This window comes from Trachurus trachurus (genome assembly GCF_905171665.1).
Source record: "Trachurus trachurus genome assembly, chromosome: 22".
Taxonomy (NCBI): Eukaryota; Metazoa; Chordata; class Actinopteri; order Carangiformes; family Carangidae; genus Trachurus; species Trachurus trachurus.
Genome location: NC_139907.1, coordinates 14601350 through 14705465, shown reverse-complemented (window position 1 = coordinate 14705465; position 104116 = coordinate 14601350). Strand labels below are relative to the sequence as shown.

The 104116-nt window shown below is 40.7% G+C and overlaps 9 protein-coding genes across 13 annotated transcripts; 6 read left to right on the top strand and 3 right to left on the bottom strand.

Annotated features, from left to right (window-relative positions):
* Nucleotides 1-12700: 12700 nt before the first annotated feature.
* Nucleotides 12701-16757, bottom strand: mtfr1l (mitochondrial fission regulator 1-like). 3 transcript variants are annotated; one of them, XM_083997688.1, is made up of 8 exons: nt 16648-16757; nt 15735-15905; nt 15500-15607; nt 15279-15388; nt 14661-14872; nt 13909-14287; nt 13011-13172; nt 12701-12820 (listed from the first exon to the last, which is right to left on the bottom strand). In XM_083997688.1, exons 2-7 carry the CDS (start codon nt 15747-15749, stop codon nt 13055-13057), a joined length of 942 nt encoding a protein of 313 aa, XP_083853814.1. In that variant the 5' UTR covers nt 15750-15905; nt 16648-16757; the 3' UTR covers nt 12701-12820; nt 13011-13054. The 3 variants fall into 3 exon arrangements, with proteins under 3 accessions (XP_083853814.1, XP_083853813.1, XP_083853812.1); XM_083997687.1 differs by having other exon boundaries at nt 15735-15872; XM_083997686.1 differs by having other exon boundaries at nt 15735-15863.
* A 1110-nt stretch (nt 16758-17867) lies between these two features.
* LOC311005719 (oxidation resistance protein 1) lies at nt 17868-29638 on the top strand. 3 transcript variants are annotated; one of them, XM_083998252.1, is made up of 16 exons: nt 17868-17981; nt 18795-19017; nt 20204-20400; nt 20665-20744; nt 22113-22250; nt 22763-22939; nt 24246-24377; nt 24466-24650; nt 24747-25132; nt 25224-25380; nt 26298-26493; nt 26737-26853; nt 27767-27919; nt 28148-28243; nt 28358-28431; nt 28561-29638. In XM_083998252.1, exons 2-16 carry the CDS (start codon nt 18917-18919, stop codon nt 28694-28696), a joined length of 2325 nt encoding a protein of 774 aa, XP_083854378.1. In that variant the 5' UTR covers nt 17868-17981; nt 18795-18916; the 3' UTR covers nt 28697-29638. The 3 variants fall into 3 exon arrangements, with proteins under 3 accessions (XP_083854378.1, XP_083854377.1, XP_083854379.1); XM_083998251.1 differs by having other exon boundaries at nt 22760-22939; XM_083998253.1 differs by lacking the exons at nt 17868-17981; nt 18795-19017; nt 20204-20400; nt 20665-20744 and adding an exon at nt 20940-21077 and having other exon boundaries at nt 22760-22939.
* Nucleotides 29639-29716: 78 nt separating this feature from the next.
* On the bottom strand, nt 29717-37470 carry selenon (selenoprotein N). The gene is made up of 12 exons (XM_083997751.1): nt 37048-37470; nt 36121-36238; nt 35853-35983; nt 34693-34905; nt 34448-34572; nt 33759-33896; nt 33584-33665; nt 32919-33107; nt 32721-32826; nt 31991-32103; nt 31786-31887; nt 29717-31170 (listed from the first exon to the last, which is right to left on the bottom strand). The coding sequence occupies exons 1-12, from the start codon at nt 37234-37236 to the stop codon at nt 31003-31005; spliced, it is 1674 nt and encodes a 557-aa protein (XP_083853877.1). The 5' UTR covers nt 37237-37470; the 3' UTR covers nt 29717-31002.
* A 1002-nt stretch (nt 37471-38472) lies between these two features.
* Nucleotides 38473-40367, bottom strand: znf593 (zinc finger protein 593). The gene is made up of 4 exons (XM_083998324.1): nt 40318-40367; nt 39729-39968; nt 39054-39116; nt 38473-38902 (listed from the first exon to the last, which is right to left on the bottom strand). Exons 2-4 carry the CDS (start codon nt 39926-39928, stop codon nt 38776-38778), a joined length of 390 nt encoding a protein of 129 aa, XP_083854450.1. The 5' UTR covers nt 39929-39968; nt 40318-40367; the 3' UTR covers nt 38473-38775.
* Nucleotides 40368-42140: 1773 nt separating this feature from the next.
* rlf (RLF zinc finger) lies at nt 42141-56808 on the top strand. Its single transcript, XM_083998323.1, has 8 exons — nt 42141-42326; nt 44740-44894; nt 46653-46734; nt 48122-48257; nt 48381-48583; nt 50943-51079; nt 51226-51367; nt 51713-56808. The coding sequence occupies exons 1-8, from the start codon at nt 42147-42149 to the stop codon at nt 56354-56356; spliced, it is 5679 nt and encodes a 1892-aa protein (XP_083854449.1). The 5' UTR covers nt 42141-42146; the 3' UTR covers nt 56357-56808.
* A 993-nt stretch (nt 56809-57801) lies between these two features.
* Nucleotides 57802-63148, top strand: zmpste24 (zinc metallopeptidase, STE24 homolog). Its single transcript, XM_083998244.1, has 9 exons — nt 57802-58224; nt 59457-59603; nt 59774-59977; nt 60397-60549; nt 60661-60802; nt 60906-61081; nt 61341-61445; nt 61556-61699; nt 61818-63148. The coding sequence occupies exons 1-9, from the start codon at nt 58117-58119 to the stop codon at nt 62040-62042; spliced, it is 1404 nt and encodes a 467-aa protein (XP_083854370.1). The 5' UTR covers nt 57802-58116; the 3' UTR covers nt 62043-63148.
* Nucleotides 63149-63959: 811 nt separating this feature from the next.
* Nucleotides 63960-65343, top strand: atp5if1b (ATP synthase inhibitory factor subunit 1b). Its single transcript, XM_083998070.1, has 3 exons — nt 63960-64142; nt 64764-64876; nt 65079-65343. The coding sequence occupies exons 1-3, from the start codon at nt 64074-64076 to the stop codon at nt 65218-65220; spliced, it is 324 nt and encodes a 107-aa protein (XP_083854196.1). The 5' UTR covers nt 63960-64073; the 3' UTR covers nt 65221-65343.
* Nucleotides 65344-66411: 1068 nt separating this feature from the next.
* On the top strand, nt 66412-69525 carry rpl13a (ribosomal protein L13a; the record flags this gene model as incomplete). Its single annotated transcript, XM_083997753.1, is given in 8 exon segments — nt 66412-66426; nt 66428-66502; nt 67207-67279; nt 67558-67623; nt 67850-67951; nt 68508-68593; nt 68813-68872; nt 69271-69525. Coding segments are annotated over 8 exon segments (687 nt in total). The 3' UTR covers nt 69481-69525.
* Nucleotides 69526-69738: 213 nt separating this feature from the next.
* On the top strand, nt 69739-72203 carry LOC311006035 (large ribosomal subunit protein uL13-like). The gene is given in 7 exon segments (XM_083998655.1): nt 69739-69795; nt 70366-70431; nt 70659-70760; nt 71305-71358; nt 71361-71383; nt 71604-71663; nt 72034-72203. Coding segments are annotated over 5 exon segments (300 nt in total). The 5' UTR covers nt 69739-69795; nt 70366-70431; nt 70659-70687; the 3' UTR covers nt 72124-72203.
* Nucleotides 72204-104116: the final 31913 nt, after the last annotated feature.

The following is a 104116-nucleotide window of genomic DNA, read 5'->3' as shown; positions in this document are numbered from 1 at the left end:
AATTTAACTGACAAGATACAATGTGTTGACAGTGAGATATGCTTGTGCTTCATTACATGTGGACAAAGCCAGGCTAGCCATCTTTACCAGTCTTTCTGCTAAGTTAAGCCTACCCAGCTGCTGTAGAGGTAGCCTATCACATTTCTTATCTGACTCTCAGTGAGAAAGTGAATATACTGCCACATGTCATATCAAAGTAATTTTGCTGGTGTCCCTCAGACAAAATACTGTCTAAGTTGTTCTAATGACTAGGGAAGTCATCTCACACACATAGGAACAATGGGGATCTCCCAAAATGTCAAACCATTAGCCTATTCAGGTAATAATTATATGACAGTGTATCAGAAACCCATTTTTCTGAGAGCACACACCCATGTATTCATGTAGTCAATATACCATTACTTAGAAAATAAACAACATTGTGACACTTATGCTTTTGCAGTGAAATATGAGGCATCATATCCACCTCTGATGGGATAGGTGTGATGCCTTCTGTAGTGATACATCACACTGCCTCCTCCAGGCTCCCCTGTGATGTGATGTCCTTGAAGTTATATTGCGGGACGAAGGAGGCAGGCACCAGACTGCAGCCTGCTCACTCTGACAGGAATGCAAACACCCACACAGTCCCCAGGAGTGAGTCTACATATCCAGCTCCGTTTTTTAGCTTGAGATCAGAAGGGATTCCCTCCCTAAAAACTCAGCTACATCCCCTGAAAGGAGAAAAATGTGTCAAAGAAAGGCTCAAAATATCAGGTATAGCACTGAGAATAATCACTTTTTTTTTGACAGACCGGGTATCATTTTTGTCTGTGGGAGTGTTATTCTCTGTCTCCTCAGTCTCTTGTGACAAACAAGCTCTTTACAGTTTACAGCATCATTAAAAAAGCATCAGCTGAATGACAAGCATTCAGGTACGGAGGATATATCCAGTGTTTAAGAGCCATACGTCAGAGAAAGTACTGCAGGATGAATGAAGTGTAGAGACTGCAAATAACTGTTTGGGCTGTGCTGTACATGGACTGTGTACCTGCTGTAAATTAGTGATGGAGTTGTGCCCAGAGGTCGTTTACGCTGTGTCTTGGTAGTTTACAAGGTGTGAAAAAGGTTGGTGTTATTTGTTCACAGTGGGTCGAGATTTGCCAACAAGGCTGATAAAGCTACTTCAAAATCTATGCATTTGTATGTGTTTTGGAGAGATTGATCACTCAGTACAGTTTGTACTCCAATCTTTGCGGTCACGTTGTCAGTATACCAAGAACAGTGTTGAGATGAAACCAAAGAACACTTGTGACATCGAACGAGTTGAAGTTGTATGATTTTTACACAATAGCCCAGCACCTGGAGAAGACAATCCCCCGAGTTAGTCAGAGAGCCAGACAACCAGAGCGTGAGTCAGTGTTGAATTTGTGGACATACATGCCCATGTGGTGCGTTTTTGTGTGTGTGTGTGGTTACTGTGAATCATGTCAGCAGAAAAAAAGCCAAATGCATGACCAGTTGTGCCAGGAAGCAAGTGGAGATGGTGTGAAAGCGTGCGTGCGGAGCGAGAGAGCAGCACATTATAATTTCCTCTCTCAGCTGCTGGACCATTGCAGTGGAAGGAGGGCCTGAAAAGACAGAAGAGAGCAAGATGAAGCGATGGAGGAGGATAGGACAGAGGACTGGAGCGATAGGGGTTAATTATTCCAAATGAAGGGTTTCATCAAGGCAATTTGAGGAGACAAGTTTCACAATTTAATGGCTCACAGTCCTTGGTTCTTTCTTTCTTTCTCTCTCTCTCTCTCTCTGTCTTGAGGTCATATCATGAAATTAATATGACTATTCAAGACACCATGCGACCTTTTCCATTTGTTCTAACCTCGTGTTTACCTGCCACCAGATGGGGCTTCCAGTAAGAAACAGCTGAGTTGTTGAGCAGATTATATCAGAAAGATTCCACCCAGGCACAGATTTCCATCTGGAGGTTTGTGGTCAAACTTTCCAGAAACAATTCTCTGTTATGCTTTTATAACTTGCTCTGGTCATTTTCATACATTTCTCATAAATTCATTTGCCCAGGCTTGTCACTGTTGAATTCATAAAGGTCTGGAGATCTGTCTTAAAATTACACAATATTCAAAAAAAAAGAAAAAAGAAAAAGTGGTTTTATTTCCATTCAATAAACTTTGATATGCCTTCTTCTTTTTTGCAAATTGAAAATATAATGCAGTGGATATAGCCAAATATATTACTCTATTTTCATATTAATGTAAAAGCTGCAGTTTATAATGGGAATAATAATGCAATATAATAGTGTACAAATGTCACACCCTAGAAATATTAAATCACAATGTCTGTTTCTTATATTAAACCAATTTACTTGATCACACTCAGATTTACACATGCAACAGACTTGTTGATGAGGATGTGTATTTTGGGATGTGTGTGAATAATGTTCTTGAGTAACTGTGGTTCACTTGCTGTTTGCAGGTTGCTGCCACAGAGTTATAAATGGTTGTTATGCAGTTTGAGTGTGACACTGCATATTTAATGATTTCACACGTAAATGTGTTGTATAGGTAAAAACAACAAACAAGGAATAAAAGAAGAAGAATAAAAGGATTTCCTGAGAAGTAGCTAAGTGAATTTAATGAATCTTGCTTCATCATGCATGTAATCTAAGATTACATCTAAATTGGTTAATTTAAATATAATCTAGCCTTTTGTTTTGAGTTAATATCATTTGCACAAAGCCTCTGGTTTTGGTCATGCTCAAACTGAACTATTATACAAAGAATTCCATCTGGCTACTGGTATAGTATAGTATAGTAAAACAGTACAGCAGCCCCCAAGACAAAGACAATAGTAAAAGTCTTTTTATTCTATGAATGAAATAGATTGTATGAAATCCTACTGTTGTTGATGCTGCTGTCGTATACAGGAATTAAGGAGAAAAAGGATTGAAATTAATGGTTGTGGTTGTGAGTGAGGATGATGCACTTATATAACAAAATTATACGACGCTTCGTGAAGTGGAGCAATGACCAGTTGCTGAGTTGTCCTACCCATGTAAACAGGGACACGACATGCTGGTTAGGAAAGGTTACTTTTTCTTGTAAACAGTGCATGGTTGATTCATCAATGCCATTTCCGTTCATTGTGTCTCAAGTACCAGGCGGTTATGAAATCCCCTCTCCAACGCTGTCACACTTTTATGTGCCAAAAACCACATTTTGCCTCTTTCTGCTGAGTTCTCAGCTCCTCCGGGAGATTCAACATGTCAGCCAGTTATTCTTGTAATGTAGTTTCCTGCTCACGCAAATGGTGTTCGCACTGGTTTCTGGTGCCAACAAGACAGTTGAGTTTCTGCCATCAGTTTAGGTAGAGAGCTAACAGGACTTAAGTATTGTTATTAATCATAATATTATGCCTCCATATTGCTCTCCTCACGATTTATTACTGTACAACAGTCACTTTTTAATAATTCTGGAAAATTGATTGGAAGGTGTCTGTCTAGATAGGGATAGAAGATTATTACTATTATTCTCTACCATGAAACCATTTTAATTTAACACTGCAGTAGTTCAATCATTTATATGAATCATAAAGCACTAAAATAGTACTAAATAGTATCACTATGAATGTAATAATTTCACAACAAACAACAAATATGTGAAGCATAAATATAGATTCACAGGAAGTATTCAGGGAATCAGATTATTTTAAATGGTTGAAATGGCCCTTTAACGCTTATCATCAATCAGTTTTTCTCTGTCCTCAGATCAAAGCAAATCTGAAAATGTTAGCAATTACCACTGACCCAGCCTGACATACAACACACACACACACACATGCAGACACACATATGTCCCAGCATGTGTTACAGTAATGGGCAAATGGATTCCCTAAGAACCGAGGCTAATTAGCACATCTCATTATGAACCATCCCAGGAATAGTCTCTGCTGGGTACATGACAAAGTAATAAAAGAGAGGCGCACATACACCCTGTGTGTATGTGTGTATACGTGTATGCAAGAAGGAGTGAGATCTGGCTTTAGAGAAAAGTAATTTCGAGATCTTAAAAGAATTGACAAATGCAAAGTAAAAAATATGGGCATCCAGGGCCTCAGAGAAAGACGTAAAAATAATGTAACCAGCTCAGTAGTGACAAGGAACTTTCGTTGTGTCTCCTTTTATTTTTCTTCTCAGGTTTGCATGTCTTCGTCTAAAGTCAGATTACTCATTATGCTTCTTCCCCACAATGACAGCATGTTCAATAATGAATCATGCCAAGAAAGGAGAACAAAAAAAAGAGCAAATCAATCCTTCGATCATCCTTCAGATGCATGTGTGCCTGTCATGTGTGAACATTGTGTGAACATGGCAGGTGGACATTGACAGTGCAGGTTTAGGTTGAGTTAAAAACAATAAGATTGTCCCACTCTGTCTCTGCACTGATTGATTAATCTTCAGCATTGAGATGTTGAGCGGTCGTCTGTTTTCCTCACTGGATGCCGACTGTGACAGGAGAGAGCCGTCGTTCAAAGCGGAGGATCCTTCTTCCATCACTGGATTTGATCCAGTGACGCATGGCTGACCCCCCACGACCATGTAACTGGTCTCCAGCTGGTCATTTCTATGTCTCTGTGTGTGCCACTCACAGCTAATGAGACAGTAGAGGCTAAAAACAGCACAGAACAGCAGCTGATCCTCTGCCTCGCTGAGAGCATCACGTCTCGCTGAGAGGAAGAACGAGGCAGGTTGACCCACTGTTTCCAAGTTACAAAGGTTTTTAGTCAAGAAAAATCTATTTCAGTCTTAAAAACACATAAATCACAAAATTAGATTTATTTTTAAGTTCAAACATCATCAATGTACAGTAGGCTACATCAGCAAAATTTGAAACAATGACTTTGAAGTTAAAGTACAAGACTTTTCTCATAAAAAAAAGGCCAAAAACAGCAACTACCTTGTGAGTCTGTACTGATATCCACCGGTTGCTATTGAAGATCTATCAAAATGGGTCACAAACCTACAGTGTCTACATTCTACTGTATAGCACCATTTGCTATAGAAGCAAATGGTGCATTTATGAGGGGACTATTTTCAGCTGTGGATTAATGCACATTTGAATCGCTAGTGAGACTTTACAGCAGCAGGATGGTGTAGGTGGCAGAGACCTAAAATAATCCTGACATGTTTGTGGTAATGAAGGAACATGTCAACCAGTGCAACTGTGTGCATAGTTTATGCTTTTTTAATATAGTTATAGGGACAGTGGAGGTCTACCTCAAATTGCTCTTGCCTAACTGCCACTTGTTGTTCAGTTGTTCAGTCTGTTCTGGGAGTTAAACGTAAAAAATAAAAAAAATAAAAAACACAGAATATAACCTATATAAATTTTCCATATGCAAATGTTGAGAATCAGATGAGCACTGAGTGAACAGTGAGTCTTTGAGACAATAGTGGTCCATCATTTTCCAGTGATTGACAATGGTTGGATAGAAACATTGTAAATATTAGAGTAAAGGACTTCAATCTCAGACACATTCCTCAAAGACATTTAAAATTACTGTAGCCTACATGAAAAACACTGGACCTAAAGCCATTCTGTGAATGTATTGTACTAACATTTGACCATACTTCTTCAAACATGCAATTCATATCATAGTTGTTTTACGCACACAGTTGGCCTGAAGTGAGTAGACTTATTTATACCATGGGTTGGTTCAGCCAAGCAATCTGATTTATTAAAGACGAGTTCCAACTGTGCTTTTAATCCCATAAAACATTGCCTAGTTTGGCTTTCTTGGTTGCAATGCTGGCTTCTGCAGTAACAAGGGAGCTAGTTAGCAGCGCCCCTGTTTCGACTCTCTCTTTGATTTGTATGCATTGGCTGTTCTGGAGATATTAATTCTACACTTTGAGGACATTCATCCTCACTGTATTTACGAGCACAGTTTTTAAAGTGAAATGTGCAGATGATGATGACATACCACAAGTTCTTTATATCATTTCAGGTTTTGACTTTTAGTCATATATCTATTATAATCATATATTTGACACTAGTATATAAATAAGGGTTTACTTAAAATGTTAGATGAAGATGTGATGCGTATTAATTTACCTGGTAAATCACAAATTATTTTCAAAATGACAATTTAAGACATTCAAAGCAGGTCTCCAACCAGATAGAGTGGACAGACCCCAGGTTGTCTTTGTACTTATGAAAAATCATCAGCGAGATCAGCTTCAGAAAAAATGTATAATAGTTTAGTGACACAGGCCTCTGTAATTGCTCATTTCCCTCCTGCAAGTCATTTCAAGGAAATCTGTGTTTATTTTTTATCTTTTCCTTGAATATAACTACCTTACTTTTAATCAAATATCAAATAATCATAATCATAAATGTGTGTACAGTACGTAGAGCGCAAACTGGCTTCTGTGTCATTTGCTTTGTTTTTTTTTCTAGAGACTGAATCATTTATGAATGACTGCCACATAGGCCATATTACTGGGGGACCATCTGGGACTCACAACCCAGCTCTTATCAATTTCTTATCAAAACGTGACTCGTGAGCTGAGGGTGAAGGAGGAGGAGGAGGAAAGAAAGGAGAAAATAAAAGAAACCACCCCATCCCTATCTTTATGGTATCCATCCCATGGGTGATTTTATATTTATGATCTCATACCCAGTGTAATATTTCTTTCCTTTATTTACCAAATGATGATTTTATTACCTTTATTTGCCAGTAATAAATAAGGCTGACCCAGTCCTGAGAATACTTTTGAGTTATTTTCCCACTAAGGTAGCTGATGAATGCCACTTGTCACCCATGAGGAGCTGGCAGGCTAAAACAAGACCATGATGATTACTTGCTCCAATTAATGCTGCAAGATGATGGATTTGATCTCACCACAGATATCTGGGTGCTGTAATGTCCTAATATGGATCCCATCAGCCTTCCCTCTTCGTCATGTCATCCCTCTCATCCATTTCTCTCCATTTATCACTTCTTCTATCTTACATCACTTCATAATCCCAAAAAGCATTTCCCACTCTCTCTTTCTCCCCATTTCCTGTCTCTCTACAGCTGTCTTATCAATTAACGGCCTAAAAGCCCAAAAAAAAAAGCATTTCCCAAAATGTTAAACTAGCTACTTTATTACAGTATTAGGAATTTAACAGAAATCAAGGGCAGATTAACAAGATTTAAGAGTCTAATTGTAACAATACAATAAAACACATTTTGATCATCTTACTGTAACATGTTGCATTTGAACACTGAAAAAGCAGCATCAGGTTCATCACAGTGTTGCCAGACACTGAAGCAACAAACTCAAGTGCTATCAACAGTACCACTTATAGACACAATTTACTTAGCATCACAAAGCAATCATGTTTAGAGGGCAAGCCCACTAACGAGACCGAAACACTACAAAGGCCCAAAAATAGAAACGACACAGTGGATTCAATGAGAGAGCTGCAGCCGCTCTTGTGGATCCGTTCCTGTTGTGACTCACAAGTTAGTTCTGTTTCTTGATGACGCGGGCGGATGCGTGGGTGACACCGGGGGAGGGTGGATGGGAGCAGCAGATGCAAACGCTTGTGTTCCCCCAGACCTTTGTCTCAGCTTCATTTAGCCGGTTGTTGCTACGATACATCATGGGAAATGACACTCGGACTGAATGCGCAGACAAAACACATAAAGAGCTGCTACGTTTTCACACATTCTGGGAAATCTCTTCTATTTCAGGCACAATTGAAATTTCTTTCCCATATTAAGTTGGTGTGAAGTCAATTTAGGGTTATTTTGCTGAACACTTAACATATTGCTGCTGGTACGGTTAAATAAGGCCCACACTCACTGTGCTTGACATGTTAATTGCTATGGCTTTTTTTGGTCAAATGAAGAGGACGATGAGACTTTGGTTGTATTTGGATAAGCAGGGGGGCTCTACTGTTCTTGCTTTGCTCTCAGGTTGCTTCGACTCATGTGTAGATAATGAGGAGGACAGGGTTTTGGGAGCTGTTTTGATCATTATGAAGCTCAGAGCACTTTAGTTCTGGCATTTCCTCTAGTATTTCCAAAGTTGAAGGCTATTTGGTCTATAAAAGTGTCATTTCTGTGCAGAAAAGCTTCATAACCACAGTGTGGAAAGAATCTTGTGTTAAATAGCCTGTACCCAGGCAGCAAATTTTGTTCATTCAACACTTTGAATTCCTACTTTGAATCACTTTCGGTCAACATTATGTAATCCCCAATATTTTAATAATATTCCCTTAATACGAAAAAAGTTCCTAGTTTGCAGACACCTGTTCTGTGAGGGTTTTCTGGAGCGATCTGTCTTCCCATCGTTTTGCTTCAGCTCAGCTGTAGCTCTGAATTACCCTCCCTGCTGCGCCGGTGCTCAACACATTTTTCAGATAGATTAATCAAAACCAAAAACCCTGGCAATGTTTCTGTCCAAAGTCAAACTTTATCCATTCAAGACAGCACAAGAAAATTCTCGCTGCATGAAGGAAAACTGAAAAGCAATTCTTTTAATCATCATTTTTTTGTGAGGGGAAAGTCAAAAGTAACAAATGGGCTTGGAATCTGACAGCCTCTGGGCAGCACGAAAAAACATCTAGGACATTGGGTGGAAGTTTCTGTATCCAATGACAGGTCTCCTTATGAAGAGCTTCCAGCCACGTAAGGAGACAGTGATGAAGAGCTCTGAGGTTCGGGGAGATGGTGGACTCATGCCAACCAGTCAGGATGATAGATAATCTACCTGTTGGCATCTTTGCTGCTTCACTGCAACTTATCACAGATCGGGAAATTGACTAGAGACACTGCACTACACGGTGGGAATAGATTTGGCTCAACTACAGAGGCACTGCTGAAGAGACACATCCAGATCCAGATGGGACAAAGACATTGTTTTCAGCATAAAATATCAATCAAAATGTTCCGAGCCAAAGTCCTACACAAGTCACTTCACCAAACACGTTGACACTGTTAATTCATAAACAGGGATAATTTATGCCTACCAACCATGCTAGAAACGTGGTCTGTCGGCTGTCGCTCCCATTAATTATTTCCTTTGATGATGAATGCTATGCTTTCATCATCCCTGACTTTCCTCTTAGAGCTACCGAAAGGATCACATATTTAGTTTTGAGTCGTTATCCATACCATATTTACTTTAGGGTTTCTATGATTCCTTGTTAGTATCTTGTGTAGAAATGAACCATGTGAACCTCAGAGCAAAGTAGAGTGGAGTTGCTTAACTTCTACTCTACTAACCCTGCAGCCATGTTTACTGTAGGCTTGAGTGAAGCCTGGTCTCAGGCCACCTTGCAAGAAAGAGGCCTCCAGAAAAGCAGCGGAAAATCAAATTAACGTGTGTGTGTGTGTGTGTGTGTGTGCGTGTGTGTGGCGTAGATATAACTTTAAGGTTTACAAAATGAAAGCTTTACATTTTAAATTCTATTTACATTTTTACACAGTATTCCACAAACTCTTCAACTGCTCCAATGAGCCGCTGAAAGGTTTGTGAAGCAGCTGCTGATTCACATGTGTATTAACACCTTTGAAATTCTTTCTCACAAGTCTCAGTGATGAAAATGTGTCAATGTCACTTTGCACTAAAGGCCTGTATTTATAGGTTTAACAGGGCCTCATTTTGACACTGAGCCCTATTAATTGAGCTCTCCACAGACATCTCCCTGTATCTAAAATAGGTAGGAAGTCCATTGCGGAGGTGAAGAGGGACAAAGTAGGCCAAGGACTCTCACAGAAAATAGACTGTGAGTCACTGTGGGCCCGGATCATCTTGGGAAAGAACAGGAAATGTGAGAGAATGTGGGTTAACAATAATCCTGGAAATTACAGGCGTTCAAGCACAAGCGCCCCCCATGGAGTGATCAAGTGAAAAGGTTTTATTCAGATTGCAGTTGCGACTTGATACTTCAACGCTGTGGAACAAGCTCCCCCTCAGAATCAGATCAGCTGAGTCTGTGTATCATTTTAAAATGCTTTTAAAAACAGACTGGCATTTGTGCAATAATTCTAATGTATGTTTTTCCACATATTTAAATTTTTGTTTCTATTATTTTATCTTGTTCACTGTTTCTATATGATAAGTGATCTTAATTGTTGTATTGTCTCAGTGATATTGTATTTTGTGAAGCACCTTGTAACCCTGTTTTTGAAAGGTGCTATAGAAATAAAGTTTATTATTATTATTAATTTCAGGGGAAAATCTTTCATGCTACAATTTATTTGATGACTGTTGTGACGGGTAGTAAACATCGTTATAAATAACCCAGTAGCACAACAGCAGTTCAAGTGAGCTTGAATTGCCTCAATATTAAACTTGCAACCAAACTATACTGCACTAGTAATAAACCAATAATATAATATAAAGTAAATATAACATTGAATTGTCACTTTATATACTGTAGTAAACACTTTTGATTATAAGACAATTTTGCTAATACTGTATATACACATGAGGTTTTAGAAGAAATCTTTTTCATGTGGGTGGTTTCATTTACGATGTGTTGTTGTGTAGTCGTTTATTTTGCATGTAAATTCATATTGTAAGGAAAAGATTTACTGTAGCTGTGAAATTGAATGTAGAGGAGTAAACAAAGTACACTTCCATATGCAATGTAGTTAAGTAAAAAATTAAAATAGCATAAAATAAAATAAAAAAATACTGCAGAATAAGTGCCTCAAAATGACAGTACATGTGTAAATGTACCCCTAAATTGCTGTTACTAACCAAAACCACTGCCATCTGGTGGTCTAAATCTGTGTAATACATAAAAGTTGTGAAAAAGTTAAGGCTCTCACTCCTTTATATGGCAAAATAAATAATTAAAACTAATCACTTGTTTCGTTCACCTCTACTGCCACGCTGTGGTGATCACTGTAACTGCAGGGTGCAACAGTTTCCACAGATAAAAACAGTTATAGTTTCAAAACATCAGCCCATCTTTATTTACAAATCCGTACAGGACAAAAATAAACATACAGGTGGTGGTGGTGGGCTCAACCCTACACAGAGGTGCGATGGTGAGAAACGCTCCAACCAGCACACACAAACAGTCAAAATCAAAAACAAAGTCAATAAATTCTCTGTAAAATCCTCTACTGAAGTTGTGCAAGTTTCATCATCTCAAGTACAGACACACACTGGATATATTAAAACTTGCATATAGTCTTTCAGCTTATCAGTTTATGCTTCATCACTCTGATCGATGAGGAAATCAACTGTTGAGAAATATTACCAGAGACTCGTCCAGAGCCGCTTCTAGCTAGACAAAACTTGCTTCACCTCCACTGCATACAATGACACACGGATGGGCACAATCTTGTTCAAACACATACGTTAGCAGTAACGTTTCACACTGCAAAACTACACTATAGGATCCCAGGTCATGTAGGCATAGGACAGATGAAAAACTCAAGGAGTGATATGAGTGTAAATAAAAAATATTGTATTATGATGTGCGTGGTTATTTTCAACATTCAGCAATAACCCACTCTTACAACCGATTCTAAACATTGTTGTTCATTGGATGTTGCTGGGACGAGGACATGGGGAACTCAGTAAAGCTGAGGATGGAGGGCACATTCAGGAAGTACAAAGGGGCAGGTGTTGGTGGTGGGCTGGTTAAATCAAACCCATGGCACTTTGAGCTAATAAGGGAATAAAATCAGGCATTGGAACAGGCAATAGATTTGTGGTAAGGCGTCAACAAGAACTTTCATTGACACATACACACACAAGCATTTTACCCATGGTTTTTGTCAAAACTGCATACAGATTGAAAGAAAAGCACTCTCACAAACAGCTCAGTTTCTGTCCTCAAACTGAAATCCCGTCTTCTCTCAGAAACGTTATCAAAGAGGTTTCATCTAACATTTAGCACATTTTACAGGGAAATTAGTGTGTAAAAGACCTATACAAGCTTGTTTCTGTTGCCTTTACTCAAAATACAAACAGCCGCGAACAGTGGCAGGTGCAAATTTCGATCTCACACGCAGTCCTTTCAGTTACAGACCATGCAGTTCACTCTTCAAACTGTACACTGTATTTTAAGCTTTGGGTTTGTAAATCAGTGTCATATGGTTCAGTGACTACCAATCTATGTTAATCACAGACAAAGGGGGGGCAGGCATTAGAGGTGCAGTGGAGCAAGCAACATACATGATGCTGTGCACATTTGCTAACTCAGTACTGAATTACAAATATTACTTGTTTTTTTCACCCTCATAAACTGTTGATAAGCCACAGTTATGTCTCTGCATGCACACTCAATTTGTATTTTCAAGTATGTTAGAGGACTTCTTTAAACAATTGAAAAAAAGCATTTACTTGCATCCCTTCGATGGAAAAATCATGAGAAAAAAATCCTGTAGGACTCTTTTTTTTTATAACAGGATGGATAAAATGCTCCTTAAAAGTCCTCAATTTAATTCCAAAAATGTTGACTCGACAGTTTTGGATGTCACCCCTCTGCGCCTAAAACAATGCCCTGGATGGACAGCACTGGCACCAGTCTGTTGAATCCTTATTGAAAATAAATTTGAACATAAAAAAAAATCCAGGGAGAAATACACTGAATGCAAAATGCTACACAGTGCTGAAATTGATTATTATTGTTACCATGAGTTGGCTGTCCCCCCCTTCATACTTCACCAGCACTGTGAAGTTCACATTTGGTTTTGAGAGTCTGGGACAAAGTGTTTTTCTGTTCTAACTCTGGCACACAGCTATTGCCTTGGGTCTGAGTAGCAAGGTTGTGGATCCATGGGTACATATTCCACAGGCAAAGGCCTAAAAATAACGAGGGAGAGAAAACACAACAACAACTAAGAACCCAATAGTGAGTTCAAACATTTTTGCCACTGAAAACATTGATCTATCACTTACATCAAAGGTTTAATGATACAAATTACGTTTTTAAAAAAAATGAAAGAACTTCTTAAAAGAAATACAAAAACTCTACTATCCTATCCTGACTTACATGGAACAGCAGGATCGGGTAGTGATGATAAACTCATGATCGGGCTACTTCCGTCTCACAGCAGCAGTATCTTCTTCCTTCAGGACAAACTTTTTCTTTAAAGCCTCTGAAATCAGAGTTGCAGAGTCCTCCTCTCTGAGGGATGTACAGCCTCTGTTGTACCTGCAGGGACAAACAACAGAAAATACAACCTGATGTAAGAAACTGTTCAGCTATGAAATAATAATCTAATAATAAATAATGTGGTTATGTATGGGACAGAGTACAATCTTACTGTAATTTTACAGGTAAATGTGAGCATACTGATGAAGAATTTTCTTCTTCTGTATTGTATGGCTTTGAAAGAAATGTGCTTACTCATTTGTCTTTTGCCACTCTTGGCATAGATATATGATGATGTAGGAGAAATTCATACATCCAGCAGCGCATTAGTACTTCTGTTACTAACACTAATAATAATAATAATAATGTCACTTTATTTACATTTGTAGGCACATTCTGTTTGTAGTAAAAGTGTCTTTCATGAACACATTTAACACATTGCACAGGGTAGATAAAAATTAATTTATAAATTAACATCACATTCATTGCTTCAGTGCAATGTCACTGATGTATTCGTGTGCTTGATGGCTGCTTGATCAAAGTTCTCTTAACTCTCTTTTGATCTGCACTTTGAACAGTGAATTTCAGCTTCTTCCCCCTGGATGAGGGCTCAAAAGTCCTTAAGGGTGTGAGTCAATTAAAAATCGAGCCAGCCGTTTACAGTACCATTTAACAATTTGATTACGTGAATTTCTGCTTCTTAAAGAGACAGGTCTCCAAACCATCGTGGACATCAGGGGTGGGAAAACAGGGCTGAAACTAACTTTTTTAGCCGTGTCCCAATGGAAACCCATACCTGTCTTTGCTCATCTTCATGCGGTTCATATCCTTCAGGATGTCCATAACGTCGGCAAAGCTGGTTGACTTTGACAGAGACACCGTGTCCTCCTCTGCCTCACGGAAGTCCATGCTGGGCCTGTCCAGGTCAAAGGTCGCTGATGCCGTCATGGAAACAGGCGGCAGAGGATCAGGGACCAGCTCTGACACCACAGAGACCATATCTTTGTCATCGTCCTCTTCCTCCTCCTCCTCTTCCTCCTCTGTGACATCACTAATAACAAAAGAAGCGGCGGCCGTGGCGGCTGGCTGGTAGGGCGCCGTCTCGAAAGGCGCCATGGAGAAGCTCATACTTGTGTCGTCGGGAGAAAGCAGATCAGGAGTCAGGGGGTTGGAGCCTGATGGAAACAAACAAAGCAGAGGAGCAAAATGAGATCAGGTCCAAATGACATTTCTATTTTTATCTGAGCATGAGTGTGCTATCGCTGTTTGCAGCAGCTCTCCTCCCAGAACCTCTTCATCAAATCGCAAATGAACTCCGGAGGTTGTGTTGGTCACTGGCCTACAAACTGATGGCAAGACACCTTAGTACCAAAGACCTTTAAGAGAATTAGGGCGGCTGACTTGGCAACCAACACACACCCTCCAAAAGGCAATTTGAATCTATCCTGCTCAAAGCAGCTTCATAAATCAAACAACAAGAGTGTGAGGTTGGATACAATATCTACAGTGAACAAGTGCACACTGTATTTTCTGCTAGGGGAAACCTACCAGAATCACTTGACACAATCTTTGCGATCTGTGCACGCAGTCTGCTGAGCTCGTCCTGCAGGGCTGTGGTGCGATTTAGCGCTGTGACCCCAGGCTTCCTAAGCCCCTCCACCCTTTTGCCCTCGCGGCGAAAGTTGGGCACAGAGGAGTTCCTGTGCAGCACCAGCAGAGGTGTGGGCCGCCACTCATGTTTTAGAGGACGTGTGTCACTCCTGAGAACAGAACAGTGGGGGGTTAGTGTCGTCAAGCAGAGTTTATTACAACAAACTTACTGGGTTGGTGTCCAGCTTTCACTCTGTGCTTCCTTCCGACCTACTGTCCAAGCAAAGAGTTGTACTAATCTACATAAACAACAATTAATTAGGTTCAGTCTGATACATTCAAAAACACAAAAACCCTATCTTTATTACATTTATAATGGTCTGTTGTTAACGTTAAAAAAACAGCATTTGTGAAAAGTTATCAGCAAAAATATGACATTAGATATTAGATTTTATAGCATTGAACAGCATTTCTTCTATCTGCACGTGCACCCACAAGTTTAAATTTAGGGATCACGCAACTGAGGAAATGTGACATGGCACTACATAAAAGAGTAGTAACTGACTGGATGCTTACCGCACTCTGGCATACGTCTCCTCTTCATCTGCAACAATCCAAGCTATGTCTGCCAAGGTAGGAACTATAGGACCATCCATAGGCCGAAGAGAGGGTAGACCTGGTAGTTCCTAATGCACAAGGGCACAAGACAAGACAGTGTTATATGCAACCTGTTCATGGCAATAACAGGGCTATAAGATCACTATATAAAAAAAGGTCACATTGTATATGACAAGTACCTGGAAACATGCCCTTTGTGGAGGTTTGATTGGTAGAGAAGAACCTATTCTTCTCACAACACTACGGGTGGATCCGTGAGGCTTATTCTGCCAGATGGGGATAACGTCCTGCAAAACATAAAGAGCACATTCAGTGTCTCTCTAATACATTTATCATGGCTTACTGCATTGGTTATAGTAAATACATGGGGAAACAAAAGAAAAAGAGACAACAATTGTGAGAGAGTAAACTTACTGTTTCTGTTTCCATTGTGATTGTGGGTTTTTCTCATTAACAGGGAAGTTGCACACCAATGTTTGGTGCTAACAGCTGCAGCTGAAGATGGAGCAGTTCAGCAAACAGATCCCATGTCTGTCTGAATGACTGCTGGCTCTTGGGATAAAAATGAGTGCTTAGTTAGAGCATCTGTTGGGAGTCATACAAGAGGAGAACTTATACACTACTGAATTTAATGATAGTTTGGTATGGTTACACAAATGATTAATCAAGCAAAACGGAGACAAAAGGTTAATCATTTTCTCAAGTACCGGTAAATGCATACTGTCAATAGGCTCTGGATTGGTTTAAAAAATGCTTTGATTGTGCTTATTTGCGTCAATGGGTCTTTATCAGTGTAATGTTTTCTCGTAAAGGCACGAACTCCAAATACTTAAAGACTCAATATTTTCGTCTTTACTAAAAAAAAATCTTAACAATCTAACAACTAAGCTGATAAATTAACAATTAAACAACACGAACTGTTGCCTAAAAGGACTTGTCGATCTCGCCAGACGCCAGTCATGGTTCACCGTTGCCATCTCGCAGCATTTTGCAGGAGCAAAGCAGCACCATCGGGGCTAACACGAGCTAACCAGCTGCGCTGTTTGTTTAGATCAGCTGTGTTAACGGCACCGATACGGTATACACGTTTTCATCGACACAGGGACAGGGCTAATCTTGTCGAAAAAGAGAAGCGGTGCTGATTTGTTTTGCTCTGTTCACCTTTAGCCGGCCGGTTGCTACGGGATTCACACACAGGGACCGTCCGTTAGCTTTAGCACCACCAGCAGCGGCCCCCAGTTTGACCCCCAACCGCAGACCGTTATTTTTCCACTGTGTTTCGCTCATACTCTCGAAAGGCAATAGACACTGCAAGATTGTGACTTACGGTAGATTAAAGTTGAATCTCTGAAAACTACAACACTTGGTTCTTTGCGAGTAGCGGCTCCTTCTCCTCTTCGTCTTTCACAGCTCTGTTGTCGTTCGTCAGGCCGGAAGCCTGTGGCTGTCGTTCCTGTGATCTGATTGGCTGCAGCCTCATGACCTCACTCTACCAGAACTGGTCCTCGAGCGCCTCCTACGGGTGGAGGTTGGCAGTGTTGAATACATCATGTCAAGGGCAATGGACAATTTATACAAACATACAAACTTTTTTAATTGTATATCATTTCACTTAAATATCAAGATTTCTGCTATATTTTCTCAGTCAAATGGATGACAACTATCTTCAAATCTTTGAAATTTCCCTGCCCTATGGACTTGGATTACCAGCATACTCTTAGCTGGAAACATTCAAACTTTAAGCCATCACATGACTTTCAGCTATTGAACTTCTAATTGACTTTTTGATATTTTCTACTATCTGCAAATGATCACAGTTCAGTGCTCTTTACTGATGTTTTTTTTTAGTTTATGATGAGGCATGAATGGTCAGGGCACCGTGTAATAAATTCAACTTTGACTTCACACACTTGCTTGAGACATGGATGTAAACTGGTGTGTATTGATTGATTTGTTTATTTCGCCTAAGTGTCATGCACATGTACTGCAGCCCACATGGGCTCACAAGACAGTAAGACACTAGATAATATAAATACATACAGTAGCCTACATTCAAAGATGGCTAACATGTCTATCTACTCACAAAACAAAAGACTCCAGGGACTTCTTGCTGTGAAAAAAGGATGTGTAGGTCTGTTTTATTGTCTTTGCTCTCAATAAATGTTTTTTTTCTCCACCCGACATCAGAGTGCCTCAGTCCTTTATTTTTTCTCTTGGACATTTGCATCATTTTTTCACAGCAAGAAGTCCCTGGAGTTTGTTGTGTTTTCACACCTGCCTCACTGAAGAGCACCTGTCCAAGCAGCACTTTCTTTTTTTCTTTCTTTTTTGAAATCTACTCATAAATATGCTTTTTCAATGAATCTGGCTAGGACATGGATCTCCTACTTGAAAACCCACCAGCTCAACATCATCACACTCTCAGACATCCAAAATGTAAATTCTGCAAGATCTGCAAGATGTTTCCCTCCCACCTCCGGCCGCTGATCGTCTGCACCGGCCGGGGAGGAGGGAACTATCTTGACGTCGGTCCTTTGAGCGCAGGGCGGAGCTTGGGGATCGAACTTGTTACTGTTGTCTGCAGTGATATCATAACACTGCAATATGAAAACGCGCTCATATGACCGCCACCCGTCTCCTCCATCCCTGGGCTAGACACAGGTCAGTGATGATACTGTTCAGTCTATCCCCTGCTCCTGTGAGTCTGTTCCTCTCTGTCTGCTGTTGCTCATGAATTTTTTTTTTCATGTCGTAGCCGCTGCCTCGATTATTCTGTAATGTCGCCTGAAATGCTCACTTCCTCCACCCGGCAGAATTTACAGGAACCAAATTGTTGACATTTTTTTATACGCCATATGACTGAATAATGTCTGTAGCTCTTGTACTGTAGGGTGCATGATAAAGCTAAGCTAACCCTGTTGTTGCTATGGTCATTTCAGAGATGACTGCATGGAAATGACCGCAAAAAGGATGTGAGCCTTGTCATGTAAATGACGAGGCTTGTGTATGAATGTGAGCCTGGTGCATTCCTATGACATGATGATATAAACACAGTGTGAGGTCATTTCTGAATACAGCAATGAGGAAACAGTAGGGAAAGTAGGCTATTGAATTAATTAACACCCTATTTAGCTTTATCAAAGTGATAGCCTATTGGACGTGAAATAATTCAGAAGTGCTAAATATACCCAACTTGTTTATCTTGGTCAGCCACCTTGAACCCAGAGGCTCAGACACACTAATGGCCAAGGCACTCACTCAACCAATTATATGGGTTGATTGACAGTTTAATTGAATGGGTAGCTGGCTCCATTATGCTGCTGAGTGTTTAGCTCACTTCCTTATGGGGTCATGTGGCTGCAGGTTCAGTAGAGCTTTTACAGGCCTCTTTTACCTCTCACTGCTTGGCTAATGTTTGTAAAAAAATATATATATCGGTCCTCCTTATGTTGTGACTTCCTGTTCCTTATGTAGGTGCTGTAAACTGGGGCACAGTAGGCATGGGGAATAAAAGGAGGAGGAAGGATGCCAGCTGAGCCTCTCATCCCTCCGCCTCTGCCACCGCTGCACCCTTCAGACTAAACAGAGACAGAGAAATGGCTCAGTCTATGAGGAGGCTGGAGACTTTAGGAGCCATGGACCACGAGGCCAAGAGGGACAAGAGCAGGAACAGCTACTTTGGCAACGTTAAGAGCAGGTCAGACCAAATACAAATACATGGATTACTGAGAAGTAAAACAAAGGAGAAAGCTCCAAGCAGACATGTGACAAGTTTGGGTGGCATTTGTTTCTCGGATTTGAAGCACGTTACAATTCATTCTTTCATTAGAAGGTGACAACATTTTAGATGAAGTCTGTGTCGCTCCAGACGACGATGACCATTTTGACCAGCTGGTTTCACCAAATGTCACTAAAAGACTCCGCAAAGCCTGGGATTCACTTCCCCAGCCGTCACACAGACAACTCCCACTCCCCTATAAATAACTGATCAGACTGTGAACACAGCTCTACACAGTTATTCACACTCTATATGGTGATAAACAGTGAATCCTTGAATCCCTGTTTGTCAGCACAGGCAGTATCATTATATCCTGATATAATGATTCCCAGACGAAGAATGGGGCCTAAAATGGGGGCTAGTAGGTGTGGGTCCCATGCAGGCCAACTCACAATGGACCTATGTGGCCCCGACCATTCTGATTAAGTGTGGGTTTAGTCCTGCCCACACTGTCCCACAGTAACCCCTCAACTACCCACAGTGGGTACACAAGGACATGTTTGGTGGGTAAAGAGAAAGACCAACCTAATTCATCAAGATATGACCAGCAAATTAATTGATAATCCCCAGTAGAATTCAGATGTTTGAGCCTCAAATTGAGTAGCAGAGATATGTCAACAATAGAAATATCAAGCCATTTCTTTCATAGACATTAAATAAAGCTACAAATTGTGTCATACTATCACTGTATAGTATCACAATGTGAATTCTGTTTGTATCTTCTAAAGCCACCCTAATCAATATTTTCATTACACATTACATTTAACAGGGGATCAAATTAGATTAGAAATAAATTAGAAACCTAAGGAGCAGTTTTCCTCAGCTGTGTGTTTTGGTTTTAAGGTCCATTACATAACTGTTTAGGTTCGCACTCACTGCTCCTGTATTATGCTTTATTAAGTTTAACACAGCGTGAAGACAAAACAATCCTCTACGGTAAAAATTAACTGACTGACTTATCAGCCATGTCCACTTGCTCAGTGTTGTGAGTGTGTTTAAAAATAAAGTCCAATTGTGCGTGTGCGTGTGTGCTGATGAGTAACCTACTTAAATATAGTGCAATGAGCACTTCATCTGTTTCTTTTTCTTTTTCTTCTTCTTTCAGGCTGGGCTCCAAGCTTCCTCCTGGCATCTCTCAGCCTCCACAGTTCGCTAAGCGGCCCTGGGAGACTCAGCCTCAGGCCAGAGTGATGCAGGAGTCCACAGGCAGCAGTCAGCCTCAGGACCAGCCCAGTGCGGGTCGGCCTCTCAACCACATCCCCCATATCAGAAACCCCAAGCTGCGGCAGTACTACCTACAAGGTACCCCAGCAGTGTTTGGTGACACATGCTGCTTGCATCTAAAGTAGCTGTGGGATGATTTCCAGCTTGAATTTACATTTTATAATTCACACACTGAGCCTGTTTTGCAGTTTCATGTCTTTGCATGAAGTTATTTTCATACAGACGTGACTGGCAAGAATATGTGTTGCAGTGGTGTGTTTTAATCCTGTCAGCATGCCTCTGCTGCTTCTGCTGTGCTGTGGATGTTTTGTCATAAAACATGACACAAACTGTGTTTTACAGGGACCTCGTGGGATCTGAATAATGCTGCAGTGAAGCAGGAGCATTTGGGTGGACTGTCAGGTGACAGCATGAGCAGCAGGGTGAGTCACATGTTTTTGTTTTGGTATTGACTTTACCTCACTCCCTGTCTACGTTGAAGAGCCCGGAGCTGTGGGAATCCGGTAAGTGGCGATTTGGGAAGTTGCTAAGTGACCGATATTGTTGCGTGGGAATATATTATCTGATGAGGTATGCCAGGGTGGTTAGGTTACACAATTTATGGCCATGAAAGAGTTGGATAAGAAGTGGTCAAGGTTCATAGATGATCTGTGTGTCAGAGCTGCTCATCCGACACCATGGGGAAACAGCGTCTGTTACAGAGTCTCTACAACAAATACAGACAGAAGAATGTTTATTCAGACATTTATTCTAAGGTATTTGTCAGCTTTCTAATTTTTTGTTGATTGATTGATTGATTCATTTTGCTGAGCTGTCAACTAAGAATTGATAGGCCGTCATCGACTCTGTGTTATCATGAATCTGGAAAATGCATTGATGCTTATTGCTGAGTACTCAAATCTGACTCATTTTATTTTTTCATGGGAATTTACCATATTTTCCTTGTGTCCTTCCTGTTGTTCTCCCTCTTTTTTCTTCTATTGTTTGTTTATTTGGAAAAATATGACTTCACTTAGAATTCTGACTCAGACTCTGAGCCAGTTTTTATTGATCTGTATATTTATTTCACTATCATGAAGGGTTTTATGGAGGAGTTTGTTCATAAATAGTGGAGTTCTTAGCCCGATTTATATAATATTTTTATTCCTCCAAACAGAGTTTGATCTTTTTTATGGTTGTTGACAGTATTTTTCTTTATGTGGTTATGAAACAGATATCCAAAATCCTGTCTTTAAATCTGTTTACTTAATATGTCAACAAAACAGATTTTGAACCTGGCTTCATCTGATATTTTGACTTCCGTTCTTAGCACATATTCAAGTGCCATATAGTGTTATTATATGAGATGTTGCGTGACAAATAAAATGTCAGAAGCATTGTATTATTGGATGTCTTTTTAATATTGTTCATCCTGATATACAGTAAATGTATTAATGCACACATTTGTGCCAACATAAGAACACAAACAGATCCAAGGACGGGTCCACATGCTCACACCCACACTAAAACCCACCATTTTTCATTGGTCACATAATCTGTTAGGCGCCAGTAATCTAATTTAGGTCAATGGATCCATCTGTCAGTGGATGATGCTTAACTCCTCATTGCTCATCGTTGCCGTGCAAGTGCAGTCACTATTGTGGCATGTGAGCAGCTTGATGCCCTGGATTAGTTGACACCGAAAAACTCTCCTGACTCGTACAGAAATTTTAAAAGTCGAGGTCTGATTACGCACTGAAAAATACCGTTCAGAGATCATTTGTTCATGTTTGTGTGTGGTTGTGTTTTAGGGTCTCCCCGGGGACACGGTGTTCAGTGTCTCGTCTCAGTTCAACAGTAACGGCACATCCTCGGGAGAAGAGAGTAAAATGAGCCACTGTACCTCTTCGAATGTGTCGTCCTCATCTGCCTCCCTCATCCCTAGAGAGGTAAGAGTCAGCTGTAAGCACATAATGGTGCCTGATATGTGACGCACATACTAAGTGAGCTCATTAGGTGTGTAAAAGGTTGGTAATGAAACTATTTTGCATGCTATTGTTGACTGCATTTGAAATGCAAAACAAGACCTTTCCCCTTGTCTGCGCAAGTCTTTAGCCTCATGCAGGAAGTGAGTTGCTGCACTGCGATTAAATCCATTCAAGTAATTAGTCCCTCACCCTTAACCTATCCTTATAAACACAATGGATAATACAGTGATACATGATATAATATATTTTAGCCTCTGTTATTTTAATACCATAAGTGGGGAAATTTAGGTTTGAAACTAAGCTTCCAGTCCGTCATTCACAGCCCTCATGGGACTAAGATGTGACGACAAACAAAGAGAAGTTGGGATATGCAGGCATGTTAAAAGAGGAAGTAGTACTAGTCACTCCTGTCACTGGGTTTTATATATTTCAATGTCAGAGCTCCTCTTATCATGACTTCCATTTTGAAGCAGCTGGTCGTACCGAAGGGAAAAAACACTTCCACCGGTCCTGGACGGTCTCAGCCAGAGCTGAACCGAGACTCTGAGGCCAAAGACAAGCAGAAGGCAGAGGAGGACCGAGACTGTTTGGATCCTGGTCCTGCTCCGCCGCACTCGCCCTCACCAGAGGCAGAATATGACAAACTACTGGTGAGTAAATTTGTTGACTTTACGTTCTGCAAATTGAAAAGCACTAATTATGCAGTATTTAATATGTAAATTAATTACGCATGTACATTTCCTAGTAGTAGTGTAGGCTACTTAAAACAATTTTGAGGTACTTACTTTTTCATGCTTCGATAACCTTTCTTTTCTACCTCATTAGTTATCTGACGACCGCTCAGATTTATATTCTTTCCCTTCAGAAGGTCCCGGGCCTCAGGCTGGGGATCAAAAAACTACCTGAGTGTAAATGAAAGGGTTAAATCCAGCTCCGCCTCCATGAGCTCCAACAACAAAGTGCTGCGTCCACAGTATCGATAATAACAATCAGTCACATGAACCATTTTTACTGTAAATAATTCTACTTTGATATTATAAGTACATTTTTTGATAATATTTTCCTACTGTTGTTCAAGCAATGTTTTGAATGCATTGTGGCTTTGATACTTTTATTCAGGGAAAAGATTAGGCTATAGAGTAGGATAAAGACATATTACTGTGGTTTAGGGCTAAATAAATCTGGTCTAAGTATAACTTCAGTGACTGTTGAGCCACTTTAAGATCTCCTGAGAAAATAATTCGAGCATTCATGCATGGAAAGAAAGAAACAGAAACCAAAGTGGCAAAGTGTTAAAAATGTCTGTTGGCACCTTTGTTACATAACATGACTTTTGAAAATAACATGTGACACATTTAACAAAAGTAATCACTGTGTGAAGTGGAAATAAATGTGTGATTCAGTTTCCTGCCAGTAAAGTAAAGCTCTGGTGCAGCTCTTTGTTTTTAATAAATATTATTTTATTAAAATATAGGCTACATGAGAAACTAAGAGCAAAGAAGAATAGAAAGTGTTTCTTTGTTGTTAAACATATCTGACCACATAAGTGGATGTTAATCTTAACAGGATTTTTTTCTAGTTATTTGACACTTCTAAACCCTGGTGAGGAAAAAATGTGGGGTTTTATAACGGATCAAATGTGTAAGACGTTACCATGGAAACAGGCAAGAAAACAAGACACAGTAGTCAAAACATTACAGCACTGCAGTGCAGACAAAAACATAATTATTCGTGTAGTTGGTGCAGAAATTGTATTGTTTCAAGCACAAATGTCCATAATGGAGTTTCATCAAGGGCTGAAACTGAAAAGACCAAATTAAAGTATTTAAATAGCTGGTTTTGTCAAAAGCAGCCAAAAGGCCAAATATAAATATAAAAACTAAAAAACCCAACAAAACCAATCATCAAACTTTAGCTTTTGATCCTAATGTATTTTTCTGTGTGTGATGCTGACAGGATGTGGAGGCGGTACCGCTGCCTGACGGACAGCTCTGCTTACTGGCTCTCCCACCTGAGTGTTGTCAGGGGGAGGGGCCAGAGGCCACGCCGTACCTCAAACTGTTTTGCCGCTACATCACTGACCGCAAGGTGGGTGGCAACATACATGCTGATGTTTGACCTCATGACAGTGGTTGACATTAAGTGAGCTAACGTAAACATTGTCTGTCTCTGTCAGGGAGTCGTCTCCGGGATCCTGTTGGTGACGGCTAATAAGATCTTCTTTGACCCGTTCAAGACGCTCCCTCTGGTGAAGGAGCACGGCTGCGAGGAGTACCTCCTGTCATGTTCTGTGGACAACCTGGCCTCCGTCACCTTCTTCTCTGACATCTCACATGTTCACTTCAGCTCCTCCCAGCAGAGGTCAGCAATGACTCTCTGATCCTAAACAAACACACCCACTCACTCACTCAGCCCACAGGAGTCAATACAAGCGCTTCATATTCTCTTCTTTTATAGGGGGAAAGGGAAGAAACTTTTCCAGAAATTGAAAACCTCTAAAAGCCAAGCAGGCGGCTTCCCAAACCACACGGGGGAGTCGGTTCCAGCTCTGGTGTCCGCAGCATCGTCAGACCTGTCCAGTCTGTCTCTGGGCCTGAGTAAAGTTAGTAAAGAGGCCTCCGGAGATGAGGACGCGGAGAGCAGAGACATGGCCGAGGCAGAGCGAGAACTGGACAGCAGTCCGCTGGAGGTGCTGTCCGAGGAGTCTGTTGGTGGCTTGGGAGTGGCCGTCCTGAGCAGTGCTGCCACCTTCTGCTGTGGAGGTCAAGACGTGGCGAGCAAAGTGAAGACGGAGCTGCTCAACACGGCAGACACCGAGAAGTCTAACAGCAGTCAGACTGCAGGTACAAAGTTGTGAATCAGTGTTTGCGTGACAGATGTAGTATTTCCTCAGCACAAGTCCACGCCTGATTTTCTTTTTCTTTTGGTTTCCAGCACCTAGTAGATCATCAGTGAGTCCTGGAAGTCTGATGTTTGTGCGCCTGCGGGTTCAGCCGGCTGCAGGAAAGAAGAAAGGAGTGGGAGGTCTTCATCGGGGGTCCTCCAAAACCTTACCACGAAGGGACGCCTGGCTCGCTCTTTCACAAGAGAGGTACAGTAACTAATGACAGAGCAAGAGTCTGATCAGAAATTTAAAGAGGTAAAACCAATCTCACTGACGACAGATATTTATGACTTTGTGTCGCTGGTGTGAGTCAAGCTCCAAAAATAGTGGAAAAATAACCCTGATGTTGTCATCACAGTTATCACAGATATTTTGAATCATGCAGAAAACTCCACCAGAGACAAAGACATTGTGCGACAATTTTCAAAGACTGTGTCTAATGTGCACTTTCAAATAGCTTTGACATTTAAGCTACTGGACTAACTTGAATTTCCCTGCTAGGGATGAATAAAGTATTCTCTATTCTCTACTCTATTCTATTCTCTATTTGTTGCTCATTGTATTTTTTCAGAAACAATGCCAAACCTGACTCAAGTTTACTTTAGTTTAGAATTAACATTCATTCATAACATTTTTACTTGTGTTGCCAGAACCACTCACAAGTGTTATATATTAACTCATGCATCCATCTTGACAAAAGAGAAAATACAAAGGTGGCTCTTGGGAAAATCAATCTGTAACCGGTTGGTTGAGTATGATCACTGTGTATGAACTCCAAACAGAAACTATTTAATAGCATTAGGAATGGTTATTAGATGTGATTATACAAGTTCTTTTCTATGTATCATTGGTAACTGTACTGTACAGGTTTTAACCACTTTAGTATTACGCATTTAAATTTTCGCTACTTTACACAGACTCTAACTAATATCTTTATTTACCTGTTACGAAACAATCTTATGATAATAAAAGACTTGACAATCATCATAACAGCACGAGTTGCATTCGGTCTATTCAGTCTCTTCCTGGTATTGTGGTCACTTCTCACCATGTTGACACAGCTGGCGATGGTGCCGTTTATAATTTCCAACATTTCTGAGTGACTGCATTCTTCCCCGCTGTAGCTCTGACGAGCTGTGTGCCTACCTAACGCACTGTCGACCAGACCTGTGTATACTTGAGGGAGGGGAGGAGGAGGGGGGAGCGGACCGTGACGAAGAGGAGTTTGTACTAATTGAAGACAAAGAGGACGAGGGTGAGGACAAGGACGAGGACGAGGAGGTGTTTCAGAGGCACCAGGGCTCAGGGGACGACTGGGAGGTAAGCGGGCTCTTCTCAGTTGCACATTTGGGCAAATAATGGAGAAAAGCATCTGTGTGTGTGTGTGTGTGTGTGTATGTAAACACGCTGCCTAAAGGTGAGTCACTACAGACTGAAACACCTGGTGCCAGAAGAGGACAAAAGTGAGAATTCATGCCCTCTGAGCTTCTAGAACAATCTGACCTGTGTGTTTTGTTTTGTTTTGTTTTGCTTTGCTTTGTTTTTAAATCTGTTCTTTTGCAGATGGTGCTGATGGAAGACGGTGGGGAAAAGCCGATCCTGCTCATAGACAGGGACCCTGACGGACTCAATAATATTGTAGAGAGCAGCCACATTTTGGAAGCAGCACACGTTAGAGAGGTGAGTAAGACCGAGATAGTATAAAGTAGAGAAACTAGTCACACATGTCTGACCTATGTGCTGAAGCCGGCTGCCCCAGCTGTTTGTAAATCCACACTTACAGTAAGTTTGTGTGTGAAGTCTTTCATAAGGTCTAAGTAATGACAAACTTAGTCCAAAATAGTAGTTACAGTCACAGTTAAAAGTTTTTTTTTTCTTCATTTACATTATAAATCTACCAAATAACAGATAGTTGTTATAAATTTGGTATTGGTACTCTCCATAATGATTGTTGAAAAGTGTTGAAAGTGCTACCAGGAATGTCTTAGTATTATATAAACTAGTTGCCTGGAAACATCTATGGCACTGTGCAATTAAATGCAATTAGTTATGTAAACAGGAAGTCACTACAGCATGAGAAGCTGTAACCTAACTGTATGGGGAAAATGGTGTGTTTAACAGTCTGTAGTGTTCTTGCAGTTTTAAAGTAGAGGTGATGTGATTTTGTTTAACCTGTAGACTTTCTTATTTATAGTCTCATATTTCAAAAATTAAAGTAAGGCCTATATCTTTTAACATTCTGTGCAACTGGTTATCTTTGACTCTGACAGTGAGACCTGTAGCTGTTCACATGGTATTTGAAACATTTTGCTCAAACTTGGAACATTTTTTTTCCTTGTTGCTTTATTACATTGTCAGAGCTTAAGGTTTACACATGCACAGTGGATGTTGTTGGAGGATGAATTTGAAACTCTTTTAGGTACATTTGTGATGTGTAAAAATGGGATGTATTATAACACTGGTAGGAGATATGAATACTGCATTTAGTCTCTACATAAAAAACAGTTTGTATTGTGCAGTATCTGTTTAGATATCAGGATCCTTTCAGTTTAATTTTATTAAATTTTCTCTTCTTCTTTCTTTCTCTTTCCAGTTATGTAAGGAACTTCCCCCCCGGACAGTCGGCCATACCTGGCGCCTGGCTTACAGTACGTCCCGTCATGGCGCCAGCCTCAAGTCCCTCTACAGAAAACTGAGTGCCATGGACTCTCCTGTGCTTATAGTCATCAAGGACGCACTTGATGAGGTAAAAACACATATTTCAGTATCAATTGGGTGGGGGGGGGGGTTCCAAAAGAAAATCTCCAAACCTGCATTGTCTCTCCTATCTGTCTTTTTCTTGTCACACAGTTTGTAACCCCTGCTGTGATTTAAGTTTCTGTGCTTCTTTGCTTCAAAATTGCAATTTTGTTTTTTAGAATTCATCATTGTTATTTTCCTTTTGCTACTGTCTCTTTTACCTTTTTTTCATCAGATATTCGGGGCTTTCCTTTCTCACCCTCTGCGGCCCAGTGAGACTTTCTACGGCACAGGAGAGACATTCCTTTTCATGTTGCACCCTCGCTTCAAGGTAAGACCACTTTTAAAAGCATGTAAACTGTACAGATTAAATGACTGCAAGGGAGTGTATGGCTCCAAGTGACACTTCCTGTTGAAGTAAATGTGCTGCTGTCTGTTCCTGCAGTGCTTCAGATGGACTGGAGAAAACTCTTTCTTCATTAAAGGAGACTTGGACTCCTTTGCCATTGGAGGAGGCAGGTAATGTCTCCTCCCCCTGGAAACAGCTTATACTTGTGTGTTATGTAGAAATGATTATTAATAATAGGTCAGTTGAATAAAAGGTTGTGTTTCTATTTCTTCAATACTCTCTGTCTGTTTCTTGTGCAGTGGTCACTTTGGTCTGTGGGTGGATGAGAACTTGTACCTGGGCCGCAGCAGCCCCTGCTTCACTTTCAACAACTGTTGCCTCGCCGAAACAGACGACTTCCGTGTCATGGAGCTGGAGGTGTGGACGTTCAGCTGAGGACACCGAGTCAACGACTGACTCCTCGACTCATCTCGTCGCTGCTGATCAGCTTTTATCCAGACGGCATTTATCAATGAGCAAAAACACAAGCAGCCGCTCGCTCATTTCATGGTAACATCCATGTAAAAAAAAAAAAAAAATCTTAACAAAAACTGCTGGATTCATCCATGTGATTTTAAATGCTTAAGTGGATTTTTGTGAACTGAACTAGTCTGGTCCCAGACAGCCCGATGTCCCAGAGTGGGCTCTAATGGCGGATTGTTTTATGGTTGGCTCATTCCTGTGGGTTTGGCAACCAAACCGAGTTCTGCTGCTCTGAGCGGATCTGAACTGAAATGGATTCGTTGAATCCTCAGTTTTGAATGGGAGCGGGTTACAAGTCTCCGAAACGGCACTTTGCTCTTAATGTGAATCAGTAACGTCTCATCATTTGTGAACATGATGATGCACCTGTCTTCATAGGTAATGCATGTCCCCACTTTCATACAGCTGTGTTCAGTCCAAGCTGAGCCCGTGAAACACACTTTAGTCTTCTTATGAGTAGATTTCTAAACTGCACGTGTAAAGTCAACAGTCCCACTGGTACAGTTCTTCTCTACGAGTAGAAATCAACTCTGAAAATCATCACGACGACACCTGAAGCTCACGTTGGAGGAAATCTCTCCAGTAGAAAACCGTCTGCACTCGCAATCAATCTTAGGAAGCCTCATCCACCACTTTTCTGAACTCTTCATTTCAGGAGAGTGACTCACGCACCATTGTGGTGCCTGAATGTGACACAAGAAGCTCAATTATTACTTCAAATTACAGTCATGCAATTTTGTCATTCAACTGTATCGGTAACATACTCTCAGTCCAGTACTCCCTGTCTACTTTGCTTACATTGTACAGTAAAGTATTGTAGATTAGTTAATAAAAATCAGCACAATGTGAAAATTACAAAAAGTGATTGTTGTACTTACCAAAAAGAACACAATTTCAATTGGTAAAAAAAAAGAAACTCTTTTATTACACATTGTGAAAAAAACGGCACTGGTAGGTTACAGAATAACAGTGTTTGTCCCCTAAAGGTTTCATTGTCACATATTTTCTATTGACAGCCTCTTGTATGTAAAAGGTGCAGCATTTTTGCCCTACTCCCACTTAGTGTCATTCTCATTTATCAAAATGCACTAGCACTACTTCAGATAAGATTTCTTGATCTTCCTTTTTTATACTAACAACAGGAATTTGGAATTTGAAGTGGAAACTTTTTTAAATGCTCTGAAAAGTTTGAAATTACACATGCCAGGGAAAAACTGATGGTAGATTCAGATTGCCGATATTCTTTTGCCCTTGTTGGCTAGCTACAATTACAATACAACAAAACAATTTTTCCAAGATAAGGACCATTTGAGTCACATAAATATGAACTAAAGGGGCGAAAGCAACCTACTGGATTTCTTTGTGCTTAACAGCTGCCTTAGCTGCAAGCCAGCTACTGTACTTGTTAAAGAACAGATTTCTTTGGTGTGTTGACATCTTCCTCAGAACTAAACAAATCTGCAAAATATTCCTACATTTGGTTTCAAACTCAAAAGTACGAGAAAACAGCATGAATGAATCATTTCATGTGCCACTGCCCAGTTTAATCTTTCCTGCTGTTGTTCGTCCCCTGAGGCAGAGATGGGTGTTTCCTCCAGCAGCCTCGGCAAAGAACATCAGGCGTTACCCGGCCCACAGAGGGCTTTTCAGGCAGCGTCTTCACAAACTGCTGAAACACAACTGGAGGCTACAACTGCACCAACTCTGTCTCTGGGTACAGTCGACAGCATCGAAACTCAGAACTAAATATTGCAGGATATAAAAGAAGGAATATCAAACGTTGCGTTGTGACGTGATACATACATGATTTACCTTTAGGATGTCACGTGCGCTTGCACTCAACAATGACTCGTCAGGCCTTTGTCTACATGTTATACCAACATTAATAAGCAGCTGCAAGCAGAGAGAGCAGGTTGAGCTGTGTTTACCTATTTGCTCAAGGCCTTTATATTTCAAGAAAGAATGTTATATTGATCAACGGTGCAGTATATGTGCTGTTTGTCACAATACAATTACTGTTTTCTGACCAGGAGAGATGCCCAAATAAATAGTACCCAACAGGACAGAAGGCAAAAATGTTTCTCAGCTGCCAACATCAATGAAGCTTCTCCATGTAATTGTTGGAGTATTTTCCTTATCTAGGATCATAACCCAGAGGAATGATCGTCATTTCCTCTAGTTTAGTCTCTCACTCACACAAACACAAACAAACGCACACACTACTGTGCCAGGTAATCCTTGGCCTTTTCCAGTCCTTCTTTCAGGAAATTTATATAAGTGGATGTAGAGGGGTCTTCGAACCCTGCAGAGAAGCTAAAAGTTGCTCCTTCCTCCTCTGGCTTCATGGCCGTCTGGTCCAGGAAGAAGTTGGCATTGATGTGGTGGACCTAAAAACACACACAAGATACAGATGAAAGCCTTTTACTGACCCTGGATGCATGCATGTAAACCCCTGTTACTGTATGTAATTCTATTAAAACTTCACTGTTTACTATCCCACAGTAAGTGTTAGGGCTGGGACGATATGCTTTTCTCCCGATTCGATTCTTCTACGATTTTTTGGATGGCGATTCGATTTAAATTGCGATTCTACGATATTGCCGATTCTCTCGATTTTTAGTCGCATTTTTAACATTTATCTGCACACAAACACTGTAGGAGCCTAGAAATTAACATACTCCATTATAAAGTGAACTCAAACCCTTTTCAAAACCTGTACTCTCTGTATGTAAAATAGGCTAACAAATACACATTGCACAATATTTAAAAAATTTCAAAAAAAAAAAAAAATCGAAAAAAAAAATTCGAAAAAAAAAAAACGATTTTTGGAAAAAAAAATCGATTTTAAAATCGTCAAAAAAGATATCGCGATATCTATGTGAATCGATTTTTTCTCCCACCCCTAGTAAGTGTAGTTAGCACTAATGCAAACCTAACTTTTTAAACGGCTGATAGTTCACTCCGATACTGACATCATGATTGTGTATTACAAGTTTACTTACAATGGTTCCATTAGGCAGCGCCACCATCATCTCCACGGGGAAGTTGTAATTCTCTAGATGTAATCGGGCCTTTTCACTCAACACAGCGTTCTGCTCATCAGCCTGAGAAAAACAACAGACTTAATTGCAACAACAGGAGCAGAATACTGCACCAGAAACAATTCAATTTAAGAGTAAATGCAGGATGAAGCATTTTACTGGTCACCTGCATGCTCTCCAGCTCTTTGACTAGAGACCAGCTGCTGATGAAGCTCTGGTTGAGCAGGGCCAGGACGGGCGAACTTTCCAGGACTGTCTCCCGGAGAGTCCGCCCCGAACCTACAGAGGAAAGAGAGAGAGATGTTAAACAATACACTAACATTTCAGTTTAAAATTGACAGTATTGGGATAGTAGTAGTGGAGCAGAACCATTAAGTAGCTTAGTAATGTGCCCTAACTTAATTTACATCAGGTAACATTAGCCATAAGGTACTGGTCCTACCAGACCAAATGTATTGTATTACCACTAATATGTTAAATTATAGCAGCAGTGTGTTTTTTTTCCCAACATCCAATATGCTAAAAGTTAGATAGTCTCTCTAATGTCTATGCTCCAATATGAATCCATTTGAATTTCATGACTGTAGCTCCACTTCTGAAGCTAAGAGCAGGCTTTCTTACAGAAAAATATAATATTCCATAATTTAGTATATCATCACTAATAATAAATTCATATGGACTCATGAGAAGGAACTCTCAGATACTTAAGTGAAGATGAGAGTTTTCCCCAAAAGGTTTCCAGACTGTGGAACGTCTTGCATGAGAAACTCAAAGTTTGTGCTTTTTATAAACCTGCTTCTTGTCATTTAGCCCATTTCAGCCTCATAATCCAATCCTTTCTCGTCTCACTGATAGTGTACGATGCTGTGCAATGGCCTATTTATTAATGATCTGACCTCAGCAGGACTGGTCGTCTAATGCTCCCCAAAGCAGAATGGAATGCACCAGCTTCTTCTCTGCCTCGGCTCGCTCAAAGGCCTCTGAGAAAGGCAAGTAGGACACCTGGGAGGGAGAGCGATGAGAAACAACTGTGTGCCGGCAGCTCCATCTTTTATGTCAAATACAGCAGAAACATGATGGATGTGGATGTTTACCTTCTTGAAGGGGTAGAGTGTGACCTCCAGGCGTCGAACAGCTTCCTGCTGACCGATCTCAGAAGTCCAATGGATGTCTTCAAAGACAAACTGGATCGGGTCACTTCTGCCGTCCCGGCTGTCAATCATGTTTCCCTTCTCATCCATGATGATGGATGGTGTGGACGGCCCTGCGGACTGCAGCTCCAACTGTAAACACATGAAAAACCTTTAATACAAGGAAACTTTTCATTTTGATAGGGTCATTATATACTTCAGGGGCAAAATGTGGTACATGTGGGATACATAGATTTTTGCTACTAGATAATTCGAGAGTGGTACACTGAAATACATTTAATGGGGAAAAGACTCAAAGGAAGAGAGAAAGTGCGGAAAATTTACATTAAATTAACATTAACATTAGGCCATGCTATGACCAGAACAATAAGTCAAAACGGTGGCATTAAACATTTAGAGGGACATAAATCCTCAGTTGGAGGATAAGTGGAAAGAATCAGTTTAATGTGACTTAAAGTGTCTTAATGACGGAGAACTTAATCAGTGTTAAATAAAGAATTAATACCAGTGGTACTCCATCATGTGGGTGTACAAAGATAAGAACATTAAGTGCTGGGATATAACATAAATGAGGTAATATAGGCCTCAGTGTGTCATGGCAGCTCTACCTGCGGCAGGTATCCAATGTCCACCTCCATGTTGCTGCTCTCACTGGCTCCGTACAGCCACTCCATGTCCACGTTCAGAGACCTGCAACACAACAGCACCTGTCACACAGCTGGCTCTACAGTAGCTACTGTACAGACACCACGGGGACACTGCCTTCATTTCAGAGGTTTTTACCTGTCACTAGGGACGTAGAGGTGGAAGTGGCGGACGTGAGATGCGTCTTTAGAGAGGACGATGTTACCGGTGAACTGGCCCGGCGTGAACCAGAAGGGAAAGTCCGGCACATCGTTGAGCTGGAACTCTGCATGAATCCTGCAGAAGAAAAACAGAGCGAGCGGTTGAGTTTTTAAATTCCTTGTGCAAAACATGTGGTTTAGTGGCTTCTTTACGATCTTCCTAAACATCCCTGCTGACCAGTTTCCAAAACAAACCACCAGTTGTAGCTTGACCTCTCAGGCAGTAATAGGATTTATTTCACTGCAACAGGATTGCAGAGAAGACTTTTGTTGATGTTACACTGCTGTCATATGAAAAACATCTTTGCATAAGGACTGTTTTGATTTTTTTTCTTTTTTTTTTTTCAACTGTGACTCCTCGTTTTGGAGGGTGCCGCTTTAAAGTGTTGGGAAATTTTCAAATTTGTTGGTTTGGTGGAAAAAGAACATGAAATTTCTGAGTTTCCAAGTGGACTCCACATACTCATTTTAAAAGTAAAACCAATGGCTGCCTGGCCAACATTTATCTTAAAGTTCAAAATGGGTTCTGGCTGCAAGTCAGCAGTTATGTGAAGAACACATAAATTCTGAAGTAATGGGCAAATGGATGAAAAAGCACCAATATAATCCTGCGTGTCTCTTCCTCACCTGAAGATAATGTCATAATAAAAATCATTGCTGGCACGAATGCAGGCGACTGTGCCCTGAGGAGCAAAACGTGATTTGATGAAGGGCCGAGGATGGAACATACTCAGCAAGGAGTGGATGAGAACCTGCAGCAGGAGAAGAACAGTTCTCAGTATAAGGGGTTTGTAATCACAATTTATTGATCGCAAGATAATCCATGGGGTTAAGCAGAGGGTTAGGGTTAACAGGGAGTTTTGTGAGGATACCTCTTTGCCTTTTGGAGTGGGAGGGTGGTAACGATTGTTGGGCAGGTATCCGGTAAAGATGTTGAGCTCGCTAGGAATCACCCACCACGTGTCTCCCACGTCCACCTTGTTCTTTGGGGGCAGGAAGACCCTGAACTGGCCGGCAGAGAAGGAAGAAGAAGGCACCGCCGGGCTTTTCCAAGACCGCAGCCCACTCAGGGAGCTGTGAGAAACCTGAGAGCCAAACGAGATGATGGCAGAAAGCCACGGATTTAATTGATTTCTTATTGATAAATTACCCAAAACAAAACAAAAACCTTGTAATATGTATAAACCTAGCACATAGCTGGACTGTGTATGGACGCCACTGCAGGCTGGACGATACACTTCTTGTTACAGGAAGTCACCTTATCGTCTTGGTTTCCTAGCTGGTTGGAGGAGGCTTCCGGTTCACCGAGCCTCTCCTCCGTTATGGCAACAAATAAACTACCTTCATTACATGCAACTTTATTACTAAAGGAGACAGAGGAGTGGGAGGCAGAGAGAGAGAAACCATCGCTGTTAGAGAATAATTTCACTTCCCTATGGGTAGTTTGTGTAGTTAATAGTCAATCCCTCTGTGTCATAGTGACTTTCTGTTAGATTACTGTTGGGATCAGTTATCTGCCCTATTTTCTCTATTAGGAACATGTCAAGGCCATGGTCCCTCTTTGGCGTCCTCAATCTCACCCTCTGGCTGTCTACAGACACAGCTGTAGAGTCAGATGATAACGCCCTCCGTCACTGGATGACACTTTGTTGGGGGGGGAGAGAGAAACTATTGTTTCTCTCTCACTTCCAAGCTGGTGTGAATCCTTATCTTCATGTTTATGCACTGTAGCCAATTGGATGTTAACACAATGTTAACCCTTTGCTGTCTCGGCCCACCTTTCTAGTATAAGAATCTGAGCTTCACTGTTTGACCCTTAGAATTGAGGTGGACTCATGCACTTATGTTGTGATGACGAACTTCTGTTCTCCTTCGACCAAGTAAATAAACTCCTTCAGCATAAGACATACAGGACTCTGGTACTTCTTCTTCTTCTTCTTCATCGGCATCACCACAAATTCCTCCCTAACAATCGCAAACTGCCAAGTTAAAGAAAGCAGCAACAACATCAGTTGTGAATAACTTGTCTTACCCCCAAAAATCCATCTTTGCTTTTTGTCATAGAGTCCAGCAGCAGAGGCTGCATTTTGGCCTCCAAGGTTAACGTCTCTCCATTGGGGTCATGGATCACTTCTTCCTCCAAATCTACTGGGGGTGTGATCCCTGTGAGGACATGGTAAGAAATCAGCAGTAAATGTAGAGTTATACAGTATGTCAGAGCAATGATACTGCACCTTTGTTAATAAGAGAAAGGAGCGCGAGTGGACAGGCAAAAAAAAAAAGAAGATAACATAACGTACCTGTGAGTTTCTCTGCAATAGGTTTAAACTCCTCAGGGCTGAGATAGAGGTCATGGTCGGTGTCTAAGGAGGAGAAGAGAAAAAGCCCCTCAACACCCAGAGTTCGAACGCTCTCTTCCTATTGGAGGGACACATGCGTTAGACAGGACCTTATTGTTATATCACACACTTCAGGGATTTTCAATACAGCATCTAAACTGGGCCAATGAACCATCATATCACATAACACAAATATTTAAGAGAAATTGGAAAGAGACGTCTGACTCTGAGAGAAAACACTACAACAGATGTGCACCACATTTATGCTACAGTATATTACAGTCCTGTGGTGTTTTGCCTGAGCATTTATCAACAGCCCTGTCTGGATACAGATCAGCCCAGAGGCCACAGATTCCTTGCATGTGTTTCACTCAGACCACCCTTTTCTCAGACAGATGCGTGCCTACTAGTGCATGTACAATGGAGGGGACAGGAGGGGGAGGGAGGCACTAGAACAACTTGAGGAGGAGACCCACTGTAGGCAAACAAGTGTGGATTTTAACAAGAAGCTCAGGGCTAACAACCCACCAATAAAACAACATGGGCTGCTGGAAAAACTGCAGATGTGGTGTTTTTAAAGCTACTGAGTTTTCTGACTCTGAGAAATAACACATTTGGACCAACGTACACCACTGAAATATACAACAATTTCTCCTGGTGAAATGATACAATAATCATACAACATACAAAAATAACCATAAATTGACTTTAAGGTAAATGCAAAGTTCTATTTGCACAGCTGGAGGTTTTTAGAGGGTGTTTTAACATATAGTAAATAGACAACAATTTCGCCTATATGGTTTTTTTTTCACATGAAAATGCATCTGAATTAATGATCAATGCAAAATTATGAAACATGTATAATTTCATTCCAGATGTGGATCTTACGTGACGTTTGACGAGCTGTGCGTCCTGGTAATTCTTGATCCCAAAAGCGAGAAGAGGGACAGCACCGACGACCAGCAGGGTCCACATCACCCGGTACACCCAGGACACAGAGCCCGGGCTCCGGTGCCCATTCTGCGGGGAAATTTTGCCCTCATCCTCGGGGATTATTTGATCCACGTCTGCGGCCATCCTCGACCTCCACCAAGGCTATTTAGACGAGGACATGGTCGTCCGATAAAGGTCTCCCCCCCACCAAAAAACGACAAAAGCGCTTCGGTGTGAACTTCCCCTTTTTTTTTCTTTCTTTAAAATCCACCGACAGGTCTGTTGTCCAGTTAGCCGGGAACCGCGCGTCCTCTCCGGCCGTTCCCGGGTCGCTGGCAGCAGCTGTGAAATGTTAGCTAGCAGCACAGATTTCTTATTTCCCACATCCAATCTGGAAACATATGGATGTGGTTCAGGTGCGTCAAGCGAGCAAACAGTAGCTGGGACGAACCGGAAGTTAGGTGTTTGCAGACTCGACGTACTCAAAGCTAGCAAGTCGCACGACAACGTTTTCTGAGGAAACCAGTGAGGCGGTGTTTCAAATTCCGACTTTGACTCTAAAATGCTATTTTCCTGTGGTAAAACATCATATTTTATTGTTTGTGAAACCAAAATAAGGGGTCTCACAATTGAGTATCTTATTTTGAAGGCGTTGACCGGAAGTTCTAATATTCGTTCTCTCCAGCTTTACGGGAGGAGTTGCCTGGCACAGCAGACACTTTTAAAGGAGCAGGGCTGCATTGTTCCTCCCAGGAATGTCTGCTAACAAGCTTCAATTATATGTTTGTCTGCCAGAGGGGTTTGTTATTAAATCTGCTGTAAGTTCAAGTAAAGGCTTTGTTTCTGCTGGACTGTTTTTTTAGTTTTTAACTTGGAAATTGAATCCCTGTAAATTAGTTTTATAGTCTTTCTTGCCAGCAATGAGAGATTCACACATGCCTTCAGCTTTATGTACAATTTCTCCCTTAAAACGAAGCACAGTCTACATGGCAGTTTTAGGTTAAAACAAAAGCAGTTGTATGCAAAAAAAAAAAAAAAGTTTTTCCTTCTCAGATTGTTTAATTTATTTTTTTCAGCCCTACACAGTTTAGACTACTCTGGTTGCAGATGATCACGTGACTCAACCATCCACAGTTCCAGTTTTCTCTTCTTTTTTTTTTTTTAAACAATGGAGTGGTTCAGTTTGATTATCAATTCCGAACAATTCCGAACAATGGAAAAAAGGAGTAAAATAAATGAATATACATAATTTTGCTTGATAGAAATATGATTTTCTATTTCTTTAATGGGCCTGTCACGTCTCCTTGGACACTGGCACTGCTGGTCTTAGGCCAACACACACTGCAATGTGTTTTTCTGTATAAATGTAATCTGATTGAATTCACTCTGTTTTATAGTTTATTATCATTCCACACATTTCCACACATACTCACTATTTACACAGGTATGTTGCATGACACTACCCCGTCTGAGGTAAGGCTTTCCAGATACTGGTGATACCCAGAAGTTAAACAGCCAGTTACGTAACACCTGGCTAACAAAAACAAATGTTATTTGTCACAAAAAAGGCATTTAACCATGCACATGGCGTTTGTGACAGCGGGAAATCACAGGGGGGATTATCAATTCCGTCAACGTTTCTGTTATAGAGTTGGTCAGTCCGTGAGTTAACATGGGCAGCTCTCAGTCCATGTCTTCTTCCACAGACTGTGTCTTCACCTCAACAGTCTTTGGAGGGATGTAGGAGCCCATACCTGCTGCTCTCTCTGCCTCTGCCTGGGTGTAGGGCTCCTCTCTGAGCTGTTTCAACCTGGATGGAGACAAAAAAAAAGAAAGAGGTAAGCTCTCAACGTTAGATTTTCATTTATGTACTGCAAAGAATCCAATGTACCGGTAAGCAATAATTAATTTTACGTCACAGTAAGTCATCGCAGACAAAATAACAGACATAGGCACCTTACCGTCTTTTGTGCACTTTGGTTTTGAAGTGCTCTTTCAAAGATCTCATATCCACAAAATATCTCCTGCAAGACATAAAGAACCAATGTGTTAAACAGCTACTCGTTTAATAGAAGAGCTCAAACAACTTATCACTTAGTTCAGTGGTTCCCAGCTTGACACCACCAAGGTGCATAAATAGATTAGGGAGGACTAACATAAAATGGAAAGGGTCCAGTTGTCAGGGTCATATCTTTGTCTTATGTGGCAGTAATAAGACTGGGTCTCATAAAAAAAAAAACTTACATATCAGTACTAGTGCCTTGACTTTAATACTGGTTCTGCACAATAATAAGTTTTGGACAAAACAAATTTAAATGTGAAGGAAATTATGATACACCTTATAGCACACATTTTTAGACTCTGGAGTGTTTGTGTAAATTAACAGCCAAACACCAATTTTATCACATCTTGGTCAATGTCTGCTGCCTGGATAATATAACAAAGTCATAAGCCTAGATTATAACCCAACTGTTTTTGGCACTTCGTAACACGTTATTTAAATGATAAAACAATTAGGAAATTATTCGTTGCTTTAAAAAAAAAGTTAGTTGCTGTGAAGTAGTGTGAAGGTTAGTGAATAATCTTAAAAAGACTGCATGTGTGTTTGTGTTGACTCAAACAGAGGTGAAACTTACGCGCAGTGTAAACAGTAGTGTTGTGCACATCCTGTCACGTCGAAGTCCACGTCCTGCTTCAGCAGTTTGGCCGCAGTCTCAGGCTTCATGTCCGAGTGGATCTGGTCCAGGTCTTTGGTCCTGCGCTTCGTCTTCCATGTCTTCGCGATGTTCTTCTTCTTGTCGCTCTTGTGGTTTCCTGTTTGTTTGGACTTCCCCATCTCAGACCCCACAAGACTGGATCAAACACGACCTGTCAGACTGCAGGGATCGACACAGAGTAAAGTTAAATATGTAGGCCTACAGATATCAGGAAATAAACATATTTACGATTCACTTATTCGCTACGCCAAGGATTATGATTAAGATCTCTCCATAAACTGCGATATAAAGTTGCAATTACCCCCTTTGACAGTGTTTTGAAATGTGGAGCAGAGAACCAGATGTGGATTGAGCTATTAAACCCTGAATTGACACTTTTTTTTATCAGATTATGTTGCACAAACAAACTAAATGTGTTAATCTGAACTGAACCTCTAAATAAAAACAGTGACACAGTAGATTTGCGTCCAAAAAACTACACGCAGATCCATTTTAAGACTTTGCTTACCTTCTACACGTGTAGCCAGAGAGATGAATGTACTTCCGGGTCAAAGCAACAGTCACACACTTAACTCACCTATAGAGGGCGCCACACACCAGTTTCAGAGGGAGGCGACCAGAGGAATAATGAAAAGTGACATATATGCAAAGGTTTATTGTGTTTATCTACTGAACCAATCTCTCACTCATATTTAAGCACATAAATAGTGGCAGGAGGAGCATCAGACCTCTAAATATATAAAAGTAGTAGATAATGAGATTGTTGCTTGTGCATTAATGAGTAGGCCTACGCTGCATTTCACTGTTGTAGCTGATTGAGGTAGAGCTGATTTATTATAGAAATTAAAATTTTAAAAAAGAATTTAAATGATGAATTGTTTGGCATGTATCTGTGAGAAACCATTTAAACAATTATGAAAATAGCTGCTAATTAATTTCCTGTCAATCAGTTACTCGACTGATAGTTTCAGCAGCTGCATATTGTTAGGTAGAATCGTTTATCTAAAAATAAAACCATATTTTATTAACACTGATGTTTTGGATGCAAAATTAACTTGTAAACTAAATCTATGACAATCTATGTGGTTCAGTGAAAAGCACATCATTTACCTCAGAGTAAAGTCACACTTATTGAAGTTGCACTGATATTAATGAAAAATGCTCAGCATTATTTGAATAAATGAAAAAAAAAAAAGATACTAGAATGCACTGATTGGTAAATCTATTAATCAACTGGGATAAAAATTATTTGGTAGCTTTCTTTGTCTTATATGAAAGTAAAACCTCGGGTCTTCTCTGGATGGCTCTGTACCATACATAAAGCTGAACACATAGGACATTATGAAACATAAAGCTCACAAGAAAACAATCAGCTTTGTTTGCCCAGTATGTTTGTGCACACAAGGAATTTGACTCTGCTTTCAAATGGTTTTCAAAGTTCTTCTGAGACAGCAAAATAAATCAGGCCCATACTTGGGCCTCAATCCCATATACAGCATGAGTAAGATGCTACTTCAACATCTGGACCAATGATGACGCACACACAGAAAATCTTCCAGGTGTACCTATCAGTCAACGATGGAGAATAAATCAGACCTTGTCCAGATGTGGTTCTATATGGACGAGATTTAAGGACCCAGGCATATGTTGGACCATCATTTTGCTGGCTTTTATATTCAAAGATGAGCAAAGATAAATAACATATTTTGTACACATGTAAATCCAAAAACAGGGGTGTCAAACGTATGGCTCGGGGGCCAAAACCGGCCCGCCAGAGGGCCCAATCTGGCCCCAATTCAGGTAATTTCAGGTTGTTCATAATGTTTTTTGTTTGTTTTTTGTTTTTAAAGGATAGTTCAGTAAATCTAAACATCTTAATGATCTAGGCCTACTTCTTTGCACTAAAACAAAGGAGAAAATTTTGAGTTCTCTTTATTTACAGGTTATAATGCTGTTATTTAACTGGTCTGGCCCACAGGCTATGTGGCCCCTGAACTAAAATGAGTTTGACACCCCTGAGTTACATAAAGTAGCCTAAAGATGACATTTAAAAAACAACAACAACAACAACAACAACAACATGAAAACAATGCACTGGGTATTAAATAAGGTTAATTAATGAAACCAAATTAAACAAAGAGTAACAACAACCACCACCACAATAAATAACACCATCAACCTTTATGTCACCCGCTGTCCCCCTTATGTGCTCGGGTCACTCAGGTGAAGTTCAGCTCTGGTTCAGCCCATGACTTCAGATGACATGTTTAAATATTCCGACGGCACTTGAAGGCGGCGTCAGACTGCACTGCATACGCGCCGTGGCGGAGAGCGAAGATGGCGGAGAATAATGTTGAACCGGAGCACGAATGGAGCGACCGGGCCCTGGACACGGCCGAGGACACCCTGGTTGCAATGGAAACCTTGCTGGCCACATTGAGAGCCTTCGAGGACGTGCTCAGGCAACAAGATATATCCGTAGCATCCTCCACAGAGTACTGCGACAACTTCTGTCAGGTAATGTGTGTACATGCAACATCGATGCTAAGCGTTAGCTCCGCGTTAGCTTGACCCAGGATTGTTTTTCTCGCAGTCTAATCTGCGATGGCTGCTGGTCCGCAGCTACCTCACCAAGTTCAGGGTGGGTGCAGAGCCAGGGAGCAACACTGCACACTGTGTATTTCCCACCCATTTTCACCTATACGCATGATTTTTAATGTCAACACGATTTTATGTCCTCTCACTGGACTTATTGCATCGGGGCAGTGAGTGTGAGTGGCTTCCTCCGTCCACTGCCCTAACTTGTTCACTGTGATCGCTTTTGCTTTCATTCATGCACCTCGTTCAGTTCAATCTTATCCAAACCATGCAACGCAGGGAATCTATTGCAGATGTTTTGCATGCACACATGGCATTGCCACAGTTTGCACATTGTGCATAATTGCATGTGTGTGGGGCGGGGCGGCATCGCGGTGTGTTTATCCAAATTTTCTGGCCAGCTGGGGGGGCCCACAGCCAAAATGGCATTTACATGAGCTGCTTGCACATATCTCGTTCCCATCAAAAATATTGCATTGTGTAGCCTTTATTACAGTGTCAAAGGCTATGCAGTCTACTAGTTGCTTTTGTTTTCCTTTATAGAAATGCACAGGTAGTGTTGTGGATCTACCATATTGTAACTATTCTCTTATTTAGGCTAAATAAATAAGAAATACCATTGAGTTAATATAGTGTCTGAGCTAGAAAAGCAGAAAGACTAAGGTTCCATGGTTTTCTGATCATAAGATCCCACAGCAGCTATTACTTTCATTTTTTACCAACTCTGAAGCCAATGTCCATGTTTTTCCCTCACAGAGCAGCTGCCAGTTAGATTTGGTTAGCAGCCAAAGTGGATTGTAGAGGAGAGTAATTCATTAGCCAACTCTTCCTTATGGTTGTTCTGTGGCTGCTCTGTGGTATCGCTGATCTCTGTGACCATCCCTACTTTCTTTTTCAGCCCCACTTTGTGTACATTGTTCTCTAGATAAGCGGTTAGGAAAGGGATATCAACCAGAATGAGAGGAGGTTTCAGGACAAGTCTGTAACTTTTGAGAACAACAATACCCTCCTGATTTTACCCTTTTTTTTTTCTTTTTTTTTTTAAATGGCATACTCAGAATGAAAATTGAATGTTTTACAGAGCTCTACACTAACTTTTTTTTTTTTTTTTTTACCAGGAGCACAATGTCCCCTAACTTAAAATGTTAGAAGTGCAAGCAGAATATTTAAGGGTGCACACTGTAAATCGACTTGCAAAGCAAATATTCACATTTCCTTTTCATTCATGATCCTCACACACATTAACCTGCCACCTGTAATGACAGATTACAGATTATTTGAGTCGCCCCTTCCACATTAAAAAAACAAACAAAAAAAACCCCCAGCAAATTTTCAGGTTGCACGTGCGCAAGTATACGAAAAATTTACTTGCACTGCCTCAAATTTTAGGGGCAGTCTAGAGCCCTGTTTTGACCCCCATCTTCTCTACAGACAGATTAAAAATAACAGTAACTGCCTCAGTGTGTAACCATTAATATCAACCTACTCTAATTTCCACTTCAATTAACTTTTCTTTTTTTTTTCTTTTTTGATTGATCATAAATAAAAACTGTCAATTTTGTGATTTTGTGACAGTGTTGACTTTCTGCTCAGATCGGAAGTGTTCCAGGTCTAATTATCTCACTGATGGAGGTCCCCGGGGTTGACACTTCCTTCTTGACTTCCTCAGAGAGCGTACCTTATTTTTGGACAGCGGGGAATTAATTTAGTGTCTCAGTAGACACAGGCACAAACTGACAAGGTTCCTCCTGTCTGACAAATGGGACCCCTGGGATGGTGATAGTACTAAGATTTAATGCGTGTGCCTTCCAGCCTCATACAGGTGACAGACACACTGGTTTAGACATACGGACGGTGACTCCTCTGTTCCTTGGGGACACTTGACAGCACAGACTTCATTTCATACAAACAACATATCATGTTAACATTTTCTGCTCCCTAACATAGTGTAATTCAGAGAAATACACTTGGATGGCACATATTTAGGTGGAAGCATCCTGTGAAATATTAAAAGTCTAAACATATTACAGTATACTTTGGTTATCTCTCTTTGAGGAGGATTTTTAAGTCCATTATGCCTCACGATTAAAGGTTCAGAGAAGGTGTTGAGTCAAGTCCCTTCAGGCCCAATCAGCAGCACCTCACACCAGACGGTGTCAGCTGGGATCAATCAGGTATAGACCGTTATCTTCCCCAGGTGGAAAAGCCCTGCTCCTCCAGACAAATGTGTCTCCTTTCTGATCTCTTGTAATCACTTCTTCAAAGTATATATGGTCTGTTTTTCATAACTGTTTCTCTTCGGTTCTTTTGACACGTGTCTGTATCTTTTCAGGCGCTGATTCACTATGCTGGGAGCAGGAACTCTATGGAGCATGGTCTGCCTCTCCTGGAGGTCTACTGTCTGTCCATAAACTGCTTCGCTGCAGCCCGATCCCACCTCACTGCAGAGTCTGACAAAGTGGCCCTTGTTTTGAAAAGATTAGCCTTGTGAGTATTGGACAATTTCCATTGAACATAAACATTATTATATATACTATAGAGAGAGAGACAATACATTCTCACCACCCACAACCACAGGTATGCAAGTCTACAAAAGGATAGATACCAATGCTGCACAAAGTGCCTGTCAATCTGCTGATTTATATATCTTCTATATTCAGCAAGCGAGGAACATTGTTGTTGTTTCCCTCAGGTAAAGTTGTTGTTGTAAAGTGCACAAGCTGACTGTAAATGCCCAAAAGGAGGGGTGCTCTTGCGCTTCCGCTGGTAAATCGTTGCTCTCAGACAGGACAGGTAATTGAAAGGTGCAATCACGTGGGTCACTTCACAAAGGGACTGAACCCAAATGAAAAAACTGGAGCACTCGATAAAATGCAGGAAATTTAATACAGGTACACAACACAACTGTAAATACATTTTCCTAGATAGAAACAAGTGCTATTTGTTTGGAAATTGCACAGCACTTTAAACATGGCATCAGTATTTATCAGGTTATTATTTTATGTTGTAGGTTATTATTCAGACTCCCTGCTACAGCACAGTTGTTAATGTTGTCAAGTGGAAATGATTGTCCAGTTGTAAATAATGATCTTGAAGAAAGAGATTGTTCAGATTAAAATCATGATTATTACTAAGAAAGACCTCCCATTTTCTAAATGCTTCGTAGTCTTGGACTTAATTTAAGTATCTGATTTTGTTAATTATAATTCTCTTTAGGTTAAAAGTACCTACAGTCAGGTCAGAAGTTGGGCAGGGTGATGTCACCTGAAGTAAATATTATACATTACTGTGACCTTTAGTTCTGTAACAATAGATGCCATTTGTTTTTAAATAATTGTTTGTGCACAAAATTCTCCACTATCTAATTATAGTGTTATTTCTTAGATATAACAGAGACGTTCTATACTGTATTATTGCCTAGATGGACTTTGGATATAATCAGTAAATCCTGGAGTATAACTTTTGACTGACATTGAAAATCTTGAGTCAGAACAGAGTCTGTTTTCACATAAGCAAGTGAGTAATGTTATATACAGGTGTAAATGATACAGCTGTGGCTGTTAGCTACTCGGGCTCTGACTGCCGTTGATCGGCTCCTGCTTTGGATTAGACGCGTCCTCGTTGCACTTTCAGGTGCATGAATCGGTTCAGGCTCCAAATCAGAGCCTGTCTGAAGAAATTTACTCAACATACTGACATGACTTAAATTAGGTCAGTTAGCGACTCATAATGTCTCTTTCAGTTAATTGCAGAGCTCACGCACTACAGCTCCACACACACACACACACACACACACACACACACACACACACACACACACACACACACACACACACACACACACACACACATACACACCTTCCATCTGCAGTTGTTCATGAGGGATGGGGGTTGTTTCACTATTTCCAGCCTGATATAAAATCTTATATGAGGGATCTATTAATAGATAGATTATAATAGTTAAATTTAACCACTGGCAGATGTTGTCGAGCCCATCTGAAAAACATCTCACCACTGCTCATTCTATTTCCAGTCGAGCATCTTTGACATGCTTAATGTGTGAAGGTGTAAAGCTGACTCTTGAATGTGATTAGTTAATATCACAGTCTGTTCAGTATGTGTGGTTGAGATTAAATGAGTCACACTTTACACTTGCAGATCCTCTTTTTTTTGTCAAAAATAGAACTCTGTAGGATTATCAATATTTACTGAAGCTGCAATGTGATCTGATTTCATTTCTTGCAGGAGCTGTTTTGAACTGTTGCTGTCGGTGCCTGAGAATGAGATCCCATACGAAGCCTGGGTGCAGTTTCACCACTCGGTGCAGGTAAGAGGTCCTTGTTCCAAAACATTGTTTTCTGATGGGTTTCAAACTTAAGAGAAAAATGAAGTGTTCATGATGTAAGTAAAAATTACGTCAACAAAAAATACTCTTTTTGTGTGTTGAGAGTGTGAAAGCAAGATTACTTGTGCCTCAGTGGGTGTTCAGTGTTTCCCACAGGTTCAGATTTAACTTGTGGCGGTGGGTCGTGTGACTGGTGTGCGTGCAGCAGAGTATTTTATTGGTAGATGCTGTAGTTTACAGATGCAGTCGCCATTAATTAGAGAGAAGTTCCTGCTGCACGAAATTAATCAGTCAGCACTCAGCAAAGAGTGAAATAAAGTGTTTTAATTCAAGATTTTGGCCTCAATTGAAACCGTGTCACTTTATTTACCTGCCCAACTAGAGCCTGTGTATGGGAAATGCTTGTGTTATGAAAGACTGTCTGATGGGTCTTTATTGAGGGCGGAGGAGTAAATGCCCGTAGCTGGTGTAGATGGCAGCGTTTTATTTCTGTTTGTCCCTCGTTGAGTTCAAAACATCACTGTTTATATCCTCTTACACTGAGCAGGACTGTGATATCGTAAGAAGAGCCATGGGAACTCATTACCACACTGCAGCTTCAGTTGGACATGTACAAACGTAAAAGTTCTGCAATCTCTCTGCTGTCACATTGAGGCCAGAGTCATACAAAATATCAACATTTTGTGCCAGATTTTGCCCTAATTGCTGCGTGTAGTCTTGAGTAATGGCTTAACAGTGTTCAACATAACCTTTGGCCACCAAAATCTAATCAGTTCGTCTGTGTGTCCAAAGTGAAAATTTGTTCCAAATTTAATGGGATTCCCTTAAGGAGGTTTGCGATGAGAGATTTCCCTCACAAGCCAAGATCTTGTTTTGTGAGGTCGCTGTGACCTCGACCTTTACCCACAAAAATCAAATCAGTTTGTCCTCCAGTCAACGTTTTTTCATCTTTATCAAATCTGAAGTAACTACCTCAGGGTGTTAGAGAGATATTGCCTTCTGTATGCCGTAACTGGGTTGCATGAGGTCAGCACACTTTTGACCTTACACCCCCCCTCCCCTAAATATAAATCCTAGTGAATGTTTTATTTCCAGACTTGAACAGTGGTGTTCAAAAGACTGCTCTCCTTCTATATACAGGTTATATATTGTTAGCCAGCAATGTGGTTATATAAACTGATGTTTTGAGTTTCTTTAGAAAGCTGATGTCATGTGACAATGGTGGAGAGCACTGCTTCCTGTGTGTGGGGACAAACATAGCACAGTTTTGTGTTTTGGTTGTTTGTAATCCAGATTTTTATCAAAAGTGATAAACAGGCGGCTCTTTCTATCGTACTCATGCATGACATTGATTGTGTCTTCATTGCAGATTGCCCATGATAACTTGTTACAGTATGGAAGCACAGACCTCCAAGCTTTACTCCAGATCACAGGAGAGGGAGGAGCGTGGAGCAACCCGGTCCTGACCTCCCTCCTCACGGGCCAGGTCACCAACCCAGAGGAAGGTTGGGAGTCTCATGAACTCATAAATGATGGCGTCACAGCGTCTTTATTCCAGTGTTAATAGTCTCGCTGGCTGTGCTGTTGTAGTTTGCTGATCCGACCGTGTTTGAATATTCTGTCTCTAGTCGATGCCTACATCAGCTTGGAGGGCGAGGGCTTCATGGAGATGCGGGTGAAACACTTGGAGAAAATGGGCGAACTCGCCAAGGCCGTGGTGCTGGCTAAAGCTTGCACCGAATGCAGCTCCATCTCCAACCAAGCAACTTTTCGCCAAACATTTGTCTCCCTGCTTTGTCACCTGCTGCCAAATGAAGAAGCCATCATGGAGGTACGACACACACATTCACTAGATGTTCAGTTGTGTGCATGATGCTGGAGAACATGACATGTGCTGTTAGGGGGGAATAACAGTTTTGAGTTGAGCCCTGGATGCGGTGAAGGTGGCTCTGCAAAATGATGTCAGGGGGTTGGGTTTTGTTATTAAAATAGTTTATTTACCGCAATGAAAACTCCACAGAAACAGAAAAGTAGGTTGGTATGTCCTGGGTTTGTTGTTTTGCCTAACAAGGGGCATTTTGAAAAAGGCAAGCAGAGGAAACAGAAAGGGAGGAGAGTACTGGTTGAAATAGGCGTCCAATGACAGGCTCACATCTGCAGCTTACATCAGACTTCCCATTGGCTTACAAGCTGAAGGATTTTTCTGAAAGCAAAATGCAACATGTTAGATAATGTGTGTCTGTAATGGAGATAATTCAGACAGTCTGGGATTTTACTCCATACACTGAACAAAAACCCTGTTTCTATGGCAGGACACAGGTGTTGGTGACAAGATGCAGAGAGCAGATAAAACTCCTGCTGCTCTCAGCAACACAGATTCAATATTTTGCCCTGTTCAGGCCGCAATATATAAGAGATATTAGTTGATAAATAAAAATGGGGACATATTTGCAAGTGAAACCTTCTTTATAAAACAGCAAGTGGAAATATTAAATACTGTGCCTATTTATAAAGTTTGTCTGCAGCGTCGCCAAAAATAGAGCCCCCAAATGCACATGCAAATGTGAGCTTTCAGCTTCCTGGCACTCGGTGTGAAGACTCAGAAATCATCCAACTTGTACAAGAATTTTTTGGCCTAATTTCAGCATTAGATTGATATTTTATTGATTATGTTTAAGCTATATTACTCTTACATTTAGAATAGAATGTGATTGTCATGCTATACCCACTTATTTATCTATTGTGCAGAGTCACCAGAGTTTCAGAAAGAAACACAATAGGGATGAGGGTTGTAATGTTGTTTCTAGAGCTATGATGTGGACATTTTGTTTTTCATTGATCATGTTCAACCAGCGCTACATACATGCTTGAGTCTGATGTATAGTCACTGACAGGTGTTGTTATTGTCTAATCCTGTTTCTGTAGTGCCATCTGTCTCCATTCACCCACCTTTTCGTGGTCTTGCTGACAGTTGGAAAACTTGCACAGAGTCTTGAATGGTCATGCTTAAAGAACTGCTGCAACACTTAAATCTATTGTAGATTTAGACGATTCTTTAACTTCACTGGGTCATAAAACCTTCTCCAGAGATACAAATTATCATACAGCTAAAATTAAAGCTGGTTTTATTGCACAGATGTTTACATTCTCATAAGTTTCAACATTTGTGATGGACTTTACATTTTACACCGGTACAAACATGCCATGATCAATATAATTGTGTGTGCTAATTGTGTAGCCCACCCTTAAAAGAGTCCCCAAGGATCTTTGCTTTGTTTCCTTACATGCTGTCCTCTGTCTCTCTCTCTCACACACACACATACCATATTTGTGGGTGGAGGAGGGAGAGACAAAGGAATCAGAGTGAGGCTTGCATGATTGACAAAGGTGAGGTTTCATACATGCTGCAGGTTGAACATGTAAAGCCTTTTCCTTTTATGTGCAACGAGTTACATAAATACTTCATGTGCTGCATACAGTGGGCTAATGTATTTGATTTTTAAAAGTAAGCAGCACATCACTGTTCTCTCTGGTTGAAGGTTTCAAGCCTTAGGAGTTAAATCTTTTATTTTAAGCCTTTACTTTGTGATAGATCTAGGTCTCTGTAAATCTCAGTTAGCATAAAACACTCATGTGTAATGGCTTCCTCTCAATCCTCATCTGGCGAACCTTTATAGTGCTTAATACATTGTAGGAAACCTTAGCCTGTGTGAAAATCACTCTGTGTTGTAAATATGAATAATACTAGGTTGGAAAATTATTTTTATCACCTGCTCTTTATTTTATGAAAATATCTTGGCAGTGTGATGAAAAACTTGCAAATTACGCCTTTTGTTTTGCGCTTCACAAGTTACAACTAAAATTTCCATGTCACTTTTAGAGACATTTTTTCATTTTGTTTTCATGACATGATACAGCTTTCATGATATGATACCGTCTTTCACTAGGAAGGGATGATAGAGGCATCAGTCAGAAATATTTGTTGTAAATGGCTGGTGACATGTGTTGTGTCAAAGTTGATGACAGAACTTACAATCACACTTTTCTCTCTGCCGACATGTTTCAAGTGACAGAGGAATGACAGATTCATGTTTTGCCAAATGGGGGGGAAAAAATGTGACTCCACATTTGATTTGTCATATCTAGTTTTTAAAAAATGTTATTTCTTATTTCTTTCACTCTCCAAACAGATATCCAGACTTGACTGCAAGGATGTCCTGGAGATCACATGTAATTTGGAGACAGAGGGGGAGGAGAATACAGCCTTCATCTTGTGCACAACTTTCCTGACTCAGCAGCTTCAGCAGCAGAGTCATTACTGCTCCTGGTGAGTGTCGGGTGGACATCACATGTAAATTATTGATATCTTTGAAATTGCAATCAGCAATCTCTTTGATTTCTTTGTCGCGGTGGTCATGGGAATCACTCAGTTTGTTTTCGGGAATCTTTTTCTGAATCCTTTTCTCTCAAAAGGGAGTTGATTCTGCTGTGGAGCAAACTTCAGAAGAGGATTGACCCCTCGTTGCTGTCTCTCCTGGAACGATGCCTTCAGCTCGGTGCCATTGCCAAAACGGTCCACCACTTGCTTTACCTGGTCCGTGTGATTCAGGCAGAGGTGAGCACCAAACAGCCACACTACCCAGTTTCGACAGAGTGAAAGTGCGTTAGATTTTGTAATGGGGCTTTTTGCAGTAACAGGAACTGAAGTCAGGAAGTAATTTAGCCTGTTTTCACTGCAAGGTGCAGTGATGTTTACTGACAGATTCAAAATATCAAAAAACGATTTGAATTTTAATCTGAATTGTAATGTGGCAGGCAAGAGACTCATGCAGTTGGCCAAGTGTTTATGGAAATAGTATTACTTGTTTACTGGACATTTGAAAGTACCACTATTAAATGCAAAGTGTTTTTTCAGGGGTTGTTGCCGCTCAATAATAACAATGGTTCACTGTCTTTTCAGGCAGAGGATGTGGGGGTACCTGCCTCAGTCGAACTTTGTGTCAAAGCCCTTCAACTCCCAAAGCAGGAAGACTCAGACACGCGGATATCTGTGTGTAAGACGGTCTCCTGTCTTCTTCCAGACGACCTGGAAGTTTTGCGTGCCTGCCAGCTTACAGAGTTTCTGCTCGGCCCCAGTCAGGATGTCTTCAGCTGTCTTGAGGAACTCCATTTGCGCCCCGACCAAAAGTATGACCAGGAAAGCGAGGTCATTCCCAACTCACTGCGCTGCGAGTTGCTACTAGCACTGAAGGCATATTGGCCTTTTGACCCCGAATTCTGGGACTGGAAAACTCTCAAGTACCACTGTGTCTCCTTGCTTGGGTTGATACCAGAGTCAGAGGGGGAAGAGGAAGAAGGGGTAGACAAACAAGACAAGGTTAAACAGCCAGAGCCACAGGGTGTGGCAGCAAAAGTGGCCTCTGAGCATCAAAGGAGGATAAATGGAAGTCTTGATGGTCACGAACAGCAGGATAAAAAGCAATCTGTTAGCTCAACAGAAATCCAAGGAGAATCGGATGCAAAGAAACACAAGATCTGCTGTCAGATTTGTAAGAGGCCAGTCACTGACACCCAAATTGTTCACCACTCCAAAAGACATGCAGAGGACAACAGCCACCCATGCCCTATATGCTTGGACAAGTTCAAGAGCAGAAAGGAACTTGTTCCTCACTTGAAACAACACATTCAGAATGAAATCCAACTTAAAAACAGCTTAAAGAAAGACGACACGCAGAAAGAGGTGGATGAGGATGATGACGTCGAACCAGGGGAGATCACCGTTGACCCTTCTTTAATGCTGTATTACAAATCCACACATGATCCCGACGTGCTTGACCACATTGTGCAACAAGCCAAAACCGTGAAAGAGAAACGCCCGGACGACGACGAGCATGTAACGTTCGATTACATCAACCAACACTTCAAACTACAGAACCGAGACGAGTATCCGTGTCCGGGAACGGGATGTACTCGGATCTTTAAACATTCCAAGTACTTATATGTCCACTTAAAGTCAGAGCACAAAGGGGATGACAACGTGAAACATTTTCACCAGATGAGAGACAAACGGGAGAAATGTATTTTTTGTAGACGCCATTTTGTCTCGGCTTATCATCACCGCAAACACAGAAGGGTTCACTATGGAGATCGGCCTTACATGTGTGTGGTCGTGGGTTGTGGCGCTCAGTTTAGGACTTCCAATGAACTTGTCACGCACAAACAGACCCACGGCTATCAACTCAACTACCAGTGTGAGCTCAAAGGCTGTTATGTCACTTACTCTGACTTGGGACAAATCTATCACCATGAAGCACAGCATTTCAGGGATGCAGCATTTTCCTGCTCCAGCGCTGAATGTAGAAAATACTATTTATCCAAAAAGGACTTTATAAAGCATTTATCCACACACAACATCACCTTCTCTGAAGAGGAATTTGAGGCTCAGAGGAAGGCCAAACGGAAACTTCTCAAGGCCTCTTCTGAAGCGACGGCCCGCCTTAGTAAGCCAGTTGATTCAGAACAGATTGTAAATGGAGATGTCCTAAACTCCTCCTCATCGAGTTGTGCCTCTGCTTTGCAGGAATCTGACAGCAAAGAGCCCAAAGCAACAATGACCTTGGTGGCTGTGTGTTTTGATGGAAGTAAGTTCACCTGTGGTTTTGAGAAGTGTGGCATGACTTTCTCCAGAGCCAGAGACGTCCAGAGACATCTGAAATGCGCCCACCCAGAACATCTTAAACTGGAGAACAAAGAACACAAACATGACAAAGAACGAGGCTCAAAGACCAAAGGGATAAAGACTGAAACTGACCCAGACGGTGAGGAAAAGGGGGCAAATGAGCCCTCATCTGCATTTCAACCTGTGGATGCTGGTGGTGACGAAAGAAAAGCCCCCACCCATACTCAAAACGGGGAAACAAACGCTTCAAGTCTTCAAACAAAAAACGATGCACTGAAAGAGATTGTTCTAGGCCTCAGTAAACTGGATCTGAATTCCTTGTCCCCTCACAATGCGCAATGTGAGTCCCCTCCGCCCAACCCAGATTGTAATGCTTCCCTAATATCTCTTCATCAAGCGATCATGGCAACGCCTCCTGTTGTAATGCACCAGAAAAGACCTGCACCTCTGCCTGAGGAGAACATAAAGGTGAAAACCGAACAAGCATCTACAGCGGATGAAGAAGCTGGTGTTGAATCATTAGCCAACGCTAAGCCGTATGTCTGCGAGATGAAAGGCTGCGGCTTCAGAACTGCTCAGAGTTACAGCTTACTGCGACACTACAACAACAAACACGACCGCACTGTGGAACAGGCCAAAAGGTTGACTTCGTTGAGAAACACATCTTTTAAGCCTTACATTTGCCAGCTTTGTTCCAAGGGTCACAGACAAAAACATGTGTTGAGAGCCCACTATGTTCAGATGCACAAGCTGAGTGAGGCTTTAGTGGACAAAATAAGCTGCGGAGCTGTCCGGTATGAAGGAGGTAAAATAGTAAAGAATACATCACAGCACCAGATGAACCAAGGCCTAAAAGTGAAGAAGAAAGAGATCCCAAAGTTGCAACGCCAGCCTGAGAAAAAAAACTCAACCGTGAAAAGCGAAAATGGGCAAAAGGAGGACGATAATCGTCCATCTGAAGAGGAAGGGGAGGACGAAGCAGAGAGTAGCAGAGAGGAAGATGGTGTGAAGAAGGAAGAAAGTGAGGATACACACACAGCACAACAGGTCAGAACTACAAGGCGTTTGGTGGCCAAAAGTAACCTCTGCTATATACTGGACAAATTCAGTAAGCCCTTTCATTGTGTAGCAAAAAACTGTGACGCAGCTTTCTCCACCCAGGGAGGTCTGGTGCGCCACCTGCAGCTGGTGCATCATTACAATCGCTCTCAGCTCCTGTTGGAGAAAGATTTTGAAGTGCAACACAGTCCAGAGGTCAGGAAAGAGCCAGCGAAGAAGAGGCCTCTCCCAAACTCGGATGAACCTCAGCCCCAATTCAAATGTCACTTTGCCAACTGTAACGCTTCCTACCACCTTAAAAGCAGCCTAGTGCGCCACACTCGAGACTACCACTCTCAACCACCAGAGCTAATAAGGTGCAAATATGAAGGTTGCACGAGAGTGTTCAGCCACGACGAGGCACTTAAAAAACACACTCTTTATAGTCACTGTGAGTACTACGATTCACTGGTGGTTCGTCTGCAGAGCACTCACAAAAAGTCAATTACTGGATGTCAAAAGAAGCTTATCGTCGCACCACAGAGTCCTCAGAAAGAAGAACCCGGTTCACCCACCGCACAGGCTGGGAGATCGAGTCCCAAGCCTGAAGCGACTCCTGAGCAGTCAGAGGAAATGGGCGAGGAGTGTCTTGAGGAGGAGAAAGTGTCGGGAGAAAAAAAGAAAGAGAAGAGAAATTCTTACAACCGTTTTGTCTTCAGGTCTCATGAAGAAGCTCTACAGATGTGCCAAGACCGCTGCCAGAGAGTGTCCTACCCGTGCATGGTCCAGGACTGTGATTCTGTCGTCACGTACCTGCAGAGCTTGCACCGCCACTACCTGAGGGTTCACCGCATGCGTCGAGAAGATCTCACGAAGAATGAAGATAATCTTGTTTTTAACGCTGAGCAGCTGGAGGAGCTGATTCAGAGGAAGTCAGCCAGGCCGACGGTCGCGGGAGCATGCGCCCCCAACGGGGTTCGTAAAATGGAGTATCAGGCAGAGCCAGAAAACAACACCGTGGGGCAGCCGGCAACCATGAGCCTCCACTCCATCAAGACTGATCCTCAGGATGAAGATAATGCACTGGGATTTCCAGAGGAGGAAGAGGAGGAACCACCACCACCAGTTGAGAGAAACGGCGTCCTCGTCGGTGCAGATGAAGTGCTGTACGGTGAACCAAGCACCGGAGGGCACTCCGACGACTCGGCCGCAGCCCCACAGATCAGTCAGAAACAGGAGGAGAGGTTAAGCCTGGATAAAATCAAGCCTCTACTTCGCACCGTCACCGTGGATCTCTCGCCTCCATGCTCACTGCGCTTCACTACTGAAGAGGGCTTCCAAGATGTGTCGGGTGTTAAAATGACTAATGGGTCAGCAGCCTTTCCCACTCCTCCCGTCCGTCAGCCGCTAAAACGGAAAAACGAACTCCCAGAACAGCCGGCAAACGTGAAAGACCCTCAGGCAGGTAGCCCCTCTGCACGGTCCTTTGACATCGCTGCTTATAAACCCATGGGCTTCGAGTCCTCTTTCCTCAAGTTCATCCAGGAAACAACCCCGAAAGACAAAAACGGGTCAGCCAAACGGCGAGACACTTTCAGACGCAGTTGTTCCGTCAAGGAGAACAACCAGTTGGGGATCTCTCACACTCGCAGCAGACGTACTCATTCCCCTCTGCTGAAGCCCCACACGATGACGGGGGACTTCACATCAGTCCAAAACTTGAAGTCCATCCTGGACAAAGCTCTGGCTGGCTGTGGGGACCTGGCCATCAAACAGCTTCAGTACCTCAGACCGGTGGTGGTCCTGGGGAGACCCGTGTGCACCACAACCCTGCCTGACTTCTTCCCATCAGACACCAACAACAGCAAACTGCTTCTTGGAAGTTAGTTTAACTGAGCACATTTTTAACATGGCTATGGCAAATTGCTTTGTATTTTCACAAACTGTGTAACAGTATTTTTCTTTGTCCCAAAATTATAGTATTATGGATTTTTTGTTGTCTGTTTTTTAAGTTGCCAAACTGAAACATGATAGAAATTAGCATAAGGTAAAATCAAGCTTATACAGTGCACATCAGATTTTTTAGACATAATATGAAGGCATTCAGATAACACTTATGTTAACTCATCATCAGAAGTGTAGATATTGTAGTTCTGAAATAAATGTACAGATTTTCAGATTGTTAGAGATGGTCAGTAGCGTATTGCAAGGCCTTTTCACATGTGTGAAAATGTGACTGAAAAACATTTCCTTACTACAAAGTTCTTGGGGAATATGTTTGGTTATTTTTCACCTCAGTTTATATTAAAACCAGTGTTGGGATGCAGTGGACAGATGTTGGCAGACATGTATGTAACACTTTCTAATAAAAATAAATGTGGAAATGAAATAAAGCCATTTGCTTTCTCATTTGTGTATTGCCTTGTGTTTCTATACAAACGTTTAAGGAACAATGAAATGGCAATTGTTATAGGCTGGTACATTTCCTTTAAAAAGGATGTTGAAGGAGAACATAATGCACAGAGAATTTACAGAGAACATGTGCATATACATTTTATTTTGAAAGCATATTTCACATGATACCGAAGATTATTCATAAGGGATCTTGATGCATACTAAATTCTCCCATATTGCACTATTTTATCCCCACTGTTGTAGCTTGTTCAAGTTTAAGCTTTTTGTGTGTCAAATTTCTAGTTCTAAATTTAATCTATTATCTAAATGTTAAACACACAATCACTATTGAAGAGGTACATCCAAAGTCTTACAGCAAAGGATATAAAGTGGACATATTTCTTAATAAATTGAATTTTAATCAGATTATTGCAACTTCAAGTCTGTAATATTGGACAACAGGAATAATGTGGACATGACAGAGGGAGTATGGAGAGACATGGGCGGTAGACAGGAAAACTCATTTCCTACAACAACTCTGTAATTAAAATATTATATAATCAATCATGTTTAAATGCTAGCTGACATTTTTTTTTTCCTATTGAACCATTCACTGAGAAACCCCTGCCCCTAATCCGACAACATAGCTTTCATTTAGGTGTGGCACAGTTTTTCTGTTTCTTTCCTGTCCCTTACAGGCTCACGTCTGTTACGTATGTTTGTGAATGACACCTCCTGTAGTTTTGCAAGAGATGCAGAAAATAATTGAAACTGAGGGAATATCATATTTTCATATGAATGGGATGAACTTTCTCCCACATAACCTGTCTACAGACTGAGTCACTTTTTTTTTTTTTTACTTACCCTCCAAAGCTGCGGAAGTGAAGTCATAGTCGATATTTGTTTCGTGGGGGATACATTTAGCTGTTACACCGGACCGACAGGCTCGCATCTCGCATGAATGGAAAGATATTAGCATTGATAGCCTTTTTTTTTTTTTAGTAGGAATGGAAACTGGATGCAGAGATTTCCGAGTTCACGTTAATCCGTATCATCCGTCGATTTAACGTGGGGACACTTTCCCCCCTTTATTCAGCTTCAGGGTGTTTCTGTTGGTTTGTGTGCAGAGCGGGAGCTAAGTAGCTTTTAGCTTCCTGAAGACACCAGTCAGTAACATTAACACTGCTGTTAGCCTGCAGAGCCCGTCAGCCCTGCTCCCACAACACAGACAAAGCAACAACAACACAGCAAACATGGTTGAAACCATATTTGACCTCCCGGTGGAGAAGCAGATATTTTACGCTGTTTTGGGTTTTTCCTGGACGGTGTATCTATGGGAGGCTTACCTCTCTTACAGACAGGTAAGTGTTGGCTTCACACCCTGAGTTTCTGCTTTGTAAATGTGTGTGTGGTTTTAGTTAGACCAGAGCAAGTCTTCAACAGGGGACGAGAAATGTTTGGTTGATTAGAAATGTTTTTATATTTCTTCATTTCCACATTTATGTTACAAATATAAAAACGTCAATTTGAATAGCTTATATTCATGAAAGACATTGTTCTTGTTGGCATTGGTATCAGTTAACAAGGTTTGTTTATAAATGGCAGTGGCACCCCCACCCTTACTCACTGCACCTGTACATGTTTAATATATTACCCTGTGCATTATTTGAATAGTTTTAGACGTGGCACTAGGCCCAGTTTAATATAAAACTTTAAAAAACATTTTGTATTGTATAAAATTTTATACAATACTAGGGTGTCCCTGCTCCATCTCTCTGGTCCCTGGCCTGAAAAACATTGAAGTTAGGAGTTAGACTATGAAATACACAAATCAGTTAAATAAGATAACATTGGGGTCAGTTAAAACAGGTTTTAGATGGTATTTCGCACAAAGAGAAATGAATTAGAGATTAATTTATTGGTGCACATAATATGAAAAACAATTATTTTTACACATCTTGTATGAAAACATTTCAATAACAGTTGATATTTCAACTCTGGACCTTCTCCGCTCTACTGACTGTATAAGGTTAAATGTCAGTATTTTAATGTTATAAATGTGTATTTCTGTTGCTAAAAATATATATATATTTGTAGGTTTATGTAACCTCAGTTTAGATTGGGTAGTTAAATATTGAATACAGCACACAGAACATGGCAGACTTAGACCTTTTAAAAGTTTATTTAAACCACAGTGAAATGGTACCTGAGAAGGTTGAGTGTTTTTTTTGATAAGTTGTAATTGAGACAGAACATAATGCAGAAGAGACGCAGCAAGTACTGAGTGACAATCGGTATCAACTTTCACTGGCAGGTATGTTGACACACACTCAACTAGCTCTCAGTGGCTCCTGGTGCACTGAGACAGAGCAGAGGACAGCTGCAGCGTAGACATGTAAACATTTAAACAAACAGCTGCGATGTGTTGGAAAAACAAACCGTGTGTGCACAATTCAAATCGTTACAGAGTCACTCAGACCTGGCTGTTGTATTGGTAAAAAGTGTCTTTCTGTAATACTACTGACATATGTTGGTTGGCAGGTGTTTCCTGTTTGTACTGTGATGACCTGTAATAAATGTTTCTCTTCTGCAGCGGAGGATATACAGATCAACAACACATGTGCCACAGGAACTGGGGAAGATCATGGATTCTGAAACATTCGAGAAGTCACGTCTTTATCAGCTGGATAAAAGCAACTTTAGCTTCTGGTCCGGACTCTACTCTGAGACTGAGGGGACGGTACGAGTGATGAAACGAGCTTGAAATGCTTTAATTATTTGACAATAAATGTTCCGTCATTTAACATCTAGTAAAAGCCATACCAAGGGTCTTTATTTGTCACTACAGGGACATCGTTATACCGTTAATGCTCTGTTTGAATGAGCGTCTCTTGTGTCTCCACCTTTCAGTTGATCCTGCTCCTCGGTGGGATCCCGTTTCTGTGGGGCGTCGCTGGTACTGTGGCGACTCGTTTTGGCTTCAGTCCAGAGTACGAGATCACTCAGTCCCTCGTGTTTCTGACACTCGCCACGCTGTTCAGTGCCATAACTGGACTTCCCTGGAGTTTGTACAACACATTTATCATTGAGGAGAAGCACGGCTTTAATCAGCAGGTACGCTGTCTGAGCAGCAGCACTCACTCTCTGTGGACCTCAAGCGTGGCTGTTTTGTAGTTTGCTTTCTCAGGAAGAGCTGCAGCTGGGATCAGTTTGATTTCATATTGGTTACAATGGATTTGGAGCCAACATGGACTGAAGGACTGAAGTGTGTCGCACTATCTTTATCTTACTTACTCCAAATCTGCAATAGACACAGTGTGTTTGGACATACAAAAAAAAACAAATACTGTATGAGACATAATAAACACTTGAGTGAAGAGCAACAGTAACATTTTCCAAGCTTTTAAACCACAAACCATTTACAGCGATATTCAAACCCAGGCTGCCACTGGTCTCGCCAACAAATGCACTCACATTCCTGACAGATCCCTCTGTTTCTCTTTGTTTATATTATCCTTGTCTTCTCCTCTCAGACGCTGGGGTTCTTCCTCAAGGACGCCGTTAAGAAGTTCGTAGTGACCCAGTGTATCCTGCTGCCTGTGACCTCACTGCTCCTCTACATCATCAAAATAGGAGGGGACTACTTTTTCATCTATGCCTGGCTCTTCACCCTGGCTGTTTCTCTGGTTAGTGATGTGTCACCTTAGTGAAGATGGCTGGACTTGTAGAAAAAGCATATTTGTGACTCGATATCACCACTTTTTCATAACACATCTCCGTCTCTTCTTTGTCCCTAGGTACTTGTTACCATCTATGCTGATTACATTGCTCCCCTGTTTGACAAGTTCACTCCATTGCCAGAGGGAGAGTTAAAGACAGACATTGAAGATATGGCCAAAAGTATCAGCTTCCCCCTGACAAAGGTTTATGTTGTAGAAGGTAAAGTCATAACTAAACTCAGCTTTTACATGGATTTACATGCTTGTTTATCAGCTTAAAACATACAGCTTTTTTCCCCCTCAATGGTCTTGTATATTTTCAGGTTCTAAGCGTTCGTCGCACAGCAATGCATACTTCTATGGGTTCTTCAAGAACAAACGTATTGTGCTGTTTGACACTCTGCTGGAAGACTACTCACCTCTCAACAAGTCTGGAGAGCCACAGCCCGAGCCACCAGAGAGTGATGAGACATCCAACGAAGCAAAAGCCAAGCCCAAGGTTACATAGCCTTAAACTTCATTCAGAAGAGTTCTTATTCCACTTATATAATTCAAATATTTGAAGCTATTTAAAGTCCATTAAAGAAGCCTGGTTTATATAAGTACCATAAATGTACCTGATAGTGTCAATAGTCTTCCATTTTGAATCAAAGTAGTCCTTCATTTCATACAGTTTTACTTCAACTTGACCAAATTTGAACCTGAATTCATAGTTTTGAGTGTCAGAATTAGTAAGTTGTTTTGTCCTCTTCATACAGAACAAGAAGCAAGGCTGCAACAACCCTGAGATCCTTGCAGTCTTGGGTCATGAGCTTGGCCACTGGAAGCTTGGCCACACTGTAAAGAATATTGTCATCAGTCAGGTCGGGATTCCCCCCCTTTTTTTAATTTTTCCATACGATATCAGCAGCATGAATTAAAGTAAATATATTTGACCATTTATAATAACCTCTGCTGACTATTGTTTCTGCAGATGAATTCCTTCCTGTGCTTCTCCCTGTTTGCTGCTCTGATTGGACGGAGGGAGCTGTTTGTAGCTTTTGGCTTCAATGACAGCCAACCCACACTAATAGGCTTGATGATTATCTTCCAGTTCATCTTCTCCCCATACAATGAGGTGACTATGAGATTCCATTCTTTATGTCTTACCAATGTTTTGAGCTGTATATATATATCATTAATTCCAGATCAACATCACAACTCACAGATGTGTCTTTGATACTCTGTCTCTCCAGCTCCTGTCCTTCTGTCTGACGGTTCTGAGTCGCAGATTTGAGTTCCAGGCCGACGCCTTTGCACGCGGCATGGGCAAAGCCTCTGAGCTCTACTCTGCTCTCATCAAGCTCAACAAGGACAACCTGGGCTTCCCTGTGGCTGACTGGTTGTTCTCCATGTGGCACTACTCCCACCCTCCCCTCCTGGAGCGCCTCAGAGCGCTGGGCAACGTCAAGCAGGACTGACGGGGCTGGAAGGGGGAGCAGCGACTGCTGCCTCCTCCCAAGGGCCTCCGCAGACCGCTCCTGGCTCTGTGATGCACCTCGGTCTTTCTTTACCCATCTGCACCCCCTCATCTTGTTTTATCTTCTTTTAGTCTTTTCTTCACTTGCCATTCTTTCCATTTTCCTCCTTTTTTGAAACCTTATTTTAAACAAAACCAAAACATATCAGCACAAGGCAGCCTATAAAAATCTGAAGCCTGTACTGACATCTCTGCTCTTTCTCCAGAGACACCTAACATGCACTTGCCGAGAGCAATACATCTGGGCAATGTGTGTCTTAAAAGCTATTGTCGGAGCCCAAGTCACATTTTTCAGACAGTTTTAGTTTTTGAAACAAGTATCACTTTGTTGAAGCACAACAAATAGACTTTGGCAGAATTTTCAAATGCAGGAATAAGACGAGAGTTTTATTTTGTTATGAATTTAAAGAACATGAAATGAACACAGACATGGTAACATAACTTATTATGAACTCATGACAATACTTTTTGTAGATACACAGGCCAGTAATTGATTTGTTTCTCGTGTGCAACTTTTTTTTTTATGCAAAATCTCCAGGCAAGCTCAAGAGAATGATGTTAATCCAGTCACTGAATCAAATTTCCAGGTTTGCAAGAGTAACTGTGTTGACGCTTTGTCACAGTGAAAAACATGCGAGTGCCTCTAATTATTGACTGTTTTTGTTCACATAATGGAAATATTATGAGCGCAGCAGTGCAGAAAATTTCATTTGAATTTTTTTACATGCATCAGGGGGAAAGATCTTGTTTTACTTTTTCTAAAGCACTTGCCGACAAGGGTGCAACCATTCTTGTACATATGTAACTTTGATGAGTACAGTATCGACGTATGAAGTGAATTGTGAAAAATTGTTGAATGTGATTTCAAAATTTTAAGTTGATATGGTGTTTTTTAGTTTCTTCTCTTGGATTTTGGGCCGGAGTGAGCACAGAGTTGCCTGGAAAGTAAAGTGTTTATAGGGGACTTTCGGGAAGGGGTCTGTGAGTTTCCCTCCAACACATAAGCCAGTGCTTGGTTTGTTCAAAGGGGGGACTCTATACTTACTCTGCAGTTGAATAAAATCCTTCAAAGCACTTTTTATGGGTTCTTGTTTTATTATTATATAGGATTGCATTTGCAAGTATTTATTTAATGACAATACCGTACTTACTGTGATGTCTTTTTTAAATGTTTTTCTAAAAGACTTTAATAAAACTTATATTAAATATTCAAAAATTAAAGCCCATGACAGCTATTTAAGCCAGGCATGGGCAACTCACTACACAAAGGGCTGGTGTGGCTGCAGATTTTTGTTGTAACCGGCAACTAAGTAGCAGCACACCAGACCTGACTCATTTAGGCTGGACCAAAAACCTGCAGCAACACCAGCCATAAGAAAAGTCCAAGGGTTGTTGATTGTGTTGAATTACTTGACACAGATGATTTTTAACCTGTTTTGCAGTAGGTGGTGTGAACACTGAAGGCACTGTTGTTATTCTAAATTTTTAGGTAGGTGAATTTTCAAATAAAAAAAATAAACAAGAAAGTGTATTTTATACTAGGGGAAATTGCATAAATGTATTAGGCTAATACTCTTTGAAAATTATTTTTGAAATTAAAAGGTAAAAAAAAAAAAAAAAAGAGGAAAAAAAGCCAGGTGTAAACCATAGACTGTAAAAAGAAGGTGTAAACAGAACGTGTGTGGTATGGCGCAGTCCATTTAGAGACCATACCATTACGACAAATTAATCAGTATTTCTTTCCACGGTATTTCTTTACTCGCTACCTATATAAACAAGAATTTGTCAACGTACAATAAAAAACAACGTATGATGCAAGAATCGCCATTTAGCTCCGTTTCCCACAACACGGACGTGATGCTGGTGTCGTCACCCCCGTCGCGCTAATAATGGCGCCGTCCAGTGGTCTATGTTTATGGACAAGGACAAGCCACACTGTCAGAGCCGTTAGTTGTCTCATGTGGGAGTCAACATGGCGAGGTTTCTGAGGCCTAATATCAGGAGTTTTGTCAACTCACAGCTGCGTATGTCGTCGGACCAGGTAACAGACGTCCTGTAGACACTTAGGTTGATTGATACGTGGGTTTTGTTAAGCGTTTTACTGCTGCGTGAATCATTTGAAAATGAATTACTCTCATAATTGTGCCACTCTGACATGTAGGAAGTAACCTAGATACGGTAAGCAACTGTTGGTGACATGATTATTGCTAGGTCAAACAATTTTCATACTAATGCAGCTTTAGAGCATTGATCAGTGAGAGAGAGAATAATGTAGAGGTTTTATTTTAATCATGTTAGGTTTAGTGCAACTAAAATACAAGGAGTTGCATGTTTAAAAAGTTTTTGTATGCACAGTATGGACTGTCCTGGGGTCTTGGTTGTATTGTTTTTTTTTTTTCCACAAAGACTTTCTAGTCAGTTCCAAATACCTCTGTCTCTATTATCACCTGACAAACAAAGAGGCCCTTTACCCTGATTCAATAAACTGTATCTTGACCTTCACAAGAAGCAGGTTATCACAGGGTCCAACTACCTTGATATCACATATACGCCTCTAGGGAACTGTGTAATTTGAGGCCTCTGTCCACAGTGTAAAAACAAATTTAAAATCTAATGTGTTTCTGAATGTTTATACTAAATATTTTCTCTTTGAACTGCTCAGTTGGGTGAGCTGGGTAAAGGTGCAGGAAAAGGTGGTGGAGGTGGAGGGTCCATCAGAGAGGCAGGTGGGGCCATGGGGAAGAAGCAGGCAGCTGAGGAGGAGATGTACTTCAAGTATGTATTTATGGTCTTTTACAGAAACAAAATGTGGACAATGTTGGTTTTATATAAAGTTCTAACACCATATATTCCTTCCCTTCTCTTCTTCACTCTTCTCTCTCTGTTTGTGTCTCTTTATCCATTTTCTTTGTTTTTCTGTCTACTCCTTCTCTACTTTGTTGTTACCTGCTGCCATATCTGTCCATTTAAACACAAGGCGTAAGGAACAGGAGCAGCTGGCTGCGCTGAAGCAGCACCACCAGGAAGAGATTGATCACCACAAAATGGAGATTGAACGCCTGCAGCGTGAGATCGACCGCCACAAGGGAAAAATCAGGAAGCTGAAGCACGACGACTGAATGAAGTCTTCCTAAAAATTAAAAAAAATTGCTCACCGTTCAGTTAACACTCCGCCAGTCATGAATGTATGGGATACTGTTCTGAAAATGCCTGAAATATATTAAAGTCTTTCATTAAATGATTATTGTTTCCATGGCATGCTGTGACCAAAATTTTACACCTAACTCAACTTTATTCTTTCATCATCGGTGTACCACAGGTAAAGTGAAAAAACTTGAGTGCTTTAGTGCTTCTTGGCAACATCAATTCTTCTGTACTGTATGTATTATCATCGATCAATTATTTGTTACGTAATTAAAAAAAATAAAGATTACCAAACATTCCTTAATTTAAACTTAACAAATGTGAGGATATGCAGATTTTTACTGTTTTATGTCAATGCATATATAAGTGCAGTTTTTGAAGAAATACTTACATACTACAGGATGTTGCACCAAATGTGGACAAAGCAACTATTCTTCCTGATATTAGCCCAATATTGGCAAGCAGGAGACTATGATTTATATACTATATATTGATTTAAAAAAATATATATATATGTAGAATTTCTTGGATCAATGAGGTAATTATATGTTAGAAAGTATCTGCTATCTTCTCTCTCTGCCCATTAGTGACTTTATTAATAAATAAAATTATTCATACCGCATTCCAAGTATTAAGCATTTTATATTGCAACCAAGTCTTATGAAAGGAAAAACATCAAAGACAAGACAAATGGGCTTTATGCACAGCTCCACTACTTCCTGAAATAATTATTGGACCAACTAATTAATCCAGGTGTGCCTGACCATTGTTGTGAGGTCAGATCACACCTGGATTAATCCGTTGGTCCAATAATGTAAAACAGGAAATAAAGGAGCTGGCTTATTTCAGGAAGTAGTGGAGCTGTGCATAAAGCCCATTGCCACCTTGAAGCAAATTGGATAAATCAGCACATAAAATGGATATGGTAATTGCTGATTTATGTACACATTCTGTGTTTTGATGACATTTCATTTAGTTTACAAAACATTTTAAATCACTGTTAGCCTTTTCTAAAAACAACTTTGTGACAATAAAATTAAAAATCTATATCAACCATGGATGTATTATATTAACGATATCAACATCCAGACTGTTGAAACGATGCAAAGTTTTTTTTATGAAAAAAAAAAAAAATCATACACAGATCCCGCGAGAAAGAAATGTGCATGTCGTCACTTCCGCTGTGCCCCTGCCTTTTACCACGGGCAGCCCCGTACGTCTTTCTTTTCGCACATCATGGCGGACCGGTTCAATAAGGTGAGGAACTGCTGCGGAATCATTATGTCTTTTTTCAGGTCTTAAGTCCGTTTGACACCTTGATTTTCACGTCTAGACTGCGGGCGATAACTACATTAGCATTTTGTCTAATCATGGACTCGCTCGGTGTTTTTCTTATGGCTGGATTTTGAAATGTTTAAAGCGGCTGAGCCTGAGCTAAGTGTAACTTACATGCCTCCATCATGGCAGCGTCCCTGACGAGTCAATGCTGTTAGCTCGTCAGCTTCAGCATGCGTCCCCGTGGTGTCCAAGTCTGAACGCGGTGGAGACAAATGTTGTATAACCTAAGGCGCATATAGTTTTGTTTGTACGAAGGTGTTATACATAACTGCCCATCCGCTTCATTTAATGCTGAAACAGAGTCACGGTGCACTGTCTGCATGCTTTGACGTTGATGCTAAGCTAACGCTATAGCTACACCGGTAACTTGCTCCATGTGGCAGTTATCAGGCTCATAGAGATTACCATGCACTTAATTCTCAGTAAACAAAACATATAAACACAGTTCTGCAATTATTATTATTCAAGTTTTCTGCCGATTTATTTTTGTGAAAATGTGGTCAGACTAGGTACTGACGATCAAGCACACCACACCTTTGAATAATGCCAGCCTGCTAGCTAATTATAGATTAGATTAGATTATAGAAGTTATACATCTGAATATCTTTGTCTTTAACCTCCAGGTTCTGCTGCTTGATGGCAGGGGCCATCTACTTGGTCGGCTTGCTGCCATTGTGGCCAAACAGGTCCTTCTGGGTGAGTTTACTTCACTTAAAGTTCATAATCATATCATGTGTTAAATTGTGTTCAGTAAATCTTGTAACTACACGACCATTATGTGTCAATATTGAACTGAGTGTGAAGCTGCTGCCTCTTCAATCTGTCGATGATGATTACATTTACCCTACTTGAGTTTAACGACCATGAGAAAACTCACATGCACTACCATCTGAGACGGAGTATGGACGACTGTCAGCATGACTGGATTTTGTTGAAGTCCTTAAATTGAACTGTTGTGTGTTTACTATTCACAGGACACAAGGTGGTTGTGGTGAGATGTGAAGGCATCAACATCTCCGGCAACTTCTACCGCAACAAGCGTAAGTAGACTTGTCTATCTGTTCCCACTACTTAGTTTTCATATTGCTTTAACATGCCTGTTGTCAGTGATGCTTACCACTAATGTTCGAGTTTCAATGACCATGAGAATACCTTACATGCACTACCATCTGAGACATCAGCAATATATACCAAAATATCAATTTTTGGATGCTAGAACTATTGGCAACTTGGTTTAAAAGTATTTCTCTACACACCTCTCTTCAGTGAAGTACCTGGCTTTTCTGCGCAAGAGGATGAACACCAACCCCTCTCGTGGACCGTACCATTTCAGAGCTCCTAGCAGGATCTTCTGGAGGACTGTCAGAGGTAAAAATATGGCACAAGACTAGATACAGAGACCTCACTAGAACACATTTCAGTACCGATGAAGAATAAGTTACAGAAACTTGTGAAAGAAACGTGCATTAAGTCTTTTGCTGACGTTGGATAACAATTTGATGATTTCAGTATTAGTGTGTGGATCATGCATTGGGTTTATCTTCATATATTCAATAGTATACCAAGTGGTTTGCTACTTTGTGGGTGAAAAGCCTTGTTAGTCTTATATAAACGTATATAAACATGAACCAAGAATTTGGTGGTGGAATAAAATACAGATCAAAGTAGTGTGTTGTATACCAGATTTAGTTAGGAGTAGATTTGCCACATGGAGTTTGGTTTGCCATCATTTCTTCCTTGCTCGACTGTGATGAGCACTTTATCCCGAAGCTGATCATCAATTGATGAGACAAACTTTATCGGATCTGATTGCTGAGTCGAGCAAGGATGTATATTTATATCTGGACAAATAAACATTTGACACACTTGCACTCAATACTGTCTGACGGTATATTTTATTTAAGGCTTTTCTCTGTTTAAACAGGCATGCTGCCCCACAAAACCAAGAGAGGCCAGGCTGCTCTGGAGAGGCTGAAGGTGTTCGACGGTATCCCCCCACCTTATGACAAGGTAATAATCCTGCAGGACAACCAAGGGCCACACATGCATATTCTGTATGGCCCATACATATGCTGTAACTCTGCTGTCTATGATGTGTTTTGTTACCTTACCTACCTTGTCTGACAATGACCATGGAGAGAAATAACTTCTGAGACATTCTGACACATCAGTGTTGGCGTGTGCTTTTTGCTTCTTGGTCTGATTTTGGATTTTCTTTCTTTTCCACAGAGGAAGCGCATGGTCGTCCCAGCTGCTCTTAAGATTGTGCGTCTGAAGCCCACTCGCAAGGTGAGCCCTGAATTTTGAAGTTCAGACTAAACATTACAAAGTTAAACTTTTGACTGAAGAGATTTGGCTTTAAAATGGACACATATGGATCAAGTCAAAATGCTTCAATTCATCTGCCACAACAGTTCTTACTTGACAGTGATGAGCTCTTTATCCCGAAACTGATCATCCATTGATGAGACAAACTTTATCGGATCTGATTGCTGAGTTGAGTTGGGGACAAGCTGTGCTTTGAGTTGAAGCTGTTAACATAAAATCAAATACCAGTTTTCAAACTTTTCAAAGAATATCCACTGTTGCAAGTTTAGAAGTTGTCTTGTCAGCATTAGTGTCATGCAACCATGTTGTTTTGCCAATAACGTTTAATGAAAACATACTGTTTTTTTCTTTTTTCTTAGTTCGCCCTCCTCGGGCGTCTGGCTCATGAGGTTGGCTGGAAGTACCAGGCTATCACAGCCACCCTGGAGGAGAAGAGGAAGGAGAAGGCCAAGCTCCGGTACTCCAAGAAGAAGACAACAGTCAAGCTGACCAAGCTGGCAGAGAAGAACGTTGAGGCAAAGATTGCAAAATACACAGACGTTCTGAAACAATATGGAGTCCTTGTTTGAGCTGATTTCCTCTGGCCAATAAAGATAAATACATGTTTATAAAAAGTGTATTGACTTTTTTATTCCTTGTTACTGAAATTTCAAAATGGTTAACTGGCAGTGTTGTGGTTTCTATTTATTTAAGGTTGCATCAATCAGATGTTACTGTTTTGAACATTTAGAGTAAGAAGGTGCCATTTGCATGAATGCAAGGGTCTGTTTTTCATATTGTTGTAAACAGTCAACTGGAAGATTACAGCTGTAAGGAATTTTGATGCAGACTGAATGTGGCTGCAGGTCGGCTTGCTGCCATTGTGGCCAAACAGGTCCTGCTGGGTGAGTATACTTAACAGAGTTCATAATCATATCATGCAATATATATTTTATGTGTTCAGTAAGTCTTTTAACTAAACAACCTTGTGTTTCAATACTGAACTGATTGTGAAGCTTCTGGTGCTGACAATTATGCACACCACACCTTTGGATAATGTCAGCCTGCTAGCTGATTATAGATTGTAAGTTATACAGCTGAATATCTTTGTCTTTAACCTCCAGGTTCTGCTGCTTGATGGCAGGGGCCATCTACTTGGTCGGCTTGCTGCCATTGTGGCCAAACGGGTCCTTCTGGGTGAGTTTACTTCACTTAAAGTTCATAATCATATCACGTGTTAAATTGTGTTCAGTAAATCTTGTAACTACACGACCATTATGTTTCAATATTGAACTGAGTGTGAAGCTTCTGCCTCTTTAATCTGTCGATGATGATTACATTTACCCTACTTGAGTTTAACGACCATGAGAAAACTCACATGCACTACCATCTGAGACGGAGTATGGACGACTGTCAGCATGACTGGATTTTGTTGAAGTCCTTAAATTGAACTGTTGTGTGTTTACTATTCACAGGACACAAGGTGGTTGTGGTGAGATGTGAAGGCATCAACATCTCTGGCAACTTCTACCGCAACAAGCGTAAGTAGACTTGTCGATCTGTTCCCACTACTTAGTTTTGCTTTAACATGCCTGTTGTCAGTGATGCTTACCACTATTGTTCGAGTTTCAATGACCATGAGAATACCTTACATGCACTACCATCTGAGACATCAGCAATATGTATATCAAAATAACCATTTTTGGACGCTGGAACCATTGACAACTCGGTTTTAAAAGTATTTCTCTCTCTACACACATCTCTTCAGTGAAGTACCTGCCTTTGCTGCACAAGAGGATGAACACCAACCCCTCTCGTGGACCGTACCATTTCAGAGCTCCTAGCAGGATCTTCTGGAGGACTGTCAGAGGTAAAAAAAAAAATGGCACAAGACTGGATACAGAGACTTCATTGGAACTCATTTCAGTACCGATGAAGAATAACATAATTTGTGAAAGAAACATGCACTAAGTGTCTTTTGCTGACATTAGACAATTAACTTGACTAGACAATTTTCTGATTTCACTATATGTGTATTAATCTGAATCATGCATAACAAGTGGTTTGCTGATTTGTGGGTGAAAAGCCTTGTTAGTCTTATATAAACGTATATAAACATGAAGAATTTGGTGGTGGAATAAAATACAGATCTAAGTAGTGAGTTGTGTACCAGCTTTAGTTAGGAGTAGATATGCCACATGGAGTTAGGTTTGCAATCATTTGCTCCTTGCTCGACTGTGATGAGCACTTTATCCCGAAGCTGATCATCCATTGATGAGACAAACTTTATCGGATCTGATTGCTGAGTCGAGCAAGGATGTATATTTGTATTTGGACAAATAAACATTTGACACACTTGCACTCAATACTGTTCTACAGTGTATTTTACTCGAGGGGTTTTTCTGTGTCAACAGGCATGCTGCCCCACAAAACCAAGAGAGGCCAGGTTGCTCTGGAGAGGCTGGAGGCGTTATCCCCCCACCTTATGACAAGGTAATAATCCTGCAGGACAACCAAGGGCCATACATGCATATTCTGTATGGCCCATACATATGCTGTAACTCTGCTGTCTATGATGTGTTTTGTTACCTTACCTACCTTGTCTGACAATGACCATGGAGAGAAATAACTTCTGAGACATGCTGACACATCAGTGCTAGGATGTGCTTTTTGCTTCTTTGGTCTGATTTTGGATTTTTTTTCTTTTCCACAGAGGAAGCGCATGGTCGTCCCAGCTGTTCTTAAGATTGTCCGTCTGAAGCCCACTCGCAAGGTGAGCCCTGAATTTTGAAGTTCAGACTAAACATTACAAAGTTAAACTTTTGACTAAGAGATTTGGCTTTAAAATGGACATATGGATCAAGTCAAAATGCTTCAATTCATCTGCCACAACAGTTCTTACTTGACAGTGATGAGCTCTTTATCCCGAAACTGATCATCCATTGATGAGACAAACTTTATCGGATCTGATTGCTGAGTTGAGTTGGGGACAAGCTGTGCTTTGAGTTGAAGCTGTTGACATAAAATCAAATACCAGTTTTCAAACTTTTAGTTGTCTCTAGCTCTCAGTATTAGTGTCATGCAACCATGTTATTTTGCCAATAACGTTTAATGAAAACGTACTGTTGTCCTTTTTTTCTTAGTTTGCCCTCCTTTGGCGTCTGGCTCATGAGGTCGGCTGGAAGTACCAGGCTATCACAGCCACCCTGGAGGAGAAGGCCAAGCCTCGGTAAGACAACAGTCAAGCTGGCAGAGAAGATTGCAAAATACACAGATGTTCTGAAACAATATGGAGTCCTTGTTTGAGCTGATTTCCTCTGTCCAATAAAGATAAATATACATGTTTATAAAAAGTGTATTGACTTTTTTTTATTCCCCGTTACTGAAATTTCTTGCTAAAATGGTTATCTGGCATTGTTGTGGTTTTATTGAGGGTTCAATCAGATGTTACCGTTTTGAACATTTAGAGTAAGAAGGTGCCATGTGCATGAATGCAAGGGTCTGTTTTTCATATTGTTGTAAACAGTCGACTGGAAAATTGACAACTCTATGGGGATTTTGATGCAGTACAGTTATCATAATTTAAGGCTGTGGAGAAATTAAATGGGCCACAAATGAAAGTTTTTGAGTTCTAAGATGTAAATTTTATCAGTGGGGTTGAGGTGATAAGAATGTTTTTTCCTAATCCGCTAAATACCTTGATTACGGTACATGTTATTTCACAGATCACATAACATGGGCAGACAGGGACAGTCAAGGTTATGGTTTTTCAATTTGTCACAGTCATGGGATGACTGGTTAGGATGTGTAACTTGGGTAATTCATTTCACTGCAGTTCAAGCTGTCAACCAGCAGAGAGCGGTGTTGTACTGAATAAAAAAGGCAAATGACAGAGCAGGTCGGTCTCGCTAAAAGCATGAACTCCCGGGGAAGGGATCAATACAAACTGGAGCCTCGAGCGAAAAAAATTAAGTGATCATTGGAAAGTAACCCTAACCTTTTTTTTTGCAGTAGGTTAATTTCTGTTTTAAATTATACCGCTGCGCTTCCTGAACCTTCAGAAAAACTCCTGGGAATCTGCCTGGACAAGGACTGATGTAAAAGTCTTGAAGTGTTTGTATCTAGGCCAAGTTGACCAAATAAGAGTTAAATGGGTTTACATAAAATGCTGCTTTATAAAGTTTCTAAACTGCTGATTAAAGTCTTTGTCTAATTGTACGATAATACTCTGGAGGATTTCCAGATGATTCACTTCAGAGACCACAGAGCTTTGTTAATTTCTTTTCTTTTGTGAAGTGTAATTTATCCTGAACAGCTCAAAATAATCACACACTTCTGTACTGAACAGCTGAATCTCCCGGTGAGGACCAGGCAGCATCCAATGCCCTTTGGTTGAGTATTTTTGTACTTCCCCAACTTAAAATGGGACAGATGTTGAGGTTTAAACCAACCAAGTCACTTGCACATAAAAACATTGTCCTTCTTCTGTATTTCATGACTGATCTAAACTAGATTTTTTTTTTAAATAAATAAAGAGTAGCACTTAAAACAAGCTGACTATACCTGATGTAAGATGATTGACATGGTAAATTGGATCATCACACACTGTCCTGTCAAAACCTCTGAAGAGCACCACAGAGCAGCCGTCACATATATTCACTCATCTGTGCTGGTATGTGTGTTTATATGACAGTAGCCTATTCATCAAAGCTCACTAAGTTGACTTTGCAGAGCGATACAGTGCCCTGCGGTGGGAGATGTCAACATGACATTACTTTTTCTCACATTTTCTTATTTGAAATATTACTTTGTCTTCAAGATGCACAAAATGAAATGGATGCAAATTAAACACTGGCAAGTCTACAGAGGATTGCTCTTTTTGTAAGATGCAACCTTTGGCAGGGTTACAAGTGTTTGACTTTAAGGGGTCACAACCCAAAAGTTGGTTGGCAACCACTAATGTAGGCTATACTACAGTGGTTATACTAACTTCCTGAGTATACAACATATTCTTTGTCTATGTGTGCTGCTAAATTATTTTAAAAAGTAACCGAAATAAACGCTTTTTGTGCATAAAGTAATTGAGATAATTTATCTGAATATCTACTGAGTCTTATAAACCCCTTTCACATCTATGTTGTGCCAATTAATAGGCTACACTTTTCAAGTTGATAATCAGTATTCTGAGGTTGCCTACACTTTTTTCTGTCTTTTGCTCTTTCCTCTTAATCTCATTTCAGCATAATAGGCCAAATGTGTATGTGTGTGGGGTGGTGGGCAGCTCTGGAGCCACCGTGTATAGCTCCTTCCTATTTGTTCTTTAATCGGATTCTGATACTGAGACAAATGCTGAAGGATGTCCCACAACAAGAACTTCTCCACGCACCTGCCTCTGCACATATCCCAAGCATCTTGTCTTTCTTAAAGTCTTTAATGTCGTTAGGTGATTAGTTGCGCATTTGTGGGCATTTTACATGTGTCAAATGGCATTTTTCATTTTGAGTGTTTATAACTGGTTATCTTCTCGATTAAAGCACATGGTATATGGAAAATGTCTTGAGTTGCCAAAAACTGTCAAGATGTTTTCCATGTTTTGTCTCTTCCCCGCTCTGTCAGTCACTCTGTCAATGCTCTTAAGCCTTATACCCCACCTCAAAGCAAGGCCAATATGATGCCTGTCTACCTGTGTTAAGAAGGGAAGTCAGGTCTCTAGCAAACACATGGAGAAGTCTCTGTGAAAATAAGATTTTTGGATGCTTGTAGAAGATCGCTCTTCAATGAGCCTATCTGAGGTGGATTGAAAACACCATGACCGTCTGAAACTGTGCCTGCAGTCCCAGTTTATTATGGGCTCCAGGAATTATAGACATCCTCTACCACCTCCTATCTGGCATTCTGGATTTAATTTCAGAAGAAATATTTCAGTATCAGTATGGGAGCCGTAATGGGGTTTCTTAAAAATGGTTGACGCTCCAGTGCAAATAGAAGGTTTAATTCTTTGCCCATGGTTTGATTTACTTCATTGGTTCTCATTTGCCTCTTATCTACCTGGCTTGGATGGGAAAGACCAAAAAGCCATTACACTCTTCAAATGGATCATGAAGTAGCACAATATATTCTCCAAACTTTTTGTGTCAGCAAATATGAGCTGTAATGGCACTGCAGCTATTGTGCATATGGCTACTCCTCCAGTGTGAAAAAAATGATAGAATACTTCATAAGTCAAATTCAGATTTGTCTGCCTTAAACCTAAAAAATGTTGGCTTAATCCTGTGAATACATAATAAATTGATTATAGGATCATGATTCTTGTTTGGAATGCTGTAGCTCTACAATCTTTAGATCATATCAGCTACAGTCTCTTTTTCATGGACCACTTGTAGTGAGTAAGCAAATTAGTGAAATGTCACAACTGTTGTTGCTGACGATTAATCATATTATGTAAAACAAACTACATGGATGCTGATGTGAACACGTCAGGCTTCAAAGTTGAGCCTCTTTTTTTATGTAACCAACTTTATCTGGCCTTGCTGGCCTGACACACCTGAGATTATTCCAGTCATTTTATACAGCTGGTGTTTGTAATGACAACCATAAAAAGGTTTTCCTTGTCAGCACGAGCTGATTAGTTTCTTCGGCATTTCATTCAGTGTTTCGGTATTGTCTCATTCCTTCTGAGACTGTTTCAAGCTCACGCTGTTGAATCATTATTGAACCAAAGATAGCTTTGAAATCAGATTAGCAGAGGGAGCACGTCAGGGTGCACAGCGTGAAGAACATTTCTCATTTATTTCAGATGAAAACTTGCTAAATATTTGGTTCGTGGGTCTACACAGGAGTGTCACGTATAACAGCTGAACCTCTGGTGTGAGGTTTCTCCAGTATCTGCCAATGTCACCCTTGAATGGGAATAAATTCACTCTAAGTCTCAAAGGTTGGCACAGAGAAAGTAAGAAAAAGATAAAGAGCAAGAGAAAAAGAAAAAGATAGAGTTCAAGTTTGGTCAGCCATATAATACCTAAAAGAAAAATTATAAGCACAAATGGACATGACTGAGAAGTAAAGGCCAAACGTCCATAAATCAATAGCTTTTATAGAACATAACTGACACAGACATTGAACGTAAACAAGATTACTTGTCCACCAATTGACTGGCCACTATATTGCAGATTAATAGTTTTCATTTTTCTCCTCAGAGTTGTTTCGTGAAAATCTATACAACTTAGTCACACTATTGATGTAGGCTATAGTGTGACCGCCCTGCTCTGCCTTCCCACACAGAATGAGACCTCCTCATGAGTCGTGATGAAGCCCTTTGAAGTTTTTTCATTTTATATCCCTGATGATCTGACCAATGCACAGCTTCAACTATTTTATTTTTTGCTTTAGCCTTAGCTTTTTGCTCTTCAATTCATTTGAAGTTTTAGGTAATTACTTGACTATTCTGAATAGATATACTGGTATTTGAGTTTCCAAATGTAGAAGTAAAGATTACACTCGTGTTTGGGAATCAGTCACATGCAGATGTAAAAATGCATGTGGATATGGAAGTTGTTGACAGCAAAATACACAAACATTATTTCTTCAGCCCACACAGAGCTGTTGATTACAGGTCAGGGATACCTATCAAAAAAAACCTTTTTACATAATATATGCATGTGCAGTCCTGACACATTTTTATAAGCATGAGCTGGAGGAGGGCATGCCCCCGCCTAGTTGATTATTCAGTGACCTCTGAGTGTAATTGAAATGATTGAGAATGGCAGCAGTCATTATATACACTTACAGACGGCAGCTGTACAATTCAGACATGCCAGCAGTGAGAGATTACTGCTGGGCTTTACAGTGCCATAAATTGGATCTTGGCAGGAGGAGAAAGTTGTATTCTCTGTATTGTTATAGAACAGGAGGCGGAGTTAGTGGAGTTTGCCTTATGGTCCCCTTCACCCACCGTACCTCTGTGCAGTTGTGTGTTTACCTGCAGTGAGCGAATGCCAGAACAAAACAGCATGATACTCAGTTCACATTGTCACTTTACATTACATAGGTGTCAGTTCCGTTCCTGCTGTAAAACCAATGCTGTGTGCTGCACATGTGAGAAATACATCTGCAAAGTCCATGCAAACTCACTTTCATAGCTACTGTTCTACATGTGCTAATTAGAGAGTCTTCATGTTTTTGTTTTGTGTTTTATTTCATTCTTATCTATTGGAACAATGGTTCACAAGATGTGAGAAGACTTTTGAAGTTGAATTCCGCATTGCACAGTGTCAATGAGAGTAATCTCACTTCTGCCACACGCAACGCTGCCAGTCTCAGGGGACCACATTGAGGTAGGAAATTGCTTTTTGAAAACACCTGTGTTTATTATTCAAACATGAGAATGTACAAAAGAACAAATCCCGATGTTCTTACCTTTTTAATAAAAAAAGAAGTATTCTTTTATTCTAATCTGGAAAAGGTGTTTGGTAAGAAGTTGGGAGAAGAGGAAGAAGCTAGCAAAAACGACCTGGAGAACTTTGTGGACCTGTTCAAGCAGATTTTGATGGTGGATGCTGAGTAGAGAAGAACAACAAGCCAGACTCTTTAGCATCCCTTCATCATAATGAAACACCTCATCCGTACACTCAGCGACAGCCCCTCGTAAGCGATTTGTGCTGTGTGCATTATCTTTGTATTGATAGAGGGACATACAGATGGAGTTGTTTGTGGTTGTCTATGAGGAGCTGAGCAGCTCAGACAGCCTGCAGAGACCTGTCACAGCGCTGCCAGCCCAAACACTGCTTCAAGCGAAGACAACCCTCGGCCAGAGAACCAATGTCAATTAGGAAAATAGTCCTAAAAAAGAAAAAGGGATGCTGGAAACTGGTCAGTGTTTGGAACATCTTCCTGTTTTGACTATTTAATATTGAGGAAGAACAGTTTAAATTCTATAGTTTAGTGTTTCCATAGATCGTTTATGCAAAATGTTCATGTTTTATTTTACCAAACTTCTGCTCTCTAGGGCACTTTATCTATTTTAAAAAACAAAGACTAACACATTTTTTACTTTGAAAAATACTCAACAAATCCAGCAAGTCTCCACATAAATTACTATATCATTTGTTTTTCTTCTAAAAATCTGTGAATGTTCCCAAAAACTGTTATGAAAGCCTCAATAAATTTGGGTAAAATATTCCCACATGGTTAAAAGAAGCCTCTGGTGAAGTCATGCTCAGCCGTCCCTTCTGACCTCTCTGTAAATGGTTTTACTGCACTGTAGGCTAACCACGGTGTCATGGTGCTGACATGCTGCTGCCCCAGCTCATGGCAAGAGAGAGCGACCAATCACAGAAAGCTTTATCAATTACATCATAATGAAGCACCTCTGACGCAAACACACATGCAATCCACACATTCACAGGAGCTAGTGAAAGGCGACGTGTTCATCCAGTCTGACGCTTCAAGGTGTCCTTGAGCTCAATCAAACCAGCACTGGACTGCTTCTCTTTGTTTCAATGGAGAAAATGAAGAAAATAAAATCCCGGATTGCACAGTGTAAGACCGAACAATCACTTTTTCTTTTTCAAATAGACAGTGCTCATACAGGCTTGTTGCTGTCACACCACTTTGTGTAACAACAAATCAATACCATACAACAGATATGATCTCCGAGGATAAATTGAGTATCTCTGGTGACCACTTAGCTAAAGGGTGGAGTGAGTTGATTTTCAATCATAGAACTCTTGTATTTTCCAACTGTCAGTTTTATATTTCAGCTACCTTGCACTCTAAGAAATATAGAAGAGATTCTTTTTTTTTTTTTTTTTTTTACCACAATCACTTTTCTAAGATTTTTGTTTGCTCTTTCAAACCAGTACGCTTACAGGCAAGTGATATTTTACTTCCAGGATCATATATTTCAGATTCAATGTGGTACCACAGTACAAACCCATTATATTATAGTTACTGATATTCCTATATTGTTCCTGTGGAGTTACAGTCTTGTAACAACATTGGCAATGCTGCGCTGACTGCTTCTCTTGTGTTACATTGTGTTATTCTGGCAAAAAAACTAAACATTTTCCTTTCATGGTTTCCATAAATAAAAATGTAAATTAACATTTCATAATTTGATTAACAAGATCTATGAATCGTTTTCATGATACAGTGGTCTCTTTCCGAGGCGTGTTTCCTTTTTCTTGTAATTTAAACAAAAGAGTTGACCTTTGAGGGACATGATTAATAATGCACACATTATCCTCTTGAATAGATCTATTCCTTAACCTTATATTCATAGTCAATGGGAGTTATACCCCAGGAAAGAATGTAGATCACAAGAAGCCATGAGGCCGACATTAATGTTCTCTATCAATAATTGGAGGAGCTGCAACTGACAGAAATGCAAAGCAGCTGGAAATCTGCTTCTTTTAAAGGAAAAACACAAAATTGGTTCTTCAGGTTCACTTTGAGTTTAAGCCAGCATGCAATTATACTAACATGACTACACAACTACGTATGAAAAAGGTCAACCTCCGTCCATTTCACTCCCACACTCCAACTGACCGTCCACACAGAGGCAAAACTCCTGGAAGCAGAGCTTGAGTTGTGTGTTGTGCAAGTACGGAGATTGCAAGGATGAAGAGAGGAAAGACAAGACAACATAATGAGAAGAGAATAACTGAGTGCAATGAATTAATTTAGTTAGCCCAGTAATATTGTTACAAGTGAAGAAGGAGAAAGAGGTTGAAATTGTTTTCTGCATTCTTCCTTCATCATTTGGCATCATTGATTTTCCTGCATATATACCAGATGCGCTGCAGCTTCATTGCTTATGCAACCTGACTTTGCACAGGAGGGTTAAGAGCAGTTACTGTGCTGGACTATCAAAGCTGATGGACAGAGGCTATTTTCAATTTCGGTCTCTGAGGATCATAAAACAATTGCTGCTTATTGATTCTTGGTTGTACACTTACAGGGCGCTGTATGCAACTGCGAGCACAGAGTATGTAATGTATATGATATTAACATTGAGAAGAACTGGCATTTTTTGACATTTGACAGTTTCCTCAATAATATCCTGGCATATGCCGTAGAGCAGCACCTTAAATGGTTGATCTTCAGAGGGGGAGGCATTTAGCCCAGAGCGATGAGAAACAAATGCATTTCATGTGGAGTTAATGCTTTTGTCAGAAGCATCGAGACGGCTTTTCTGCTGCCTTTCTCTCCCTCTATCAGCACGACTGGGGCTTTAAAACTGGCATTTGAACAAGTACTTCAGTTTGTGTCCGTCTTACTGCACAGCAGACCACTCAGCAGCACAGCATGTAAACCATTAAGGCTTCAGATGCACACATCCACTGCTGAGCACACAAACACATACATACATGCACTATACTGTATAGAAGAGTTCATCCAGAACAAATTCCATCTCTAGTGAATCGGTCTCAAGCCTGCAATGTGAACTGCCAATATTATGAATGATTTTTCAGTCATTGCAGTTTTGAGGAGGCGGTATACCTGGCGTTGGATTACCTGTAATGATACAAATATTGCATAAGGCTGTTTATTTCAAGGACAAGTTTGAACTGACTGAAACACAACTAAAGGTAGAGATGAATACCAAAAAAAGGAGTAAAATTCCTGCAAACACAGTATTTTTTCAGGTGGTACATATTGTTCGTGGGCCGCGCATAAACATTTTTGAAATTTCTGAGATAAACAAGCACAAATATGCATTCATCTCCTCCTACTCCCCAACTACTCAACATACATGCACTCTCTTGGGAATAAACAGGCTGTAAGCAAGATATGGTACTGCTCTGAAGAAATCAGTCAATGCAGGAATCCCCCTGAGTGAGCTGGTTATCCACTGCTGCGAGAGAAAGACAATCCCTACGCCAGCTCCTTTTATACGCTCCCCGCTCACTGAGGTCATTATAAGCCACAGAAAATATTTAAACACAACTATTTTCCACAAAACTTTTTGCCATCTGTTTCCCCACTTCAGTAGCTCATGTGTCCACTGCCTCAATCCCCCCCCCAAAAAGCTCAACACCATTTGAAACATGGCATTTGCATAACATCCCCATTTGTGATTGGCAGTCTCTATGTTTTACATTTTCAATAGTGTATTCATATTCCAAGAAAACAAATCATTGCTTGAAATATTTCTAACTCTCTAAAGTATTTTAAAAGAATCCCTCCAGTCAGTGAAAAGTGTGTGCATTCAAACCCTATCGGATTTTAATTAGATTTGATATGGAGGCACCAGAGGAGAATAGGAACATTTTATTAACAGACCCCCCCCAAAAAAACAAAAAACAGCTAAATCTGTCTTGGGCTTTTTTCAGTTTAATGAGAAGAGTATAACTGACTCCCAGCTTCAGACAAACTGAGTTTTATTTCTGTTCGCTGGATAAAGCTTGTCAGGGAATCTTTAGAAGATGCACACAGAGGCAGAGCAGAGGGTGAGAACGATAAATGTTTGCATACAGAAAATCCAGACAGTGATGAACATCTCTAATGAGGCTTTCAAGCTTGTGCGTTGGAGAACAGCAGAGTCTCTGCTTTGTACTCTGAGCGAGACGCCGTACCCACACATACCCACCTGTGTGCCGCAGAGAAAACGGGCTGAAAGTCTGCCCTCCAGTATGATTTTGCTCATAACAAGAAATAACATGATATCCACAAGAGCAGATAAGGAAGAGCACTCCTAAAATTGTAAATTGATCATGATAAGCAGTAATGAAACTCAGAGAGTTGTACATTCGGTATTGATTTTCTCTCCTGTAACACGGTGTGTGGAGTCGTCTCCAGTCATATTTAAGCCTCTCCTTGACAATCATTGATGGTTTTACCAGCGAATAAGATGTGTCTCTATCGTCAGTGTGTACTGCAGCGCAGCCACAGGGGACCCTCTGCTTTTTCCATGTTCTCACTGTAGCTCCATTAATCAATACTCCAATAAGCACATGCCTTGTCTTGCAATAGCCTTCATAGTGTAGCAGTCTACCTTTCAGTTTGGTAGTCTCTGTATCTTTTCCCCTCTCATTGTTTTTTTTTCTTATAATATTATTTGTGTGCTTTTTCTCACTATTACTTTGTCATGATGATTAAACTTTTTAGAAAAAAGAAGGGATGCTATTTACTAGTGGGATGTAATTCCTGCCTTCTGCTGGACAACTTTGTAAAACCGTGGACAGAGCCCACATAGAGAACTGCTCTTTTGATCATTTACTGTTTAAGCAGCGTGGGCCTTTATGCTGACCCAGGGGATGATCCACAATGAATTGAAATGTTGTCCTCGTCTTCATAGTGCTGGTGGGTTAGCAGAACAAACACCACAGGCTGTCCTTTAATGAATGATCCTCTGGCTCGTGCCTGTAGCATTCATGAATACACATCACACTGCTGTCGTCCAACTTCGTGTCTGTTTTCTACAACATGAAGTGGAATAGATGATCTAAAACAGGAATAAGTTTAGTAAAATAAGGCACCATTAGAAATTGTTATTTTCTTTGTAACTCTTACTATGATGAATAAATAATACATTAATTGTTGAGAAAACAGCTGAAAACCAAGAAAGAATTTGGATTGGTTACTTTGGGTAATGAAAATCTTTATTTAATGATGTTTATTCTGCTGGTTATGATTTCTTTGTAATAAATTATTTATTTTATATTTATGTTCTTTTTCAGGGTGGCACAATGGACTGTTAGAGGCATCCTCCTCATAAACTAAGAAAATAAAATGTGTGTAAATATCTTTGATCACCCTGGCAAGAGTTGTTCTAATTTATATTTCATGAATAAGATCTAAAACATTAGGAAATAGATAATTAACAATTATTCAAGCAATATGATTCAACTGAAAACACAGCCTTTTGGCACTGAAATATCCTAATTACTATTCTGATGAATTGCCATGAAATTTGGTGCGATTACTTACTGCAATTACTGTAATCTCTTTGGTAATCACCTGACTTTTCATCGACTGCCACCATCAGGTCAGATTTTTAATTTGTCCTAGCTACTTCGGTTTATGACCAGATAATGACATACCCATCGGCCTCAGCCGTACTTAGCCTACTTATTTCTGATTAGCAAATTTTGGCACACTAACACACAATCCTAAAATGGCAAACTTGATAAAAATTTTCCACCTGCTTAACTTGTCAGTGTGAACACATGTCAACATTTAGCTAGGAGCACTGCAGAGCTGCGAGTGGACAGCAGTCAAGCTAAGGCTGTGCTAAAATGATACGCTCTGCTTTATCAATCCAGAGGCCTCAAAACTTCTGGTTTTTAATTGACCAGATTTTGCAAAAGTATTAAAGCAACATGTTATAGTTTCTCGGCCTTAAAAGTGGTAGAAAAACAGTTAATAGGATGAATGGTGCCGCCGCTGCAGCCTGAGTGGGGTCGCACCGGCTGCACTCTGCAATCCAGGCGGGTAGGAACACAGCTTGAGCTTGAACAAAATACGACTCCCCTTCTAACTCTGACTAGGGGAGTGAGATTTTGGTAGTGAGTTGGAAACTTCTATAACACTTTTTTTCTTCGCCTGCTCTGACAGAACCCTCTTTGCTTTCTTCCAGCACCGGCTCTGTCAACAAATTCATGCACTGCGGGTATGCTTATACAGCATACGGTAAGGTATCAAACAGTTTCCTTTCTCAACCAGAAGCACTGAATAAATCTTACATTGTGTTGCTTTAAAACCTGAAGCTGAACTCTGAGCTGATGACGGAAGGTCTACTTGTTGTCTGGTGTTTCATCTGCAGTAAACACCATCACAGCAGACATTGAACCATAACTGCCTTAGGGATGCAGCCCTACAGACCATCCAGAGCTCTCTATACCAATCTGCAGCATACAAGTGGAGGGCAGTGAGTACAGCTATGAGGGCTATTTGAGAAAAAAAAAAACAAGACTAAAACTTCAAGAAGTTATGCTGAAACTTTTTGGCAGCTTTTGTAATATGCAACAGTCTGGTTAAGTGGAGCAGCAGTGTCTGCTTTGACTCCTCATGACCTCCAACAGCATATGCACAATGAAAAGTGATGCTGTCTCAAAAACGAGGAAATTGATTGACACAAAGCAATCAAAGAAAACCCAACATGGTTTCTTTTCCACATTTCCTTGTCTCCTTTCACCCTTTGATGTTGCATGAGTATTTTGTTCTGCAAGTTTCTTCAAACCTCATTAAAATCTGCTGGTTTACAGAGCAGTTTGACTCCTGTGACTTTGTCCTCCATCTTCTCATGAGGACAGACATCCAGAGTGAGGGGAAAGGACAACAACAAAGAGATTTAATGTTTATTCTAATGTATGTGGAAAAGTAAAGTGAATTGTTGAGGAAGCCAATTACCTCACCGCATGATACTGGTTAACACTTTTTCCTGAGCAGCAGGTTAAACAATCAAGAACAAATGTTCAGTGGATTTTGAGAGAAAAGCACTGCCCGTGCTGATAAATGTTATCTTATAACATTTCAAAACATTTTTCCAACCATATTAACAGTTAGATGGTTATTCCACTGTATTTGTCAGGCTCTTTAACCTGTGCTTTCTGTAATTATGTCTTTATTGGTTATTTTGTTTATTTGCACAAAATCCTACATCCTTTTGTCACTTATTTGTATTACATTGATTTGCATGTGCTTTCTTGTGAACTCAGTGGGCCGCACTGCCATGATCCCATACGGTGAAGTCAGTGAAGTCACCACATGACCTTTGTAGAAGTAGAGATCACACCGACAATTTTCCACATTCAATTTTTTGGAAGTGAACTTCAGAAAAAAATGAAAAAAATAATTGCCAGAAAAGTCAGATACTCTGACTTTCACACAGAATAATGGAGCTTGACTGTTTAATCAAAAGTTTTAAAGGTCTGCCTCCATTAGGACCACGACCTCAGGTAACTTTTCACTGTGACTGGAGAGCACATTGTTTTCTGTGTTGTTTGAATTTTATTTGGATCAATAGAAAACGCAATTTAATCTGAGTTGAGTTGGGGTTGAAAAGGGCATCAGTTCTTTATCCAATTTGATTAACAGAAGAAAGTTTATATAACTCCTGTCGTACTCGTTATATCTTATCACAACCGCTCAACTGACTCGGTTGGTGGTCAGTTGCACCACAGCTGGTAGAGCCCCATATACATTCACTCACTCCAAAACAGGCCCTCGTTACTCAGTTAACAGCAGGATCATAGCCTGGGGGTGGCAAAGATATAATGAGCATTTTGTTTTTAGTATATTTTTGGGGCTTTTTGCCTTTAATTGATAGCTCAGTGAAGAGAGACAGGAAATGGGGAGGAAGAGAGAGCGGGGGATGACACGCAGCATAGGGTCGTCTGAGTCAGGATTTGATACAGGACCCGCTGCAGTGAGGACGCCCCACCGTAACACGTCCTTAAGGTCTGTCACAGGCCTCTGAATAAATAAGCCCCGCTTCTTAGTTCAGCTAAGTGGTAGAAACATTCAAGTTAGGACAAACTAGTAGTTATCCTTAAGAAGCTTGTGTAAAACACATCGCACAATTAGAATAGGAACATTGATTTCAAAACTTTTTCCTGTGATGGCCTTTTCCCCACATCCGATAATCCTAATTATCGTAGTTACAATTGAGCCCTGGACACTCTCCTTGTCAGTGTGGCCCACAGTGACAGGTGTTGTGGCCGGTGGGAATATTCAAAAAGTCTCCAGTTGATTGTGTGTTGGAGATGTCCCCAGAGAAGAGGAATTTCTCGCCTTTATGTGAGAGCAGGTTGCAGGCTCTGGCTGATGTGTGTGCTTACACACTGAACAGCAGCCCCGAGTACCTGCAAGGCCTCCTTGGACTCTCTTGGTGGTATCTTGGGAAGGAACCTGTCTAGGGACTCGGTTGCTCTGCTGGGTGATGTTGATGCTCATGTGGTCAACAATAGGGAAACCTGGAGGGACGTGACTGGGAGGAACAGCCTGCCTGATCTGAACCTGAAGTTCCTGAACATCATTTTGAGAGATAGGTGGTCATGGGTCATGCATTTCCTTAACTCCCTAACCATCTATTCTTTTTTTTGTTTCTTGTCTGTCTAGTGGTTTTAATGAATCTTCGCCTCAGTTATACACCTAGAATCACATTGTTTTTATTGTCTTGAATGACTTTGACTCTTTCTTTCTGTCTGAATGGTGCTATGACTAAAACACTTGCCTTGAGGGGGTGAACACAAGGCTACCCCTATGAATTCATCGAACAATTTGACCCTCTACTTGTCACACTTTCTGGCTGAACTAGATGAATTGGAGAAATTGTCTTGCTATGAACTAAATCTAGCGAAAAGTAAATGCTACTTCACTGACTTAAGAGAGACGAAGGGCCTAGATCCTTTGATCTTTGGTGAATTTAATCAAACACATTTAATATATTCAGTAAATGCAGAATATATTTTACTTATTTGAATATTAAGAAATGTGTGATCAATATAGCTATATATATATTTTATGGCACATGTACAGTAAAATAATACAAGCTGAATTATCTCTCTGAGCAGATCCGAGAATAAAACATGCACTCACTGTGAACAGCAGCGCCCCTCCTCTCCTCTCCTTTCTCTATGGGGACAAGACGAAACAATCAGAGAGCCATGTATGAATGCTTACCTAACTCTGAATTTATTCATGATGTTCCCCTGGAAATGCCTGGGAATAAATCACTTCTTTCCCAGAAACCTTTCTCCTTTCACCCCTGTTCCCCCTCATTTCTCTGGAGTTTTAACTCAGAGCGGGAGGAGCTTACAGAGAGACAGGAAGAGAGAAAATGAGAGGACTCATTGCCCTCGGAGGTGGAATTAGTCATCAAACTCAAAACAGTACATCTGCCTGTAGTGGTGCATTAGTACCTATGATGCTGGATAACTTTCCTTTGAGTTATGGACATAAATGAACCTAGATGTAGTTTATTCTGATAAGACAAAATGGGAACAAAGCTGTGAATATGAGCAAAAATGTTTTAAGATTATCATACGAAAGAGTACAGTCATTCCTGACAGAGGAGGTACTCTTCTTCTTTACTAAAATAAAAAAGGACCACATTGTAAAATATAAATATACTGTATCTATTTCACTGACATGATTACCTTTTGAGAAATACTCTGTTTCCATTTCCTTGTCAGGAGTTAGATGAGAGGATCAATACCACTGTCATGTACTGTATGTACACTCAATATGAAGCTGTAGGCACTATTCACTTATAAGCTGAGCTAAGCTGTCACAACTCTATGATGAACTGCTGCCTCTCGCTACACATTTACTGCTAGTTACTACGAACGTGAGATTGGTATTGATCTACTTATCTAACTGTTGGCAAAAAAAAGAAGATATATTATACTATTCAATGGTAAGTTTCAATGCTGTATTACTGTAACATGCATAATTTTGCTGTTAAAGATTATGTTCATTTACCCATATGTAAATGTAAAATCCTGTCTTACAATAGTGACCATAGAGATATGGATATAAAATGTGGGAATACTCCATTAAAATAAAGTAAAAGTATCTCAGATTTGAACTTGGGCACCTTCTTACAGTCCAACACTGATCCCTGATCAGTGTGTCCCACTGCTGTTAAATGTTTTCATTAGGGCAAAGCCAAAGGGAATTCGGGAACCTTTTAAAGCTTTATATCGCTCCATCTGGGGACATGCAGGGTTCAAAGATTGTCTGGTTAACTTGGGCTAAGCCCCGTCTTCTTGACCCATTAGTGTCCTCCCGTATACACCTTCAATACCCAATTAGGAGGAATCAGAAATACACCATTAAGTCTGTGAGAAGCCATCGGTGTGACCACCTCTTCTGTCCTGGTCTGTGTTGCATCCAATTACCATGAAGAGACAGGGAGGTGGGTAGGTATTTAAACACAGATTCTGGGTGACAGACAGAAATAGAGAGACAAAGCAGGATTTCAGGGAGGTAAGAGAACCAGATAATCAGATGCGTGTCAGTGTGTGCCTTGTTACCTGTACGAGACTTAAAATTCCCAGTGTCTTCCCTATTTCCTCTGTGTCTGAAATCCGCCCTCCTCTCTGTACCCAGTCCCTTTGAAATGTCAGTCACTGTGTGAGTAGAATCTGAGTAGAACCAGTCTAATAACAAGAAATGTAGTTCTGTAAAACGTGGAAACACCCTTGGGAAAGTGAAGAATGTATATTTACATATTACAGTACAGTGGGAAAACACAATAATCTGTGCTGCCAGTCTTTTCTGAATGGATTTCCTCTGAGGCCGATACTCAACTCTAACAAGCACAGAACAGTATGCCAGCCTGAAGCTCCCTGCAGGCCAGTGGTGCCGGGGGTCACGGTTTGTACAGCCCAGGAAAAGAAAGAGAAAGAGAACAAAAAGAGAAAGCACGATAAAACATGTCAGCTGACTGTGTCATCGCATGATATATCTGAGATGGGACGATCATGGAAGCAAATTCAAAGTCTCCTGTATTTCGAGGTAATCTTCTTGTGCCTGCTTTCCCATATCCATACGTTTGTATTCATGTAAACCGTATGTGCTGTATGAAAATGGAAAACGTGACAGGTACAGAGATGAATGGTTTCCTCGGGGATGGGTTGTTTGGACTGTACAGATAGAAATTTTATTTTTGCTATTTGCAACCATTTCTCAGGCATTCATCGCTTTGCGAGGTGGAACATGCTGACTAGTCTAGTACCAACTTCAGCTTGTGCACACTGAGAGGTAGAGAGAGAGACAACCTTTGGGAATTCAGGGATAGGAGTTACTTTCATGTCAACAACTTAACTTGTATAAAACTTTCCCCGAGTAACCCAGCAGCAGCAGCATGAACAAAAATAATCCCGACACCTCTTTCTCTCCAAGTCAGAAGGAATTTTGGAGGCACGACACTAAATCACCACCTGTGCTTTTACTGTATCTTCAAAATGAACTTCAGGTCATTTTCCCCTCTCGCTTCATACACGGGAACATATTGATGTTTATCTTTCCTTTTTCTTCTGTGTTGTGTCAAAGGCCCCTGAAGACATCAAATTCTCAGGTGAAAGAAGTGAGAGCAGCAGCAGCAGAAGAAAAAGTGAGATACATCTAAGGTGATATAGTGTGTGTGTGTGTGTGTCTCTGTGTGTAGGTGTGCATGTGAAGAAGGGAGAGGAAAGGGGAGAGAGCAGGGCACTCACGGTATCAGAGGAGGCTTTAATCATCAGCTGTGAGGTCAGGAATGCTGGGAAGGCCTTGAATAGATCCATTGTTCGTCTCTGGTGGGCCTGGGCATAGACAAACAAGAAGATGACAAGAGGTGAAGGTAATCACACTGTCTTTTATGGCTTTATTTCACTCTTTGGAAAATCACTCACTGCACAGGCACAGGAACACGGATGACTGATGGTTTTGAATCTCACATCGCCGTTATTATTATGTAAACTGCAGGCACTGTACGAGAATCGAAAACTCGACAGGAAGAAATTGTAATGAGGGGAATGAGATTCTGCTTGGGCTGTGCAGATACAAGGATTTTTATTTATTCTGATTTTGATTGAACTGCTGCAGGGAAAAAAAATCTGATTTAGGTTTTTACTGCACATCCCTGAAAAGTTCCCTGATATCTGTATGATTAGCTCAAGGAAACTATCACATTAAACCTAGTACCTTGTACTTCAGAGTAGTTCCACACTCTCAGCACTATTTGTGGAGAAAAAGCTCAATTTAATTCTGTAATCCATTGTCAATTTAAAAGAGTAAAAAATCCCTCTTGGTGCATTACAGTGGTTCTTCTTTTCTGTCTGACAAAAAAGAGACAAGTGGAAACTAGTGAGAGAAGAGAAGGGAAAACTGATGTAGCGTTGGTTTGGTTTTGTTGAATTTATTTTCACCCCTGGCCTTGAGTGGAGAGAAAGCAGTGGGATAAAAATAAGGGCTGTGTTATGTTGGACTGTTGCATTAAAAAAAAAGAAGAAGAAAAAGGAAAATAGGTATTATCACCAGCCACTGAATAATAATAATAAAAAACATTGCCTATTTTCTGTTTGGTTGATGAAAAGGTGCATCAGAATTTAGTGAAAAATTCAATGATCGCTTCGCTTCAATAGCCTACCACTGGATTGGCCTACTTTCTAAACAGCCAACGCGCATCACCGCCAAATCAGTTAAAAAATATATTATTGTCTCACATATACCATTGATATAAGCTGTGGGCCACAGCTGATGAAGGCATCCCTAGAGCCACAGAAGCTGCCTGCGCTTTTCAACTTTAACAGACTGTGCGCGCTCCCGCGGACCGGAAATCAGTTTCTGGCAGCAATCAATTCCTAGCACGACACCGGAAGTCATTCATTTTCAATGGAGCCTGGCGGGAGCCTAGGCAGCGTCACGTTGAGAGCCTCAATTGAAGCAAATATACTCTATATACCGTCTTTGATTGAAGTTGAGAGAAGTTCAACTTTATGTAGGCTAAATGAGGAGCGTCGGATTCTCACAGCGGGAGAAATTGAGAGCGCCTGAGAGTCATGGCTGTATTATATTATCATAGATCCATGGCCTGAGTGGACACATCTTCCGCACTGCTTGAAAGTCCCGCGACTCCCGCCCATGGATCCCGCCCTTTACAGTCTATGATCCCGCCCCTTTGGCCGCGGCCGCTAGAGCAAAGACGGTTTGAATAATATCTTTGGCTAGAGCTGGCAGGCTGTGAGATGCCAGTGAACAGCGCATTGAGTCTCTGCTGACGCTTTCAGTGTGAATGCACACAGTATTGAGAGTGATGCCACGGACTATGAAGTGTTTATGGAGTCTTTTTTTTTTTTTTTTAGTGCTGAAAGGTGGACTGTTTGCTAGGTAGCCTACCTCGCTTCTCGTATGAGTCTTGAACTGCTAGCGGTCAACGGCGGTTGTGTTGTTTATTTTCCACTGAGTAAGTTAGCGAGCTAGCTTCGTTAGCTGCCATGCGCTGGGATGCCGCAATTTTGGAAGAGTTCATGGCGTTCTTCCCCTGCCCAGAGGAGAGTGGAGGCGCTGCCGTGGGAAGGAGCTGCAGAGACTTTTGCGAAGGATTTGCACAACACTGAAGACGGCCTGCTTTTGGACGGGTGTCCCATGTGGTTTCTGCTACTTGCTGCTGCTGACTGAGACTGATGTGACCACAGGTGTTTTCTTCAGACAAGGTAGGTCACTAACACTTCAACTGAACTGTGGCAGAATACACAGAACTAAAACGCAGTGTGTTGGGCACCTTACTTTTAAAAAGTAAAAAAAAAAGTAACTGAGTTGAATATCTTTGTTAGTAGTAGCCTAACCGAATTACTACATTATAAAAGTAACTCATTACCAGGAAAAGTAACTATTGCGTTACTTTTATTTATTTATTTTTTTTAAATAAAATGCTCAAATATGACTAGACCCCTTAGGCTAGCCCCCTAACTATAACCCTAACCTCTTGTTTATCTTAAAGGTGTTCAGAAATGGCAACTTTCTGAATACCTTTAACCAACCAACTCACTCAATATTCTTCCATGGGATTCCTGCAGTCATGTCAACACACGGTTTGAAGTGAGGAAAGTGTTTGTCATAGTAAATGCTGATTGATAATTGATTGATGAGATCATTTTCAAATTTCTGTAACTTTACAGGATTGGTCTGTAGACTAGCCTCCTAGTATTAGTGTGAGAACCATATGTTAGATGTGTTTATTGAGATGTCTCTTTCAAGTTTGGACTTAATAGTGGTTTAATACATTAAGTTATGCATAAAGAAGGGGTCACTCAGTCATCTTATTTTTTGGGCGGCTGTTGCAGAGGATGGTGGTTGTTTGAATACAATGCAGAGAATGATTTTGATGGTGGTAAAGCTGGAGATATGCATCCTCATCCACAGTCACAAAGTCAAGCCATCAAAGTTCGTGAAAACATGGGCATTTAAAGTAAGGAGTTGGTCTGTTCATCAGCTTTTGAATGACAATGAGAGCTATAAGTAAATTTGGTTTGGAGTGTGCAGTACAGCATTTCTTTGTAGCATTAGTATCTGTGTGACCCCTCGAACCTCAGCTTGGGAAATAAAGAGAAGTAAGAAGTTAAAGGAATTTTCTTTCCTTGGCTGAAGTTGAAACATTGTTTTAAGTTGAAAGTGAAATGCAGCAATGTGCAATGGAAACAAATGTAAAGTGTTGTAGTTGCAAACATCAGATTCCTCACAGATCAATTCAACGCACATCTAGGTTTGTTTCATGTATTTATTTAATAAATACCTACATGAAACAAACCTAGATTTCCATCAGTATTCTGCAAAGATTTTGATTTTGATTGCTAACCTTGCTAAGCTCAACCAGTAATATTTGCACAACAGGTGTGATTTGAAATGCATTTTATTTCCCTTGTTGGTCCCACTTGGTCTTTGCATTAAAACTGGCTCTGGTGCTGTGCTTTTATCAGAGAAATTGAAAGTTGCTTTGAAATGAAAACTATCTACCGTATATGGCCTAAAATACCCAGGGGAAAGATCGATAGTATTCTTTTTTTCTTTTATGTTTTGAAAGTAGTAATGTATCAACCTTTAAGTGTTCTGCTGTGTCCAGCAAAACACACTGCATTATTTTGTTGCTTTATTCAAAACTCGGATGACAAAAATCAAAACTGTATTCATAAAGCTGCAGCTTCAATCTTGCTGAAATGATTATTCATCATTAAGATTCATTCAAACTGTAGATCCCTGTATTCATCTCATGTCATGTTTTGAAATTGGGTTTTCAGATAGACCTAATGGTATCAAATTGATCTTAAATTAACTTTGGTGGAAATACTGCATGCATCTGCGTTATCTGCAGGCTGAGAGACGTGTGGGGTAGGTGGAGGGCAGCATGTCGGAGCGTGAGGTTTTGTTAATGGGTAATGGAAATTGAAGTACGAGATTCCAAAGCCTATCTCCTTATTTTAAGAGTAAATATTAATCAGCGTATTATGGACATGCATGGAGCCTGGACCGTTCCTAAAGAGATGAAAATGTTTTCCAGTACATATTGATCCGATTCAAATGCCCAACGTGCAGTTTGCATTTGTGAACAAACTCGGTTACAAAAAGAAAATCTGTGCTGTACGTCCAGAAATGATTGTATTCAACATCACAGTTACCTTTTTCTGTTTCCTGCTGCAGTGACTGTACTGGTTGGGTGGTCGAGCTAATGTGTTGTGGCGTTCTTGTTTATTTGATCTGAAATAGGAGTCAAAAGAGAAGTGCGATGACGTGAGAGGGAAAACAAATTCAGACATTAATCATGACAGCTGATTGTGCTGCTCTGCAAACATCTCAAATTGCCTCTTTGTCTTCCTCATTAGCAGCGCTCTCCCTCGTCTGTCTGTCTCTCACATCCTCCCTCTGTCTCTCTGCTTTCAGCTGTATGTGACTTGATTTGGAGAGAGCGCAGGAGTGGCGGCAGCTGAGATTATCACTTTGTTGCAGTAGAAAAACTACTTAGCCCAAACTACAATAAATCATCTTCACTAACACACTAGTTAAAAAGCAATTGCACTCGCTTCGCAGGACGTTAGATGTCATCTACATTGCTAGACTTGAGAAATGAAACTACAGCTGGTAACAAGAAAATAAGAAAAAAGCTTTGATAGTTTTCAATGGCACACATCATAGCCCAGAGCGATACATGGGCATGAGATTAAACACAACCATTTACAATAACAGACAGAGTAAAATCAAGGCCTAAGCATTTATAATAGCTACTTAAAATGTGTGAAATGATTCCCTTTCATACAAACTGAGGCAAAAAATATGTCATTGTTGGTGGTGGTGGGGTGTTCAGTTTTGCAAGTGATGATCAGAGGCACAAAATGTCCTTATAGTGCACAGCATAACACTCATTATTGGCTGGAGGAAAAAAGTATCAACAGACGTGTGACCTTGAATAAGGGCAAACCACATCAGCCCCTCTGTTCACCTTTAAAAACCTATGGAAGTTTAAATTGGTGGGAAGGGCTGTTTCAGTCGCTTTTATTGTCATTGTCATAAATGACAACAAAATTCCATTACAACCTTACATAGGTGTAAAAAGTGCATAGTGGTGCAGAATCCCATAATAATAATCATCATTGCAAATATTACAGCAACATATTCTTTTCATGATGCTCCTTTGCTAATTAACATCCCAGTTAATTTGTGGGTCGGAGGCGAGCAGCAACCTCTGTTTACAGCCAGGTACAAAATTGGCTCCGGTCTCTCTGGTTAATTTCCTCCTTTAACTGTTCCAGTTGATTTTGGCCCTAGCACTCGGTTTTGTGCGTTCTTGTGTAGGGAAGGGTGTCCCAATTACTTTAAGAGCAAGGGGAAGTGCTTTTCAACCCTTAAAACTACCGTTTACATGGGAGGGAGGCCGGAGGCAGACTTCAAACGTAGTGCAAGATTAAATTACCCACAATACTTTGCGAAATGTTGTTCTTCTTTTTCTGTTTTATTGCGGGTGGCACAAGCTTTTCAGGCGCATTATCGCCGCCTTCGTCTGTGCTGGAGTGTGAAGTCAACTGAAATGATGGCAGCCAGTTTGGGAAAAGAACATCACAAATGTAAGTAAGGTATATTCTCCCCAGAAAGCATCTGTCTGGATATGTTAAGTTTCAAGCAAATACAAATGAATTCTGTACCGTTGTGTAAGAACATGGATGTTACAAAATCGCTGCTAAAGTTGGCAACCCTGTGTTACACAGTTCACAAATATCTGCAGAGAGAGCTTCGAGAGGCCACCAAATGCTTAGTAGTTTTTTCAGTAATTAGGATGATTATGTATGACTGCATGAACAGATTATCCCGGTTTTGAGGCGTATCTCGATTTCTATCATCGTTGGGATATGGCGTTTATAAGAGCGTGGAGAAATTTTGGCACTGTCACACGGGAATATGCTGCATTAAAGTTACCCACTTCACCCAGCATATCGTAGCATAAGTGACCTGGGATGATGTGCATGCTTGTCATCAGGCCTGTGTACCACAGAGTAGTTAATGTTGTTTCGTCCTGAAAATATTCAGAATTTACAGCATTTGTGTGTCATCAGGGACTGTCGAGCAGACCAAAACCTTGATAAGGTTCAGGGCTGAGAATGAAGATCAGTTCTCCAAAAAGAAGTTTGCTTCCAAGCGAGTGAGCAACCTGATTAGTGTACAATCATGTGTATACATTTCTGTCATTTCTATTTCATTTAAACACACCCTAATCTTCATCACTGTTTGTTATAGGAAAGCAATCAGAGAGCTTGACCTGGAGGGGAAGGTCATTGGCCAGCAGGCTTCAAAAAATGGGAGAATTTGAATAAGGTAATTATTTGTCATCATCTGCATCTTCCTTCAAGTGAATGATTAGTCAATTATTCTCTCTCGCTCTCGCTCTCGCTCTCTCTTTCTGTGTGTGTGTGTGTGTGTTTGTTTGCCTGGTTGCTATTGCAGGGGCTGAAAACTCCCAAAACTGGATCAGGCACTGCAGACGGTGAACAAACAGCATCCAACTGGAGATATTATGCAGATGCATGCAGTTCTGGGGGGGAGGCCATCAATTGACCCACCAGTGTTGGTGGCTTCTTTCAACCCATCTAATGATGAGCTGACATCATTACTGATGGTAAGTCAAGAGTAGGAACAGTTCACATTTGCAAAACCAATAACTGTAGTAAAAATAGCCTCAGAATGCAAGAGCATATCCCAGTCCAGAATCAGAGCGTTTCTAGGTCTCTGGACCTTGCTGTCACTACAGCATGAACAGTGTGGAATCAGACAGGTCTCTTGATTTATTTTTTTTGTCAGAGCATATCTGAGCCGGGATCTTCATCTCCCATCTCTCCGGCCCCTTCCACATCATCTACACCAGCTTCTCCTGCTGCTCCCACACCAGCCCCTCAAGCTCCACCACCACCACCCCATCTCCCAGAAAGAGAGCAAGAAGAAGCAATAAGGCCAGTTGTGATTTTTTGAAGCAGGAATCTGTGATTGAACAGAAAAGCCACGAGGAAACTGAGGGCAGAACAGACAGGTTCCTACCTTTTTTTTCTTCTTTTTACTATTTTACCATTCACTCAGTTTATTGATGTGCAATACTTTTTGGTTTTCATCCTCAGGTTTTACCTCAGGTTATTTGCACATACTTTAATACATTTTATTTTAAATTATGTAAAATCTGAGTTTCACATTCTTTGATTGCACTGTTGGCATAATACAAATCTTTTCATAAATCAAAATGCTTGTGAGTATTTTGTGACCAAGCATCATACCAATATGCATGTCAACATAATTGCAAAATAAACAATTAACAAAGTATTATCCAAAATAGAATAGTTGAATGAAAATATGAAAACAACAGAAATGTATAAATATGTACATATGTGCATTCCCTGGTGTTTCATGTGTATCAAGGAGTTCTTGCAAAGGAGGTTCTGGGTCCAGGATGTCCTGTGCCACGTCCTCATCAGGTTCCAGGACATCTCCATTGTCCAGATACACAGTGGAAGGCACAGGATGCAATTACTTTGGGTGCAAATGTAGGTCTTTCAGGGCCTTAAAAAGTGTGGACCACCAACGGCTTTTCATAATTCCAAAGGCTCTTTCTATAATTCAACACCCCTTTGAGTGGTGGTGATTGAATTTCTGTTGCACACGGCCATTCACTGGTCTGATGAGGCAGATTGAGGTGTCCAAACAGGGATATCCCCCATCTCCCAGAATGAAATAACCATTTGGAGGATAGCTTCTAGCAAGGTAAAAATAGCTGCTCTTTAAAATGTGAGTGTACAGACCCTGGATATCCTACAAAGACAAAGAGAAATTTCCTGAAGTCACAAATGACCTGTATGTTTATTGAATTAAAACCCTTTGTAATTTAAATAATCCAGTCTATAGAGTGATGGGGGCTTGATACGAATGAAAAAGTCTGAATTCCTATCTGCTGAAACTATTATTTAAAAGTCTTCACACTTATAGCAGCAAGATGGAGAACTCAAAGAAACATCGAAATGACAGGAAATGTGTTGTGTTACTACTGAAGCAGAGAGGCCAAAAGTTTAGAATTGCTAAACTTAAATGTGCCTGTAACTGAGAAACGGGAAATACTTGGGCTGTGACCATACCATCATTTTTCTCGCAGATTACTCTACCCGCGTTTGTCAAATGATATAAAGGATGGCTGGTACATATTGGAGCCTGCATGAGATGCATGGACACCCACTGTGAATCACTTGTCCTACAAAGAGCATACGTCTGCGAAATGTGTTCTCATACTCCATCTGACAATTCGAATAATGGAGGCACCTACAGAGAAACAACTGAAAATAATAATAAAAAAAAGTAATTTAGCTTTCTATATCACCATTGCCAGGGGGAAAGTTTTCCAGAAGGTTTCATATACTCTCTTCCATAAAGGTAACAAGTCAGAACTCTAGATGAAAAAGATAAATATGCAGCAATGGACAGTTATTACGTACACTTACTCGATTGCTGTCCTTAAGTATATTCTCCAAGTATCTGTAATGATTTTTTTTTATTACTCCACAATACTCTAATTCATGTCTACATATAGTGGCTTTTGCTCAGAAGAATTAATTTTCCTTTATTTAAAAAATGCAGTAGGCTGTGTTCTTCACACACTTCAACAAAAAATGTAATTTTATTCTGTTTTTATGACCATATAGTATATTAGCGTTTCACTCTACGTGTAGGTCAGGGCATTCATTGATCATCATGATTGATTTTGAGCCAAGAAATAATGTGACTGATCAGCCCGCCGTTGAGTGAAATTTGACCAGGAGGTCCTATACATTCTCTGAGCCATGCACTTTGTTCACCTCTGTAAATATCAAAAATTCATAACAATCCCTCAATAGTTTAGCTCAAAGGTTACTGTAGATCTAGTACATAAGCATAGCGACCAGTTGAGATTCTCTTAAACTCAATGGGATCCTTAAAAACAAAGAGAAAATTTATGAGCTTGATGTGAATTTTGAAAAATGACTGCCTCCCGGCCCAATTAGCTTGCATGGATGTGGTTCTTCCCCTTTGCTAAGCTCCCTGACAGCCTGAAGGCTCATGAAATATCATGAAATGAGCGTGTCTTAAAATGCAAATCATGTTCCCCGTGTTTGAAAGGAAGAGAGAGATGTGTTTCAGCAGCATGAAAGTGGAGACACAACTGGAAACAGGCAGCAGACTGACACTGAAATATAGTGGGAGGCTGGGATTGAAGATAGGTTTTAACATGTGCCAGGCTTCCCACTGTGAGTGCATGACTTCATTTTATAATCAGCGTGTATGGAAAATGAATGAATGAAAACCTTAATAACCTTGGTTACGTGTGTGTCATGTGTGCTAAGCTCAATCAACAGGATATCAGTCATTCAAATTGTCTGAGCCTTCAGGTATTTTCACACCAGCGGTGCTGATCTTGCCTGAGCTATGTAATTGTGAGCAATTACGAGTGAGGGTGCCAATCAGATCTGCAGTGTGAAAGTGCCTGAGCAGTTTTATAACCTCATACAGTTACATGGTTCACAAAGCCTCACTCATCAAAAACACAGGAAGAGAAGAAGACACAACATAATCAGCATGGAGAAACAGAGAATGGGATAATCCATAGATTTGTAGTCTAATGACTTGTTTGCATAAAGTGTCTGACATAAATATTGTTGCCGTTGGGACAAAGTCTAGACAGGGAAAGCTGATATCCACATTTGTGAATCCAAATTAAACTTTAACACATTCAAATGTTGTTTTACTTGAAATGTGGCTGTAAATTACATATACCATAGACTGTACATCACCAAATGGTTTCTGAAGAGCGATTTTCAAGGTGTCTTCATGACAGCACTTTTGAATTGCACTGTGCGTTTGCCGTGCATGATAGAGCAGTGTTGATTTTTCTTAACACTCACAAACCGGAAGATGGATGAAAAATGAAAAGTTAAATTAATTTTAATAAGCTCACTCAGCATATTGCCACTTCCACTCAACACATTTACACTTGTACTCTTGAATAAAGGAGAAAAGGGAAAGAAGGAGAGGAGGAGAAGACAGTGAGAGAAATAAATTGAATTTTAATATGAGATATAACATCTTTTCAATCCCAGAGAATAGCTCATTTAATCACTTTTTCATGCTAGGTTCTGGTGTCAGTTTGGACCCACTCAGCGAGAGGGAGATTTGATATCCTTAATTAACTGTTTTCACAATGATCCAGTTTCTAGAGTCACACATGATCTTTGAGCTATCTTAAAAACAGAATGTTTGATGTGAAAGGTTAGCATGGTTTAGTAACACCAAACCCAGTTCAATGAAACCGTCATCCTTGTCAAGGATAATTAATTATCAGCTAATTAACAGATTTTTCTTGTATTTAGAGCACAGTATTAATTATTGTGAGACATTGGAGAGGAGGGACAACTTTTTAAATGTATTTTGTGTGTAATATTTGTTTCAATGCAACAATTGGCTTAAAAAAGTAAACATACAAAACGTCTTTTCTTAAAAAAAGTTTAACTGTCACTTATCCCAATGGATGTAAGCACAGTCCATAAGACACCAAAGTCCTAAACCCATACGGAACCATTTTTGGAACCATTTGCTGTGTCTGATCCTTGTAGTAATTATGGCAGCAGATTCACCAATTTTCCACAGTGTATTTTCAATCTAGGATTTTGTTTTTTGTTTTTTTGTGAGGAAATACAACTAGGGATGCAAATTATCGAGTAATTCATTAATCGATAGTTGATAGACCTTATCGATCGATGATCGATTAATTGATAAGCGGCGATTTTCCTGAGAACCTAAATTTAAGGGGAAAATTTAAGATCAACATTCCTTATGGACTTTACACTAGTATTTGTTAATTTATTTTAAGAGCACAGCACAATGAAAATGTTTAAGTAGCACGTTATTGGGACAGAGAGCTCTGAGGTTGAAGTCCTATCATAATGAGATGAGATGAGAGACACCGCTGCGTTTCCATTACAGATTTTCGCAAAATAAAAGCGATATTTCTGAAACTTCGAAAAAGTGCAATTGCCATTTGCGGATGTTTCCATTGAAAGGTATTTTGCGAATGAGCCGTAATGCGTCTTGCGTTTCTATGGTGACGGCACAGCTGCCGACAGCTGTTGCTGTTATTGTTTTTAACATTGACGGCGCTTGATTGCTGAAAGGCAAAGCCCGTGTGGCGCTGGCAGCGGCCACAATAAGGGCGCACTCACACTAGGGCCAGTTGTTCTGTACCGTGCTGAAGCTCTAATGCCCCCTCCTCTGTCCCTCGCTGGCCCGCACTCACACCACCTCAAACCCAAGCCTGCAAGCACGGTTTCCTCCGTTGATATAGAGGGACTATTTGTTTACCAACACGGCGGATGTGCGCTTTAACCTGACTGCAGAAAGAACGGAGCCTTTTAACACCAGCGGTGATGAGGCGCTGACAACAATATAGGTGGTTGTGTCCACACACCCGTACTGGTTTATGTGACTTAAGGTGACATGTCGGCGCAGGAGGGAGTGGGAGTGTGGATGCGAGCCAGTCTCCTTCAACCATGCAGGAAAAGGGGAATGATAGGAAAGGTTTTTCTAATTTAATGAGAAACAATGCCCAGGTCAGCAATGCATGACAATAAACATGTGGTTAATTTGTCCCCTCAAGTTACATAAACCAACACAGCGTGGACACACGCGCTGTTCTCCGCGGCTCCCCAACGAGCGCTTTTTTTTTCTTTTTCTTTTTTAAAATTAAGCTCCGGTAGCGACCGGCTAAACTACGGAAGGATACTGTAAACCAGCGCGGATCCGGTGTGTTTATCAAAGCTTGGTCGCCGTGCTGAGGCACCGTGGGTTTGAGCTGCGTTCAGGCTGCATTACAACTCCTCAGGCAGCTCCGTGTCGGCGGCTTTTTGACTCGTTACTCACTGGTCGTCTGTGTGTTAGCGATGGTACAGCCTGGGTCCCGTATAGCTACAACAGGTGTTGTTGTCTCTTTTCACCTCCTCTCCCTCTCTCCCTTGTGTGCTGCAGTGCGCAGCGCTGCACACGTTTCCGCTACATTATGTCGGCTTTGCTTGTTTACATTTCACAGTAAAACTCCCATTGGAAAGGAACGATTAATTGCAAGTAATTTAATTTAATCGATTAAATTCTTATCGACAATTAATCGATAGTCGATTAATTGTTTGCATCCCTAAATACAACCTTTTATAGACGAAAGGTTTGCCAGCCCTTTGAAACACAAACTGTGTCTCGGTGTGAATTCTGAGTGGTATCCATACAGGGATCTGTCACTATACATTACATAGCCTATACTATTAATTTTGTGTTTTGAATTTGAACTACGTCTAACAGTGTGTGTGTTGGCTTTATGTGTCCCTTGTTTTAGTGAGTTTGTTTCTTCTTGTGACAGTCAAAGTTTTCAGTCCTTACAGATCTCAGGATGATGCGAAATGCGTTTTTTTTTGGTAAACCATAGTTCCCTCGAAAACGAATTTGTGAATCCACACATCCTCTGCTCTGTCCACACCTGTATGGCTGTTTTCTGGGTTCGTGCCAAGGCAGAGAGGATTCATTGTTTTCCTCTGGTTTAATCTGTTCTGGGTTCAGACTGTCTTCAAACGGACCCAGCCTCACAAACCCACACGGAACAATCTAAACAAAGTTTGACTGACAGCAAATCATAATCTACTTAGTGTATCTGTGCCCATCTGTACTGGAACGATATATTCACAGTCCCCAGTCTGCTGAGCAAAGCACCAAAAAAGAAACACTAGTATATAAGCATTATCCTAAATTGCAACTAACAGCAAAGGAGGAGCAGTTAGTCAAGATGTGAATTTGTTTTCGTGTTGACCACATTATTATCAATTCATAGGAATAAAATAAAAGTAAGTCATGTGGAGAATCTCACTGTTGAACCCTCTATGGGCTTTGACAGTGATGCAGTGAACAGGAAGACAGAAAATAATTGAGGGTAGTTTATAGATATCTTTCAGCAAAGATGATCATTGGCCAGGGCTCTACCAGACACTGACTATACTAAGGTCATGTTGTCAGTATTGATGTCATTTTAAAACCCTTTCAGACAAAAAATATGTTTTTGAAAATTGTGGCGAAATCTTTCAAACTGGTAGGGAAACAACTTATATCATGGGGTTGTAAATGGGAAGTGTAACTGTCATGTTTATTAATGTAGACATCCTGCATTACAGGCTCTGAGGTTTCAAACTGTTTTATGCTTCTGTGGGTTGTGTCAATGCATCACAAACTGGCACTTGCAACTCTGCTTGTGCCAGTAATTTTAAGCAAACTAGAGAAATGGAGAAGGTCAACGCCTTCTGATTTCTAAAGACAGAGATGGGAAAGAGCCGATTCTAGGTTTGATCCCTCAGTGATTCTCCGCCTGATTAATCACATTGATCAGTATAAAAGGTTTAAAATGCTATTTCTTTGGCAAAAGCCCTGAGACTTAAGGGATAAATCAACCACTGTGATGTTTAAAACAAAAACCAACATCAGCAGCCATTCATTGGGGAATCTGTCTTTTCAAGCTTTTTTTTATTAAGGTGAATTTAACAAGGCACGTGTGGAGGGAGCAGATCAGTGAACGCTTGTGTTTTGACAGATTACATCATTCTCCCGGCCTTCAAAGTGTCGAGTTCTGTCCATAAAATACTCTACGCTATTGTTGGCAATCTGACTGAATTAAGATTAACTTTTAATTTCTATGAATTTCTCAGAAGTTTCCAGTTTGATAACAGAAGACAAAGCTTTCATCTGACAGCAGCGTGGGTGTCACAGTGTGCCAAATTGCCATAAGACAAACTGAGTCATCGAGATGGCGTAAAATCAGGTGGATAAGAAGTGTGGGAAACAGAAGCGGCCTACACTCACCTTTATGTTCGCCATAACCAGCGATTATATAATCGTCTTTTTCACCCACTGAAATGTCCTTTTGTTTCCATAGTAGGATATGATTGACAGAACTTTGAGGACACTGATAGCCAGGTATATTAAGTGGGCAGTTGTGCTTTACATATTATTAAACAGCATATTTTTCTTTTGAAGTTTGACACAATCACGTAGGAAGTGCAGTTATGGTCTATGCATAGTTTGAGTCATTGTACCAAATCCCTTGTGGGCATTTATTTATTCAGAAGCTGCTCCTCTGGCTTGTAATTGTTATCGAGTAATTATTAAGGGCATTACAGAAGGCAGTGAGTGGGGTTATCATTGTTGTTCATATTTGAGGCATCTCATCTTCTCACAACAAAATAAATAATATGCCACAGAGAATCATCCGCCATGAAAGGCCAGAAGAAAGTTTCAAAGGAAAGTGCAACTTTGTGGAAAGTGAGGTCTCATAAACATATGTAAAAAACCAAAACAAAAAAAAACCACACAGACTCACAACAAAGGCATTTAATTTATTAAATTTTTACTTAGATACTTAGATTATGTGAGACAGGTCAACTTTTTTAAGTTTAGAAATGTCCTGAGACTGGGATAAATCTCAGAAAGTCTCAGAAAGAGGATACTATTTTTGCTACCTTCGTTCAGGATGGAGTGGCACTAATGCTATGTAAACTGGGTCTGATGTCCTTCACCTCCTCATGTCCTCCAGCGCCCATCGGAGGGGATCTTTAGGCATTCACAGACCAAATGGATATTATGTTCCCTTGAGTGAGTCTGGGTCAGCCATGGGGTCTCCTTGCAGGACTGTAATACGTCAACAGGGAGGCATCAGGTGCTGAAACCGCCTCAACTGGCTTCTTTTAACCTAACGGAGCTGTGTTTGTTCTCTGAGCTCCTCCCAGATATCTCAGCCTGTCGCCCTGTCTCTATGGATTTGCCAGTTAGCCCCCAGGAAGGGAAACTCATTTTAACCCCTTTGAATCGACAATCTGGTCATTACACTGGCCTTATGATTGAAGGTGAGTGTTGGACCAGGAGACAGTAAATTGAGAGCTTAACCCACCTTCACCGCAACAGTCCAATCTATCACAAACTTCTCTGTCCATCAGCTTCAAGCTCAATCCTCACTCTTAAGCAAGACCATGAGATGCCTCTTTCACATAGGAACCTCATCAAAGACTGCCTGACACCACTGACAGGCCTCAGTGTAATAGATGATTTTACTTTAGATATCAGTTGTGTTTTTGTAGCTTCAACCTCAACCTTTTTGACAAGGGCATAACTGTCAATGCATTTTTTTCCATAACTTTTTATGTTATGTTCTTGTTGCTTTAGGAC

Bases quoted from the DNA above. Each gene is read 5' to 3' on its own strand.
- mtfr1l (XM_083997688.1), bottom strand. The intron at 15,389-15,499 runs GTACTTGTCATA...CTTGTGCATTAG, and splicing joins CACAAAGGGCATGTTTCCAG to GAACTACCAGGTCTACCCTC. The intron at 14,288-14,660 runs GTAGGTTTCCCC...TGTTTCCATCAG, and splicing joins GATTGTGTCAAGTGATTCTG to GCTCCAACCCCCTGACTCCT.
- LOC311005719 (XM_083998251.1), top strand. From the start codon at position 18,917: ATGGCTCAGTCTATGAGGAGGCTGGAGACTTTAGGAGCCATGGACCAC. The intron at 19,018-20,203 runs GTCAGACCAAAT...TTCTTCTTTCAG, and splicing joins TTTGGCAACGTTAAGAGCAG to GCTGGGCTCCAAGCTTCCTC. The intron at 20,745-22,112 runs GTGAGTCACATG...GTTGTGTTTTAG, and splicing joins GTGACAGCATGAGCAGCAGG to GGTCTCCCCGGGGACACGGT.
- znf593 (XM_083998324.1), bottom strand. From the start codon at position 39,928: ATGGGGAAGTCCAAACAAACAGGAAACCACAAGAGCGACAAGAAGAAG. The intron at 39,117-39,728 runs GTAAGTTTCACC...TATGTCTTGCAG, and splicing joins CACTACTGTTTACACTGCGC to GAGATATTTTGTGGATATGA. The intron at 38,903-39,053 runs GTAAGGTGCCTA...GTCTCCATCCAG, and splicing joins ACCAAAGTGCACAAAAGACG to GTTGAAACAGCTCAGAGAGG.
- rlf (XM_083998323.1), top strand. From the start codon at position 42,147: ATGGCGGAGAATAATGTTGAACCGGAGCACGAATGGAGCGACCGGGCC. The intron at 46,735-48,121 runs GTAAGAGGTCCT...TCTTCATTGCAG, and splicing joins AGTTTCACCACTCGGTGCAG to ATTGCCCATGATAACTTGTT. The intron at 51,080-51,225 runs GTGAGTGTCGGG...TTCTCTCAAAAG, and splicing joins CAGAGTCATTACTGCTCCTG to GGAGTTGATTCTGCTGTGGA.
- zmpste24 (XM_083998244.1), top strand. From the start codon at position 58,117: ATGGTTGAAACCATATTTGACCTCCCGGTGGAGAAGCAGATATTTTAC. The intron at 60,803-60,905 runs GTAAAGTCATAA...GTATATTTTCAG, and splicing joins AAAGGTTTATGTTGTAGAAG to GTTCTAAGCGTTCGTCGCAC. The intron at 61,446-61,555 runs GTCGGGATTCCC...TTGTTTCTGCAG, and splicing joins AGAATATTGTCATCAGTCAG to ATGAATTCCTTCCTGTGCTT.
- atp5if1b (XM_083998070.1), top strand. From the start codon at position 64,074: ATGGCGAGGTTTCTGAGGCCTAATATCAGGAGTTTTGTCAACTCACAG. The intron at 64,143-64,763 runs GTAACAGACGTC...TGAACTGCTCAG, and splicing joins TGCGTATGTCGTCGGACCAG to TTGGGTGAGCTGGGTAAAGG. The intron at 64,877-65,078 runs GTATGTATTTAT...TTTAAACACAAG, and splicing joins GAGGAGGAGATGTACTTCAA to GCGTAAGGAACAGGAGCAGC.